General features: G+C 49.3%; 2 protein-coding genes across 4 annotated transcripts in view; one reads left to right on the top strand and one right to left on the bottom strand.

Moving 5' to 3' along the window:
* SLC18A2 (solute carrier family 18 member A2) overlaps positions 1-7,353 on the top strand; it is a 397,553-nt gene extending 390,200 nt beyond the window's left edge. For all 3 annotated transcript variants that reach the window (XM_088459064.1, XM_088459062.1, XM_088459063.1), the window contains one exon: positions 5,501-7,353. In XM_088459064.1, coding sequence (XP_088315190.1) covers positions 5,501-5,605 — 105 coding nt within the window. In that variant the 3' untranslated portion in view covers positions 5,606-7,353. The remainder of the gene's footprint in view (positions 1-5,500) is intronic.
* Positions 7,354-26,109: 18,756 nt separating this feature from the next.
* PDZD8 (PDZ domain containing 8) lies at positions 26,110-134,967 on the bottom strand. Its single transcript, XM_088459060.1, has 5 exons — positions 134,191-134,967; positions 123,091-123,216; positions 83,918-84,020; positions 31,150-31,306; positions 26,110-30,043 (listed from the first exon to the last, which is right to left on the bottom strand). The coding sequence occupies exons 1-5, from the start codon at positions 134,919-134,921 to the stop codon at positions 27,918-27,920; spliced, it is 3,243 nt and encodes a 1,080-aa protein (XP_088315186.1). The 5' UTR covers positions 134,922-134,967; the 3' UTR covers positions 26,110-27,917.
* Positions 134,968-144,179: the final 9,212 nt, after the last annotated feature.

Raw genomic sequence — 144,179 nt, 5'->3', positions numbered from 1 at the left:
ACAGGTGTCACATATCACATTACTCAGCGCAGTCTCCCATATTCAGGCTCAAGAGCACACAGATATACAGGTGTCACATATCACATTACTCAGTGCAGTCTCCTATATACAGACTCAGGAGCACACAGATATACAGGTGTCACACATCACATTACTCAGCGCAGTCTCCCATATACAGACTCAGGAGCACACAGATATACAGGTGTCACATATCACAGCGCAGTCTCCTACATACAGACTCAGGAGCACACAGATATACAGGTGTCACATATCACATTACACAGCGCAGACTCCCATATACAGACTCAGGAGCACACAGATATACAGGTGTCACATATCACATTACTCAGCGCAGTCTCCATATACAGACTCAGGAGCACACAGATATACAGGAGTCACATTACTCAGCGCAGTCTCCCATATACAGATTCAGGAGCAGACAGATATACAGGTGTCACATATCACATTACTCAGCGCAGTCTCCATATACAGACTCAGGAGCACACAGATATACAGGTGTCACATATCACATTACTCAGCGCAGACTCCATATACAGACTCAGGAGCACACAGATATACAGGAGTCACATTACTCAGCGCAGTCTCCCATATACAGATTCAGGAGCAGACAGATATACAGGTGTCACATATCACATTACTCAGCACAGTCTCCTATATATAGACTCAGGAGCACACAGATGTACAGGTGTCACATATCACAGCGCAGTCTCCTACATACAGACTCAGGAGCACACAGATATACAGGTGTCACATTACTCAGCACAGTCTCCATATACAGACTCAGGAGCACACAGATGTACAGGTGTCACATATCTCAGCGCAGTCTCCATATACAGACTCAGGAGCACACAGATATACAAGTGTCACATATCACATTACTCAGCACAGTCTCCCATATACGGACTCAGGAGCACACAGATATACAGGTGTCACATATCACATTACTCAGCACAGTCTCCTATATATAGACTCAGGAGCACACAGATATACAGGTGTCACATATCACATTACACAGCGCAGTCTCCCATATACAGACTCAGGACTACACAGATGTACAGGTGTCACATATCACAGCGCAGTCTCCTACATACAGACTCAGGAGCACACAGATATACAGGTGTCACATTACTCAGCACAGTCTCCTATATACAGACTCAGGAGCACACAGATATACAGGGGTCACATATCGCATTACTTAGCACAGTCTCCCATATACAGACTCAGGAGCACACAGATATACAGGTGTCACATATCACATTACTCAGCGCAGTCTCCATATACAGACTCAGGATCACACAGATATACAGGTGTCACATATCACATTACTCAGCGCAGTCTCCTATATACAGACTCTGAGCACACAGATATATACAGGTGTCACCTATCACATTACTCAGCGCAGTCTCCTATATACAGACTCAGGAGCACACAGATATACAGGTGTCACATATCACATTACTCAGCGCAGTCTCCCATATACAGACTCAGGAGCACACAGATATACAGGTGTCACATATCACAGCGCAGTCTCCTACATACAGACTCAGGAGCACACAGATATACAGGTGTCACATATCACATTACTCAGCGCAGTCTCCATATACAGACTCAGGAGCACACAGATATACAGGTGTCACATATCACATTACACAGCGCAGTCTCCCATATACAGACTCAGGAGCACACAGATGTACAGGTGTCACATATCACAGCGCAGTCTCCTACATACAGATTCTGGAGCACACATATATACAGGTGTCACATATCACATTACTCAGCGCAGTCTCCATATACAGACTCAGGAGCACACAGATATACAGGTGTCACATATCACATTACTCAGCGCAGTCTCCATATACAGACTCAGGAGCACACAGATATACAGGTGTCACATATCACATTACTCAGCACAGTCTCCCATATACAGACTCAGGAGCACACAGATATACAGGTGTCACATATCACATTACTCAGCACAGTCTCCCATATACAGACTCAGGAGCACACAGATATACAGGTGTCACATATCATATTACTCAGCGCAGTCTCCTATATACAGACTCAGGAGCACACAGATATACAGGTGTCACATATCACATTACTCAGCGCAGTCTCCTATATACAGACTCAGGAGCACACAGATATACAGGTGTCACATATCACATTACTCAGCGCAGTCTCCCTTATACAGACTCAGGAGCACACAGATATACAGGTGTCACATATCACATTACTCAGCGCAGTCTCCTATATACAGACTCAGGAGCACACAGATATATACAGGTGTCACCTATCACATTACTCAGCGCAGTCTCCTATATACAGACTCAGGAGCACACAGATATACAGGTGTCACATATCACATTACTCAGCGCAGTCTCCCATATACAGACTCAGGAGCACACAGATATACAGGTGTCACATATCACAGCGCAGTCTCCTACATACAGACTCAGGAGCACACAGATATACAGGTGTCACATATCACATTACTCAGCGCAGTCTCCATATACAGACTCAGGAGCACACAGATATACAGGTGTCACATATCACATTACACAGCGCAGTCTCCCATATACAGACTCAGGAGCACACAGATGTACAGGTGTCACATATCACAGCGCAGTCTCCTACATACAGACTCTGGAGCACACATATATACAGGTGTCACATATCACATTACTCAGCGCAGTCTCCATATACAGACTCAGGAGCACACAGATATACAGGTGTCACATATCACATTACTCAGCACAGTCTCCCATATACAGACTCAGGAGCACACAGATATACAGGTGTCACATATCACATTACTCAGCACAGTCTCCCATATACAGACTCAGGAGCACACAGATATACAGGTGTCACATATCATATTACTCAGCGCAGTCTCCTATATACAGACTCAGGAGCACACAGATATACAGGTGTCACATATCACATTACTCAGCGCAGTCTCCTATATACAGACTCAGGAGCACACATATATACAGGGGTCACATATCACATTACTCAGCGCAGTCTCCCATATACAGACTCAGGAGCACACAGATATACAGGTGTCACATATCACATTACTCAGCGCAGTCTCCTATATACAGACTCAGGAGCACACAGATATACAGGTGTCACATATCACAGCGCAGTCTCCTACATACAGACTCAGGAGCACACAGATATACAGGTGTCACATTACTCAGCACAGTCTTCCATATACAGACTCAGGGGCACACAGATATACAAGTGTCACATATCACATTACTCAGCACAGTCTCCCATATACAGACTCAGGAGCACACAGATATACAGGTGTCACATTACTCAGCACAGTCTCCCATATACAGACTCAGGGGCACACAGATATACAGGTGTCACATTACTCAGCGCAGTCTCCTATATACAGACTCAGGAGCACACAGATATACAGGTGTCACATATCACATTACTCAGCGCAGTCTCCTATATACAGACTCAGGGGCACACAGATATACAGGGGTCACCTATCACATTACTCAGCACAGTCTCCTATATACAGACTCAGGAGCACACAGATATACAGGTGTCACTTATCACATTACTCAGTGTAGTCTCCTATATACAGACTGAGGAGCACACAGATATACAGGTGTCACATATCACATTACTCAGCGCAGTCTCCTATATACAGACTCAGGAGCACACAGATATACAGGTGTCACATATCACATTACTCAGCACAGTCTCCTATATACAGACTCAGGAGCACACAGATATACAGGTGTCACATAACACATGACTCAACACAGTCTCCTATATACAGACTCAGGAGCACACAGATATACAGGTGTCACATAACACATGACTCAACACAGTCTCCTATATACAGACTCAGGAGCACACAGATATACAGGTGTCACATATCACATTACTCAGCACAGTCTCCTATATACAGACTCAGGAGCACACAGATATACAGGTATCACATATCACATTACTCAGCGCAGTCTCCTATATACAGACTCAGGAGCACACGGATATACAGGTGTCAATATAACATTACTCAGCGCAGTCTCCCATATTCAGACTCAGGAGCACACAGATATACAGGTGTCACATATCACATTACTCAGCACAGTCTCCTATATACAGACTCAGGAGCACACAGATATACAGGTGTCACATAACACATTACTCAGTGCAGTCTCCTATATACAGACTCAGGAGCACACAGATATACAGGTGTCACATATCACATTACTCAGCGCAGTCTCCCATATACAGACTCAGGAGCACACAGATATACAGGTGTCACATATCACATTACTCAGCGCAGTCTCCTATATACAGACTCTGGAGCACACAGATATACAGGTGTCACATATCACATTACTCAGCGCAGTCTCCTATATACAGACTCAGGAGCACACGGATATACAGGTGTCACATTACTCAGCGCAGTCTCCCATATACAGACTCAGGAGCACACAGATATACAGGTGTCACATATCACATTACTCAGCACAGTCTCCCATATACAGACTCAGGAGCACACAGATATACAGGTGTCACATATCATATTACTCAGCGCAGTCTCCTATATACAGACTCAGGAGCACACAGATATACAGGTGTCACATATCACATTACTCAGCGCAGTCTCCTATATACAGACTCAGGAGCACACAGATATACAGGTGTCACATATCACATTACTCAGCGCAGTCTCCTATATACAGACTCAGGAGCACACAGATATACAGGTGTCACATTACTCAGCACAGTCTCCCATATACAGACTCAGGAGCACACAGATATACAGGTGTCACATTACTCAGCGCAGTCTCCTATATACAGACTCAGGGGCACACAGATATACAGGTGTCACATATCACATTACTCAGCGCAGTCTCCTATATACAGACTCAGGAGCACACAGATATACAGGTTTCACATATCACAGCGCAGTCTCCTACATACAGCCTCAGGAGCACACAGATATACAGGTGTCACATATCACATTACTCAGCGCAGTCTCCTATATACAGACTCAGGAGCACACAGATATACAGGTGTCACATATCACATTACTCAGCACAGTCTCCCATATACAGACTCAGGAGCACACAGATATACAGGTGTCACATATCACATTACTCAGCGCAGTCTCCTATATACAGACTCAGGAGCACACAGATATACAGGTGTCACATATCACAGCGCAGTCTCCTACATACAGACTCAGGAGCACACAGATATACAGGTGTCACATATCACATTACACAGCGCAGACTCCCATATACAGACTCAGGAGCACACAGATATACAGGTGTCACATATCACATTACTCAGCGCAGTCTCCTATATACAGACTCAGGATTAGCCCCTTCTGATGAGACTGGCCAAATTTCCAGGCACCGCGCTCTCTATGGCGCGGCTTATATAGTTCAGGTGTTGCCAGCATAAGATGACCTCGGTAATGACATGTCTTTGGTACCTGCAGGCAATACTCATGGAGCACAACTGCCCAGTAAAGAAAAGAATGTACATGCAGAACAGCGCGCAGCCGTACTGTGCCGCAGACGAGGAGGTGGAGAGTGATGACTGAGCCCAGACTCTGCGTTAATGAGCTATTTGTTTTTACATTTCATTGTTGTATCATTGGTCTAATGGTGACATAGTAACAAGCCAAAGTTCTCCTATCCTCTCCTAGCGGAGCACACAGCTGCCATAGCCACGTCGGGTAAGACCATGGTGTAATATGCTGCAGTACAAAGCTGGTCTCATTTGTGTTATCTGTGCTGAGAGTTGGCGCAGTAACACCATGGCGGCACTAATATTATATATAGAGACAGCTGGCACTAATATATTATATAGAGACAGCTGGCACCATGGCGGCACTAATATTATATATAGAGACAGCTGGCACCATGGCGGCACTAATATTATATATAGAGACAGCTGGCGCCATGGCGGCACTAATATTATATATAGAGACAGCTGGCGCCATGGCGGCACTAATATTATATATAGAGACAGCTGGCACCATGGCGGCACTAATATTATATATAGACAGCTGGCACCATGGCGGCACTATTATATATAGAGACAGCTGGCACTAATATATTATATAGAGACAGCTGGCACCATGGCGGCACTAATATTATATATAGAGACAGCTGGCGCCATGGCGGCACTAATATTATATATAGAGACAGCTGGCGCCATGGCGGCACTAATATTATATATAGACACCTGGCACCATGGCGGCACTAATATTATATATAGAGACAGCTGGCACCATGGCGGCACTAATATTATATATAGACAGCTGGCGCCATGGGGAAATTTACCACCTCTTTCTGTATTTGTAAATTAGTATTATTTCATGTTACAAGCACCACACAGACCAGAGGTGCGCTCTTCCCATTCCTGCTTACACCCCGAAAGAGTGACCTGGACACTTCAACGTCTGTCCTTATGGATCATGGGAGTAACCCAGATGCTCCTGCAGCACATTGCGTAAATGAGAACCAGTAGTATTGTGCCCTACAGGGGGTAACGCAGCTTCTCTAGCGCACATAGAAGTGGCCCATACACCCTTCTACCCACTTAGAGCTGTTATTACGCCCTAGAAGAATGCCCCAGACACTTATGTATTTATATGGAGCCGTCCAGATGTTATTACGCTCTAAACGAATGAACCAATGGGGGTAATCCAGCTGTCCCTATGCCCCACACACTCCTGCTCCCCATTGGCTTTACCAGCTGTCCCTATGCCCCATAAGCAGTCTGCCCATTGGCTTTACCAGCTGTCCCTATGCCCCATAAGCAGTCTGCCCATTGGCTTTACCAGCTGTCCCTATGCCCCATAAGCAGCCTGCCCATTGGCTTTACCAGCTGTCCCTATGCCCCATAAGCAGTCTGCCCATTGGCTTTACCAGCTGTCCCTATGCCCCATAAGCAGCCTGCCCATTGGCTTTACCAGCTGTCCCTATGCCCCATAAGCAGTCTGCCCATTGGCTTTACCAGCTGTCCCTATGCCCCATAAGCAGTCTGCCCATTGGATGTAGTCAGAATTCACCTGGCTGGCTCTGAATAGTCAGGAATGGAAATATTCCTCGTTATTACGCTCCCTGCCGATTCCGCTAGATGTATCCCTGTAGCCCATTCTGTCGTCGCTGTCCCGGAACGTGATGTATAGTAACTACAAGCATAACCAACAGCCTTACTGGGTACTAACAAGTTTTCTAGACCCATTTCTATAAATATTGTTGAAAAACTTTATTTTATGTATTTAATTTTATTACATATTATGCAATATATTTTTAACTACTGTAATTGTAATGTAAATGTGTATAAAATGCATAAAACTGAATCCTTTTCTTTCTCTGATTGAGCGCAATGTATGGAATAACCAGCGAGGAGGAATCTGGCCGATCTGTATGGAAATGATTCAGTGAATCTGTGCCGATAGCAGAGGTCATTCGTCCATTTCCTCCACTACAAATACAGACGGGACCTGATCAGACCCGTTCACTAAGGCGCGATTGTTGCTCAGTACGCGTGCGTAAGCCAGTCATCGCGATGGGGAATCGTGAGCTCTTAGCACACAGCCAGGTCGCTGCTTTGAGTGACAGATAGCGCCGTTTGTAGGTGGTTACAGGGGAAGGTGCTTGTAAATGGGGGAGTGGTGTTGTGGACGCAGGCGTGTCAGGCCGACAAAACCCCGTTTAATGGGCGTGCATAATTAGCAAAGTAGCGTCATTGTACACATCATCTGCATGTATTTCAGCCAGCACTGAGCTTGCGGCGGGGTAAGGCTATCTCAAAGGCTGCGAGCAGCTCTGATGGCTCACGATGTTACCGATTACTCCAACAATTCCAGGAGATGACGCGTGTTGCGAGGGGACAGGGGGCGTCTTTATACACTAGCGAGTGATCAGTGCTGTAGCTCGCTAAGGCATAGAGGGCATCCTTTCGCCACGCAGTGCGAGCGTGGGATTTGAATATCTGGTCCCTTTTTGCCAGCGAGCGGTCGCATCGTGTGAGGTCTGAATGTGCTCCTGGGTGCGGAGAGCCCTGCTCGTCCTTTGTGACCACAGCTATTTGCAGTGAAGCTTTCCCATGCTGGCATCGCTCTCCTTTCTCTTTTTTTCACGCTACCCAAGTTATATATAGATTTTATTTTTGCTGTATATAAAAAGAAATAAACATTAATTTTCACTCCCGGGCAAACTCAGAAGGTAACGACGCTTTCAAGATTCCACCAAAGGTTCCGTTCAGATTAATATTCCATTATTTTCCCCACAAACGTAATCAGACATCTATTCATTCTCTCAGCTGATAAGAGGCTGAGGAGTCACAGGATGTCCCCTTACCATGTACCCTCTCCTCTGTGCCCCGTATACGCTCTTACCTGGACCCACGGCGGTTCCCCGAGTCTTCCTTCCCAGGGCTGGTTCCATCTTTTGCAGATTTAGGGATGGTGACCAGTGAGATAGAACATGGGGGGACCTATGACCCCGGTCTGGGTACTTTGTACGATTCCTCTTATGTACATTACAGTAAAATCTGTGGTCAGAAAGCTGCAATTTGGCCCTAATATATGAGTAACTGTGCCCCACATTTATTCCCCTACATCATATGTGTGAGTTAGTATAGTGCCCAGTATATCAGAGTACACTGCGGGGTACACTACACATACTGTACATATTTTGACGGTTGCCCTTTTGTGTACAGCAAAAATATGCAAATTTATACTGTGCGTACCCACAAAACAAGCTGCCCGCATATGCAGATTATCTCACCACTAACACCTGCGTCTGGCTGGGGGAGGGGTGGTGTAATGTAGGCCAGAGAAAGTGATGCAGATTATCTCACCTGTAATGCCTGTGTCTGGGTGGGGTGGTATAATGTGGGGCGCAGTAGCCATACGCTGTGGATTAGGGTCACCAGCACGAGCTGGCAAATCTCCTTACACATTGATAATGTCTGTATTGGAAATAAATAGTTGCCCTTAATTTAAACAGTTATTGAATAAATGATCAGCTCAATGGACTGAACTATCCTAATGGTCACATATTTGGTTTGTTATTGTCCAAATGGAGACAGAATGGTTTCCGCTGCTGTTTTTCATACTGTATAGACAGACGCAGATGCGGGAGAAGATGAAAGTAGGGACTCTAGGGGGTAAATTTACTAAGAATCGTGTCTAAACGAACTGCGCAACGCCGGGATTTACAGCCATGGCCAAAAGTTATGAGAATGACACAAGTATTGGTTATCACAAAGTTGTCTGCTTCAGTGTTTCAAGACCTTTGTCAGCTGTTATATAATGTTACATTACATAAGTGTCAGATGTTACTATGGTATACTGAGGTAACATTACATAAGTATCAGATGTTACTATGGTATACTGAGGTAACATTACAGCATTACATAAGTATCAGATGTTACTATGATATACTGAGGTAACATTACAGCATTACATAAGTATCAGATGTTACTATGGTATACTGAGGTAACATTACATAAGTGTCAGATGTTACTATGGTATACTGAGGTAACATTACAGCATTACATAAGTGTCAGATGTTACTATGGTATACTGAGGTAACATTACATAAGTATCAGATGTTACTATGGTATACTGAAGTAACATTACAGCATTACATAAGTGTCAGATGTTACTATGGTATACTGAGGTAACATTACATCATTACATAAGTGTCAGATATTACTATGGTATACTGAGGTAACATTACAGCATTACATAAGTATCAGATGTTACTATGGTATACTGAGGTAACATTACATAAGTGTCATGTTACTATGGTATACTGAGGTAACATTACATAAGTGTCAGATGTTACTATGGTATACTGAAGTAACATTACAGCATTACATAAGTGTCAGATGTTACTATGGTATACTGAGGTAACATTACAGCATTACATAAGTGTCAGATATTACTATGGTATACTGAGGTAACATTACAGCATTACATAAGTGTCAGATGTTACTATGATATACTGAGGTAACATTACATAAGTATCAGATGTTACTATGGTATACTGAGGTAACATTACATAAGTGTCATGTTACTATGGTATACTGAGGTAACATTACATAAGTATCAGATGTTACTATGGTATACTGAGGTAACATTACAGCATTACATAAGTATCAGATGTTACTATGATATACTGAGGTAACATTACAGCATTACATAAGTATCAGATGTTACTATGGTATACTGAGGTAACATTACATAAGTGTCATGTTACTATGGTATACTGAGGTAACATTACATAAGTGTCAGATGTTACTATATTATACTAAGGTAACATTACAGCATTACATAAGTGTCAGATATTACTATGGTATACTGAGGTAACATTACATAAGTATCAGATGTTACTATGGTATACTGAAGTAACATTACAGCATTACATAAGTGTCAGATATTACTATGGTATACTGAGGTAACATTACAGCATTACATAAGTGTCATGTTACTATGATATACTGAGGTAACATTACATAAGTATCAGATGTTACTATGGTATACTGAGGTAACATTACATAAGTATCAGATGTTACTATGATATACTGAGGTAACATTACATAAGTATCAGATGTTACTATGGTATACTGAGGTAACATTACATAAGTGTCATGTTACTATGGTATACTGAGGTAACATTACATAAGTATCAGATGTTACTATGGTATACTGAGGTAACATTACAGCATTACATAAGTATCAGATGTTACTATGATATACTGAGGTAACATTACAGCATTACATAAGTATCAGATGTTACTATGGTATACTGAGGTAACATTACATAAGTGTCATGTTACTATGGTATACTGAGGTAACATTACATAAGTGTCAGATGTTACTATATTATACTAAGGTAACATTACAGCATTACATAAGTGTCAGATGTTACTATGGTATACTGAGGTAACATTACATAAGTATCAGATGTTACTATGTATACTGAAGTAACATTACAGCATTACATAAGTGTCATGTTTCTATGATATACTGAGGTAACATTACATAAGTGTCAGATGTTACTATATTATACTAAGGTAACATTACAGCATTACATAAGTGTCAGATGTTACTATGGTATACTGAGGTAACATTACAGCATTACATAAGTGTCAGATATTACTATGGTATACTGAGGTAACATTACAGCATTACATAAGTGTCATGTTACTATGATATACTGAGGTAACATTACAGCATTACATAAGTGTCAGATATTACTATGGTATACTGAGGTAACATTACAGCATTACATAAGTGTCAGATATTACTATGGTATACTGAGGTAACATTACAGCATTACATAAGTGTCAGATATTACTATGGTATACTGAGGTAACATTACAGCATTACATAAGTGTCATGTTACTATGATATACTGAGGTAACATTACATAAGTATCAGATGTTACTATGGTATACTGAGGTAACATTACATAAGTATCAGATGTTACTATGATATACTGAGGTAACATTACATAAGTATCAGATGTTACTATGGTATACTGAGGTAACATTACATAAGTGTCATGTTACTATGGTATACTGAGGTAACATTACATAAGTATCAGATGTTACTATGGTATACTGAAGTAACATTACAGCATTACATAAGTGTCAGATATTACTATGGTATACTGAGGTAACATTACAGCATTACATAAGTGTCATGTTACTATGATATACTGAGGTAACATTACATAAGTATCAGATGTTACTATGGTATACTGAGGTAACATTACATAAGTATCAGATATTACTATGGTATACTGAGGTAACATTACATAAGTGTCAGATGTTACTATGATATACAGAGCTAACATTACAGCATTACATAAGTGTCAGATGTTACTATGATATACTGAGGTAACATTACAGCATTACATTAGTGTCAGATGTTACTATGGTATACTGAGTCCTGCATCTCCACTAAGCCACCTGGGACTTTGGCCTGGAGTTCTGCGGAACGCTCCAGCGTTCCAGGGGTTAAACACTGGCCAGGGGAGGCAGCCTTCCCTGTCTAACAGCCGGCTCCTCTCCGCTGCACAGCGCGCCTTTCCATCGCAGTCTGGCTGGGCTGTGGAAGCTTCAGTCCTCCAGCTCCGCCCCTTCAGTGGTCTCTGGCAGCCATCTCCTGGCTGTGTGTCACAGAAAGCAGGCAGGCGGTGCGGAGTCCGGGTCCCCCTACATACCTCTCCTCCTGGACGGTGGTCAGTGTATGTAGCACTTTTGTCCTACCAGACGCTAAGTCTGCATGGTTGACCAGTAAAGTGCTATTTAGTGCAGGTATTTTTATTATTCTGCATTGTATGTGACTGTATGCTAGCGCTGTCTGTCAGCCATTTTACTTTCCCTGTACCTGTTCTCTCTCTCTTAGCCCTAACACGTGTTGTGGGGGTACACCCTCACAGTCTGTTATTCTGTGTAGGGGGTCACAGACAGAGAAGAGGCTAGCAGTATAATGTATGACAGTGAGAGTGATACGCCTAATTTGACACCCACCCAGCTGTCCTGTAACAAATGTATAGCGACTTTAGAGTGGAAGACATAGTACTGGAGGGATTATGTTTGAGGCGCTATGGTCCCCCTACGGTCCCTGTCACTCCGCAGCAGCCTCCGTGGGCGTGTTTTGCACAAGCACTTACGGCCATTGCGGGACATTTAGCTCACCAGGGTTTTCTCAGGTTTGCTGTGTCGGCAGAGCCTGAAACTGGAAATGCTGTTCTGTTTGGCCTTTCTAGTGCACCGCGTGTGTTTACAAAAGTTATGGTGGTAATGGCAGCCCATCTGCGGCTCCAGGGAGTCCGCCTGTTACCGTACCTGGACAACCTCTTGCTGTTGGCAGGGTCTACAAAAGGTACTTCACCACCACCTACAGATGCACAGATGGTTGATCAATTGGAAAAAGTCCTCCCTGATCCCATCTCAAAGGATGCTCCATCTGGGAGCGCTGTTGGATTCCCAAAAGCAGAGGGTTTTTCTGACAACAGACAATATCTCTACTTTGTAGACATGAGTGTCCATATACTCAGCCATGCAGTTACTGGTATCCATGTTGTCGACATTCGACATGGTGGAATATGCCCAGTTTCACTCCCGGCCTTTGCAGAAATTGATCCTCTCCCGGTGGGATGGATTACCACATCGGATAAGCACACAAATTATGGTACTCTCTCCGGAGATGCATCTAGCTCTGACTTTGTGGCTGCAGTCGGTCCACCTCACCAAGAGGCGCCCCTTTTGAATTCCGGACCAAGAGGTGTTTCAGCTCCTAATGGACAAGTGGGGCCTTCCGGACATGGACCTCATGGTCTCTCGACAAAATCAAACTGCCTCTGTATGGATCCAGGACAAGAGACGCCAAGGCTCTCTTGGTAGACGCTCTGTCTGTGAAGTGGAACTTCCGGTTTGTGTACCTGTCTCCTGAATTACTTGAGGAAGGAGGGAAATGGGAGAAGTCTCTCCATCGACAGTCCATTGCTATTGCCTCAATGTCCAGACCTGTAGTATTAAGGTCCTTGCTTTTTCCCCTTCCCAAGTTGTCTGTCTTTGACGGCGTGGCTCTTGAGATATCCCTCCTAAGGTCATGGGGGGTTTTCTGGCTCTGTGGTTAACACCATGCTAAGGCCACGGAAACCTGCCTTTAGCACAGGGTGTGGCATACCTACTTTGAATGGTGTTGCCCCCGAGGTTACAACCCCCAAGTGTTTCCTCCCTAAGGTGGTTGCTAGTTTCCACATAAATGAGGAAATTTATTGTGCCGGCCTTTAATTCCCCAGACCTCTCGGCAGATGAGGCCTCACTGGACATGGTATGTGCCCTCAGGATTTATGTGGACCGTAGTAGTTCCCTTCGGAAGTCAGACTCCTTGTTTGTCCTCTACGGATTCCACAAGAAGGGATAGCCAGCCTATAAGCAAACTTTGGCTAGGTGGCTTCACATGGCAATCTCTGAGGCTTACACTCAAGAGGGCCTTCCAGTGCCGTCCTGTTAATGCTCATTCTACTTGGTCTGTGGGTCCTTCGTGGGCAGCTCACAGTGGCACCTCGCGCTGTTCAGCTTTGTAAGGCGGCCACGTGGTCCTGTGTCCGGACCTTTTTACGGTATTATGCATTTGATACCTTTGCCTCTCAGGATGCATCCTTTGGGCGGCAGATTCTCATCTCTGCGCAGGAGCGTCTCCACCCTTGAGGGTACTGCTTTGGGACATCCCCAAAGTCAGCCGGTGGACCGTGAAGAAAATGAGATATGGTAAGAACTTACCTTGTTATCTTTCTACGAAGTCCATAGGGTCCACAGGGCTCCCACCCTGACGCATCTGTACTTCAGATCGGCTTCGTTCTGGGCACCGGTTTTCAGTCTCCTTCTGTGTGAGAATGTGACTCTAGTGTGTTCCAGACTTCTCTCTTTTAGCCTCCTCCGGCCTTTGGCTTGCTATGAAACTGAGGTGCCTTTGGCCCGGGGTATAGAGGGAGACCCAAGTGCATCCTAAGAAAAATTTACTGCGTAAGGTGCCCGGTTGACTCTGCATCATCTATACCCCAAAGTCACCCTGTGGACATCGTAGAAAGAAAAAGATATGGTAAGAACTTACCTTCGTTCTCATTTTTCCCCTTTACCCTGGAATGGGGCCATTATGGGTATTCTTCCAGAGGGTCAGAGGATGACCAGGGGAGGCAGGAAATTTCTGACACCCCGATTCTTCAGCATTTGATCCAGGCTTCTCCTCAACATCCAGTTATACCATCATAAGCGCTTTCGCCATTCTCAAGTAGATAAGAAATTGGCATTGTTCTATAAGGAGGTTAGGGTGGAATCCTTCTCCGGGGCTTGGGAGCGCTACATCTCCACTGTGGCCCCATCTCTCCAGTATCAGAATTTTAAGGTTTTTCAACGTACTACTTGGTATTCTCTTCAGATATTGACCCCCAGTTGCTGTCTCCTCAGTGTAACATTGACCCTCTTTTAGTTCTTTGTTATGTAAAGAGTATCTGGGTTTTCTTGATCTGTTCTGTTTGAATCATTTGTGCCTTTTGCCTTCAGGACATTTTATTTAAACTGTTTCCTGTTTCAGTGAAAAGAATTGTAAAAAAAACCCCCGTAGACATCTACCAAACGTAAAAACCTCGCAAACACTCCCAGACCACTAGTTTCTCTAATAAGGGATTTTCCTCTTCGGTCCATGTAGGTATTGAAGAGTCCCCCCACAAAACTGAACTCAGCAGCTTTGCTCTATGGGAGTGATGCGAATGAGAGGTACCCCTCATAGGAATGGAGCCGCTAAGGTCAGAGCACGACCGGTCCCGTCCCTTGCCTCCGACCAATCACAGTGGACCCATTCATTCCTACGAGGAAGTCCGCGAGTGACCTCTCAATCGTATCCAGTTCCAATTGTAAATAAAAACATGGTGGTTGTTTCCAAAGTGCCCCCGATGCTGACATGGCTCATGTTAGTATAAATGGGGTAACCCCACCCCAAGAAAGAGACTTTTAAAAATGTGTACTGTTTTTTTTTTTTATATTTTCTTTACAGGTGCCAACAGGCCGTCAGCCAGGGCATGCTGGAACCATTAGTCTTATAAGTGCTGGCAGATCCAGGCACACCTACAAATTTGGCATGATGGTAGTTACTGGGACTTATAGTGCACCAAATTATATTATTACTATTACATTTTTTATAATTGATGGGCAATATGCTTCATCTGTGTATACTTGGAGCGTCCCCCAGCACAGGGGCTTCACACGTATCAAATAAAATAAACCTGCAACAACAAAAAAGAATAAGGAGTTTGAACATTTACGTTACGAGCTGCTGGTTCGCACAGAAATACCGTCTGGAACAATCTGTGTCTCATCTGTAATACCGACAAATTTTTGTAGAATTTGTAGGGGCTGAATACTTTTGCAAGCTACTGTAATTAGCGAAAATGTGAAAAGATCAGGCTCCTTCCCGCAATTTCAATAAAGTTTATGGCACCTTGGGACAAATTAATTTGATTTAAATTAATTCTCATGGAAAATCAATTTTCTTTTCCTGCTTGTTCGGTTATCGCTCCAGTTTTATGAAGGAATTAACAGCACTAAGTAGAGGATTTCGGTATTTACTGCTCGCTGCCCCAGGAATCCTCCATTCCTGTATCACAGCCTACGAGAGTTACCACACGGGGCCAATTAGAAGCCCATCAGCGGCCATTTCTAAATTTCAAAAGAGAAGATTTTGTTGCCGACACATTACAGAGACTGAGGAGCCCTAGAAAGTGGTACCCGGGGGCTCAGCGACACCATAATAGGGAATGTTACTGCGACTGGGCGACCTCGCTCCGCCAGACTTATGTTACAAAGGGAATAATGCAGAGGTTCCTAAACGCCGTTATTACAGTCCAGGTTTTAAGGTTATCCATGATTGAGTCCAGATGGTTAAATCAAATTGAGATACTAATTAAGTCACCTGTGCTTAAGCATGGCTATCCTTAAAATGAGAACTGTAATGGTGGCGTTTAGAAACCTCTGCAATAGAGAGGGGTTACATTACCGCTCGCATAGATTCTCTCTCATCATATGTAACAGCCTGGTACTAACTCCTCCCACTGCGTTGTACCACAACCAGCCTACTTCTGGGTATGTGTGTAGACACTGCCTGGGTAATGTCGGTCACTATGGTGCAGTCTGCAGGGTAAGGCGGAGGGTCTGAGGCTGGAGACACTGGGCTCACTCCAGAACAGCCGGAGATCAGAATAGTGTTTTGCGCTTTTCTGATGGTCACAGGATACAGCAGTTGCTGTAGTCTTATAAGTGCCGGCAAATCCAGGCACGCCTACAAATTGGGGATGATGGGTGGTGCTGGGACTTGTAGTGCATCAAATTATATTAATACTATTCAATTTTTTATAATTGTAGGGCAATATGCTTCACCAAACACACCCAATTTACCCATTATTTTGCTCACAAGTTTTTGAAAAGACTCTGGGTGCACACACACGTAAAGATTTTCTGTCCAACCATCCAACTAGTTGATTGGTTGGAATGAAAATATGGTAACGTATGGGAGTAACTGATTATCAGCAATTTGCTCCTAAATGCCAGAAAATGGATAAAAACTTGTCTGACGCCATTTTTATCTGTTTTCTGGCATTTAGGAGCAAATTGCTTATAATCAGTTACTCCCATACGTTACCAGATTCTCATTCCAACCTATCAACTAGTTGGATGGTTGGACAGAAAATCTTTACGTTTGTACCCAGCCTAAGTGCCTGATTCATTACGGGTCGCTATTGTGATTGCAACTGCGATTACGCATGCAGTTCTGCTGCAAAAATATGCTAATGTTTGCCACAGCACAGCCAGCATAGAGACGCCCACTACTACTATCTCACATCTGTAATACCTCACAGTCCTGTGTATACATCTGTAACATCCGCCACAGCACAGCCAGCATAGAGACACCACTACTGCTATCTCACATCTGTAATACATCACAGTCCTGTGTATACATCTGTAACATCAGTCACAGCTCAGCCAGCATAGAGACACCCACTACTGCTATCTCACATCTGTAACATCAGTCACAGCTCAGCCAGCATAGAGACACCCACTACTGCTATCTCACATATGTAATACATCACAGTCCTGTGTATACATCTGTAACATCAGCCACAGCACAGCCAACATAGAGACACCCACTACTGCTATCTCACATCTGTAATACCTCACAGTCCTGTGTATACATCTGTAACATCAGCCACAGCACAGCCAGCATAGAGACACCCACTACTGCTATCTCACATCTGTAATACCTCACAGTCCTGTGTATACATCAGTAACATCAGCCACAGCTCAGCCAGCATAGAGACACCCACTACTGCTATCTCACATCTGTAATACCTCACAGTCCTGTGTATACATCAGTAACATCAGCCACAGCACAGCCAGCATAGAGACACCCACTACTGCTATCTCACATATGTAATACCTCACAGTCCTGTGTATACATCTGTAACATCAGCCACAGCTCAGCCAGCATAGAGACACCACTACTGCTATCTCACATCTGTAATACCTCACAGTCCTGTGTATACATCTGTAACATCAGCCACAGCACAGCCAGCATAGAGACATCCACTACTGCTATCTCACATCTGTAATACCTCACAGTTCTGTGTATACATCTGTAACATCAGCCACAGCTCAGCCAGCATAGAGACACCACTACTGCTATCTCACATCTGTAATACCTCACAGTCCTGTGTATACATCGGTAACATCAGCCACAGCACAGCCAGCATAGAGACACCCACTACTGCTATCTCACATCTGTAATACCTCACAGTCCTGTGTATACATCTGTAACATCAGCCACAGCTCAGCCAGCATAGACACCCACTACTGCTATCTCACTTCTGTAATACCTCACAGTCCTGTGTATACATCAGTAACATCAGCCACAGCACTGCCAGCATAGACACCCACTACTGCTATCTCACTTCTGTAATACCTCACAGTCCTGTGTATACATCTGTAACATCAGCCACAGCTCAGCCAGCATAGACACCCACTACTGCTATCTCACTTCTGTAATACCTCACAGTCCTGTGTATACATCTGTAACATCAGCCACAGCTCAGCCAGCATAGAGACACCCACTACTGCTATCTCACATCTGTAATACCTCACAGTCCTGTGTATACATCAGTAACATCAGCCACTGCTCAGCCATCATAGAGACACCCACTACTGCTATCTCACTTCTGTAATACCTCACAGTTCTGTGTATACATCTGTAACATCAGCCACAGCTCAGCCAGCATAGAGACACCACTACTGCTATCTCACATCTGTAATACCTCACAGTCCTGTGTATACATCGGTAACATCAGCCACAGCACAGCCAGCATAGAGACACCCACTACTGCTATCTCACATCTGTAATACCTCACAGTCCTGTGTATACATCTGTAACATCAGCCACAGCTCAGCCAGCATAGACACCCACTACTGCTATCTCACTTCTGTAATACCTCACAGTCCTGTGTATACATCAGTAACATCAGCCACAGCACTGCCAGCATAGACACCCACTACTGCTATCTCACTTCTGTAATACCTCACAGTCCTGTGTATACATCTGTAACATCAGCCACAGCTCAGCCAGCATAGACACCCACTACTGCTATCTCACTTCTGTAATACCTCACAGTCCTGTGTATACATCTGTAACATCAGCCACAGCTCAGCCAGCATAGAGACACCCACTACTGCTATCTCACATCTGTAATACCTCACAGTCCTGTGTATACATCAGTAACATCAGCCACTGCTCAGCCATCATAGAGACACCCACTACTGCTATCTCACTTCTGTAATACCTCACAGTCCTGTGTATACATCTGTAACATCAGCCACAGCTCAGCCAGCATAGAGACACCACTACTGCTATCTCACATCTGTAATACCTCACAGTCCTGTGTATACATCTGTAACATCAGCCACAGCACAGCCAGCATAGAGACACCCACTACTGATATCTCACATCTGTAATACCTCACAGTCCTGTGTATACATCTGTAATACCTCACAGTCCTGTGTATACATCTGTAACATCAGCCCGTTACACAGAATTACAGCAGTTGTGACCAGTCTCAGAAATTGCAACTTCTGTCGCACACAGTGAGTACTCCGGCTGTAAATGCTGTTGCAGTGGCTAATTTATGCACGCCCATGTACCATACCAGCATTCAAATGTACTGGCACAACTGCGTTTTTCCAACCACTCCACCCCCCCCCCACCCCCAAATGCTGACGTCCTGTCATCCACTCTGAATGGCTTTGTATTTGCATACGTGATTGCAGTGCAATACACACCATCAGATGGTCTGCGTACACTGTTGCAATTGCGATCAGTGATGAATCAGGCCCTAAAGGCTCCCCCACACGGTGCCAGTTTCCACACGATTTGGCCATTTTTGATCGATTGGATCGACCAGTCGTGTAAAAACTGCCATTTGTGGGACTGATAATGTGCACCCCCGCCGTCATACATCGTCGCAGATCACAGGAACCTGCGGGAAGATATTGAGCGTTCTTTGAATAAAATCATTCCGTGTGTGTGGACACGGAATGATGTCAAGCAAGATACAGATGTATGTAGCACGGACCAGGGAAATCAGCGAGACCCGTCACACACACGTCTGTCCCAAGCCGGGTTTTCTTTATACCCTGCGGCACAATCCTCCATGATGGTCACAGGATACACAGTCAGGGGCTGCAGAGATCTGACAATACCACAAGCCCCCTCCTGGATCCCTGAACCAAGCAAACAAAGTGCAGGGACACATTTAAAGTTGTCCCTAATGGACAGAGGGAGTGGTCACTCTAAAGTGCCCGAGACCACCTGGACAGTAAATCGCAGCCCAGGTGACGTCTATAGTGAGGGGGTGATAACCTCCTAAACTTTACTCCGGGATCTTATTACCTGGATATGTGGTGGGGAGGGGGAAAAAGACCTCAGCACTGGTACACAGCCTCTAGAATGAACACAGGTGATGGTGGAGATGTACTACCGTGACACTAAATTAAAATAAATGTGTGTAAATTATGCACAGAGGGGCTCCCATGAGAGCAGAATAGAGAGGAGAGAACCGTCCTCTCCTGTTTGGGGCACTAATCCACATAGGTCAAGTGAAAAAATAAAACTTTTATTAAAACCACCACATAGAACTGAGGGATGTTTATTACTGATTTACTCTCTCTCTGTTCTCTGTGGTGGTTTTAATAGAAGTTTTATTTTTTCACTTGACCTTTTGGATTATTGCCCCAAACAGGAGAGGACGGTTCTCTCTCTTCTCCATTGTTTGCGGATGGAATCACCTTGTCTGGCCACATTTTGGGCTCCAGAGGCAGATAGAGAAGATCCTTAGGCCGCAGACACCAACGCATTGGCGCATTACTTTACACCCCCTGGTGCATACTGCGCAGCTCCAGGACTTGGTCCGGGCTGCAGAACGTCTGCTCCTCCCAACGCACACTGGGGTATCCGGAGCCGCCGCTCCCAGTCACCCAACATGTGGCCAATCCTAGCCCTGCAGCCCAGGACAAAGGCCCCGGCTGCAGCAACCACTGACCAGCTGCACAAATACTGAGATGTAACTATTACAGTGCTAGGGCACTCAGCATTACCCCCAGGCTGTATACGGTGCTAGGGCACTCAGCATTACCCCCAGGCTGTATACGGTGCTAGGGCACTCAGCATTACCCCCAGGCTGTATACGGTGCTAGGGCACTCAGCATTACCCCCAGGCTGTATACGGTGCTAGGGCACTCAGCATTACCCCCAGGCTGTATACGGTGCTAGGGCACTCAGCATTACCCCCAGACTGTATACGGTGCTAGGGCACTCAGCATTACCTCCAGGCTGTATACAGCGCTAGGGCACTCAGCATTACCTCCAGGCTGTATACAATGCCGCACATCATTGCAGCTAGTCCAGGTTTTACCCCTTCAGTGCCGCGGCCGCCATATTTGCCACATACCTCGTCTCTGGGCCAGTTATCCATTAGTGAGTCATTCGCTCTAGACCACAAGTTCTCAAACTAGGTCCCCAAACAGTGCATGTTTTCCAGGCCTCACAGAAATCACAGGTGAAATAATTAACTCCATCTGTGGATCTTTTAAAACGTGTCAGTGAGTAATGATTACACCTGTGCACCTGCTGGGTGACCTGGGAAACGTGTCAGTGAGTAATGATTACACCTGTGCTCCTGCTGGGTGCCCTGGGAAATGTGTCAGTGAGTAATGATTACACCTGTGCACATGCTGGGTGACCTGGGAAATGTGTCAGTGAGTAATGATTACACCTGTGCTCCTGCTGGGTGACCTGGGAAACGTGTCAGTGAGTAATGATTACACCTGTGCTCCTGCTGGGTGCCCTGGGAAATGTGTCAGTGAGTAATGATTACACCTGTGCACATGCTGGGTGACCTGGGAAATGTGTCAGTGAGTAATGATTACACCTGTGCTCCTGCTGGGTGACCTGGGAAACGTGTCAGTGAGTAATGATTACACCTGTGCACCTGCTGGTGACCTGGGAAATGTGTCAGTGAGTAATGATTACACCTGTGCACATGCTGGGTGACCTGGAAAACATGACCTGTGTGGGGTCCTGAGGACAGAATTTGAGAACCACTGGTTTAGACCATCCATGACCATGCATTAAATGTAATGGAAAATTAGGATTTTGGTACTTACCGATAAATCCCTTTCTCCGATTCCACCGGGGACACTGGAGTCTCAGTACAGTGGGGTATAGAAGTGGGTTAACTGGGAGTTGGCACCTTTAAAAAATGTGTATGGTAGCTAGCTCCTCCCCCTCTATACCCCCTACAGGCAGTCTAAAGAAACTGTGCCCGAGGGGAGCTGGAAAGTAAGGAGAAAGGAGACAGAAAAGCTACAGCATTCATGTACAAAGAAATAAACAGTATTATAAAAGAAAAATAACATTCCAATCAGACAATAGAAACACAAACAACCGCTGCCCCTGGAAAACAGTAACTAGAGCAGCGCAGGGTGGGCGTCCAGTGTCCCCTGTGGAATCGGAGAAAGGGATTTATCGGTAAGTACCAAAATCCTAATTTCTCCTTCATCCACTAGGGGACGCTGGAGTCTCAGTACAATGGGGACGTCGCAGAGCTCACATCCCGGTGGGAGAGCGCTGAGAACCCTGCAAAACTGCACGGCCAAACTCTGGAGCAGAGGCCGCAAAAGTATGTAAGCGGTAAAACTTTAGAAAAGTGTGCCTGCCTGACCAAGCGGCCGCTCGACAAAGCTGGTTTAAAGAAACTCCACGAGCAGCCACCCATGAAGGGACTACCGAGCGCGTTGAATGTGCCATAATGGAGACCGGTGGTTGTCATGAGGCCACCACATAAGCCTGTCTGATAGTCAGACGAATCCATCTTGAAATGGTTTGTTTGGAAGCCGGCCAACCTGGACGCGCCAAATCAAACCGAACAAACAAAGCATCGGACTTTCGGAGAGAAGCAGTCCTGTCGACACACATCCGGAGCGCTGTGACGACATCTAAGGACCTAGAGGCTGGAGACTCATCCTTAAACACAGGGACCACAATTGGTTGGTATATATGAAAAGCAGATACTACTTTTGGAAGGTAGGACTTTTGTGTGCGTAACTCTGCCCTATCTTCATGGAAAATGAGATAAGGAGGATGACATGATAAAGCACCTAATTCAGACACATGCCTCGCTGAGGCGAGCGCCAAAAGGAGAACCACCTTCCAAGTTAAGTACTTTATCTCCACCCTCTAACGGCTCAAAGGTGTCAGACTGGAGAAAAGCCAATACCAAGTCTAAGTCCCATGGTGCCGTTGGAGGCACAAAAGGAGGCTGAAGCCTGACTATGCTCTGGAGAAAGGTCTGGCTATCCGGCAATAAGGCCAATTTCATCTGAAAGAAAACAGACAACGCGGATACCTGTACCTTTAAGGAACCAATACGAAGACCCGCTGTTAAACCAGCCTGAAGGAAAAGAAGGAGACATGATACCTTAAATACTGACGGAGGAGAATTGTGTCTTTCACACCAAGCTACATACGTCTTTCATATACGATAGTAATGTTGAGACGTGACTTCTTTCCGAGCCCGAATCATGGTGGGAATCACACTTGATGGGATTCCCTTTTTCCTGAGGACGGCCCTTTCAATAGCCACGACGTCAAAAGAAGCCGCCTTAAAGTCTTGATAAATAAACAGCCCCTGAAGAACGAGGTAGTCTTGTAGAGGAAGCGGCCACGGCTCATCTATCAACAGATTCCGTATCTGTGAGTACCACGCTCGTCTGGGCCAATCTGGAGCTACTAGTAGCACCCTGACATTTTCGCGTTTGATTCTTTGAAGCAATCGGGGGATGAGCGGGAAAGGAGGGAATAGGTATATGTAGTGAAACGGCCACAGTGTAGTCAGTGCATCCACTGCTGCTGACTGCGGGTCCTTTGTTTGGGAACAGTAAATTGGTAATTGTTGGTTCAACCTCGACGCCATGAGGTCGGCCCCACCGCAGAGTCAGTTGGTGAAATACCTGAGGATTGAGCGACCATTCCCCGGAAGAATGTCCTGCCGACTGAGGTAGTCGGCCTCCCAATATTCCACTCCTCGGATGAAGATTGCAGAAATCGCCACTGCGAATTCCTCCGCCCAAAGCAGAATTCTGCTTACTTGTCTCATGGCGGCCCTGCTTTTGGTGCGGCCGCCCTGTCTGTTTATATATGCCACCACTGTGGCATTGTCCGACTGTACTCTGATTGCCCAACCCTGCAACAGAGGATGCGTCAGCTGGAGCGCATAAAACACTGCTCTTAATTCAAGAATATTTATGGGAAGTCCTGCCTCCCGCTGAGTCCAGTGCCCCTGAAAATGTTTCCCCAGGGTCACTGCTCCCCACCCTCTCACACTTGCGTCTGTGGTGAGGAGAATCCAATCCCACACTGCAAACTGTCTTCCTGCCAGCAGGTGAGAGGGACTCAACCACCAAATAAGAGATGTACGGGTTTGGGGAGACAATAGGACTCGCTGGTGGAGAAAGAGGTGGGATCCTGACCACTGGTAGAGAAGGTCCAACTGAAATGGCCGGGCATGAAATCTTGCATATTAAATCGCCTCGAATGTCGCCACCATCTTCCCCAGAAGACGGATACAGAGGTATACAGACACTCTGTGATGCCGCAGAATCAGACGTACCATGTGCTGAATGGAGGAGACCTTGTCCTGAGGTAGAAATACCTTTTGTTCCACCGTGTCCAATATCATTCCCAGGAATAGCAGACGTTGTGTTGGAATCAAAGGATTTTTGGAAATGTAGAATCCACCCATGTGGTAAGAGAAGATTCTGGATTAATTGAATGTCCAGTAACAAGCGAGCTACTGCCGAGGCCTTGATCAGGAGATTGTCCAAGTATGGAACAATGATGACCCCCTGAAGAGACAGCAGAGCCATCATAACGGCCATGACCTTCGTGAACACTCTTGGTGCCGACGAATGACCGAAAGGTAGGGCCTGAAATTGCAAATGCGAGTCTAGGACCGCAAATCGAAGAAATGCCTGAGGAGGAGGCCAGATCCTATTTACTGTACCCGCCTAACGTTCTGGCTCACCTGCTATTCAGAGAGCAAGGACACACTAACCTGAAGGCTGCCATTGCTGCCGGTGGCGGGCTTTTGCTGTGGGAGCCCGCGACGAGCGCCGCATGCAGCGCATCTTGGGACTCCCCAGAGACTGAGGTCTCTGTAGCAGGAGACCTCAGCGCACACCGCAAGCAGCGGCGGTGAGGTCTCCCTGGGAGCTCCAACGGCGCAGACAGGCAGGGGCAGCGAGCTGCCTGTCTGTGTCCCCAACTGCCGATTGCAGAATCGTTTCTTTTAAAAATAATAGAGAGCCCTAAGGAGCATAGGTCCAGCTCCCAGGGCACAAATTTTAGACTGGGCTGTGGGGGCTATAGAGGGGGAGGAGCTAGCTACCATTTAAATGTTTTAAAGGTGCCAGCTCCCAGTTAACCCACTTCTATACCCCACTGTACTGAGACTCCAGTGTCCCCTAATGGATGAAAGAGAAATCCTCAATAACTGTTCCCTATTGCACAGTATGATGGAGAGCTTCTCTCTCCCCCCCTCTCTCTCCCCCCCCCCTCTCTCTCCCCCCCTCTCTCTCCCCCCCCTCTCTCTCTAGCAGGAGATAAATTACATTGATGGCAGCAACCACCACTAGTTAAAGGTTTTACATCCAATATAACGCTCCTTTATTAAACAGATAAAACTTTATAGAACTAAATCCCTGTTTCTCATTAGTTTTTAAAATAACCATAAAGTATCTGTGTATTTAATGTCCATACACAGCATAAATAGATCACAGATCGTACAAATACACAAGAGACATATGTACCATCACCCGCTCCGCTTCCCGCGCTGGACACAACCCATTAGAAAGCGCTCATTTCCGGACAGCGCGACTCTCCTCAGAGCTGGATGACAGGTACGATGAGAACATCCTGCAACGCTTTTATTATGGAAGCTATGTATATTACAGCATTGTGGCAAAGATTTCCAGTACAACCCAGGAATTCCAACTGCAGAAGCCAAATGACCAGTCCCTTCACTCCAACCCTTTACTCCATTTACACACACATATAGATATAAAAATATTGCACTACATTTATCCTGCACAGTACAAAAGATAAATGGAATTAGCAGCATTGAATCAACCGCAGATTACCCCCCTCCTGATTACAGACATTTACGTACAGACACAAAGTTAAAGGTTGGTTTTGCAGCGTCCAGACAGCGATGGTGAGTACAGGACACCGCCATAAACAATTTGGAAGACAAGGATCATAGATGTGTTAAATCCCCCATTCCCCATCCTCGTAGACATCTTCCTCTATGTGAGCCCACTTCCAATAAGGGAATGACAGAACAGGCAGGTAAGACCGATAACCCTCAGCACCACCAGTCCCTGTAACCAGCACAGCTGTACAGACAGTAACACCATCATCCTGCGGAATAGAGAGTGAGGGGTTTGGGGATGAGAACAAGGAATGAGTGTTATGGAGAGAGTGAGCAGAAGACACTAGTATACCTCTCACACTATACACAGACAGCCGCTGTAACCAGCACAGCTGTACAGACAGTAACACTATCATCCTGCGGAATAGAGAGTGAGGGGTTTGGGGATGAGAACAAGGAATGAGTGTTATGGAGAGAGTGAGCACTTACGCAGAAGACACTAGTATACCTCTCACACTAACTATACAGACAGCCGCTGTAACCAGCACAGCTGTACAGGCAGTAACACTATCATCCTGCGGAATAGAGAGTGAGGGGTTTGGGGATGAGAACAAGGGATGACTGTTATGGGGAGAGTGAGCAGAAGACACTAGTATACCTCTCACACTAACTATACAGACAGCCGCTGTAGGCGTATAAGACAATGGGGCTTATGTAATAGGATGTGAGCTTGTGCCAAGCTGGTTTTGCCTTTACAATGATTGCCGCTTTAAAGATACGGAAACAGTCGCATGATTTCCCGCAGCAGCACAAGCTCGCACCCTATTACATAAGCCCCAATAACTGAATGAGCGTCTTCTATATTTCATATAAAACTTGGGGAACATCTGTTATAACCACATTGGCTGAAACTAGATTTTCACATTGAAACGTGTGAATTGTGTGTAATGTTCTGTAGTAAAAATTATCCTCTGGGATTTTGGCTTTTCCGGTGTGGTCACTGGTGGCATTTCAGCCACAGTGGCATCTTGTGGAGTGTGCACTTAATTACATGATCTTTGGTCATTGCGTGTCTTATAAAGGGAAGAATATTCTACAATACGCCCACTGAGTACGGTCATAAATGCCTTCATGTTCTCCTCTGCCAGCAAAGGGTTACTATAAAGTGTTTAACGCTCCCCAAAAATAACTATCCAACCAAAGAAATGTTTTCACGGTGAACAAACATATACACACACATATATATATATATATAAAATGGCAGCTACAACATAAAAGGAAAAGGAAATCCATTGTGGTTTAAATACCGAATGTACATTCTCACATTGTTCCCAATGAGCCACTATTCTGCAAAAAAGTTATTCCTGCAATGCGACACCAGTCCACCAGCTGCATCGGCACAGCCCATACGGTAAAGATTCCACCCAGCGTTTGGCAGGAAGCCGTGGTGCTGTGACTACTTACAGATTTTTCTTTGATGAATGCAGAACATAGTAAGTGCAAATCAGTATGCCAAGGTGTAAGAATGATCATTGGTGAGAGGATGCAATTATAGAGCCATAGAATCATCTACTCCGCCTCCGGGGAGTCAGGAAGGTTCTCCTCAGAGGGGATGTTACAGGTCTCCCTCTCCTCCAGAATTAGGTCCTCCTCCTCCATATCCGCAGCTTCGCCCGCTGCCATGGGTTCCTCATCATACTTTGCCATCTTCCTGGGTTGTGCCAAGGAGGAGTTCTCTAGTGATTCTATGTCCTCGATTCCTGCCCGGTAGTGGATCATTAGCAGTGTCAGAGCCTGCAGCCTCTCCCCAGACTTAGACAGTGCCGCAGAGAGAAGGGCTTTTCTCCTGGCATCTGCACTTTCTCGCTCTTCTTTCACAAGAGAATTGTTATGTTCCAACTCTTGATCTATTTCATTCTGAAGCTTGTCCAGCATGAACTCCAACTTCTGTATCCGTTCTTCAGTGGGCAGACCTCTGTAGAGATCTCGTCCAATTTCTTTGACAGCGATAAACACGCTGTCATCCAAACCTCCCTCTCTTCTGACTAGTTTTCCAGTGCCTCCACTAGGCCGCTTTGAAGGACTGCTCGCCCCGCAGGTCTCTGTGTCACTGCTCTCATTGTCTGAAGTGTTTGGCGTTTGCTTTGGTGAAGGCTCAACCAAGTCACAACCTTGCTCTGGCTGCCGTGTTTTGGGTGCTTGCCTTAAATTTAGGAGGCGGGAGCTGGTGTTGATGATATGTCTGGTGATGCCTGTAGTTCTATTTCCTAGAGATTTGGACTCCAGGTCAACTCTCTTCTCCAAGGAGACACAGTAAGGATTTTCCGCTAGGCATTTTTCCTGACATTTCTTATGGCAGACGTAGCCACAGATGATGCACTGAGAAGCTGCCTTCGTCCATACCTTTTTCTTACAGTGATCGCAGAGAGTTGAATTCTGAAACTGAGTATCTTGGAAATTGTGTTTTGGTTCAGAGAAATTAGCAGGGGTGAAGGGCATCTCTTCTCTCTGCAGCGAGGCCACATCATCTGTAAGGCTAGCATCCTTCTCTTTCTCTTGGAGAATACTAGAGCTTTCAGACTCTCCTTCCATTAAGTATTTGAAGTTTAAGGAAACATCCCCATAGCAGAATTTCTCATTGAATCCTTTATGCATGCTTACACTTCTCAATGCAGTTCTACTAACGGTGGCCTTCGGTTCTGGGGCATTTAGCCTGAAGCTGGTAAGGTACTCCAGAGACGATGTGCAAAGGCATTCTAAAGAGATGTCTTCTAGTCTGATACTGACGTGCCCAACGCAACAGAGACTGCCAGTCTTAAGAGAGTCTCTGCACCAAAGAGCTACATTCAAATATCTGTGGTGGCTTTCCACATCAAATATGCAAGATGCCCTTGTCCAACGACCGTGACGACTCCTATACAGCGTTTCTGGGGACTCCCAGACATGCTGCTCTTCTGTACTATCCTTTGTACTGGTAGAACTTTCAGATATCTTGTCCTTTGCAGCATCTTGCTTTAGGGAGATGGGTTTCTGTGGAACAAGCTCTTCCACTAGATCCACTTGTTTCCCAGACTTCTCAGTTGGCTTATCACCATTCACAGGGGGTGGAGCTGCTTTATCTGTTTTGTCAAGTAAGGGTTCAGCACAATCCAAAGGATTCTGAGTTTCACAGGTAGTTAAAGTAAGTTTAACTTGAGGTCTTGGAGGTACTGGTGGCTTGTTGCCAGATCCTGATGACACTTTGCTGGGCTGGGGAGGGTCTTGGTTCTCTGCGACAATCTTCCCAACTTTCACCTGAGTCTTTGATGCTACTTGGTTACCTGGGGGATTTGGCTTACGACTTAGGATGGGAGATATGGATCCCAAAGATTTTGTGGAAAGATTTCCTGCAAGACGTTTAGGACTTTGATTTACAGGCAGAAAAATGTCATCCTTGCTCTCCCCAGGAGGCTTGATTTCATTGGCCAAGTCCTCAAATTCAGAATCTAATTCTTTGTTTTCGGGATCAACAATGAGACTTGTAGAATCCTCCTCAAATGTTTGCGGAAAAGCAGAATCATCCAATGTCCCCAAATTGTCAAGGTGCCCTCCGCCATATTGGTTCTGTCCTGCTGGACGTTCATAGAACAATAGCACTCTGTCCCCGGCCTGCTTAATGAGCTTTGAGGCTTGAACTGATGATGTAACCTTGACACCTGTAATAAAGAAAACATATATAGTAAAAAGGGGCCAAAGATTAATTAATAAGTGAGTGAAGGGGGTTTGGTAATCAGGGTGTACCATGTTTAAGGACTTTTATACGAGCTATTTAAGATTTACCAAACTGGTTGAACCGGTTACTGCTGTTGGTCCGCTCAAGTTCTCATTACAGTAAAAAATGCAGCCAGTGTTCTCCCCACACTATGGGGGTCATTCAGACCCGCTCGCGAGCGCAGGACGCTCGCAAGCTGGTCGATGTTCCCCCACTGCGCATGCGCACGACGGAGGGAGCTCCGTCGTGCGCATGCACGAGACCCGGCGAGCGACGGGCTCTCCATCGCTCCGGGTCTCGCACCAAAGGGGGCGTGCTGTCGATGTTGATTGACAGCACGCCCCCTTTGGTGGGCGTGCCTGCCAGAAGGAGGCGTCCCCATGGGAACGCCTACCGTCTGAAGCCGGCCCCACTGACATCACTAGTGATGTCAGTGGGAGTGATTTTGGCTCTGATAGAGGCAAAATCACTCCAGGGCTTGCTGCAGAGAGACCCTACCGCAGGGTCTCTGTCGCAAGCCCGATGGTCAAGTCCATTGCGACCATCATCATGGACGCTCGCATATGCTGTGGGTGGTCACCCACAGCTATGCGAGCGGCCAGGAGGACGCTCCATTTTCATGGAGGAGGGCCCTGATTCAGAGCGAGCGCTCTAGTCAGAGTGTTCGGCTCTGAATCAGGCCCTATATCTCTTGGCTGGTCCGTTCGGCAAAATTTCCTGCCACCCAGCACTGTGACGCTGCTGAAAGTTGCGCTGTGCGACTAATTGGCCACCTCACAATTTTAGCTCTGTGCTTGGACGCATCCCCATTGGGAGGACGCCGCTGGCCGCCCTCTGCTCTTAGTCCACGACAAACAGTAAGGGAGATGCCAGATGGGAGGGGGAGGATGAAATGGGCTGCTGTGATAGGGTTCGGTTCTCCCCCACTCCATGTTCCCTTCCCCCCACCCCAGTTCGCACGCACATTACAGCCCCTTCACCAGCTGCCTCATTATGCCTCCTGGCAAAAGAGAAAGAAATAACCCGAGGTAAATGCTGCCCCCCCCATACCTCCGATCGCTATAAGGCGGTCGCCTCTCTTCAGGTCTGCTCCAGCAGCAGGAGAATTTGGCGTCACGGTCTCCACACATACATGTCCTGACTCTCCATCTCTGGCCTGGACCATTATGAGACCGATGTTCTGTGATGTTCCTTTTATTAGCTCCACCTGTCACAGACACAAGAAGAGGCATTTTATAATGAAACGTGTTACAATTATGTTACATTTCTAGTTCTAAATAAAGAAAAAGCCATCACCAGCGCTACAGTGACCAAAGTAATGATCAACGGCAAGAAAGCATAACGCCCCAGGGCAGGGCACGGGGAGAGGGCGTGCGGGCGAGGGCGGGGCACGGGGAGAGGGCGTGCGGGCGAGGGCGGGGCACGGGGAGAGGGCGTGCGGGCGAGGGCGGGGCACGGGGAGAGGGCGTGCGGGCGAGGGCGGGGCACGGGGAGAGGGCGTGCGGGCGGGGCACAGGGAGAGGGCGTGCGGGTGGGGCACAGGGAGAGGGCGTGCGGGCGAGGGCACGGGGAGAGGGCGTGCGGGCGAGGGCACGGGGAGAGGGCGTGCGGGCGAGGGCACGGGGAGAGGGCGTGCGGGCGAGGGCACGGGGAGAGGGCGTGCGGGCGAGGGCACGGGGAGAGGGCGTGCGGGAGAGGGCGTGCGGGCGAGGGCACGGGGAGAGGGCGTGCGGGCGAGGGCACGGGGAGAGGGCGTGCGGGAGAGGGCACGGGGAGAGGGCGAGGGCCGGGCACGGGGAGAGGGCCGGGCACGGGGAGAGGACGTGCGGGCGAGAGCAGGGCACGGGGAGAGGACGTGCGGGCGAGGGCAGGGCACGGGGAGAGGACGTGCGGGAGAGGGCGTGCTGGCGAGGGCAGGGCACAGGGAGAGGGCGTGCGGGCGAGGGCAGGGCACGGGGAGAGGGCGTGCGGGGGTCGCCTTAGCAGCAATATAATAGGCTTCCTGCTAAAGGGGTTGTATTAATTCCAGATGACTGCTATTGGTTGGCTATGATGGCATAGAGCAAGGCACACATGGCGGCATCAGGCACATGAATTACAAGCATTTTGTATAAACCAAAGTTTCCCAAACTCACCATTACAGTCCAGGTTTAAGGATAGCCATGCTTGAGCACAGGTGACTTAATTAGTACCTCAGTCAATTGATTTAACCATCAGGACAAGCCTTAAAACCTGGACAGCAATTTCGGAGTTTGGGAAACTCTGCCATAAACCATTTGTGCCGATGACCGGGTGACAATGGAGAGAATTACAGGAATGGTATGGCGCGCCCAACGGGCCTTATTGCCTGGCGATGGTTTATATCACACGCGGATGCATATAATGTATGTAGATGCAGGTGTAACCCTAAGGCGCTGTATACTGTAGTGTAGCCGGTGTAACCCTAAGGCGCTGTATACTGTAGTGTAGCCGGTGTAACCCTAAGGCGCTGTATACTGTAGTGTAGCCGGTGTAACCCTAATGCGCTGTATACTGTAGTGCAGCCGGTGTAACCCTAAGGCGCTGTATACTGTAGTGCAGCCGGTGTAACCCTAAGGCGCTGTATACTGTAGTGCAGCCGGTGTAACCCTAAGGCGCTGTATACTGTAGTGTATCCGGTCTAACCCTAAGGCGCTGTATACTGTAGTGTAGCCGGTATAACCCTAAGGCGCTGTATACTGTAGTGTAGCCGGTATAACCCTAAGGCGCTGTATACTGTAGTGTAGCCGGTATAACCCTAAGGCGCTGTATACTGTAGTGCAGCCGGTATAACCCTAAGGCGCTGTATACTGTAGTGCAGCCGGTATAACCCTAAGGTGCTGTATACTGTAGTGTAGCCGGTATAACCCTAAGGCGCTGTATACTGTAGTGTAGCCGGTATAACCCTAAGGCGCTGTATACTGTAGTGTAGCCGGTATAACCCTAAGGCGCTGTATACTGTAGTGTAGCCGGTATAACCCTAAGGCGCTGTATACTGTAGTGTAGCCGGTATAACCCTAAGGCGCTGTATACTGTAGTGTAGCCGGTTCCTGCCATAAGTCACGGACTGTGCAGGTGGCGCAATTCTGGGACTGATCTCCAACCTGAGAGACCGCGATGACATCACACATTAGTACGCACAATACATATTATTAATGAATGATCCCTATTCCTCCATTCTATAAGGGAGCTGTATGCTCAGAGACAAGTTATTAGCTGTAGGATTACCGCTATGCAGACACTTACTGCTGGTTACAGGCAGACGCCATTAGCGGACGGCAGGAGAACGCACCGTGTACCTGCAAACGCTACTCAGATAAACGCATGAAGCGCAGGAACAATGGTTCCTTATCAGGAGTGCAGGTAGATGGTATAAGGGAAAGGCGCAATGCTGATAGACCGGATGCAGTAAAGTCTTCTTTCGTTGCCAGCGGGCGGCTGTGATTGAGCCCCTTACACTAACAATAACTGTGGTGACACCTCACAGGGCATTTACCGGTCACTTCTTACTACGTCACTGCACAGACATGACGCGGCTCACACGGGGTGTAATAATAATCATTATAAGAATAAGCCTCGGAACGTCATTTCTCCCAGGATAATGCGCTTTGTATTCTCAGAAAGCTGAGGGGGGCAGAGATTCCCGGAAACACACATCCACCCAACCAGTATCTGCCCAGCCCCGCCACCGACATTATAATTACCCCCCCGTACATTATATATATATATATGCAGAACACAGACCCCCGCCATAACTCTCCATAATACTAGTATCCAGGAGACACCTCATACCTCCTTAGCACAACACAAAGCGCGTCCTGCAGCTACACGGGGAACGTGCAATGATAATAAAATGTCACCAATTATACAGACACTTTAAATAAACCAATTACAGGAGCTGAATGAAGAGGCAGAAGACTCGGCTGGCAGCTGGCATTTAGCAGACCCCCTCCCCGCACAGCGTGACCCCCTCCCAAAGGCAGCAATTTCCTCAGCACCAGAGGCGCATCTCACAGTCTCATTACAGAGCCCCGGCCCCCTCCCACCCAAACACCAGAGCCTGCGGAGGATGGGCGCTCTTACCCGGGGCGAGGGGACAGATCAATAAGGGCAACAAATACGTGGGGTCAGCCAGAGTGTCTACAAACAATGCACTAATAAAATAACATGTGTCCCCAAGAGCTTACACTTTCAGGGGCACAGCCATTATGTGAGACATCAGGCAGGTGAGAGAGTCTGCACACAGAATAGACGGGTCAGTGTGTCAGAGCAATGAGCTGCAGGATAGTACACAGAACCTCTCCCTGTATACATGTCACATACACTGCTTATAGATAAAGGGCGCACGTTGCCGCCAGCCGAAGGAGCAGCAGAGCAGTGTCACTTCCAGTTAGGGCAAACTCCCAGCGCCCGGGCCCCAGGGCCACAATCAGACTAATAGTATCAGTCACCTGATTGGCATCTACGAGCTCTAACCCAATTACTTCTATTACAGGAAAATCACCGAACACAGAACATGGCACATCTGTACAGGGCACTACGTCACAGCCCGTACACAGCGCCAATCATACACACACAGCCGGCCAGTATTACACAGAGAGGAAGGTAGGAGTATGGCACATCTGTACATGGCACTACGTCACAGCGCCAATCACACACACACAGCCGGCCAGTATTACACAGAGAGGAAGGTAGGAGTATGGCACATCTGTACATGGCACTACGTCACAGCGCCAATCACACACACACAGCCGGCCAGTATTACACAGAGAGGAAGGTAGGAGTATGGCACATCTGTACATGGCACTACGTCACAGCCCGTACACAGCGCCAATCATACACACACAGCCGGCCAGTATTACACAGAGAGGAAGGTAGGAGTATGGCACATCTGTACATGGCACTACGTCACAGCGCCAATCACACACACACAGCCGGCCAGTATTACACAGAGAGGAAGGTAGGAGTATGGCACATCTGTACATGGCACTACGTCACAGCCCGTACACAGCGCCAATCATACACACACAGCCGGCCAGTATTACACAGAGAGGAAGGTAGGAGTATGGCACATCTGTACATGGCACTACGTCACAGCGCCAATCACACACACACAGCCGGCCAGTATTACACAGAGAGGAAGGTAGGAGTATGGCACATCTGTACATGGCACTACGTCACAGCGCCAATCACACACACACAGCCGGCCAGTATTACACAGAGAGGAAGGTAGGAGTATGGCACATCTGTACATGGCACTACGTCACAGCCCGTACACAGCGCCAATCATACACACACAGCCGGCCAGTATTACACAGAGAGGAAGGTAGGAGTATGGCACATCTGTACATGGCACTACGTCACAGCGCCAATCACACACACACAGCCGGCCAGTATTACACAGAGAGGAAGGTAGGAGTATGGCACATCTGTACATGGCACTACGTCACAGCGCCAATCACACACACACAGCCGGCCAGTATTACACAGAGAGGAAGGTAGGAGTATGGCACATCTGTACATGGCACTACGTCACAGCCCGTACACAGCGCCAATCATACACACACAGCCGGCCAGTATTACACAGAGAGGAAGGTAGGAGTATGGCACATCTGTACATGGCACTACGTCACAGCGCCAATCACACACACACAGCCGGCCAGTATTACACAGAGAGGAAGGTAGGAGTATGGCACATCTGTACATGGCACTACGTCACAGCCCGTACACAGCGCCAATCATACACACACAGCCGGCCAGTATTACACAGAGAGGAAGGTAGGAGTATGGCACATCTGTACATGGCACTACGTCACAGCCCGTACACAGCGCCAATCATACACACACAGCCGGCCAGTATTACACAGAGAGGAAGGTAGGAGTATGGCACATCTGTACATGGCACTACGTCACAGCCCATACACAGCGCCAATCATACACACACAGCCGGCCAGTATTACACAGAGAGGAAGGTAGGAGTATGGCACTTCTGTATATGGCACTACGTCACAGCCCGTACACAGCGCCAATCACACACACACAGCCGGCCAGTATTACACAGAGAGGAAGGTAGGAGTATGGCACATCTGTACATGGCACTACGTCACAGCCCGTACACAGCGCCAATCACACACACACACACAGCCGGCCAGTATTACACAGAGAGTAAGGTAGGAGTATAGCACATCTGTACAGGGCACTACGTCACAGCCCGTACACAGCGCCAATCACACACACAGCTGGCCAGTATTACACAGAGAGGAAGGTAGGAGTATAGCACATCTGTACAGGGCACTACGTCACAGCCCGTACACAGCGCCAATCACACACACAGCCGGCCAGTATTACACAGAGAGGAAGGTAGGAGTATGGCACATCTGTACAGGGCACTACGTCACAGCGCCAATCACACACACAGCCAGCCAGTATTACACAGAGAGGAAGGTAGGAGTATGGCACATCTGTACAGGGCACAACGTCACAGCCCGTACACAGCGCCAATCACACACACACAGCCGGCCAGTATTACACAGAGAGGAAGGTAGGAGTATGGCACATCTGTACAGGGCACTACGTCACAGCGCCAATCACACACACAGCCAGCCAGTATTACACAGAGAGGAAGGTAGGAGTATGGCACATCTGTACAGGGCACAACGTCACAGCCCGTACACAGCGCCAATCACACACACACAGCCGGCCAGTATTACACAGAGAGGAAGGTAGGAGTATGGCACATCTGTACAGGGCACTACGTCACAGCGCCAATCACACACACAGCCAGCCAGTATTACACAGAGAGGAAGGTAGGAGTATGGCACATCTGTACATGGCACTACGTCACAGCCCGTACACACCGCCAATCATACACACAGCCGGCCAGTATTACACAGAGAGGAAGGTAGGAGTATGGCACATCTGTATATGGCACTACGTCACAGCGCCAATCACACACACACAGCCGGCCAGTATTACACAGAGAGGAAGGTAGGAGTATGGCACATCTGTACATGGCACTACGTCACAGCCCGTACACAGCGCCAATCACACACACACACAGCCGGCCAGTATTACACAGAGAGTAAGGTAGGAGTATAGCACATCTGTACATGGCACTACGTCACAGCGCCAATCACACACACACAGCCGGCCAGTATTACACAGAGAGGAAGGTAGGAGTATGGCACATCTGTACATGGCACTACGTCACAGCGCCAATCACACACACACAGCCGGCCAGTATTACACAGAGAGGAAGGTAGGAGTATGGCACATCTGTACAGGGCACAACGTCACAGCGCCAATCACACACACACAGCCGGCCAGTATTACACAGAGAGGAAGGTAGGAGTATGGCACATCTGTACATGGCACTACGTCTCGGCCCGTACACAGCGCCAATCATACACACACAGCCGGCCAGTATTACACAGAGAGGAAGGTAGGAGTATGGCACATCTGTACAGGGCACAACGTCACAGCCCGTACACAGCGCCAATCATACACACACAGCCGGCCAGTATTACACAGAGAGGAAGGTAGGAGTATGGCACATCTGTACATGGCACTACGTCTCGGCCCGTACACAGCGCCAATCATACACACACAGCGAGGAAGGTAGGAGTATGGCACATCTGTACATGGCACTACGTCACAGCGCTAATCACACACACACAGCCGGCCAGTATTACACAGAGAGGAAGGTAGGAGTATGGCACATCTGTACAGGGCACAACGTCACAGCCCGTACACAGCGCCAATCACACACACACAGCCGGCCAGTATTACACAGAGAGGAAGGTAGGAGTATGGCACATCTGTACATGGCACTACGTCTCGGCCCGTACACAGCGCCAATCATACACACACAGCGAGGAAGGTAGGAGTATGGCACATCTGTACATGGCACTACGTCACAGCGCCAATCACACACACACAGCCGGCCAGTATTACACAGAGAGGAAGGTAGGAGTATGGCACATCTGTACATGGCACTACGTCACAGCCCGTACACAGCGCCAATCACACACACAGCCGGCCAGTATTACACAGAGAGGAAGGTAGGAGTATGGCACATCTGTACATGGCACTACGTCACAGCCCGTACACAGCGCCAATCATACACACACAGCCGGCCAGTATTACACAGAGAGGAAGGTAGGAGTATGGCACATCTGTATATGGCACTACGTCACAGCCCGTACACAGCGCCAATCATACACACACAGCCGGCCAGTATTACACAGAGAGGAAGGTAGGAGTATGGCACATCTGTATATGGCACTACGTCACAGCCCGTACACAGCGCCAATCATACACACACAGCCGGCCAGTATTACACAGAGAGGAATGTAGGAGTATGGCACATCTGTACAGGGCACTACAGCCTGTGACGAGTACGCAGAGGACAGACGTGCATTACACCTGTGACTGGCGTGAGGAGCATACAGAGGGTTACACCTGTGATATATGTGATTAGAGAGGAAAGCCTGGAGAGCTGGTCGGTTACAGAACAGACGAGAGGCAGCGTTCTGTGTGTGTGACCAAGTGGCAGAGCTGATCATTTATCCTGGGAAGAGACAGCGTGTTTACATCTCTGTGTTTCCTCCAATTGTCGGCTTATTGGAAAAGAAATAATAAGTTTTGTTGGCTGTAATATAACTGTATTACGTTATTGATTTCCAATACTGCCAGCAGAAGAAATGTGCGTTTATTGTGCAGCTGTCGTCTGCGTAACCATTCCCGTCTCACCGGCCTGTAATTACCGGACAATCTCTGCTCCTGCGCTTATGTTAGGTCACAGAGAGCCCCCATGTCTGACGCACTCATCTCACAAGTTGTGCAGCTGGTTAACTCTTCCATAACCAACAAGTAGATCTCACTCCACCTATCCTGACCGTCGGCTGTAAGGCCCGCACTTCAAATCCCGACGCCGGCAGACCAGTAGCAGTGGAAATCCCGACAGGGGATTTAGGTGAGTATCACTAATCCTACCCCCCAGCACCCAACCCTCCCGTAGGGGTGCCTAACCCTAACCTCCCCCACCAAATGCCTAAACCTAACCCCACCCCCCCACCAAGTGCCTAAACCTAACCCCGCCCCCATTCCCCCCCACCAAGTGCCTAAACCTAACCCCGCCCCCATTCCCCCCACCAAGTGCCTAAACCTAACCCCGCCCCCATTCCCCCCACCAAGTGCCTAAACCTAACCCCGCCCCCATTCCCCCCCACCAAGTGCCTAATCCTAACCCCCCTTCCCCACAGCCTAACCCCAAGTCCCCCACGGGAGCCCCTACCCTACCCCCTTCCCCTGCGACTGTACACGCCCGCCGCCCGGCTTACCTTCGATCGGTATACCTGGTATAATGAAAGGGCGTCGGGATTTGACAGTCGGGAAGCCGGCGGTCGGAATTTCGAACGTCAGCTTCCTGACTGCATCCCCTCAGTAGGATGAAGACGATTAACGCTCTATAGCCCAGAAGGAAGCAAATAACAACTAGGAGACTGCGTAGGGTACTGACGGCTCCACACTGCTGAGGTCTCCTTATCCGCCATGTAAGGGCGACCGTCCAGACAGGACGCAGCTCTCCCATGTAAGGGTGACCGGCCAGACAGGACGCAGCTCTGCCATGTAAGGGTGACCGGCCAGACAGGACGCAGCTCTACCATGTTAGGGTGACCGACCAGACAGGAGGCAGCTCTGCCATGTAAGGGTGACCGGCCAGACAGGACGCAGCTCTCCCATGTAAGGGTGACCGGCCAGACAGGACGCAGCTCTGCCATGTTAGGGTGACCGACCAGACAGGACGCAGCTCTGCCATGTAAGGGTGACCGGCCAGACAGGACGCAGCTCTGTCATGTAAGGGTGACCGGCCAGACAGGACGCAGCTCTGTCATGTAAGGGTGACCGGCCAGACAGGACGCAGCTCTACCATGTTAGGGTGACCGACCAGACAGGACGCAGCTCTACCATGTAAGGGTGACCGGCCAGACAGGACGCAGCTCTACCATGTAAGGGTGACCGGCCAGACAGGACGCAGCTCTCCCATGTAAGGGTGACCGGCCAGACAGGACGCAGCTCTGCCATGTAAGGGTGACCGGCCAGACAGGACGCAGCTCTACCATGTTAGGGTGACCGACCAGACAGGAGGCAGCTCTGCCATGTAAGGGTGACCGGCCAGACAGGACGCAGCTCTCCCATGTAAGGGTGACCGGCCAGACAGGACGCAGCTCTGCCATGTAAGGGTGACCGGCCAGACAGGACGCAGCTCTACCATGTTAGGGTGACCGACCAGACAGGACGCAGCTCTGCCATGTAAGGGTGACCGGCCAGACAGGACGCAGCTCTGCCATGTAAGGGTGACCGGCCAGACAGGACGCAGCTCTACCATGTTAGGGTGACCGACCAGACAGGACGCAGCTCTACCATGTAAGGGTGACCGGCCAGACAGGACGCAGCTCTACCATGTAAGGGTGACCGGCCAGACAGGACGCAAATCTACCATGTAAGGGTGACCGGCCAGACAGGACGCAGCTCTACCATGTAAGGGTGACCGGCCAGGCAGGACGCAGCTCTACCATGTAAGGGTGACCGGCCAGGCAGGAAGCAGCTCTACCATGTAAGGGTGACCGACCAGACAGGACGCAGCTCTACCATGTTAGGGTGACCGGCAAGAAAGGACGCAGCTCTGCCATGTAAGGGTGACCGGCCAGACAGGACGCAGCTCTGCCATGTAAGGGTGACCGGCCAGACAGGACGCAGCTCTGCCCTGTAAGGGTGACCGACCAGACAGGACGCAGCTCTGCCCTGTAAGGGTGACCGGCAAGAAAGGACGCAGCTCTGCCATGTAAGGGTGACCGGCCAGGCAGGACGCAGCTCTGCCATGTAAGGGTGACCGGCCAGGCAGGACGCAGCTCTGTCATGTAAGAGTGACCGGCCAGGCAGGACGCAGCTCAACCATGTAAGGGTGACCGGCCAGACAGGACGCAGCTCTGCCATGTAAGGGTGACCGGCCAGACAGGACGCAGCTCTGCAATGTAAGAGTGACCGGCCAGACAGGACGCAGCTCTGCCTCAAGCTCTGATAGAGCCAAAAGCACTCCAGGGCTTGCGGCAACGAGACCATACCACAAGGGTCTCGTCGCAAGCCCGATGGTTGCGATGGTCTTCACCATCGCGACCATCTTTTAGGCCGCTCGCTATAGCTGTGGGTGGTTACACACAGCTATACGAGCGGCCAGGAGGCCGCTCTAAAATTCAGAGGGACGGCCCTGATTCAGAGCGAGCGCTCTGTCATAGCGTCCGGCTCTGAATCGGGGCCTAGGACCACAGAGGACACGGATATCTATGAATGACCAAATCCAGACAAGTCAATGACAGGACACGGCTCAGCCATGTAAGAGTGACAGAACATGGGACACGCACAGTGACTGACAATTTTGCCTGTGTGTAAAGCGGAGCCTGTGGGTGAGGACAGAGCAGCAAGTGCAATGGATACGTGTAACATCATTATACAGCACATAATAAGCCTGACACGCACTGGAGAACATGCATATAATTACACAGAGATCAAACAGACATGGCCCCCGGCAGAGGAATATTCATATCACTAATTAGCAGATTACGTCCTCTCAGAGCTGCGTCTGCAGCAATAAAATTACCAGGACAGATTCTAATTAAGATAAGAAAATGGGACAGTGATAGCAGAACACAGTCATGTGACAAGAGGGTGGAGCCTGGTCAGCCTCCGGCCACACCCACCACGGGGGGCACATTGCTCGCTGATTTATAATTAGGAGCCACAATTCATCTTTATTACATCTGTCCGACAGTATCTGCAGCACACTGTGTACACAACGCTCCGTATATCGCTGACCAGGCACAATACACACAGCAGCACAGAGTATCTGCAGCACACTGTGTACACAACGCTCCGTATATCGCTGACCAGGCACAATACACACAGCAGCACAGAGTATCTTCAGCACACTGTGTACACAACGCTCCGTATATCACTGACCAGGCACAGTACACACAGCAGCACAGAGTATCTTCAGCACACTGTGTACACAACACTCCGTATATCACTGACCAGGCACAATACACACAGCAGCACAGAGTATCTGCAGCACACTGTGTACACAACGCTCCATATATCGCTGACCAGGCACAATACACACAGCAGCACAGAGTATCTGCAGCACACTGTGTACACAACGCTCCGTATATCGCTGACCAGGCACAATACACACAGCAGTACAGAGTATCTGCAGCACACTGTGTACACAACGCTCCGTATATCGCTGACCAGGCACAGTACACACAGCAGATGCAGAGGGGGGTCACACTACCCCGAGTCACCCACATCCCCGACACATTCTCTATATACAGTGGGTAGTGACAGAACAGCCAGCAGCAACTCAGGTCATCACAATGTGCACAGCAGCACAGAGTATATCAGGACATGCTTCATTTTATTTAAAACTTGCAAAATAAAACATAACTAAATACATAAAATAGAATAAATATACATAACCAAAAATCCATAGGGAAACATAATATTAAATCATATTAAATGCCCACAAAAAGAAAATACAAACTGAACCTACCACCTACAGATGGGTCCACATACATCTAGCCTCCTGGCACATTACACAGCCATTCTAGTGGCGCAATGCCATGGCGTGACTCAGTAGCACAGAGCGTCTTTTCATGCTTATTTTTTACCTTCAAATGCATCTTATTCGCATAACGATGTGAATAGCTAGCACATGCAGCTTTATATGGAGCCTGCCTATATTCTGTGTGTGACTGCGGGTGTATTTGCATGCCTATATTCTGTGTGTGTGACTGCGGGTGTATCTGCATGCCTATATTCTGTGTCTGTGTGACTGTGGGTGTATCTGCATGCCTATATTCTGTGTGTGTGACTGCGGGTGTATCTGCATGCCTATATTCTGTGTGTGACTGCGGGTGTATCTGCATGCCTATGTTCTCTGTGCATCTGCGGGTGTATCTGCATGCCTATATTCTGCCTATATTCTGTGTGTGACTGCGGGTGTATCTGCATGCCTATATTCTGTGTGTATGACTGCGGGTGTATTTGCATGCCTATATTCTGTGTGTGAATGCGGGTGTATCTGCATGACTATATTCTGTGTGTGACTGCGGGTGTATCTGCATGCCTATATTCTGTGTGTGTGACTGCGGGTGTATCTGCATGCCTATATTCTGTGTGTGTGACTGCGGGTGTATCTGCATGCCTATATTCTGTGTGTGACTGCGGGTGTATCTGCATGCCTATATTCTGTGTGTGACTGCGGGTGTATCTGCATGCCTATGTTCTCTGTGCATCTGCGGGTGTATCTGCATGCCTATATTCTGCCTATATTCTGTGTGTGACTGCGGGTGTATCTGCATGCCTATATTCTGTGTGTATGACTGCGGGTGTATTTGCATGCCTATATTCTGTGTGTGACTGCGGGTGTATCTGCATGCCTATATTCTGTGTGTGACTGCGGGTGTATCTGCATGCCTATATTCTGTGTGTGTGACTGCAAGGTGTATCTGCATGCCTATATTCTGTGTGTGTGACTGCAAGGTGCATCTGCATGCCTATATTCTGTGTGTGAGACTGCGGGTGTATCTGCATGCCTATATTCTGTGTGTGTGACTGCGGGTGTATCTGCATGCCTATATTCTGTGTGTGACTGCGGGTGTATCTGCATGCCTATATTCTGTGTGTGTGACTGCGGGTGTATCTGCATGCCTATATTCTGTGTGAGACTGCGGGTGTATCTGCATGCCTATATTCTGTGTGTGTGACTGCGGGTGTATCTGCATGCCTATGTTCTCTGTGCGTCTGCGGGTGTATCTGCATGCCTATATTCTGTGTGTGTGAATGCGGCTGTATCTGCATGCCTGTATTGTGTGTGACTGCGGCTGTATCTGCATGCCTATATTCTGTGTGTGTGTGTGACTGCGGCTGTATCTGCATGCCTATATTCTGTGTGTGTGACTGCGGCTGTATCTGCATGCCTATATTCTGTGTGTGTGACTGCGGCTGTATCTGCATGCCTATATTCTGTGTGTGTGACTGCGGCTGTATCTGCATGCCTATATTCTGTGTGTGTGACTGCGGCTGTATTTGCATGCCTGTATTCTATGTGTGTGACTGCGGCTGTATCTGCATGTAAAATGCTATCTATTCGCATCGTTGTGCGAATAAGATGCATTTGATGGTAAACAGACGCACGAAAGACGCTCAGCGCTACAGAGTCACAGTGAGCTGATGCATTGTGTGTGGCGGGTAGATGTATCTGGGCGCATATGTATATACAGTCCACTCCCTCCATGGGAAAACTAAGCAAGGATTTGAAGACTCCCCTAAACTATCTACATCATACACTAACCTACCATTACCCTTCACCACTATCTAACAACACTAACCTACCATTACCCTTCACCACTATCTAACAACACTAACCTACCATTACCCTTCACCACTATCTAACACTAACCTACCATTACCCTTCACCACTATCTAACAACACTAACCTACCATTACCCTTCACCACTATCTAACACATACAGGTAGATGTATAGAAACCTTTCCATCAAAAACAACATCAAACAGCTATGGGGGGAGTGAAAGCAGAAAAAGAACCATAGCTGGACATAGAAAAGACTGTCTACCTCCCACTTAAGGGGGCTTCAACTGGCCCCACCAACGAGACCAGCCGACAGCATCCAGCCTTTTCTTATCCAGATCCATCATTCTCTTCACCTCTTGTAGAATTAAACCCACCACCTCTTCACAAGGGAGGACCTTTCTCCTTATGGTAACATGAGATTGTACATTCCACGTGTGAAATCTATCCGCTAAACTAATACCCCTTTCAGACATACCGTGATTCCCGGGAATTTAGCCTGCCTTGGCCAAACTCCTGGGATGTCGCCTATGTCTGAAAGGCACCTACCCAGGAACATGTTCCAACCCTCCAATCGACCAGGGAATTTATCAGGACTTAAGTCCCGGGAAATAACCTTGCTCATGTCTGAATGGTGCTACCTGGGAATTTACTAACGGACTTCACCAAACAGCTCCTGATTGGACGGCCACAGCAGCCTGCTGCATGGTGATGACATCATCAGCCAGACAGAGACAGAAGACACGCCGGACATATTGCACATATTGCAACAAAACTGCGATCTGAAATTGGTGAGGAGAGGGGACAGGAGAGGGGTGACAATAAAGGTCTTTATTAAATAAAACTTTGTTTTGAAAACACAAATGTTGTGTCATCATTTTTTTGAAGTTACACCGTTGAATTAATGTTGCATGACCTCATCAATGTGTGCCAGAAAGCGTCGACTTTAAATGAGAAAGCTGATTTTCTGTGTAGAAAACAAACACCGGCTTATGTCTGAAAGGGGTCTACCCGGGAATTTCCCAGGTAGAAGCTGTAGTGTCAAAGGGGGGTCTCTACCATATACCCGGGAATTTGCACAGGAGAAATTCCCGGGTCTGAGCAGGAAATTATATAACTAAGTAAATCATGTTCAAATTAAATACACCATACCTTGTGACTGCCCCATAAGCCCACTCAGGGTAACAGACCCGAAAGGTGTGGGGATACCACCTCAAACTTTTACATTAAAAGGACGTTCAAGCAGGAAATAAATGGTCCATAGTCTCCTCCACCCCTGAGACATTCCTCCCGCGGGCGACCACGGTCATGGGCACTCTGCCACCTGAGGTTCCCTCCAACATAAAGCTTTCCATGAAAAGAGAGCCAGGTGATATCTTTAAACTTCTGTGGTATCCTCTGAGAATTTACCAGAGTTAACCCGGCCGAAGAAACAGTCTGGACAGTCCCTCAGTGACAGCGGGACATGGAAGTGGGTCTGCAAAATTATTTTCCCCAATTCCCTTCTGGAAAAACTTTTGACTTCACCCACTTCCACACCATATTGCCTTATCACCCTTCAAGCTCTGGATGACGTAGATCGGGAGGTAACCATGCCGAATCCGAAGCTTCTCACTAGGCTTCCCTCTATCCACAAACTGAGGAAGGGAGACAACCACAATCTGAATCCCTCTGCCCAGCGAGGGGAATCATCTAAAAACATACTCCCAACGTTCAGTTTTAAAAAAAGCTGTTACAAAAAAAAGACAGGATTTACCATGCCTAAACCCCCATCTTTCCTCGGTCTGTGGGTTATGCCCCTCTTGACTACTTTGATCCTATTCCCCCACAACAGCAGGAAGAACAAGGAATTCAATCTGGACCGCATAGTTTGAGGCAGAATGCACACAAAACTAACATAAAAAAAATAGGAATCAGGTAAGGTTTGCACAGGTCAACCTTTTCCCTCAAAGACAACTTCCATTTTTTCCTGGCCACATCCTCCAGCTTTTTATCCCAATTTAGGGAGGCATAATCACCATGGTGCCTAGAATTTTGCTTTGCTGACTAACCTGAGGGAAGCTCTCCGGAAGGCAGAACTCATAACCTTACTCCCCCATCCAGAAAACGTCATACCTCTCACGATTTTCCCTGGAGCATCAGGCCCCAGAGTATTCACAGATGAGGTGTTCCACATCACGAGCCTCTGCCTGTGGAGACAGAACCATTGTGACATCATCTGCATAGGCCACCACCTTCAGCGGGGACTCCAGGCCCAGCTGCACCCCCCCACAATTCCACTCACTCTCTACCCTTCTGATGAGGGGATCGATTGCGAAAACATATAGGAGGGGGCTCAGTGGACAACCCTGACGGACACCAGAGCCCATGCCACATGAGGGACCCACCCATTCATTCACAAGTGGGAGCTTTCGGCCTGACGATAAAGAGCCTGCAACCAATTCACCACCCACTCTGGAAGACCATATAATTTCAGTAGGGCCCAAAAGGTACTCATGGTTTACATGGTCAAAGGCCTTAGACTGATCAAATGCCAGAAGGTACTTTACCCACTTTTCAGCCCTGTACCGCTCAATGGCCTCCCGGACACCAAGAACAGCACTAAAAGTGCTAAAAACCTTCACTGTGCAGTGATGAGAAGGTGAACGCAACAACTCAGAAAATTCCGATAGTCTATTAAACAGTACTTTTGCCAGAATCTTCCAGTCCGTGTTGAGAGCTATGGGGTGCCAGTTCTCAATACAAGATGGGTCCTTTCCTTTGGACAGTAAAATAAGAGCAGATAACCTCATGGATGGAGGGAGAATTCCCTCATCCAGGCTCTCATTAAACACTTCCACTAGGCCGGGGAATTAGAAATTATGAAAAGGTCTTATAAAACTCAGATATTAACAAATCTGGCTCTAGTGACTTTTTGGGGTTTGACCATTCCATCGCTTTCCTAACTTCCTCCGCCGATATGTCACTCTCCAAAGAGTCAAGAGAGACAACCTGAGGATCCAGACCTGCTGTCCCCCTCAGAAATTCTTCCATCGTCTCCCTGACAAGTGAGTGTTCAGACAAAAGATCTGAATATTAGGACACAATTACATCCAGAATGCCCTTCCTATCAATACGAAGAACACCCTGTCCGTTTATCAGTCCTCTGATCTGTTTGGCATTGACTGACCACCTACAATTCTGGTAAGGATCCGGTGAGTGGTATGTTCCGTAATCCCTCTCCAGAACCAAGGATGCCAGCCTGTTATACTGAAAATCCATTCATCTTTCTCAGGTAATGGTAGGCATTCTGCTTTGGTAAGTTTTTCTTAGCTATGAGCTCACGGAAAAACTTATGGATTCTCATTTTTATCACCTCCGTCCACTCGGATCTACTCCAACCAGCCTCCAGAACTTAAGTGTCTCCTGAGATTGAAAGAAGACAGTCTCTTCCTCTAGAGGCTCCGAGTTCAAACGCCAAAGGCCCAGCCCTTTCTGAGGGGTTTCTGAAGTATTCAAAGTTATTGAGAGAAAACTGATCGGAGAACTCCACCTACCTCACCCCAGGTCTTAGAAGACTCCTTAATGAAAAGACCTATCTATTCTAGACTTAAAGCTACCACTAAAATAAGTGGAACCCTATTCACGTCCACCAGACCAGCCTGACTAACCATACTAACTAAAAAAAAGGAATCAGGGCCCAAAGGTTTCCCTGAACCTAACCTGTCCTTTGGCCTAACAACAGAATTAAAGTCACCACCAAAGATAACCTGCTGAGCCGTAAAAAGAAAAGTTTTAATCTCCATAAACAGACATTTCCTATCCCAGGACGTCTGTGGCCCATAAACCTTGATCAACCTTAGGTCCTGTCCCTTCATGGTCCTGTCCATATCCAAAATCATACATCTACCTGCTTGCAATTCTATAACCTTTTGCACAGTTACCATGTGAGTAAAAAGTACTGCCACTCCTCCATACGGCTTGGCTGCAAGAGACTAGTAAGAAGGACCCTTCCTCCACACGCGCTTTGCTTTGTGGAGGAAACATCAACCTCAAACGAGTTGAAAAAAATCAAAGGCCAACATACGAGCACATTCAGAAACTAAATAAACATTACTCGTGACACATTGTATTAGGATGGGGATCCATGTTTATAGGTCATAAAAAGCAAGACCTTGCTTACTTTTACTTTGTGCCAAGAAAACACAAAACCCAAAAAAAAAAAAACTCAACTCTGCACAAAAACCCCCTATGGGCCAGCACCCTCCACATTTGCGAGCGAAGTCACATCCTGTGTCCTTCCTGGGGTACCCCACCTCCTACTCCAGAAGGCCCAAGATCAGGAGGTTTTGAACAAACTGAATGACATGGCGCTCAGCCCTCACCAGGATCCCAAACCCCCAGCTGTTCCGTCCCACTTTCTCTCCAAGTCTTGAGTTTCCTCAACCACCTCACTCTCTCCCACCCCTTTTTGTGTATCCATCAATATTTATTCAAGCTGAGTCCCCATAGGATCCCACTCAAGACCCTCTACCTCCTCTCCTTTCGTTCTCCTTTTTTCCCTTCCTTCTCCTCCGCCTCCCATTATCTTCACCCTATTAACCACTCTTTGCCTTCTTATCCGCCCCAGTCACCAAAACCAATTCTCCACCATTCCTTATAATTTCCCCTTCATCGTCTGAAGAAAAAATGTCATACTTGTTACTTAACTTGCACCTCTTCCCCTTTTTCTTGTTTTCCCTCTTTACTTCCTGAAAAGGTGATTTCCCTCCCTCCTCTTACCTCTGCTCCTCCCTCCTCTTACCTCTGCTCCTCCCGAATTCATCCCTCCCTCCTCTTACCTCTGCTCCTCCCGAATTCATCCCTCCCTCCTCTTACCTCTGCTCCTCCCGAATTCATCCCTCCCTCCTCTTACCTCTGCTCCTCCCGAATTCATCCCTCCCTCCTCTTACCTCTGCTCCTCCCGAATTCATCCCTCCCTCCTCTTACCTCTGCTCCTCCCAAACTCATCCCTCCCCCCTCTTACCTCTGCTCCTCCCGAATTCATCCCTCCCTCCTCTTACCTCTGCTCCTCCCGAACTCATTCCTCCCTCCTCTTACCTCTGTTCCTCCCGAACTCATTCTAATCCTCCTCTTACCTCTGCTCCTCCCGAACTCATTCTAATCCTCCTCTTACCTCTGCTCCTCCCGAATTCATCCCTCCCTCCTCTTACCTCTGCTCCTCCCAAACTCATCCCTCCCCCCTCTTACCTCTGCTCCTCCCGAATTCATCCCTCCCTCCTCTTACCTCTGCTCCTCCCGAACTCATTCTAATCCTCCTCTCTTACATTCAGCCCGTTTCTCTCCCCCCTCTTCCTTCCTACCACTGGCCTCACCTCCTGCCCACTATTGTGACTGGCACATGGACATCTACTATACGGATGCCCGCCTTCCCAACACAGGTTACATTTCACCATCCCACATTCCCTAGACACATGACCAACCTTGTTACATAATGAACACTTACATTCACTGCTAAGGTGCCAAAAGTCACAACATTTGAAACACGTTCTTGGTTGGCCCTGGTAGAAGCACTGCACCCGGTTCCTTCCAATATATGCAGAGAATGGTATATGCCAAAACCCTTTATCTGAATGACACAGCTTCACCAGGGACTCCCACAGCCCCCCCTCCTTCCCCCAAGCCCCAAGTCCAAATTCATTTTAAGAAACATTCCTTTTGTAGGTACCTCCCTCCCCTCCCGATTTGAATTGTATCAGGTTTCCCCATTTACCTACCTACCTGCCAAACCAGAATTTTCCATACCAACATTATTTACATTAACATTTGAAACCCTTCTTCTTAGAAACCATATCTGCATAGGACATTTCCAAAGACCACTTGTTTGTTTGATTCTGATGGACCCACCATTCAGCCCCCTCCTCTTCTCACATCCTCCCCAATAAGCGTAGCCGCCACATACAGGTTCAATAACCTTTAACTGTTCCTCTGCCAACCCCGATTTGTCCAGCGCCCACATCCCTTGTGCCGATTGTTTCTTCTGCCAGCGTATCCCAGCGTCTCCCCAGTTGCAGGCACTTACCTATCCCTGTAGACCCATTTGAGGATTTCCCCAGCACCTCTTTAGGATGAGATAGATCTCCACCCTGAACACGGTCTCGCTTGCTTACGCCATTACTGCCACGTCAGCACCCGCTTCACAAACACCAGCGGCTCGTACTCACATCTATAAACTCCTGCACCGGCTGTGGCTGCACTGCTGTTATTTCCATCTGGCACGGCACCGCAACTCTTCTTTTTACTCTATCAAGGGTGGCCGCAATCGAAGACACTTCATCTCGTAAAGCAGGACGCTCCCACTTATAGCAAGAGTTCCTTTTCTTTTTCTGACGGATTTAGGGACAACTTTAAAACTTCCCTCTGCAGCTCTTCAAACATATCCTCTGCATACACGTCTTCCTCAATCTCCCCCTCGCTACCCGCAAGCGACTCCGCTTCACTGATGCCGACAGCTTCGATGCCAGCCGGACCCGCTCCCCCCCTGATGGGGCTGTCGCACCACCAGACTTGCACACTCGGGGGAGCACCCCGAGGCCGCACTAACCACCGTCTGCTGTCTTTCTTCAGCCCCATCTGCACAGGGTTCCAGGCTCTTCCCCACAGGAGTACATCCTTCCTGGGGAAGCTGTAGGGAAAGCCCCCTCTCCACTGCCAGGTCAGCAGCGTTTCCAGGAGCACCAAACAGCAGTCCAAGCACAGCGGCTCACTTGGACTCCTCCTCCTGGAACACACCTCTCCCTCACAGACCTGATGGGAGGAGGGGAATGGGGGCAGCAGGAAGCCACAGACTGAGAGTTATATAGTGGGAGGAGCAGGGTCCCCAGCAGCACAGAGTATATCAGGAGATGAGTGATGTCTCAGTGAGGACAGGGCTGCATGTGACAGGGGCAGTGACATGATGGGAGGAGGGGAATGGAGGCAGCAGGAAGCCACAGACTGAGAGTTATATAGTGGGAGGAGCAGGATTCTCAGCAGCACAGAGTATATCAGGAGATGAGTGATGTGTTAGTGAGGACAGGGCTGCATGTGACAGGGGCAGTGACATGATGTGAGGAGAGGAATGGAGGCAGCAGGAAGTCACAGACTGAGCCTTATTTAGTGGGAGGAGCAGGGTCCCCAGCAGCACAGAGTATATCAGGAGATGAGTGATGTGTCAGTGAGGACAGGGCTGCATGTGACAGGGGCAGTGACATGATGTGAGGAGAGGAATGGAGGCAGCAGGAAGTCACAGACTGAGCCTTATTTAGTGGGAGGAGCAGGGTCCCCAGCAGCACAGAGTATATCAGGAGATGAGTGATGTGTTAGTGAGGACAGGGCTGCATGTGACAGGGGCAGTGACATGATGTGAGGAGGGGAATGGAGGCAGCAGGAAGTCACAGACAGAGTTATATAATGGGAGGAGCAGGGTCCCCAGCAGCATAGAGTATATCAGGAGATGAGGGATGTGACAGTGAGGACAGCGCTGCATGTGACAGGGGCAGTGACATGATGTGAGGAGGGGAATGGAGGCAGCAGGAAGTCACAGACTGAGAGGTATATAGTGGGAGGAGCAGGGTCCCCAGCAGCACACAGAGTATATCAGGAGATGAGTGATGTGTCAGTGAGGACAGGGCTGCATGTGACAGGGGCAGTGACATGATGTGAGGAGGGGAATGGGGGCAGCAGGAAGTCACAGACTGAGAGTTATATAGTGGGAAGAGCAGGGTCCCCAGCAGCACAGAGAAGTGATTGTACACTGCGTCACACTGATGCAGGAATATAGTGGTGTGAAATGCATCCACTCAAGGTAATAAAGTTCATATGTTCAACTAAAGAGATAACTTTAGTAATAATTAGAAATTTTCAATAAAAATACAAGAAAGAAAATATAGAAGTTAAAATGGAAATTCTGCATATAGAAAAAAAAAAAAAAAAAAGGGGATTATTTGGATTATTTTACCCACTAAATATAACCTGTGATGTATGAGAGACATGTGAAGCGATGGAGAAGCAATGAGTACGTGTCAGTACGGGGGGCTATGTATGGATGTGAGGACAGCAGCTGCTCTCAGGCTACACCACAGGAGAGAATTATCCCTATGTATGATAACCCAGGAATCGCAGTGTCAAGATCCATCTCATCTGCCGGAGTCACAGCCAACGACCGTGAGATATGAGGGGAATACGGCGAAACTATCTGACCGGAAATACTCAGAATAACGCAACGTTTACATAGAGCTGTCATATGGCTTACTCATCACAGGCCAACAGAAAATATATCTATCTCTATCTGTGGTTGAAGACCGGCACTCCAATTTTAAAGCGATAACATGCCCAGGTGCACTCCCAGAGATAACTCCAGATAACGTAGGTATGAAACGGGATGCACTCCGGGACTCAGCAAAAAATAATACAGACAACCAGTCAAGTGGGGAAGGGGCAACGTTTCAGAGCCCTTTTATCATAAAGTCTTGATAAAAGAGCTAAGGGCTCTGAAACGTTGCCCCTTCCCCACTTGACTGGTTGTCTGTATTATTTTTTGCTGAGTCCCGGAGTGCATCCCGTTTCATATCTACGAGATATATATATATATATATATATATATATATATATATATATATATATATATATATATATATATATATATATATATATATATACATACACACATATACACACTGCTGTGATACTATACCCGCACCCCGTCACCATACACCGCTGTGTTACTATTCCCCGCACCCCGTCCCCATACACCGCTGTGTTACTATTCCCCGCACCCCGTCACCATACACCGCTGTGTTACTATTCCCCGCACCCCGTCACCATACACCGCTGTGTTACTATTCCCCGCACCCCGTCACCATACACCGCTGTGTTACTATTCCCCGCACCCCGTCACCATACACCGCTGTGATACTATACCCGCACCCCGTCACCATACACCGCTGTGTTACTATTCCCCGCACCCCGTCACCATACACCGCTGTGTTACTATTCCCCGCACCCCGTCACCATACACCGCTGTGTTACTATTCCCCGCACCCCGTCACCATACACCGCTGTGTTACTATTCCCCGCACCCCGTCACCATACACCACTGTGTTACTATTCCCCGCACCCCGTCACCATACACCGCTGTGTTACTATTCCCCGCACCCCGTCACCATACACCGCTGTGTTACTATTCCCTGCACCCCGTCACCATACACCGCTGTGTTACTATTCCCCGCACCCCGTCACCATACACCGCTGTGTTACTATTCCCCGCACCCCGTCACCATACACCGCTGTGTTACTATTCCCCGCACCCCGTCACCATACACGGCTGTGTTACTATTCCCCGCACCCCATCACCATACACCGCTGTGTTACTATACCCCGCACCCCGTCACCATACACCGCTGTGTTACTATTCCCCGCACCCCGTCACCATACACCGCTGTGTTACTATTCCCCGCACCCCGTCACCATACACCGCTGTGTTACTATTCCCCGCACCCCGTCACCATACACCGCTGTGTTACTATTCCCTGCACCCCGTCACCATACACCGCTGTGTTACTATTCCCTGCGCCCCATCACCATACACCGTTGTGTTACTATACCCCGCACCCCGTCACCATACACCGCTGTGTTACTATTCCCTGCACCCCGTCCCCATACACCACTGTGTTACTATTCCCTGCACCCCATCACCATACACCGCTGTGTTACTATTCCCTGCACCCCGTCACCATACACCTCTGTGTTACTACTCACTGCGCCCCGTCACCATACACCGCTGTGTTACTATTCCCTGCGCCCCGTCACCATACACCGCTGTGTTACTATTCCCTGCACCCCGTCACCATACACCACTGTGTTACTATTCCCTGCACCCCGTCACCATACACCGCTGTGTTACTATTCCCTGCGCCCCGTCACCATACACCTCTGGACATTGCTAATGTGATAAATGACTATACTAGCTGCAAACGTCTGGTTTTTAAAGGAATATCTACATAGGTATATAGAGGCCCATTTCCAGCAACCGTCACTCCAGTGTTCTAATGGTACATTGTGTTTGATAAGCTCGTTAGAAGACTAATGGATGATTAGAAAACCCTTGTGCAATTATGTTAGCACAGCTGAAAGCGGGTTTGCTCGTTAGAGAAGCTATAAAACTGGCCTTCCTTTGAGCTAGTTGAGTATCTGGAGTATCACATTTCTGGGTTCGATTATACTCTCCAAATGGCCAGAAAGAGAGAACTTTCATGTGAAACTCGGCAGTCTATTCTTGTTCTTAGAAATGAAGGCTATTTCATGCGAGAAATTGCCAAGAAACTGAACATTCCCTACAACGGTATGTACTACTCCCTTCAGAGAACAGCACAAGCAGGCTCTAACCAGAGTAGAAAGAGAAGTCGGAGGCCCCGATGCACAACTGTGCAAGAAGACAAGTACATTAGAGTCTCTAGTTTGAGAAATAGACGCCTCACAGGTCCTCAACTGGCAGCTTCATTAAATGGTACCCGCAAAACGCCAGTGTCAACGTCTACGTGAAGAGGCGACTCCGGGATGCTGGCCTTCTAGGCAGATTGGCAAAGAAAAAGCCATATCTGAGACTGGCCAATAACAGGAAAAGATTAATATGGTCAAAAGAACACAGACATTGGACAGAGGAAGATTGGAAAAAAGTGTTATGGACAGACAAATGGAAGTTTGAGGTGTTTGGATCACACAGAAGAACATTTGTGAGATGCAGAACAAGTGAAAAGATGCTGGAAGAGTGTCTGACGCCATCTGACAAGCATGGTGGAGGTATCTGGGGCTGGTAAAGTGGGAGATTTGTACAAGGTAAAAGGTATTGTGAATAAGGAAGGCTATCACTCCATTTTACAACGCCATGCCATACCCTGTGGACAGCGCTTTATTGGAGCCAATTTCCTCCTCCAACAGGACAATGACCCAAAGCACACCTCCAAATTATACAGGAACTATTTAGGGAAGAAGCAGGCAGCCGGTATTCTGTCTGTAATGGAGTGGCCAGCGCAGTCACCAGATCTCAACCCCATTGAGCGATTATGGGAGCTACGCAAGAAGTGTCCATCAAGCCAATCCAAGTTGTGGGAGGTGCTTCAGGAAGCGCGGGGCGACATTCCTTCAGATTACCTCAACAAAGTAACAGCTAGATGCCAAAGGTCTGCAATGCTGTCATTGCGCAAAAGGAGCATTATGTGACGAAATCATCATTTCTAACCTTGCCAATGTCGTGACGATATGTTCTATTCATTTTGCAGCTCATCTGATAAATAAAAGTCAGTTTTCATGTTAAACACGAAATTGTCTGGGTGACCCCAAACTTTTGAACGGTAGTGTACGTGTTGCTGATGTCACACACGCTGCGATGTGCAGGGTGATGACGTCGGACGCTGCTCGGACCAACCGCTGCATCAGCACAAGGGGTTATCGTTTTCTATATACATAATATATATATATATATATATATATATATATATAGATAGATAGATATAAAAATAAAAGTCTTTCTTTGTAATTGTGTTCCTAATGAATGTTGAAATATACTGAAACGTTGAGTAATGAAGTGTCCTGACCCGTTTGTATATTATATTTCTTGTGAGTGCCGCCATCCTCTGCATATTTGTGTTTTTATCTCTCTCTCTATCTATATCTCTATATACACAAACGCACTTCCCTGAATAAGTGTCAATAAGGTCCCAAAACATGGGAGAGAGTCTCCGATCTGTGCTCTATATACATATGGGCAGATAGGAGACTCTGGCGCTGAGGCAATGGGGGCATACTGCACCTTCCATGGCTATGGGGCTGATTCTGTAAATAATAGGTTTCCATCACTAATACTTCTATAGATGTGGGGAGGGGGTCTCAGAGAGGTCTCTGCATAGGGAACCCAGGATGCAGGATATTTGGAGAGTGAGATCTGCTCCCCGGGGAGGTTACGTCCTTTCTGCAAACACCGATTCCCAGCACATTTTATACAGTGACATTTCCACATAAAGTGCTGTTTGATCAGAACATTTTCTTCTGAAACACTTAAATGTCAAATTGTTCTACAAACACCACGTGGGTCACAGAACAGACTAATCCGCCCATAATGAGCAGCGCCAGAAAACCGCTCCAGCCAGCAGCGGGTGTATAACGCAGAGAATTAATGGGAGGGGGAGCGCCCCATGTACTCCAGCCACACACACACACACATTATATATATATATATATATATATATATAGCCAAAACTTTTACCAACCTTCCCAATGTGATGGGTGGCAGGTGAGGGTGAGAGTAGGTGGGATTAGGACAGTGTGGTTGAGTTGCAGTGATGGGTATGTAGGGGGAAAACACAACAACCAATGGTGGGGAGAAGCAACAGATCAGAGAGACATGTGAGAGGTGGGGAGGGGTAGGGCATGAGGGTGGAGAGACACATGGGGGGTAGGGCATGAGGCTGGAGACACATGGGGGGGTAGGGCATGAGGCTGGAGAGACACATGGGGGTAGGGCATGAGGCTGGAGAGACACATGGGGGGGTAGGGCATGAGGCTGGAGACACATGGGTGGGGTAGGGCATGAGGCTGGAGACACATGGGTGGGGTAGGGCATGAGGCTGGAGAGACACATGGGGGGGTAGGGCATGAGGCTGGAGAGACACATGGGGGGGTAGGGCATGAGGCTGGAGAGACACATGGGGGGTAGGGCATGACCCAGAAGTCATCAGGGGTTGGGTGAAGGCACGATGCTTGAGAGACTCCGAGGGAGTGTTGTTGTGGGAGACTGGAGAGACACAAAGGGGGGGGGGGGGGGATTGCTCTTTATATATTGTGTGCCACAATTGATTGTACGAGCTTTATGCTGTTAGCTATTCAGTTATGAGTAGACTGGATCACATACATTGCTGTACATTCCATCAGCTCTGCAGGTATCTGCTAAGTTGGGCTATGTAATAATGTTACACGTTACCAGCTGGGGCGACCACTGTCTGCTGCTAGATAAGAGCTACTTCTGTCCACGTTTTAACATAAGCATCGCTGCGTCACCCTCTGCGGACTGGAACTACCGCTAACAACAGATTGCACTTCCCATACAGGCATGCATACTGCGATACTGCGCATACTGCGATACTGCGCATACTGCGATACTGCGCATACTGCGATACTGCGCATACTGCGATACTGCGCATACTGTGCATACTGCGATACTGTGCATACTGCGATACTGTGCATACTGCGATACTGTGCATACTGCGATACTGTGCATACTGCGATACTGTGCATACTGCGATACTGTGCATACTGCGATACTGTGCATACTGCGATACTGTGCATACTGCGATACTGCGATACTGTGCATACTGCGATACTGTGCATACTGCGATACTGCGATACTGTGCAGCCATTAGTCACGTTACAGTAATGGTATCTTCTGCACATATTCACGGTCACGCAAGTCTGCTGCGGAAAATTGGGCTTTGCTGGCAGCGCTGTGATGTTGGTGTATGGCGTGCAGCCTGTCTGCAGCCACTTGGATCATTGTTTACTTTTATAGTATATGAGTTTTCCTCCCAGCGCTAAACAGTCACAGGATACCGCCAGCAGACGCCATGACAGTGCAATGCATTCCTGTCTGTACGTGCGCTGCATACGCCATGACAGAGCGTCCAGTCGTCACTGCGGATCATTACTGGAGGCCTCGTGTTGTATTCTAAGCCCTCAGTGTATCATACACATGAATCCAGCTGCACAGCCAATCACGTGGGTTCTACCGTAGAGAAGCGCTCATGGGTGGCTAACCAGCGAACGCTCATTCTGCGGCACGCAGCTGCAGATTTACGGCCACAGGAATAATATAGCATTCCCGATGGATTACACACTCATGGTGCTGGGAAACACAATAATTGTTATTAATACATTGGTCAGAGGATTTGGGGAGTTTTCATTTCAATAAGTTTATTTAATAATCCTCATAGTATAACAGGACAGAGCTTTCTGAGGTAAGGGTATGAGACCCCAGCTATCGGGAATACCGCTACCCATAGAAATGCATGGTAAGTATTTTCCCATCCCATCCTGTACATTCCCCAGTGCCTAACCCTTACCTCCACCTCCCCAGTGCCTAACCCTTACCTCCACCTCCCCAGTGCCTAACCCTTACCTCCACCTCCCCAGTGCCTAACCCTTACCTCCACCTCCCCAGTGCCTAACCCTTACCTCCACCTCCCCAGTGCCTAACCCTTACCTCCACCTCCCCAGTGCCTAACCCTTACCTCCACCTCCCCAGTGCCTAACCTTACCTCCACCTATATAACAGGACATGATGTACCTGCTGCCTGTCCAGCCTGTGTACCGGTGTCTCCATCCCTCCCACATACCGTTGTCTGCTATAACAGGACAATGATGTACCTGCTGCCTGTCCAGCCTGTGTACCGGTGTCTCCTTCCCTCCCACATACCGTTGTCTGCTATAACAGGACATGGTGTACCTGCTGCCTGTCCAGCTTGTGTACCGGTGTCTCCATCCCTCCCTCATACCGTTGTCTGCTATAACAGGACATGGTGTACCTGCTGCCTGTCCAGCCTGTGTACCGGTGTCTCCATCCCTCCCTCATACCGTTGCCTACTATAACAGGACATGATGTACCTGCTGCCTGTCCAGCCTGTGTACCGGTGTCTCCATCCCTCCCTCATACCGTTGCCTACTATAACAGGACATGGTGTACCTGCTGCCTGTCCAGCCTGTGTACCGGTGTCTCCATCCCTCCCTCATACCGTTGTCTGCTATAACAGGACATGGTGTACCTGCTGCCTGTCCAGCCTGTGTACCGGTGTCTCCATCCCTCCCTCATACCGTTGCCTACTATAACAGGACATGATGTACCTGCTGCCTGTCCAGCCTGTGTACCGGTGTCTCCATCCCTCCCTCATACCGTTGCCTACTATAACAGGACATGATGTACCTGCTGCCTGTCCAGCATGTGTACCGGTGTCTCCATCCCTCCCTCATACCGTTGTCTGCTATAACAGGACATGATGTACCTGCTGCCTGTCCAGCATGTGTACCGGTGTCTCCATCCCTCCCTCATACCGTTGTCTGCTATAACAGGACATGATGTACCTGCTGCCTGTCCAGCTTGTGTACCGGTGTCTCCATCCCTCCCACATACCGTTGTCTGCTATAACAGGACATAATGTACCTGCTGCCTGTCCAGCCTGTGTACCGGTGTCTCCATCCCTCCCACATACCGTTGTCTGCTATAACAGGACATGATGAACCTGCTGCCTGTCCAGCCTGTGTACCGGTGTCTCCATCCCTCTCACATACCGTTGTCTGCTATAGCAGGACATGGTGTACCTGCTGCCTGTCCAGCTTGTGTACCGGTGTCTCCATCCCTCCCACATACCGTTGTCTGCTATAACAGGACATAATGTACCTGCTGCCTGTCCAGCCTGTGTACCGGTGTCTCCATCCCTCCCTCATACCGTTGCCTACTATAACAGGACATGATGTACCTGCTGCCTGTCCAGCCTGTGTACCGGTGTCTCCATCCCTCTCACATACCGTTGTCTGCTATAGCAGGACATGGTGTACCTGCTGCCTGTCCAGCTTGTGTACCGGTGTCTCCATCCCTCCCACATACCGTTGTCTGCTATAACAGGACATAATGTACCTGCTGCATGTCCAGCCTGTGTACCGGTGTCTCCATCCCTCCCACATACCGTTGTCTGCTATAACAGGACATGATGTACCTGCTGCCTGTCCAGCCTGTGTACCGGTGTCTCCATCCCTCCCACATACCGTTGTCTGCTATAACAGGACATGATGTACCTGCTGCCTGTCCAGCCTGTGTACCGGTGTCTCCATCCCTCCCACATACCGTTGTCTGCTATAACAGGCTGGACAGGCAGCAGGTACACCATGTCCTGTTATAGCGGACAACGGTATGTGAGAGGGATGGAGACACCGGTACACAGGCTGGACAGGCAGCAGGTACATCATGTCCTGTTATAGCAGACAACGGTATGTGGGAGGGATAGAGACACCGGTACACAGGCTGGACAGGCAGCAGGTACATCATGCCCTGTTATAGCAGACAACGGTATGTGGGAGGGATGGAGACACCGGTACACAGGCAGCAGGTACATCATGTCCTGTTATAGCAGACAACGGTATGTGGGAGGGATGGAGACACCGGTACACAGGCTGGACAGGCAGCAGGTACACCATGTCCTGTTATAGCAGACAACGGTATGAGGGAGGGATGGAGACACCGGTACACAAGCTGGACAGGCAGCAGGTACACCATGTCCTGTTATAGCAGACAACGGTATGAGGGAGGGATGGAGACACCGGTACACAGGCAGCAGGTACATCATGTCCTGTTATAGCAGACAACGGTATGTGGGGGGGATGGAGACACCGGTACACAGGCTGGACAGGCAGCAGGTACACCATGTCCTGTTATAGCAGACAACGTATGAGGGAGAGATGGAGACACCGGTACACAGGCTGGACAGGCAGCAGGTACATTATGTCCTGTTATAGCAGACAACGGTATGTGGGAGGGATGGAGACACCGGTACACAGGCTGGACAGGCAGCAGGTACACCATGTCCTGTTATAGCAGACAACGGTATGTGGGGGGGATGGAGACACCGGTACACAGGCTGGACAGGCAGCAGGTACATCATGTCCTGTTATAGCAGACAACGGTATGTGGGGGGGATGGAGACACCGGTACACAAGCTGGACAGGCAGCAGGTACATCATGTCCTGTTATAGCAGACAACGGTATGTGGGAGGGACGGAGACACCGGTACACAGGCTGGACAGGCAGCAGGTACATCATGTCCTGTTATAGCAGACAACGGTATGAGGGAGGGATGGAGACACTGGTACACAGGCAGCAGGTACACCATGTCCTGCTATAGCAGACAACGGTATGTGGGAGGGATGGAGACACCGGTACACAGGCTGGACAGGCAGCAGGTACATCATGTCCTGTTATAGCAGACAACGGTATGAGGGAGGGATGGAGACACTGGTACACAGGCTGGACAGGCAGCAGGTACATCATGTCCTGTTATAGCAGACAACGGTATGTGGGGGGGATGGAGACACCGGTACACAAGCTGGACAGGCAGCAGGTACATCATGTCCTGTTATAGCAGACAACGGTATGTGGGAGGGACGGAGACACCGGTACACAGGCTGGACAGGCAGCAGGTACATCATGTCCTGTTATAGCAGACAACGGTATGAGGGAGGGATGGAGACACTGGTACACAGGCAGCAGGTACACCATGTCCTGCTATAGCAGACAACGGTATGTGGGAGGGATGGAGACACCGGTACACAGGCTGGACAGGCAGCAGGTACATCATGTCCTGTTATAGCAGACAACGGTATGAGGGAGGGATGGAGACACTGGTACACAGGCTGGACAGGCAGCAGGTACATCATGTCCTGTTATAGCAGACAACGGTATGTGGGAGGGATGGAGACACCGGTACACAGGCTGGACAGGCAGCAGGTACATCACGGGACGGCAGACCAAACATACAGCATTTATTTGTATTTTCTGATGCCAGCAGGTCACACACACAGGGACCTATTCAGTACCGGAAATGGCCCATTACATAAGCGGAGAATCTCATTGTCCTGTTTTAAGTAAGCGGTCTATTCTTTAGATGGCGTTCATTGCTAGACACCACCCCTTTCTAGTTCCGCAGGGCAAACAGCTGCCCTCTGCGCACAGCGTGATCTCCGTTTAAGCAGCCTGTCAGTGTCACTTTCACCGGTATTTATTAGCCACAAAAGTCAGTCCGTGTTCGTGCTAGCTGGAGAGCGTCTGTCCCACAACTGGAGCAATACTGAACTGCGCTGGTATTTTGGTAACCGCGGCGCAAACAGGGCTTCATTTTAAATGGGCGTCATAATAAACATTTCAAGCAGCACATGGGAGAATAACTGTGGATAGTGCACCATCTAGTGTACACCAGTGAGTACTACAGATACTGGTAACAGTAAACAGGAGATCTTCTCTAATTTAAAGGTTTGGGGATTATTTTTGCGGGATATCCCCCGGAAACATCCATTTTTGGGGACCCACAAATAAGGAGAGTTTTGGTAAAATATACCCTTGTCAACTCTCTTTCTTCGAAGTCCATAGGGTCCCCAGGGAGACAATGTGGTGTAGGTGGTACTTGTCAGACCAGACACAAACAGCAAAGCTTTTTCCAGTCCCAGGATGCTCCAGTCGTTCCCCCTATACCCCGCCCACAGCCTGAAGGTTTGTTAATAAGCCCTAGGCAAGAGCAGGATAGACTGGTACACAGAGGGATCACACTCTCACACAAAGAAGGAAACAAGTTACCAAAAGAAGAAACCAGGTACGTCAAGGCGGGTGCCCTGTGGACCCTATGGACTTCGAAGAAAGAGTTAACAAGGATAAGTTTTAACATAACTCTCCTTTGATTCAGGCTCCATAGGGTTCCACAGGGAGACATTGGGGATGTCCCAAAGCAGTTGTTCAAGGGCGGGCGATGCTCCTGAGCTGAGAACCCAGCGTCCGAAGGAAGCATCCTGAGAGGAAAATGTATCAAAGGCATAGAACCTAAGAAAGGTGTGGACAGAAGACCACGTGGCCACCTTGCATAGCTGTATGGCAGACGCGCCACACCGGGCTTCCCACTAGGGACCCACAGAGCAAGTAGAATGAGCAGATACTGTAGCCGGCACAGGAAGGCTAGTCTGCGTGTAAGCCTGTGAGATAGTCATGCAAATCCATCTGGCCAGAGTCTGTTTGTTAGCTGGCCATCCATTCTTGTGAAATCCATATAGGACAAAGAGGGAGTTCAATTTCTTGATGGAATTCGTACAGTCCACGTAGATCTTCAGAGCACGGACCACATCAAGAGGCCTCACCTGCCAAGAGGTCTGGTGATTGAAAGGCCGGGACCACAATTTCCTCATTAAGGTGGAAATGAGAGACCACCTTGGGACTTAAGCCAGGGCGCGTCCTGTCCTGATGAAAGTTCAGAAATGGGGAGCGGCAGGACAGCGCCCCTAAATCCGATACCCTATGGGTAGATGGTATAGCCAGAAGAAAGTCTTCGCAGTGAGCCATTTGACTTCTACTGAATCCAGGGGTTCAAATGGAGGTTCCTGAAGTGCGTGGAGAACCACAGATAAATTCCACGGAGCCACAGGAGGGACAAAGGGAGGTTGTATTCAGAGAACACCCTGCAGGAAGGGATGAACATCCGGTAGAGGAGCAATTCTGCGCTGGAACCAGATGGACAGAGCAGAGACGTGCACTTTCAGAGAGGATAGGCGGAGTCAGAGATCCAATCCAGCCTGAAGAAAGGCAAGGATTCTAGAAACCCTAAAACCCTGAGGGTCACAGTTTCTAGTAGCACACCACTGGAAATATGTATGCCACACCTGGTGATAAATCTTGGCAGAGGGCGATTTATGCGTTCTGAGCATGGTCTGGACCACAGACCTAGAAAACCCTTTAGACCTTAGGAGGGATGTCTCAAGAGCCAAGCCGTTAAAGACAAACTGATCAGGTCGGGATCTAGACAGGGACCCTGAGACAACAGGTCTGGTCATAGAGGAACTTGGAGAGGAGAGTCTATTGAGACATTTGAAGATCGGAGTACCAATGGCATCTAGCCAAGCTGGAGCCAAACAAAGGACCGTGCCCCCTTCTTCATTTAACATCCGAAGAACCTGAGGAAGAAGGGAGACTGGAGGAAAGAGGTATGCCAAATGGAAGGTCCACCTCACAGATAATGCGTCTACGAAGGCTCCGTCAGGGTCCCTTGTTCTGGCCCGGAACACTGGAAGCTCGTGGTTGTGTCGTGAGGCCATGAGGTCCACATCCGGTAGACCCCATTTATCCACCAGGAGCTGAAAGACTTCTGGATGTAGAGACCACACCTGTGCATGCACGTCGTGACGTATGAGGAAATCCGCTTCCCAATTGAGAATCCCCGGGAGGAACACTGCAGAGATGGCGTTCGGAACGTGTGAGAATGCAGGACACTTCTGCCATCGCTGACCAACTTAAGAGTGCGTCCTTGGTGATTGAGGTAGGCCACTGCCGTGGCTTTGTCGGACTGTACTTGTACTGGTCTGCCCTGAAGAATATCAAGAGCAAGAGTGAGGGCTTTGTAGACTACTAGGATTTCCAGGACGGTGATTGGTAAGATCGCCTCGGCTGGAGTCCAGCGGCCTTGGAAGGAGTGCTGGCCGGTGACTGCGCCCATCCCGTGGAGGCTTGCTTCCATGGTGAGGAGTGCCCAGTCCAGGATCCAAAAGGGATGACCCTTGTTTAAGTGGGACATCTGTAGCCATCAGGATAGGGACAGTCAAACCTCTGAAGAGAGGCCCATTGTCTGGGATCTGAGCAGATGGGGCAGACCATTCCACCTGGAGAGGATCAGGTGTTGTAGGGGCCTGGAATTGAACTGAGCGAACTCCATCATGTCGAAGGTGGACACCATGGATCCCAAGGTCTGCATTGCAGAGTGAATTGACACTCAGCGACTGTGGAGTAACCTGCACTGCAGAGATTTTGTCTGCTGTCAGGATGATTGTCTGAGCCTGAGTCTCCAGGAAGGTTCCCAGATGTACCATTTTTTGGGAAGGGGTCACAGAAAACTTTTTCCAGTTGATCAGCCAACCCTTTTTGTAGAAAGGCAATGGTTACTTGTAGATGGTGGTGAAGAATCTTGCTAAGAGCAAGAGATCGTCAAAGTATGGGAGCAGTCTGATCCCCTGACGAAGAACATAGGCCGTCATAACTGTCATGATCTTGGTAAAGACCCAAGGAGCTGTAGAAAGCCCAAAAGGCAGTGCTTGTAATTGTTAATGTTGCTGTAGGACAGCAAATCGGAGATTCTGCTGAGGAGAGGGCGCTATAGGTACATGTAGGTAAGTGTCCTGAATGTCCAGAGACACCATAAAGTCCCCAGGCTCCATAGCACGAAACCTGGGCACCCTGATAAATTTGTTCAGAGACTTGAGTTTGAGGATAGGCCGATGAGACCCGTTGGGCTTAACCAAAAAAAGGGTAGAATAATAACCCATCGCTCGCTGTGATGAGGGGACCGGAATTATTACCCCCAAGAGCGGCAAGGACTGAATGGTCTCGTGGAGGAGCAGGGCTTTGCTTGGGTCCGATGGAGGCCCTGTGCAAAAGAACTGCTGGGGGGGCTGCCTCAGGAATGAGAGGGCGCATCCGCGGGAGATCATTTCTTGTACCCAGGCGTCTGTGGTGCTTTGACGCCAAGAGAGATGTTAGAGATGTAGGACAGCTGTTCCGTCGAAGCATCACAGGGAAATGTATCTTCTAGGTCCTCTGCCCAACTCTCAATGGCTTTTGCCACCTAGGCCGTAGCCCTGTCAGGACGAGTAATAGCTCCTGTAAGAGAGTATATAGACTTCAGGCAAGTTTCCATCTTTCTATCCATAGTCTCCTTTAAGGAGGTTGCAGTATGGATAGGTAAGGTAGCGTTCTTATACAGGCGTGTCACGTGGGAATCCACTGCTGGGGGAACTTCCCATTAGTGCAATCAGTAGCTGGAAGATGGTAAATGGAAATCCAGCGTTTAGGCAGCCGAAACCTTTTACTTGGTGTGACCGGACACCTTTCGTCTAGGCCGGCCCTGGTCACGGGTTAGCACTTTTGGACTCCCACTCACCGTCAGTGACTGCCTGTCACTGACTCCGCCCACTGTGCCGTGGGCGTGTAACAACGCTGCCACCAAACTCTACCATCTGCGTTTGGAACCGCTTGTTAGGTACACTTAGGCTCCTACCGCCGACGCCTGGAACTGCTCTGCTGCGAATGCGTCGACTAATTGCGGACACACCTTCTGCTTGGTGTCGGCTGTTCCTAACTGATCCCTCGCAATGGACCAGGTCTGCACGGTAGCTTGGCAGAGGGCTTGAACCTGGAGACACGGAGCTCTTACCCAGAACAGCCTGAGAACGGAATAGCGTTTTGGCGCAATTCTGTTGGTCGCAGGATTGAGGCAGTTGAAGTAAAGGCAAACGGTGTTTTATTGCTCACAGTCTTAAAGAAGACTCAATCAATCCGAATGAAGGGGAACAATCATCATACAGGATTCTTATCAAGTCAGCAGTTCTTCTCCTCAAAGAAGTTACACGGTTGTACACATACAGGCTCACAGTCCCTCTTTTTATCTCATTCTTACACACAATATCACATGGGGGTAAATCCGCCCTGGGTTCCACTCACCAATCAGACTGTCTCTCACATAATATAATTTAACCACATATTACATTTCAAAGGAGTCACCCAAACCTAAACAAAACTGATTTATCATACAGTATAACTGTCTCCTAACCTGTCTATATAACATTTCACAGGAAATAGTAAATGACGTTCATCCTTCCCAATGGAAGTATCAATCAGTTTGGCATTCCCAACCTTAACACATTCAGTGACCTCCAAAAGGTTCTTAAAAACAAACAAATTGTCTTTTCAAAGTAAGTTCTGTATGTGAAGGATTTGGCTATATGACACCATTCACACAGAGACCTTCCAGCCAGAGATCACCGACCACAACAGCTCTTCCTATTCATCTCCTGCTAGGAAATCACAATCAGCATCTAGTTCCTGCAGACACAGAGGCTGGGTCATGTCATATACAAAGAGTGCGTTTAGGCCCATTTTACATTTAAAATCATACATTTTAAATCCATGTCCTGGCTCAGAGCTGCACAGACCATTTTGAATACGTTTTTATGTTTAAACACTCGGCACCTAGCACAGAGTATACATTCACAATGGGCTGGTGTTGCAGCGCCACAGAGGGGTGATGGAGCACAGGACGGTCTAGCGCTGCTCGCTATATAAGAAAACGTGAAAATAAAACATAAAATAATGCCTAACAGCAGCCCCACTGTCTAATGGTGACCCAGCTCCTGCCGGACCCCAACGATGGGTGGGGTATAGGGGGAAGGACCGGAGCATCCTGGGATAGAATAAGCTTTGCTGTTGGTGTCCGGTCCTCCAAGTACCACCTACACCCCATTGTCTCCCTGTGGACCCTGAAGAAGAAATTGAGTTTCCCAAAGAAGACATAGGAAACACCCTCTGCGCTTCCCCCATCATCAATCCCAAAAGCAGCCTCCATAGAAACTATGGGCGTAATTCACCACTTTACCAGGATCTGGAATGCTTGGTACATTTGGGGCAATATTGCTTATTGTTGTGATAGGAAATTATAACTATTGGGTCTAGAATGTGATAATCAATAATCAATGCCCTTAAATGTATTAACTAAAATACTAGCTGTAAACACATTAAGTAAATGCTTTATTCTCTCTCTTTATACAGCTTCAGCATTCCCATCACACCAGCCCCTGACCCAATGGAGCTTACAATCTAAATTTCCCTTGCCAGGTAGATTAATATTGTCCCTGGTGTATAAGAAAGTAGGAGATACCAGACCCAGAAGGATATTACTCACCACTATGCCCCAGGATTGCAGCACCTAAATCAGAGAAGGGAGCTGCGGGGCAGGAAGGGAACTGCGGAAAAGAGAAAGCACACAATGGCACTGTGTAGTCAGCTCTACACGTCCTATCACAGAAACACACGTCTACAGTCATCGTTACAGTAATATAGGTTTATCCTGGGCTAAATAGTATCCGCCTAACACCATTCTCACAATAAATTGTCCCATTCTCAATCCAGCAGTATCCCAGCTCTCCGAATAACAGACTCTAAGCAAAGCTCTTCCTGTCTTCTACCCCATATCTAAGTAATAAATCACGGCACGTTCTCCCCCTGCTCTCATCCCACAGACATTATGGAAGAACCCCTTCCTGACCTCTCACCTCTATGTGTAGGATATGCTGGTTATAGACTCATAAGCCTGTGTACTATCGTACGGACATGCACTGTTTGGGGTCCTGAGGACAGAGTATGAGAACCTATGTACTATGGTACGGACATGCACTGTTTGGGGTCCTGAGGACAGAGCATGAGAACCTGTGTACTATCGTACGGACATGCACTGTTTGGGGTCCTGAGGACAGAGCATGAGAACCTGTGTACTATGGTACGGACATGCACTGTTTGGGGTCCTGAGGACAGAGTATGAGAACCTGTGTACTATGGTACGGACATGCACTGTTTGGGGTCCTGAGGACAGAGTATGAGAACATGTGTACTATGGTACGGACATGCACTGTTTGGGGTCCTGAGGACAGAGCATGAGAACCTGTGTACTATCGTATGGACATGCACTGTTTGGGGTCCTGAGGACAGAGTATGAGAACCTGTATACTATGGTACGGACATGCACTGTTTGGGGTCCTGAGGACAGAGTATGAGAACCTGTGTACTATCGTATGGACATGCACTGTTTGGGGTCCTGAGGACAGAGTATGAGAACCTGTGTACTATGGTACGGACATGCACTGTTTGGGGTCCTGAGGACAGAGTATGAGAACCTGTGTACTATGGTACGGACATGCACTGTTTGGGGTCCTGAGGACAGAGTATGAGAACCTGTGTACTATCGTATGGACATGCACTGTTTGGGGTCCTGAGGACAGAGTATGAGAACCTGTGTACTATCTTACGGACGCATCTGCTGGAAATCAGACTCTAAACCCTTCAGTAACAATTGCAGAGAGCAGCAGCCACTCCGAGCGTCAAACAGTCTCTGCTGCCATCTGCTGGTCACACTAATAATTCCTCCCAACTGCACAGAGTAACCAGCAAATTAACTATGCAAGTAACAATATCCAACAATAAAATGGTATGGTGCCGACCGCTAGTATTCCGTCACTTGCAATCTCTGGAAACGTTGGGCTGAAGCGTAATGCTTAGTAATGCTTCTATGGTGGATGCTGGGATAATTCATAGGGAAACGATGAGGTTGGAGAATTTACATCACTCTGGCGAAGTATAGATTTCCCACCCCACCTGCACATAACTGTGGTCCTTTACTTGTGTTATACGGCTAGGAGCCTCTCCTACAAGGACGACATGCGGACAGCACAGAGGAAGAAGGGTTTGGGAGGGCGAGGGCACAGTTGTGCCTGGACCAAACAGCTGAAAGAGGAGGGACACAGACGGGCGTAGTCGCAGGAGGAACCTGCTAAAGACTAAACAGGTTACTGATAATCGCTACATAAGTAACATTAATAATAATTTATTTTATTATTTATTAACAGCATATTCCGTTGCGCTTTACCATTGTAAGCATTAATAGAACAAAACTGGGTAATAACAGACAGATATATAGGTAGGAAGACCCTGCTCGCAAGCTTACAATCTATAGAGAAAGACACATTGATACACAAGGATAGGTGCTATATATTGCATTTTGGTCCAGTCAGAATGCACAGTTTCTTGGTTGGCTGCATGATCCAGTCACACAGGAATGTCGACCAAATGTCATGAGGATGTGAGAGAAAGACGATGTGTGAGATTGTGTGTGGACTGTAAAAGGGGTGTAATTAGATATGGAAGCTATGAAGGTTATGTGGGAGGCTCTGGAATCTGATAAGCTTGTCTGAAGAGGTGAGTTTTCAGGGAACGCTTGAAGGATTGGAGACCAGAGGAAAGTCTTATTGTGCGAGGTAGGTTATTCCATAGAGTGGGTGCAGCACGAAGAAAGTCCTGTAACCGTGAATGGGAGCAAGTAATGCATGGGGATGAGAGACGCAGATCTTGTGCTGAGCGGAGAGGTCGGGTTGGGAGATATTTTGACATGAGTGAAGAGATGTATGTTGGTGTGGTTTGGTTAATAGCCTTATGTGTAAGTGAAAGTATTTTGTATTGAATACGGTAGAAAACCGGCAACCAATGGAGGCACTGACAGAGCGGGGCAGCAGAAGAAGAACGTTTGGCAAGGAAGATAAGCCTCGCAGCTGCATTCATAATGGATTGTAATGGTGATAGCCTGTTTTCGGGGAGACCAGTAAGGAGACTATTGCAATAGTCAAGGCGGGAAATAATGAGTGCATGGATTAGAGTTTTTGCAGTGTCTTGTTTGAGATATGGTCGAATTTTGGATATGTTTTTTAAATGTATGTGACATGATTTTGAGACAGATTGAATATGAGGAACAAAGGACAGTTCAGAGTCAAGGATGACACCAAGGCAGCGAGCTTGTGGGGCGGGGTGGATGGTCGAGGTATCAACAGTGATAGAGATCAGGTTGGTAACTGTTATTGGCCGGTGGAAATATAATTAATTCCGTTTTAGAAATATTAAGTTTCAGGTGGCGAGATGACATCCAAGATGAAATGGCAGAAATACATTCAGTGACACAGACCAATACAGACGGTGATAAATCTGGAGAGGATAGGTAGATTTGAGTATCATCCGCATACAGATGGTACTGAAATCCAAAAAAGCGGATTCGTTTGCCAAGAGAGGTGGTATAGATTGAGAATAGCAGAGGACCTAATACTGAGCCTTGTGGTACTCCAACTGATAGAGGTAGCGAAGAGGAGGCAGAGTCAGAAAACCGAACAGAAAAAGAGCGATCAGATAGGTAGGAAGAGAACCATGAAAGAGCTGTGTCCTTAAGACCTAGGGATTGTAATGTTTGTATGAGAAGAGAGTGGTCAACAGTGTCAAAAGCAGCAGAGAGATCTATAAGAATTAGGAGTGAGTAATGGCCTTTAGCCTTGGCAGTGACCAGATCATTTACTACCTTAGTCAGTGCTGTCTCTGTGGAGTGTTGGGAACGACAGCCGGACTGAAGAGGGTCCAATAAGTTGTGAGAGTTAAGAAAGTGTGTGAGGAGAGTGTAGACAAGTCTCTCAAGTAGCTTGGAGGGGCATGGGAGCTGGGAAATAGGACGGTAATTAGAGAGAGCGTTAGGGTCAGAATTTTGTTTTTTCAGAATGGGAGTAATCACTGCATGCTTGTACAGTGATGGAAAGTTGCCAGTAGAGAGAGAGAGATTACAGATTTTAGTTAGGGTTGGGATAAGCACAGGGGAAAGAGCTTTACTAATTTGTGAGGGTATAGGATCTAGAGGAGAGGTAATACAGTAGGAGGATGAGAAGAGTGTAGATACTTCATCTTCGTTTGTGAGATCAAATGAAGAGAATGTGCCAGAGGATACAGGTAGCGAATTGAGCAGGTCACTAACTGAGGAAGAGCATACTATTTCATTTCGGATCTTATCAATCTTGTCCCTAAAATAGGAAGCAAAATCTTGTGCACAGATAGTGGCAGGTGGTTTGGGTGATGGAGGGGTAAGAAGCATTTAAATGTATTAAAAAGTCGCTTGGGGTTAGTGGCTTGAGCAGAGATAAGAGATTGGAAATATGTTTGTTTGGCAGTGTCCAGAGCAGTACGATAAGAGTTGTAGATAGACTTATATGTGAGGAAGTCACTTGGGAATATGAGACTTTCGCCACTGACGTTCAACTTTACGCGAGAGTTTTTGTAGATGCCTTGTTAAGCTAGAATACCACGGTTGACGTCTAACTCTACGTGGTGTGTGATGGGTAGCTGGAGCTACTTCATCGAGGGCTTTTTCTAGAATCTGGTTTAGGTGTGATGCCGCAGTCTCAGGAGAAGTGAGTGCAGAAATTGGTGAGAGTCGTTGTTGTAGAGAGGTAGATAGTTGTTGAAAGTTAATAGCATCAATATTTCTGCGGGTTTTAGGTTTGGTTAATTTCAAAGACAATATGAGATATGGTAAGAACTTACCCTTGTTATCTCTATTTCTACGAAGTCCATAGGGTTCCACAGGATACCTTGGGGTATAGGTGATGACGTCAGTCTTCAGGCACCACAGAGTTAAAGTTTTCAGCCTCCCAGGATGCATCTGGGTCCCTCTCCTATACCCCGCCCCCGGGCCAAGGCATCTCAGTTACGTCACAAGCCATAGGCCGGAGGAGGAGAAGAAAGAGAGAGAAGAAAAAAATCTGGACACTCACAAGAATCACATTCTCACCATAGGGAGACGGAAAAAACGGTGACCAGAATAAAGCCCATCTGCAGTACAGGTGCGACAGGGCGGGAGTCCTGTGGAACCCTATGGACTTCGTAGAAATAGAGATAACAAGGGTAAGTTCTTACCATATCTCATATTTTCTACTTCAGGGTCCATAGCGTATCCACAGGATACCTTGGGGATGTCCCAAAGCAGTATCCTTTAAGGGTGGGGACGCTCCTGTGCTGAGAGGAGAATCCGCCGCCCGAAGGAAGCATCCTGAGAGGCAAAGATATCAACAGCGTAATACCTCACAAGGTATTGACAGAAGACTACGTAGCAGCTTTGCAGATCTGAACTGCAGAGGCACCACGTCTAGCTGCAAACGAAGGACCCACAGACCTAGTGGAATGAGCCCTCACCAAGGAGGGAACTGGAAGACCTTCATGAAGATAAGCTTCTGAAATTGCCATACGAATCCAGCCTGCCAAAGTCTACTTTGAGGCAGGCCAACCCTTTTTACGGAAGCCATAGAGGACAAACAAGGCGTCCGACTTCCTAAAAGAAGAAGTGCGATCAACATAAATTCTCAATGCCCGCACAACATCCCAAGTGGCGTCACCCACTGAAAGTCCAGGTGAATTGAAAGCCGGCACAACAATTTCTTCATTGATGTGAAAACTGGATACCACTTCGGGAAGGAATCCCGGACGAGTGCGAAGCACCGCCCTATTCCTATGAAAATTCAGAAAAGGGGGTCTACAAGAGAGAACCCCTAAATCCGACATCCGTCTGGCCGAGGCAATGGCCAGAAGGAATATGGTTTCAGCTGTAAGCCATTTAAAGTCCACTGAGTCCAGTGGTTCAAACGGCGGTCCCTAGAGAACTCTCAGGACCACAGCCCAATTCCAAGGCGCCACCGGTGGAACAAAAGGTGGCTGAATGCGAAGAACACCTCACATAAAGGTGTGCACATCAGAGAGCGCAGCAATCCTACGATGAAACCAGACTGACAGGGCAGACACCTGCACTTTCAGAGAAGCCAGGCGAAGCCCATGATCCAGTCCAGCCTGTAGGAAAGCCAACACCCTAGACAGGCGGAACTCCCTAAGGGAATAACCTCTAGGTCTACATCACCGGAAGAAAGTATGCCACACACGATGGTAGATTCTTGCCGAGGAAGGTTTACAAGCTCTTAGTATGGTTTGCACCACGGAGCTAGAAAAACCCTCTGGACCTTAGCATGACCGTTTCAACAGCCACACCGAGTCAGGTCCGGGTGAAGACAAGGACCCTATGACAGCAGATTCGGTCGTAATGGTAACCTCAGAGGAACGTCTACTGACAGACTCTGGAGGTCGGAGAACCAGTGCCGTCTGGGCCACTCTGAAGCTATCAACAGTAGCGTACCTCCTTCTTGATTTGAATTTCCGTAATACCCGCGGAAGAAGGGAAAACGGAGGGAAAAGGTAGGCAAACTGGAACATCTACTAGACGGACAGGGCATACACCAGAGACGCCTTTTCGTCTCATGTTCGAGACCCGTACACCGGCAACTTGTTGTTGTGCCGGGACGCCATGAGGTCTATCTCTGGAAGACCCCACTTGTCCACCAGACTCCGAAAGACGTCCTGGTATAAAGACCACTCTCCCGGTTCCTCCTTGCTGGTTTAAATAGGCCACCGTGGTGGCGTTGTCCGACGGGACCTGCACAGGGTGACCCTGGAGAACCGGCTGTGCCCGCTGGAGAGCTCTTGACACCGCATGGAGCTCCAGAATGTTTATTGGAAGCTCCGCTACCGCCCGAGTCCACCTGCCCTGAAACAAGTGTGGACCCGTGACAGCTCCCCAGCACCGGAGACTGGCGTCCGTTGTTAACAGGACCCAGTTCGCCACCCAGAACGGGCGTCTGCAAACACCAGGTTAGAGACAGGCGAACATCCGGAGTGAGCCCCATCGTCTGGGACTTGAGACACTGAGGCAATCCATTCCATCTGGACCGGATCAATAGCAGCAGAGGTTTGGAGTGAAATTGGGCGTACTCCACCATGTCGAATACCGACACCATTGAGCCCAATAATCTCTTTGCCAAGTGTGTCGACACTCGACGACACTGCAGACAACTGCGCACCCTCAACTACAAAGCAAGGATCTTTTCCTCCGTCACAAAGATCCACTGCTGCCTGGAGTCCAATAAGGCCCCGAGGTGCAGGATCCTCTGAGACGGGGTGAGAGTGGACCTCTGCCAGTTTGTCAACCAGCCGTGACGTTGCAGTACCGCAATCGTCAGATCCAGATGGTGTAAAAGAAACTCTGGAGACCCCGCTATCAACAGGAGGTCGTCCAGATAAGGCAACAGTCGGACTCCCTGCGTCCGCAGGAGAGACGCCATGACCTTGGTGAATACCCGTGGAGCAGTCACCAGGCCAAAAGGCAGTGCCCGGAACTGGAAATGTTCGTTGCAGATTGCCAATCTGAGGAACTGCTGATGGCGCAAAAAAATAGGGACATGCAGGTAAACGTCCTGGATGTCCAATGACACCATGTAGTCCCCAGAATAATGGACTGCAGGGTCTCCATCCGAAACAGAGGCACCCTCAAGGACTTGCTGAGGGCCTTTAGGTTTAGTATTGAACGGTAAGACCCACTGGGTTTCTGCACCAAAAATAGAATGGAATAGAAACCCAGGCCCCTCTGGGAAATTGGAACATGCACTGCGACCAGCACCGGGCGAACTGAAGCAGGCGCCCCCCACTTTGGGGTCCCCCAAAAGGAGGCCTGGACCGTCAGGCCGCAGGTTTGTTATCTGACCTAGGAACCGGACATCTGGTACTCCAGACCTGATTCTTGGGCTTGGACAATTTCTTGGCCCCAGCCTGCCGTGGACAGGACTGTACTTTAGGCCTACCTTGGGCCCTGTGAGGCCAAAAGGACGACCCACCAGCACTAGAAAGAATCGTAGCAGACAGAAGACATGCAGATTTTGCTGCTGCCAACGTAACTACAATTTTGTCCAGATCTGGACCAAATAGTACCTGTCCAGACCTTCTAATCCCTTTTTGGAATCCGCGTCCGCTTTCCAAGAACGCAACCATAAGGTGCGACGAGCAGCCACGGCTGCAGAGGAGATCCTAGAGGTGAGCATACAAATATCTAAGGCCGCTTCATTAATGTAAGTGGCCGAGTCTCGGAGATTGCCCACCAACTCGGTCTGTTCAGCCGAACAGTCAGAGTCCAAAGACGCCTCCAAATTATCCGCCCAGCGCTCCATAGCTCTGGCTACCCAACACACGGCCAGAGCCGGTCTGGATGCTTCCCTGCAAGGGAATAAACGGCTTTGAGGCAGATCTCCACCTTGCGGTCAGTGACATCCTTCAAGGATGACATCGAAGGCATAGGCAATGTGGCACTTTTGACTAGGCGTGTGACATGTGAATCCACTTGCGTAGGGGATTCCCGCTTAGAAAAATAATTGACCGCAAACGGATAAGCCACGGCTAAGCGTCTCTGGGGCTAAAACCGTTTACCTGGATTTTTCCACGCCTCCTCTAAATGATCCACTAATTGATCAGAAAGAGGGAACACCGTAGCCTCACCCTTAATATCCTTAAAAAGGCATATATGAATGTGGCCACCAAAGGATCAATATCCTCAATAACTAAAGCCGAGCGGACCGCTCGAATAAGACCAGGGATATACACCTTGGACTTAGCGTCCGGCTCTTTGGTACGGAGAGGTTCTTGGTCAGATAGATCCAGAATCTCCCCATGATCTGACGTCTCATCGTCATCCCCATAAGGAGCAGATAAAGACGCCACCGGCCGTTATGAGGCCGCAACACAGACTCCCCCTGTAAAACATCGGACAAATGCTGAACCGATGTAGTTAAGAGTATTAACCCACGCAGGCTCCGGAGAAACTTGGGAAGGGACAGGGAGACTGTGGGGTACCATCAATTGTCTCGGGAACTCCCGCATGGGTGACGACACCACTGACTGCTGGGACAAACCCGTCTGGGTAAACGCAGGTGGCGGAGCTAGCTGGCCCACAAGGGTTGTAAGCGCCTTAGCGAAACAAGCCCAGGGAGGTTCCTGTACCGGGACCGTGACCATAATCGGCCGTGACAGTGCCAGGCACTGGGGGCATAACCCCTCCGCGTTACCCTCTCCCTCCGCTATTGGTACCTTACATTTAGTACACATGAGCTGGAGAGGAAAATCAGTCTCAGACATGATGGTAAGTATGTGACACTCACACCTATACGTATTGGTATAGTGTGAATAACACCCTGCACACCGCGCACCGCAAGGGCTTTGAGCAGAGCAAGATCAGGGACAGTAATAAAGCTGACAGTAGAAAGTGAAAGTACAGACAGCAGGCTAGCAGTTCAGTCACATACAATGCAGAAGAAACAAATCCCTGCACTATTAGCGCTGATTCTCAACTACTCAGACCCTCAGGCTGGTAGGACTCAGCGCTGCATACACTGACCTGTGACAAACAGAGGAGAGGTATGCTGGGGGACCCAGACCGCAATGCCACCGCTCACAGGCTTCCAGCAGTGTTCACCATGCTTTAAAGATGGCCACCGAGGAGCAGAAGATGAAGGAGGCCGGCCTGGGGAGGACAGCTGACACACTGTGGCCAATCAGGCAGAGCAGAGAGGCTGTGTGCAGCAGGGGAGGCGCCGGCTGTGAGACAGGGAAAGCGCGCTCCCCTGGCATGCATTTAACCCCTGGGACGCCGCAGCGCATGCTGCTCAGCAGCGGCCCGCTGTCCCAGGGGGTAGTGGAAGCGCAGGTTGGTCGCCTGGCTCCACGCTGCAGCCAGTCCCCAGGGAGCCCCCTGCCTGGGGACTCAGGACCATGTGACCAGCAGGGACCCACCGCGGGGCCCCGCTGCTTACCTGCATCCCCTTGGATCCGGCCATGGTCCAAAACATCTGGGGACACCGCTAGCCGTGACCCCAGATGTCTACCAGCATCCCCGGATCAGTACCGGCGTTCTGGTACCGGCGGGGTGTAGGGGAGACGGCATGGACGTCAGTACTGACTGTCCATGCTGTACTCCCAGATGTGCAGCCAGCGCTGCCTTTAAAAGAAACTTCAGGGGCTCTTCATAGCCCCCCTCTGCACAGTGCCTCCGACTCCGGCCAGGCACCGACGAAACTGAGATGCCTTGGCCCGGAGGCGGGGTATAGGAGAGGGACCCAGATGCATCCTGGGAGGCTGAAAACTTTAACTCTGTGGTGCCTGAAGACTGACGTCATCACCTATACCCCAAGGTATCCTGTGGATACGCTATGGACCCTGAAGTAGAAATTGATGTAATGGAGGAGAGTGTGCAGGTGATAAGATTGTGATCTGAGAGAGGGAAAGGAGCATTAATGAAATCAGAAACTGAGCATAGTCTGGTGAATACAAGAACAAGATAATAATGCCACATGCTCCTATGTATGGCATGTGGTCAGCCACCTTTTGTTTCAGAGTTCACACTTAGGCGCTCTGGTGCGTATTTTATTCCAAGAATGAGAGTGGGGTCCTCAGTACAGGTGCTAGGGATACACAGTGACCAGTCAGCAACGCTACCAGGCACAATCACTCTCACTCTCTGCTGATGGAGGGCAGAGGACGGGGAGGAGACCATGGAGTGTGCGCTCTCGCCTCCCCTACACACAGGGTCCCAGCAGCCTGACCGTTACCCCATTAGCTGCTGATGGACGGCAGAGGACGGGGAGGAGACCATGGAGAGTGTACACTCTGCCCTCCCCTACACACAGGGTCCCTGCAGCCTGACCGTTACCCCATTAGCTGCTGATTGACGGCAGAGGACGGGGAGGAGACCATGGAGAGTGTGCGCTCTCCCCTCCCCTACACACAGGGTCCCAGCAGCCTGACCGTTACCCCATTAGCTGCTGATGGACGGCAGAGGACGGGGAGGAGACCATGGAGAGTGTGCGCTCTCCCTTCCCCTACACACAGGATCCCAGCAGCCTGACCGTTACCCCATTAGCTGCTGATGGAGGGCAGAGGACGGGGAGGAGACCATGGAGAGTGTGCGCTCTCGCCTCCCCTACACACAGGGTCCCAGCAGCCTGACCGTTACCCCATTAGCTGCTGATGGAGGGCAGAGGACGGGGAGGAGACCATGGAGAGTGTACGCTCTCCCCTCCCCTACACACAGGGTCTCAGCAGCCTGAACGTTACCCCATTAGCTGCTGATGGACGGCAGAGGACGGGGATGAGACCATGGAGAGTGTACGCTCTCCCCTCCCCTACACACAGGGTCCCAGCAGCCTGACCGTTACCCCATTAGCTGCTGATGGAGGGCAGAGGACGGGGAGGAGACCATGGAGAGTGTGCGCTCTCGCCTCCCCTACACACAGGGTCCCAGCAGCCTGACCGTTACCCCATTAGCTGCTGATGGAGGGCAGAGGACGGGGAGGAGACCATGGAGAGTGTACGCTCTCCCCTCCCCTACACACAGGGTCTCAGCAGCCTGAACGTTACCCCATTAGCTGCTGATGGACGGCAGAGGACGGGGATGAGACCATGGAGAGTGTACGCTCTCCCCTCCCCTACACACAGGGTCCCAGCAGCCTGACCGTTACCCCATTAGCTGCTGATGGAGGGCAGAGGACGGGGAGGAGACCATGGAGAGTGTGCGCTCTCCCCTCCCCTACACACAGGGTCTCAGCAGCCTGAACGTTACCCCATTAGCTGCTGATGGACGGCAGAGGACGGGGATGAGACCATGGAGAGTGTACGCTCTCCCCTCCCCTACACACAGGGTCCCAGCAGCCTGACCGTTACCCCATTAGCTGCTGATGGAGGGCAGAGGACGGGGAGGAGACCATGGAGAGTGTGCGCTCTCGCCTCCCCTACACACAGGGTCCCAGCAGCCTGACCGTTACCCCATTAGCTGCTGATGGAGGGCAGAGGACGGGGAGGAGACCATGGAGAGTGTACGCTCTCCCCTCCCCTACACACAGGGTCTCAGCAGCCTGAACGTTACCCCATTAGCTGCTGATGGACGGCAGAGGACGGGGATGAGACCATGGAGAGTGTACGCTCTCCCCTCCCCTACACACAGGGTCCCAGCAGCCTGACCGTTACCCCATTAGCTGCTGATGGACGGCAGAGGACGGGGAGGAGACCATGGAGAGTGTGCGCTCTCCCCTCCGCAACACACAGGGTCCCAGCAGCCTGACCGTTACCCCATTAGCTGCTGATGGACGGCAGAGGACGGGGAGGAGACCATGGAGAGTGTACGCTCTCCCCTCCCCTACACACATGGTCTCAGCAGCCTGACCGTTACCCCATTAGCTGCTGATGGACGGCAGAGGACGGGGATGAGACCATGGAGAGTGTACGCTCTCCCCTCCCCTACACACATGGTCCCAGCAGCCTGACCGTTACCCCATTAGCTGCTGATGGAGGGCAGAGGACGGGGAGGAGACCATGGAGAGTGTGCGCTCTCCCCTCCGCAACACACAGGGTCCCAGCAGCCTGACAGTTACCCCATTAGCTGCTGATGGACGGCAGAGGACGGACATTATATATTAGGCAGGATGACATCCCCGGCACCTCGACAGTCCCCCGGCGGGAGGACGTCCCTGGCACCAGGATGGGAGGTAGGCCCCGGTGCATATACAACAGGTGCTGTGGCTGGTGGGGAACATATGATAATTACCTGCGGTTGCTGCAGAGCTGATGTGGCGGGTTGGGTGTAAAACCAGGGTGGGTGGCACCAAATTAATCATTTCATGCCACCTGGTGCCTTTATTAAATGTACTACAGTTTTAGCAATTGGGGTCTTCAACCGTTGGCCCTCCAGCTGCTGTAGAACTACAGATCCCAGGAAGCCCTTCCACAGCTTTAGAACACTTATTTCAAAACGGTGCCAGGCATGCTGGGTTGTGTAGTTCCACAGCAGCTGGAGGGCCAAAGGTTAAAGACCACATTCTAATATAGAACAGCAGTGATCGCAAATAATATGGAAGGGGGAGGCAGCTGCTACTTTATGCTTCTCTTACCCTCATTCCTAGCCCCAGCACTGCCTGCCCCTAACCTCCCTATGCCCCCCCCAGTACTGCCTGCCCCTAACCTCCCTATGCCCCCCCCCCCAGCACTGCCTGCCCCTAACCTCCCTATGCCCCCCCCCAGCACTGCCTGCCCCTAACCTCCCTATGCCCCCCCCCAGCACTGCCTGCCCCTAACCTCCCTATGCCCCCCCCAGCACTGCCTGCCCCTAACCTCCCTATGCCCCCCCCAGCACTGCCTGCCCCTAACCTCCCTATGCCCCCCCCCAGCACTGCCTGCCCCTAACCTCCCTATGCCCCCCCAGCACTGCCTGCCCCTAACCTCCCTATGCCCCCCCCCAGCACTGCCTGCCCCTAACCTCCCTATGCCCCCCCCAGCACTGCCTGCCCCTAACCTCCCTATGCCCCCCCCAGCACTGCCTGCCCCTAACCTCCCTATGCCCCCCCCAGTACTGCCTGCCCCTAACCTCCCTATGCCCCCCCCAGTACTGCCTGCCCCTAACCTCCCTATGCCCCCCAGCACTGCCTGCCCCTAACCTCCCTATGCCCCCCAGCACTGCCTGCCCCTAACCTCCCTATGCCCCCCCCAGTACTGCCTGCCCCTAACCTCCCTATGCCCCCCCAGCACTGCCTGCCCCTAACCTCCCTATGCCCCCCCCCAGCACTGCCTGCCCCTAACCTCCCTATGCCCCCCCCAGCACTGCCTGCCCCTAACCTCCCTATGCCCCCCCCAGTACTGCCTGCCCCTAACCTCCCTATGCCCCCCCCAGTACTGCCTGCCCCTAACCTCCCTATGCCCCCCCCAGCACTGCCTGCCCCTAACCTCCCTATGCCCCCCCAGCACTGCCTGCCCCTAACCTCCCTATGCCCCCCCCCAGCACTGCCTGCCCCTAACCTCCCTATGCCCCCACCCAGCACTACCTGCCCCTAACCTCCCTATGCCCCCCCCCAGCACTGCCTGCCCCTAACCTCCCTATGCCCCCCCCCAGTACTGCCTGTCCCTTACCTCCCTATGTCCCCGCCAGTACTGCCTGTCCCTTACCTCCCTATGTCCCCGCCAGTACTGCCCCAGCTGTTATTTCCCAATGCCCCCATCCTACACCCAGCACTGCCTGCCCCTAACCTCCCTATGCCCCCCCCAGTACTGCCTGCCCTTTACCTCCCTATGCCCCCCCCCCAGTACTGCCTGCCCCTTACCTCCCTATGCCCCCGCCAGTACTGCCCCAGCTGTTATTTACCAATGCCCCCATCCTACACCCAGCACTGCCTGCCCCTAACCTCCCCATGCCCCCCCAAGTACTGCCTGCCCCTAACCTCCCTATGCCCCCCCCAGTACTGCCTGCCCCTTACCTCCCTATGCCCCCGCCAGTACTGCCCCAGCTGTTATTTCCCAATGCCCCCATCCTACACCCAGCACTGCCTGCCCCTAACCTCCCTATGCCCCCCCAGTACTGCCTGCCCCTTACCTCCCTATGCCCCCCTCCAGCACTGCCTGCCCCTAACCTCCCTATGCCCCCCCCAGCACTGCCTGCCCCTAACCTCCCTATGCCCCCCCCAGTACTGCCTGCCCCTTACCTCCCTATGCCCCCGCCAGTACTGCCCCAGCTGTTATTTCCCAATGCCCCCATCCTACACCCAGCACTGCCTGCCCCTAACCTCCCTATGCCCCCCCCAGTACTGCCTGCCCCTTACCTCCCTATGCCCCCCCCAGTACTGCCTGCCCCTTACCTCCCTATGCCCCCGCCAGTACTGCCCCAGCTGTTATTTACCAATGCCCCCATCCTACACCCAGTACTGCCTGACCCTAACCTTTCCATGCCCCCCCAAGTACGGCCCCAGCTGTTATTTACCAATGCCCCCTCCCTACACCCAGTACTGCCTGCCCCTACCCTCCCCATGCCCCCCCAAGTACTGCCCCAGCTGTTATTTACCAATGCCCCCTGCCTACACCCAGTACTGCCTGCCCCTACCCTCCCCATGCCCCCCCAAGTACTGCCCCAGCTGTTATTTACCAATGCCCCCTCCCTACACCCAGCACTGCCTGCCCCTACCCTCCCCCCCCCCCCCCCAAGTACTGCCCCAGCTGTTATTTACCAATGCCCCCCTCCCTACACCCAGCACTGCCTGCCCCTACCCTCCCCATGCCCCCCCAAGTACTGCCCCAGCTGTTATTTACCAATGCCCCCTCCCTACACCCACTACTCCCTGCCCCTAACCTCCCCATGCCCCCCAAGTACTGCCCCAGCTGTTATTTACCAATCCCCCTCCCTACACCCAGTACTCCCTGCCCCTAACCTCCCCACGCCCCCCAAGTACTGCCCCAGCTGTTATTTACCAATGCCCCCTCCCTACACCCAGTACTCCCTGCCCCTAAGCTCCCTATGCCCCTGCCAGTACTGCCCCAGCTGTTATTTCCCAATGCCCCCATCCTACACCCAGCACTGCCTGCCCCTAACCTCCCCATGCCCCTGCAAGTACTGCCTGCCCCTTAGCTCCCTATGCCCCTGCCAGTACTGCCCCAGCTGTTATTTACCAATGCCCCCATCTACACTCAGCACTGCCTGCCCCTAACCTCTCCATGCCCCCCCCCAAGTACTGCCCAGCTGTTATTTACCAATGCCCCCTCCCTACACCCAGTACTGCCTGCCCCTAACCTCTCCATGCCCCCCCCAAGTACTGCCCCAGTTGCTATATACCCTTGCCCCCTTTACCCCAGCTTCTCCCTGCCTTTATCCCCAAGCTCTACCCCAACTGCTGCCTTCCCTCACCCCCCATAATATGTAATGGGACCCAGAAACAGTGGTGTAGGACCCCAATTTTTAATTCGAGGGGTGCCCGACACACTCAAATTTTTTCATTCTGAGCTATCACTGGTGGTACACGCAGAGCCCCAGGGCTTACAGTCAGCGTATTCTCTATCTGAGACAGCTGACTCCTGATTGGGTGGCTGCTCCCAGCAGAAAGGCGACTTTTAACCCTTGACACAAATCCGACCCTCATTATAGTATGGCCAACCGAGGTAACAAGTGCATAGAGGATGCAGGACAAGGAAGGGGGTGCTGTGTAGCAAATATATCTATACACTAATATGCATGCACACACACAGAAATATAATATAATATAATATATATATATATATATATATATGCCACAAGAAACAGGCGGCACTCGGAGTCTAATATACAGAATACCCTCACCAAAGGGATTTAATTGGTCAACGTTTCAAGGTGCAGCTCACCCCTTCCTCAGGACAACAAAACATATACATACACACACACACAGCTATACACACACAGCGGCCTCTGCCTACAGGGTCATATGGAAAGTAAATCGGTGAGGATTGGGTCTTACCGTTTTGATGGAGGTGCGGCTTTTCTCTTTCCAGGGCGCGCTGCTGATCTCCAGGGTGCAGTGAATGTGCGTTTCCTGGTCATACGAGCCAAAGATCAGGAGCCTGGGAGACACAAAAATGCATGTCACTATTTAACTTTCATTGGGAGGCTGCAGGCCGTGGCTGCTGGTGCATAATATTAATAAGTGCATAATTTTACAAGTGCACTGTATCCATATTTTGCCGGCGTTAAACCGAAGTCTAACAGAAGGAGACCACTCTAACCTCAACCCATCCAAAAACCTGATCATCTGGACAAGATATAAACAAGATATGTAACTTCACAATCTCTTCTCTACAAGCAACTGCTGTCTGGACATTACTCACTGGACTCACTCTAAGAACTTACACGTCACTTACTAATATTTGTGCTGGCTCTCTGATTTCACAAATATTTCACAGCATAATGTACTGTGTCTGTGCCAACTTCAGTTTATCTCTACCTTAATTATTTGCCAAGCCTGTCATCTGTCTTCTAACACAGTTTACTTTAATATTCCATTTCTTCCCCACTAAATCTCCATTTTTTCTTCATTCAATTATAACCTTTTATCATTAGGGCAGCACAGATGGTGTAATGGTAGCATTACTGCCTCACAGCACTGAGGTCGTTGGTTCGATACCCACTACGGCCCTAACTGTGTGGAGTTTGTATATTCTCCCTGTGCTTGCGTGGGTTTCCTCCGGGTTCTCCGGTTTCCTCCCACACTCCAAAAATATACTGGTAGGTTAATTGGCTCCTAACAAAATTACCCCTATTGTGTGTATGTGTGTGTGCATGTGGTAGGGAATATAGATTGTAAGCTCCACTGGGGCAGGGACTGATGTGAATGGCCGAATATTCTCTGTAAAAGCGCTGCGGAATATGTGTGCGCTATATAAATAACTGGTAATAAATAAATAAAAAATAAATTACACAGATACACCTTCTTCCACTGTACTTTTACTGGCTTCTCTGCAAATCCCCTGCACTCTCTCATTCATACTCTATTCCTACATCTAGATTTCCTCCTCAAACTCAACCCAGCCACACCATGACCATGTTTTCATCCAATTCCTCCTCCACTCAGTGTATACCCGATCCACTGCTTTGCCCCCTTCTTCCACCTTTATAATTTCCCCCTTATCTCCTCCACCTCCTCCTTCCTTTATCTCCCCTCCTCTGTCTGCCTTCCTCCCTCTCCTCTCCCATTACTCCACATTTGTTCTCTTCTACCCCACCTGGGTCCTACTTCCCCACCGCTAATCCTTCCTCCAAGCCTCCTCTCCACGCCATGCCACCCCACCTCCACCCACATCTCATTAAACTCCCTCCCTGCCCACCACCTCCAGGTTCCCTTCCCAACACTGGTGCCCGCACAATCTCTCCACTACATTCATCTCGGTCACCCAAATCAATCTCACCTTCTCGTCACAGCAACCCTGATAATCTCATTCACATCTCTCCCATAAACACTGTCCCACTATCTTGTGCCCTCTGGAATGCCAGATCAGTCTGTAAAAAACTGGTTCCCACCCATGACCTTTTCATTTCCAAAAACTTGCATCTCCTAGCCATTACTGAAACCTGGATTTCACCCTCTGACACCACTTCCCCTGCAGCTCTTTCTTCTGGGGGCCTCACCTTCTCTCACACCCCTCGCCCCGGGGGTCACCATGGTGGTTGTGTGGGGGTCCTTCTATCCCCAGGTTACTCCTACCCTCTGAACCATCCCTTACATTCTCTACATTTGAGGTTCATGCTATTCGCCTCTTCCAACCAGTACACCTGCGAGTAGCTGTCATTTACCGTCCCCCTGGCCCTCCCTCTAAGTTCCTTGACAACTTTGCTTCCTGGCTCCCTCACTTTCTCTCTTTTGACCTCCCCTCCATTATCCTTGGTGACTTCAATATTCCAATTGATATCCCCTCAGAATCCTCTGCCTCCAAACTCCTTACCCTCACATCTTCATTTGGTCTCTCACAACGGACCTCCTCACCCTCACATGTGAGTGGGCACTCACTTGATTTAGTCTTCACTTACCGCTGTAATATTTCTAATTATTCCAACTCCCCATTCCCCCTCTCTGATCATCACCTTCTTTCTTTTAACCTCTCTCTCTCTCCCTCCTCTCCTCTACCTCCGAAGGCCACCATCACTAAACGTAACATTGAGGCTACCAATGCTGTTTCTTTATCTTCCCTGCTTGACTCTCTTCTCTCACCTATCCTCACTCTCTCCTGTCCTGAGCAAGCTGCTTCCCTATACAATGCCTCCCTTACTTTTGCTCTGGACTCTGTTGTACCGGCAATCACTACTCACCCTCGCAGATCCACACTACAACCCCGGCATTCCAAATGTACCAGATATCTGCAAAGGTGTTCAAGAACTGCCGAGCGACAGTGGAGAAGATCACGCTCTAAGGCAGATTTTCTCCACTTCAAATTTATGCTCTCATCCTACAGTGTTGCCCTTTCCCTCTCTAAACAGTCCTATTTCAAGAACCTAATTTCCTTCCAGTCCTCAAATCCCCAGCGTCTCTTCACCCCCTCCCCTCCCCATTCACTGCCATTGACTTTGCTACCTACTTTACATCCAAAATCGATTCCATACGTCAGGACATCACAGCCCACCAGTCCCCCTGCTCTACACCTCCTTCTTTCCCTGATCACCCATCTCCATCCATTTCACCGACTCTGACATCCTTCTCCCCTGTATCTGGAGAGGAAGTTATGGCTCTTATCCAGTCCTCCCCCCTTGACCCTATCCCTTCACGTCTCCTCCGCTACCTCTCTCCTTGTGCCTGTTCCCATATTGTCCATCTCCTCAATCTCTCCCTCTCATCTGGCACTGTCCCTTCTGCATTCAAACATGCGATAGTCTCCCCCATTCTTAAAAAACCTACCCTTGATCCCAACACTCTCTCCAACTACCGTCTCATCTCTCTTCTCCCTTTTGCCTCCAAGCTCCTTGAGCGTGTTGTTTACAAACGCCTTACCACCTTTCTTTCCTCCCACTCCCTCCTTGATCCTTTTCAGTCTGGCTTCCGTTCTCTCCACTCCACTGAAACTGCCCTCACAAAAGTCAGCAATGACCTCCTTGCTGCCAAATCCAAGGGCCACTACTCTCTGTTTATTCTCCTTGACCTCTCTGCTGCATTTGACACTGTTGACCACCCTCTCTTGCTGCAAATCCTTCACTCCCTTGGTTTACGTGACACTGCTCTCTCCTGGCTGTCGTCCTACCTCTCAGACCGGTCCTTCTCTGTCTCTTCTCATGACTCCTTTTCCCCACCACAGCTTCTTACAGTAGGTGTTCCCCAAGGTTCTGTTCTTGGACCTCTACTATTCTCCCTCTATACGTCCTCTCTAGGTGAACTCATCAGCTCTTCTGACCTCCATTATCACTATGCTGAAGATACTCAGATCTACCTTTCCTCCCCTGACCTCTCCCCCCCTCTCCTCACTGGTATCTCCAACTGTCTCTCTGCTATTTCTTCCTGGATGTCCCAGCGCTTTCTTAAACTTAATATGTCTAAGACTAAGCTGATCATTTTCCCACCCTCCAACATAACCTCACTTCCCACTATTTCTTTATCAATTGATGGCACAACTATCTCTTCTAGCCCCAAGGTGCGCTGTCTTGGAGTTACCCTGGATTCCTCAGTCTCCTACAAACCACATATCCAGAGCCTCTCACAGTCCTGTCGCTTCCATCTCAAAAATATTTCCAAGATTAGACCCTTTCTCACCCAGGATGCCACCAAAACCCTCATACACTCACTGGTCATATCCAGATTGGATTACTGTAACTTTCCCCTATCTGGCCTCCCCAACTCCCATCTCTCTCCTCTCCAGTCTGTCCTCAATGCTGCTGCTCGACTCATCTTCCTCTCCAAACGCTCTACATCTTCCTCCACTCTCCTACAAGCCCTCCACTGGCTCCCCTTTCCCTTCAGAACCCAATTCAAGGTTCTCACACTTGCTTACAAAGCCCTCACCCATTCCTCTCCCATTTACATCTCTGACCTCATCTCCCTCCACTCTACTGGCCGCCCCCTTCGCTCAACCAATACACGCCGCCTCTCATGCCAACTGATTACTTCCTCCCACTCCCGCCTCCAAGATTTTGCCCGTGCTGCTCCCGACCTTTGGAACTCTCTCCCTCTCCCTATCAGACTCTCCTCCTCTTTACGATCCTTCAAACGGACTCTCAAGACCCCACTACTTCATCACAGCCTTCCAGCTCCCATCCTAACTCCTTGCTACATGCTCCTTCCTCCATTTACCCCATCTGTGTCACACCTGTTTGTCTGCCCCTCCCCTTTAGAATGTAAGCTCTTACGAGCAGGGCCTCTACCCTCTTGTGCTTCTCCTTAGATTACTTTCACCTACTTCTTACCCCCCACCATGGCACCTAACACTTGGTTGCTTACACTCTGTTGCATATCTAGGTGTTATGGTCACTTAAGTATCAATGTATATTATCCATGTCCTATTTTTTACTGTAAGTCCGTTGTCAAATTATTTGTTTATGTACTTTGTAAGGCGCTGCGGAACACTTGTGGCGCCATATAAATAAACGATAATAATAATGTTACTAGCTGGCCACTAGGGGGCAGAGTGTAAACCATGCAAGTACCAGTCCCAGCTTCTAACTCTACTGTGTCCGTACACAGCAGGGCCTGTGCGGGTGCTTAGTGTAGGAGGACGGTCATTATCTGATGTATACGGCGCTGGGTACACAGCAGAGCCTGTGCGGGTGCTTAGTGTAGGAGGACGGTCATTATCTGATGTATACGGCGCTGGGTACACAGCAGAGCCTGTGCGGGTGCTTAGTGTAGGAGGACGGTCATTATCTGATGTATACGGCGCTGGGTACACAGCAGGGCCTGTGCGGGTGCTTTGTGTAGGAGGACGGTCAGTATCTGATGTATACAGCGCTGGGTACACAGCAGAGCCTGTGCGGGTGCTTAGTGTAGGAGGACGGTCATTATCTGATGTATACGGCGCTGGGTACACAGCAGAGCCTGTGCGGGTGCTTAGTGTAGGAGGACGGTCATTATCTGATGTATACGGCGCTGGGTACACAGCAGGGCCTGTGCGGGTGCTTAGTGTAGGAGGACGGTCAGTATCTGATGTATACAGCGCTGGGTACACAGCAGAGCCTGTGCGGGTGCTTAGTGTAGGAGGACGGTCAGTATCTGATGTATACAGCGCTGGGTACACAGCAGAGCCTGTGCGGGTGCTTAGTGTAGGAGGACGGTCATTATCTGATGTATACGGCGCTGGGTACACAGCAGAGCCTGTGCGGGTGCTTAGTGTAGGAGGACGGTCATTATCTGATGTATACAGCGCTGGGTACACAGCAGAGCCTGTGAGGGTGCTTAGTGTAGGAGGACGGTCATTATCTGATGTATACGGCGCTGGGTACACAGCAGGGCCTGTGCGGGTGCTTAGTGTAGGAGGACGGTCATTATCTGATGTATACGGCGCTGGGTACACAGCAGGGCCTGTGCGGGTGCTTAGTGTAGGAGGACGGTCAGTATCTGATGTATACGGCGCTGGGTACACAGCAGAGCCTGTACGGGTGCTTAGTGTAGTAGGACGGTCATTATCTGATGTATACGGCGCTGGGTACACAGCAGGGCCTGTACGGGTGCTTAGTGTAGTAGGACGGTCATTATCTGATGTATACAGCGCTGGGTACACAGCAGGGCCTGTGCGGGGGCTTAGTGTAGGAGGACGGTCATTATCTGATGTATACAGCGCTGGGTACACAGCAGAGCCTGTGCGGGTGCTTAGTGTAGGAGGACGGTCATTATCTGATGTATACGGCGCTGGGTCCACAGCAGGGCCTGTGCGGGTGCTTAGTGTAGGAGGACGGTCATTATCTGATGTATACGGCGCTGGGTACACAGCAGAGCCTGTGCGGGGGCTTAGAGTAGGAGGACGGTCAGTATCTGATGTATACGGCGCTGGGTACACAGCAGAGCCTGTGCGGGGGCTTAGTGTAGGAGGACGGTCAGTATCTGATGTATACGGCGCTGGGTACACAGCAGGGCCTGTGCGGGGGCTTAGTGTAGGAGGACGGTCATTATCTGATGTATACAGCGTTGGGTACACAGCAGGGCCTGTGCGGGGGCTTAGTGTAGGAGGACGGTCAGTATCTGATGTATACAGCGCTGGGTACACAGCAGAGCCTGTGCGGGTGCTTAGTGTAGGAGGACGGTCATTATCTGATGTATACAGCGCTGGGTACACAGCAGAGCCTGTGCGGGTGCTTAGTGTAGGAGGACGGTCATTATCTGATGTATACAGCGTTGGGTACACAGCAGAGCCTGTGCGGGGGCTTAGTGTAGGAGGACGGTCAGTATCTGATGTATACAGCGCTGGGTACACAGCAGAGCCTGTGCGGGGGCTTAGTGTAGGAGGACGGTCATTATCTGATGTATACAGCGCTGGGTACACAGCAGAGCCTGTGCGGGGGCTTAGTGTAGGAGGACGGTCATTATCTGATGTATACAGCGCTGGGTACACAGCAGAGCCTGTGCGGGGGCTTAGTGTAGGAGGACGGTCATTATCTGATGTATACGGCGCTGGGTACACAGCAGAGCCTGTGCGGGGGCTTAGTGTAGGAGGACGGTCAGTATCTGATGTATACAGCGCTGGGTACACAGCAGAGCCTGTGCGGGGGCTTAGTGTAGGAGGACGGTCATTATCTGATGTATACGGCGCTGGGTACACAGCAGAGCCTGTGCGGGGGCTTAGTGTAGGAGGACGGTCATTATCTGATGTATACGGCGCTGGGTACACAGCAGAGCCTGTGCGGGTGCTTAGTGTAGGAGGACGGTCATTATCTGCAGTGTATATCTGTCTGTCACTGAGGGGTCTATTTACTAACCAGTGTTTGGAGACAGAGTGAAAAGTGATAAGAAAGTGATAAGGTACCAGCCAATCAGCTCCCAACTGTTATTTTTCGTACACAGCCTGTGAGATAACAGTTAGGAGCTGATTGGCGGGTACCTTATCACTTTCTTATCACTTTTCACTCTGTCTCCTAACACTGCTTAGTAAATAGACCCCTAAGACGTATAGGAATCGCGCTGCTTGTACGTTATTTTCCGAGAGATCTGTAGACGGGAGGGGGGGGCAGTGGTTCACGTCAGCGCAATCTGCGGCATGACATAGTATTGTTATTAATACCCAAATAGCCATACTGTTCCTGTGCACCTGAAAGCAGCCTGCGCCTTGCCACAATACACTGTGGGGGAGATGTATCAAAGCTTGGAGACAGAAAGTACTGTCCAATCAGCTCCTAACATGTTACAGGTTGTGTTTGAGAAATGACATGAGCTGATTCGTTAGTACTTTATCTCTCTCCAAGCTTTGATACATCTACCCCTGTGCTACGTCATAGAAAGAAGAGCAGCCATGGGGGACACCTCCAGCACGGCAGTGCTCTGCTCCGCCCGGACAACAACTGCAGCAGCAGCAGCGTAACCCTACGGAGAGAGACTCGTTCCCACTACATCACCAGGGAAAGGGAACACGTACAGTCTATCACACACACCCCGTATCCCTGCCCTCTGTATTACACACTGTAACCCTGCCCTCTGTATTACACACTGTAACCCTGCCCTCTGTATTACACACTGTAACCCTGCCCTCTGTATTACACACTGTAACCCTGCCCTCTGTATTACACACTGTATCCCTGCTCTCTGTATTACACACTGTATCCCTGCCCTCTGTATTACACACTGTAACCCTGCCTCTGTATTACACAGCACATACACACTGTATCCCTGCCCTCTGTATTACACAGCACATACACACTGTATCCCTGCCCTCTGTATTACACACTGTATCCCTGCCCTCTGTATTACACACTAACCCTGCCCTCTGTATTACACACTAACCCTGCCCTCTGTATTACACACTGTATCCCTGCCCTCTGTATTACACACTGTATCCCTGCCCTCTGTATTACACACTGTATCCCTGCCCTCTGTATTACACACTGTATCCCTGCCCTCTGTATTCCACACTGTATCCCTGCCCTCTGTATTACACAGCACATACACTGTATCCCTGCCCTCTGTATTACACACTGTATCCCTGCCCTCTGTATTACACAGCACATACACACTGTATCCCTGCCCTCTATATTACACAGCACATACACACTGTATCCCTGCTCTCTATATTACACACTGTATCCCTGCCCTCTATATTACACAGCACATACACACTGTATCCCTGCTCTCTATATTACACACTGTATCCCTGCTCTCTATATTACACAGCACATACACACTGTATCCCTGCCCTCTATATTACACACTGTATCCCTGCTCTCTATATTACACAGCACATACACACCGTATCCCTGCTCTCTATATTACACACTGTATCCCTGCTCTCTATATTACACAGCACATACACACTGTATCCCTGCCCTCTATATTACACACTGTATCCCTGCCCTCTATATTACACAGCACATACACACCGTATCCCTGCCCTCTATATTACACAGCACATACACACTGTATCCCTGCTCTCTATATTACACACTGTATCCCTGCCCTCTATATTACACAGCACATACACACTGTATCCCTGCTCTCTATATTACACACTGTATCCCTGCTCTCTATATTACACAGCACATACACACTGTATCCCTGCCCTCTATATTACACACTGTATCCCTGCTCTCTACATTACACAGCACATACACACCGTATCCCTACTCTCTATATTACACAGCACATACACACTGTATCCCTGCCCTCTATATTACACAGCACATACACACCGTATCCCTGCCCTCTATATTACACAGCACATACAGACCGTATCCCTGCCCTCTATATTACACATCGTATCCCTGCCCTCTATATTACACAGCACATACACACCGTATCCTTGCCCTCTATATTACACAGCACATACACACGGTATCCCTGCCCTCTATATTACACACTGTATCCCTGCTCTCTATATTACACACTGTTTCCCTGCCCTCTATATTACACAGCACATACACACTGTATCCCTGCTCTCTATATTACACACTGTATCCCTGCCCTCTATATTACACAGCACATACACACTGTATCCCTGCTCTCTATATTACACAGCACATACACACTGTATCCCTGCCCTCTATATTACACAGCACATACACACTGTATCCCTGCTCTCTATATTACACAGCACATAAACACCGTATCCCTGCCCTCTATATTACACAGCACATACACCGTATCCCTGCTCTCTATATTACACAGCACATATACACCGTATCCCTGCTCTCTGTATTACACACTGTATCCCTGCCCTCTATATTACACAGCACATACACACCGTATCCCTGCCCTCTATATTACACAGCACATACAGACCGTATCCCTGCCCTCTATATTACACATCGTATCCCTGCCCTCTATATTACACAGCACATACACACCGTATCCCTGCCCTCTATATTACACAGCACATACACACCGTATCCCTACTCTCTATATTACACACTGTATCCATGCCCTCTATATTACACACTGTATCCCTGCCCTCTATATTACACACTGTATCCCTGCCCTCTATATTACACACTGTATCCCTGCCCTCTATATTACACACTGTATCCCTGCCCTCTATATTACACAGCACACACACACTGTATCCCTGCCCTCTATATTACACAGCACATACACACCGTATCCCTGCTCTCTATATTACACACTGTATCCCTGCTCTCTAGATTACACAGCACATACACACTGTATCCCTGCACTCTATATTACACACTGTATCCCTGCTCTCTATATTACACACTGTATCCCTGCCCTCTGTATTACACACTGTAACCCTGCCTCTGTATTACACAGCACATACACACTGTATCCCTGCCCTCTGTATTACACAGCACATACACACTGTATCCCTGCCCTCTGTATTACACACTGTATCCCTGCCCTCTGTATTACACACTAACCCTGCCCTCTGTATTACACACTGTATCCCTGCCCTCTGTATTACACACTAACCCTGCCCTCTGTATTACACACTGTATCCCTGCCCTCTGTATTACACACTGTATCCCTGCTCTCTATATTACACACTGTATCCCTGCCCTCTATATTACACAGCACATACACACTGTATCTCTACCCTCTATATTACACAGCACATACACACCGTATCCCTGCTTTCTGTATTACACACTGTATCCCTGCTCTCTGTATTACACAGCACATACACACCGTATCCCTGCCCTCTATATTACACAGCACATACACACTGTATCTCTACCCTCTATATTACACAGCACATACACACCGTATCCCTGTTCTCTATATTACACAGCACATACACACTGTATCCTTGCCCTCTATATTATACAGCACATACACACGGTATCCCTACCCTCTATATTACACAGCACATACACACTGTATCCCTGCCCTCTATATTACACAGCACATACACACTGTATCCCTGCCCTCTATATTACACAGCACATACACACCGTATCCCTGCCCTCTATATTACACACTGTATCCCTGCTCTCTATATTACACAGCACATACACCGTATCCCTGCTCTCTGTATTACACACTGTATCCCTGCTCTCTGTATTACACACTGTATCCCTGCTCTCTGTATTACACAGCACATACACCGTATCCCTGCTCTCTGTATTACACACTGTATCCCTGCTCTCTGTATTACACACTGTATCCCTGCTCTCTATATTACACAGCACATACACCGTATCCCTGCCCTCTATATTACACAGCACATACACACTGTATCCCTGCCCTCTATATTACACAGCACATACACACTGTATCCCTGCCCTCTATATTACACAGCACATACACACTGTATCCCTGCCCTCTATATTACACAGCACATACACACTGTATCCCTGCCCTCTATATTACACAGCACATACACACTGTATCCCTGCCCTCTATATTACACAGCACATAACAAGAGATATGGTAAGAACTTACCTTTGTTATCTCTGTTTCTACAAAGTCCATAGGGTCCACAGGGTTGACCTTGGGGTATAGGTTGGGAACCAAATCCGGGCACCACGCAGTTAAAGCTTTTAGCTCCCAGGATGCACTTGGGTCCACTCTCCCTATAACCCCACCCCCAGCCAGAGGCACCTCAGTTTGTAAGTAGCCAAAGGCCGGAGGAGGAGAGAAAAAGAGAAAACTGGAACACTCAATAACCATACTCACAGAAATGGGAAACGGAAAACCGGTGACCAGCCACACAGCCCATTTGAAGCCAGATGCGTCAGGGCGGGCGCCCTGTGGACTTCGTAGAAACAGAGATAACAAAGGTAAGTTCTTACCATATCTCTTGTTTTCTACTTCAGGGTCCATAGGGGGTCCACAGGGTTGACCTTGGGGATGTCCCAAAGCAGTTCAACCAAGGGAGGGGACGCTCCTGTGCTGAGAGGAGAATCCGCCGCCAAAAAGGAAGCATCCTGAGAGGCAAAGGAGAACAATGCCTAGAACCTTAAAAAGGTGTGGACAGAAGACCACGTGGCCACCTAGCAAGGCAAAACAGCCAAGGCGCCACAGCGAGCCACCCACGAGGGTTACATGGCCCGAGAAAAAACAAGTAGCAACAACAGAAAGGCCTACCCATGGGTAGGCCCCTGAAGAAGACATACGAGGCCGTCCAGCCAACATATGGCCATAGGCCGGCCATCCTTTCCTGTTAAAACCAGAAATCTCAGACCACCAATAAGGAGTCCGATTTCCGTCAGGAACTTGAATGGATCACATAAATCCACAGAGGCCGGACCACAGTCAATGAGGCCACACCAGCCGAGAGGACTGGGGACTGAATGGCCGCACCATAAGTTCCAGAATGATATGGAACCTGAAAATCACTAAGAAGAAACACAGGGTGAGAGCAACTCACACCCTGACAAGATGCCCTCCAGAAGAGGGAGCCACATGAGAACGCTCCCAATTCCGACACTCTCCTGGTTAATATAAACACCCTGAGAGAAAGAGAGAGAGCCTAAGCAAATGACCATGTAATGGCTATCACAACCAGCGGTTCCATTAACTTTCCCCGGAGTTAACGAAGAACCACTCCTAACTCCCAAGGAGTCCCTAGGGAGGACAAATTGAGGCATAATCCAGAAAAACACTCCAAAGGATGAACTGGATACCAGAGCGGAGCAATTCCATATCTTAATCATACTGACAGTGTAGAGATCCACACTGTCAGGAAGGCCAGGCCGAGGGTGAAACCCAAGCCAGCCGGAAGGAATGCCAGAATATCTGGAAATCCTGGACACCAGAGGATCGTATCGACAGGTACAATACCATAAGAATTATGGCTGCCACAGTTTGTGGTAGGTCCCAGCAAAAGCTGATCCATGTGCTCCAATCATTCCAACGATGACAAAGCCAGGGAAGCCGTAAGACCACTGTAGGGACGTAGTCAAAGTCAAACGACCCAGGTCCAAGGCAAACCCCAGGACCCTGAGACAACAGGTCTGGGCAGTGAAGCATCAGGAATGGAGTATCGATGGAGAGACTCCGAAAAACCAAGTACCCCTGACATCTGGGGCAATCAGGAGCCACCAGCAGGAAAGCATCTCTGTCTCGATTGAAACACTTCCCACGAGGAAGAATGGAGACTGGAGAACACAGGTACGCAAATTGGAAGAACCACTTCACCGACAAAGAGTCACTGAAGGTTGCTTCAGAATCCCCAGAGTTGGACTGTAACACCATAGTGTGATAGAGTCAGAAGGCCATGAGTCACCTCAGGAGGGCCCCCCCCCCTGCTCACTAGGAGATGAAACCTCTCTTGGGGAAGAGACTAGTCCCCGGGATGCACGTCGTAACGGCTGAGGACTCCCGCTTCCCAATGGAGAGCACCTGAAATGAACACGGTCAAGATGGTCGGGAGGAGACCCTCAGACAATGTCCGAATGTATGACATACCTGACATTGCCACCCAACGAACAGTATTGCTAAAAAAGGAAGCCACTGTTCTGACCCTGTCGGACTGAACTTTTTCAGGTTCACCGGGAAACAAGGGCTATGCCAGAGTGAAGGCCCAAGACAGGCTAAAGTTCCAACAAGTTAATTGACAGGGTGGAATCGACAGACATCCAATTGCACTGAAATGGATGCGAACCAGACACTGTCCTTAGCAAAGAATACCCTGGACGAGATGGTCATAGTCACCCGAAAAGGGACCGACTTGCCTCCGGGGAGAGCAGCATCGTTTGAACAGTGATCAGACAGAAAAAACTTGTTCCATCTGGAGATAAGTCAATTATGGAAAGGCCTGGAATGGAACTAAGCCCATTCCACCCTTCCAAAGGCAGACACTGAATAGTGGACCATGCATCCCAGAGTGCAAAGACATATGTCGACTGCACAGACATCCATGTACTCCTAATGGAAGAGTGGAGATGCCGTCTTACGCCAGAAGAATTCTCAGATTCTGAGAATCCAGCAGGGCTCCTAGGTGAAGAATACCCAGAGAGGGATGCAGGGAGGACTTTTTCCCCATTGATTAAACGTCTGCACCCTGAAGAAGCCACAGTCAACCTGACCCGGCTGTAAAGTACCCCGGTGATCCTGCTAAGAGCAGGAGGCCATCCAGGTACAGGAGCATTGGGATATACTGAACAGAAGAACTGTCAGAAAATCCAAAACGCTGGTAAACCCCCGTGGGGCTGAGAACAGTCCCAACAGGCAGAGCCCGAAAAACCGTTAAGTGCTGTGATACAGCAAACCTCAGTCCATGCTGAGGCAAGGTCTCTAAGTACCCGTAGGCACGCGTCCTGTATATCCAGTGATACCATAAAGTCCCCAGGTTTCAAACATAGTATGATGGAGCATAGGGATTGCCTCCTGAGCCCAGGTAGCTTTAGGAACTGGTTCAGGGAATTGAGACAGAGAATAGGCCAAAGAGGACCATTCAGCCACCGCAACAGAAAGCAAGCAGAACAACCAGTCCCTCGCTGAGAAAGTGGGGATGGCCCAATTAGCTCCGCTTACCCCAACAACTGTATAGCTTTCTGGATTCGTAAGGCCCTGTTCGGGTCCGAATAAGGGCCTGCGTACCATCACATGGAAATAGGCCGCCTGAGCAAAGAGAGGGCGCACCCTCCTACCCACGTAGCCGCAGCAACTAGACACTAGTACCGGGCGAACTGAGAAAATCGCCATCTCCCAGTAGTAGGCCTGTCTCGTCATGCTGACGATATATCCGTAGGTTCAGAAGCAGGATCGGCTGGCAGTCCAGGCCTGCTCGGTTGAAGAAACAGACCTTTAGGCTGACCCAGAGGACAAAAAGACTTAATAGACTTAGTCTGAGGCCCTGTAGTGGGCATAGCTGAAGGCGGGAAATTTGTACTGCTACTGTCAAGGTCAGGACCCAACAAGATCTACCCTATAGATGGTATCTGCACCTCTGCATTCCCAGAGCGCAGCCATAGGGTATTACGGAGGATACCGTCGCAGCCGGAACTCTGAAAGTTAGGAGACTGGTATCCAATATAGGCATGTCCACCTATGACAACTGCATATATTACGTGAGCCACCAAATACATTTGAACCCCAGACGTGTTGGTGGGGAAAAAACATTACAAATGCATCAGCTCAGTATGCAATAGTATTAACCAACCCTGCTATAGCCATGGTAGGATGGGTAACAACCCCTGAAAGCGAGTATACTGATTTCAGGCAGAGTTACCACCTACGGATCAGAAGAATCCGACCACGCAGGAATGGGATGCATAGTAACACGCCCATCCACCCCAGGAGGGGCTCGTGATGACCCTCAGGGAATTTGGGACAGGAGGCCAAACACTGGCAACAGCCAGAGTCCCGCCATGCGATGCACCCGCTAGTCAGCAAAAGGGAACCAGAAGGCACGTAATACTGAGGGTGTATGATACAGGTGCAGGTCAACATTCACTCTAACCAGAATGGACCTGCTACCAGCCCTAGAGCAGGGATAATACTTGAAATAGGCTTCCCCCCGTGTAAGAGGGAAAGAGCCCCGAACAGTACCCAGTTCACGGCAGAGCCAACTGGGAAGTAACCACAGGGCATCAACCACGCCAATTTGCGTTTCATAGAAAACGACATCCACCCAGGGTGGCCGTGGGAATCCCTGCAAGGGGCATGACAGACTATTGTGACACCAGGGAGAATTCATATACTCGAAAACCCCCTGCAGGGAGCGGTAGCCTGTGTCACAGGGGAAGAGTGCAAGACACTGCGAGATACCCTGAGATGAAAAGGGCAGTATGGTGAAGTAACCCCAAGTGAGGTACAACAATGGGGCCCACCCGGCGATCCGCAATTGAGAGGATCCCGAGAAAACAAACCACCCAAGGGGGTCGTGAAAGGGGCCGGCACCCGATGACGCCACATACAGAACCCTTTATGAAACAAAACCTCCGCACTAATACCTGCAGCACATGGCTTGCAGGACAGCAAAAATGGGTGCAGTATAACGCTCTATCTCCTGGTCAGACATATCTGACCAATCTTGGCGGAAATATCAAGCAGCGCTATACTGGTCCTGACTGATGCTAAAATTAGCCGCAGGGACCCATTTTCAGCGTATGCAACACACAGTTCCAACGAAAATGTGGCAACGTGCAGCACGCAACAGTATGTGACAAACCTCACAAATATCAACGAGTATATAAATGTGAGGTCTCAGAACCACCCCAAGTACAGCTGTATTAGGGCAGATAAAGAAAAACAAGAGATATGGTAAGAACTTACCTTTGTTATCTCTGTTTCTACGAAGTCCATAGGGTCCACAGGGTTGACCTTGGGGTATAGCTGGATCTGGATCCACGGGCACCACGCAGTTAAAGCTTTGCTGCTCCCAGGATGCACTTGGGTCCGTCCTCCTCTATACCCCGCCCCGGCCACAGGCACCTCAGTTGGTAAGCAGCTAAGGCCGGAGGAGGAGACTAAACAGAGAGAAGGAAGACTGGAACACACAAGAAACCATACTCACAGAAATGGGAGAGGGAAAACCGGTGACCAGCCACACAGTCCATTTGAAGCCAGGTGCGTCAGGGCGGTCGCCCTGTGGACCCTATGGACTTCGTAGAAACAGAGATAACAAAGGTAAGTTCTTACCATATCTCTTGTTTTCTACTTCAGGGTCCATAGGGGGTCCACAGGGTTGACCTTGGGGATGTCCCAAAGCAGTTCAACTAAGGGCGGGGACGCTCCTGTGCTGAAAGGAGTACCCGGCGCCCAAAGGATGCATCCTGAGAGGCGAATGTGTCAAATGCATAAAACCTCAAAAACGTCTGAATTGAAGACCAAGTAGCCGCCTTACACAGCTGAACAGCGGAGGCGCCACGTCTAGCAGCCCAAGAGGGACCCACAGAACGAGTGGAATGAGCCTTAACAGAGGCTGGCACAGGTAAACCCTCCTGCGCATAAGCCTCACAAATAACTGAACGAAGCCAACGGGCTAACGTTTGCTTGTTGGCAGGCCAACCCTTCTTGTGAAAACCGAAGAGAACAAACAAAGAATCCGACTTCCTAACCGAAGCAGTCCGGTCCACGTAGATTCTAAGTGCCCGGACTACATCTAAGGAAGCCTCACCAGCGGAAAGATCAGGTGACTGAAAAGCTGGCACAACAAGTTCCTGATTAATGTGGAACTTTGAGACCACTTTGGGCAAAAACTCAGGACGAGTGCGGAGCACCGCCCTGTCCTGGTGAAAAATCAGAAAAGGGGAGCGACAGGAAAGCGCCCCCAATTCTGAAACCCTCCTGGCAGACGCAATTGCCAGGAGAAAAATGGTCTTAAACGTCAGCCACTTGAGATCCACCGACTCAAGCGGCTCAAAAGGAGGACCCTGCAAGACCCGCAGCACCACCGCCAAGTCCCACGGAGCCACCGGAGGCACGAAGGGAGGCTGGATCCTGAGAACACCTTGGAAAAAGGTGTGAACGTCTGGCAGTGTAGCAATCCGTCGCTGAAACCACACGGACAAAGCAGACACATGAACCTTCAGAGAGGCCAGGCGTAAGCCGAGGTCCAAACCAAATTGAAGAAATTCCAAGATTCTGGAAACCCGAAACACCTGCGGATCATAGTTTCTGGATTCACACCACTGAAAATAAGTGTGCCACACCCTGTGGTAAATCCGCGCGGAAGCAGGCTTGCGTGCCCTAAGCATGGTACCAATCACCGAACTGGAGAAACCCCTAGACCTTAAGACGGCTGTCTCAGCCACGCCGTCAAAGACAGCCGACCCAGATCCGGGTAAAGGCAGGGCCCTTGAGACAACAGGTCCCGACGCTGAGGAAGAAGGTACGGAGCGTCGATGGAGAGGCACCTCAGATCGGAGTACCAAGGACGTCTGGGCCACGCCGGAGCCACCAGCACTAGCGTGCCGCCGTCCTGCTTGAACCCGAGGAAGTAAGGATATCGGAGGAAACAGATACGCCAGGTGAAACGTCCATTTCACCGACAGAGCGTCTACCAGACAGGCGCCTGCGTCTCTTGTCCTTGACCCGTAAACGGGCAACTTGTGATTGTGACGGGAGGCCATCAAGTCCAGCTCCGGCAGCCCCCGCCTGTCCACGAGTAGCTGAAACACCTCTGGGTGAAGCGACCATTCCCCGGGATGCACGTCGTGACGGCTGAGGAAGTCCGCCTCCCAATTGAGGACTCCGGGAATGAAGACTGCCGAGATCGCTGGAACGTGACACTCCGCCCAAGCAAGAATGCGAGACACCTCCGACATTGCTGCCCGACTGTGAGTTCCCCCTTGGTGGTTGATGTACGCCACCGTGGTGGCGTTGTCGGACTGCACCTGAACCGCCCTTCCGTGAAGAGCGGGGCCGGGCGACTGCAGGGCCCTGTACACAGCCCGCAGTTCCAGGATGTTGATGGGGAGAAGTGCTTCTTCCGCGGACCAACGACCCTGAAGCGATAATGAGCCGGTCACTGCCCCCCAACCCCGAAGACTGGCATCCGTCGTGAGCAGGACCCAGGCCGGGATCCAAAAGGGGCGCCCCTCGACCAGATGCACCGTCTGAAGCCACCAAGCCAAAGACTGCCGAACCTCCGGGGACAACACCAGCATCTGAGAGCGGATCCGGTGAGGTAACCCGTTCCATTCCGATAGAATCAGCCCCTGCAGGGGCCGGGAATGGAACTGGGCAAATTCCACCATGTCGAATGTCGACACCATGGACCCCAGAACTCTCATAGCTGAATGGACCGACAGGCGGCAACTGCTCAGGCAACTGTGTATCCGCAGCTGCAGGGAGGAGACCTTCTCTGGAGTCAGGAAAATCCGCTGCTGACGAGAATCCAGCAGGGCTCCCAAATGAACCATCCGCTGTGATGGAATCAGGGAGGACTTCTTCCAGTTTATCAACCACCCGTGTGCTTGAAGACAAGCAATGGTCAGGTGGAGATGTCGAAGAAGCACCTCCGGGGAGCTCGCCAGCAGCAGAAGATCGTCCAGGTACGGCAACAGACGTAGACCCTGACCCCGAAGGTGGGCAGCCATAACCGCCATCACCTTGGTGAACACCCTCGGAGCCGTGGAAAGGCCAAAAGGCAACGCCCGAAATTGGTAGTGATGGTTCAGGATAGCAAACCTCAGATACCGCTGATGTGCCGGTGCTATGGGCACATGGAGATAGGCGTCCTGGATATCGAGGGAGACCATATAATCCCCGGGTTCCATCGCCAGAATGATGGAACGTAACGTTTCCATCCTGAACCTGGGAACTCTGAGGTATCTGTTCAGAGACTTCAAATTCAGGATAGGGCGATGAGAACCATTGGGTTTCTGTACCAGAAACAGAGTAGAATAGTACCCCGTCCCGCGCTGAGACTGCGGAACGGGAACAATGACCCCTGCTTGTAGCAAGGATTCTATAGCTACCGGAATCTGACCAGCTTTGGTCTTGTCCAGAGAAGGACTCGTACAGAAAAACTGGTGGGGCGGCCTGAACCGAAAAGACAGGGCGTACCCCTGAGAGACTACTTCTCGAACCCAAGCATCCGTGGTGGTATTGTGCCAACACTGGGCGAATTGGAGAAGTCGGCCTCCCACTCTGGGGTCCCCCAGAGAGAGGCCCGTCCCATCAGGCAGCAGGCTTATCCTCCTGCTTGGAAGAAGGGCGTCGAGCACTCCATGCCTGCTTCTTGGGCTTGGGTGCGGCCTTGGTCGCCGAATGTCTCGGGAAGGACTGGCCCTTGGCCTTACCCTGAACCCGAAAGGACCGAAAGGCAGAGCTCCTCACTTTAGCCGGCGCAGAGGCCGAAGGGAGAAAAGCCGACTTGGACTTAGCCAAAGTATCCACTATTCTGTCCAAATCCGGACCAAATAGTAAATCACCATTAAAAGGCAAGGCCTCCAGACCCTTTTTTGAATCTGCATCAGCCCTCCAGGACCTCAGCCACAGGGAGCGCCGAGCAGACACCGCTGCAGCCGACACCCTAGAAGTGAGCAGGCTGGCATCCAAAGACGCTTCCCCAATATAGGAAGCTGCATCCCGCATCTGTCCCACTAACGCTCTCTGGATATCCGGAGCCTCATCAGGAAAGGTATCCTCCAAGGCATTGGCCCATGCCTCAATGGCTTTAGCCACCCAGGAGATAGCCATGGACGGGCGAGCCACCGCCCCGGAAAGAGAATAAATGGACTTTAAACAAGTCTCCACCTTCCTGTCCGTGGGATCCTTCAAAGAGGAGATAGACGGCAATGGCAGCGTCGCGCTTTTGATCAAGCGGGTAACGTGGGAATCCACCGCCGGCGGCGTTTCCCATTTCCTGCAATGAGCTTCAGGAAAAGGATAGTTCGCCGCCAACCTCTTCTGTGGATGGAACCTCTTACTAGGTAATTGCCAGGCCGCCGCCATATGATCCGATAATTGATCAGACAGGGGGAACACAGTTGAAGTCACCTTGGCCTTTTTAAAATTAGGAAACTTCGACCTAGGAGCCGGCGCATCATCCTCAACATGTAGGATAGCCCGCACCGCCCTAACTAAGGCTGGAACATTAATGGAGGACTTAGCTTCCGCCTCCTGCCCCATGACATCAGAGTCAGAGTCCTCATGGATTTCTCCATCATCTGAGGACACTTCCGAGTCCGACAACTGCGCAGCTAGTGAACTCACAACCGGACGTTTAGACGCCCTTGGTGGCACATCACCTTGCAACATGGACTGAAACGCCGAGGATGAAGCCGCCAGACTCTGTGCGGAGCTGGATAGAACATCCACCCAAGGCGGAGGAGCCGTCGGAGCAAAACTCTGCAAAGGCACTACAGACTGACGCGTCCCTGGGGAAGACTGCACATACACAGGCAGTCCCGAGTAAGGACCCACAGTCTGGGCCCCGGGGGAAGACCGCAACATTTGTGGAACCCCCGGGGAATGGGGGATGGTGGGCTGCGGTAACGCCCTAGAAGGGACCGCTGATGGGACCGATAACCGGTCTGCAATAGACGCCAGCACCTGTGAAAACATCGCCCAAGGAGGGTCCTGTGATACAGGGGGGTTGGAGGGGCCCGGTACCAGCTGGCACCGCCCGCACAGACCATCCTGAGATAAGTCCTCCCCATCAACTCCAGCAGCACAACGTCTGCAGGAAAATAGCACAGGAGCCACAGAGCGCTCAGTCTCCTCATCAGACATGATACCGTAAATCACAAGAAACAGGTATCACCAGAGGAATTACGGTTTTAACACCCGCGCACTCACCAGTATGCGACACAACAGCCCAGATATGGTACTGTGTAGCACACAACAGTATGTGACTGACCCCACAAATACGTGTTTTATATAAGTGAGGGTCTCAGAAAAACGCCCTTCCCCCACACACCTGCGGGCCGTAGGAGAAGGAAAGGGATAGTTATAAGCTGACAGTAAAGGAGAATAAGTCACAGACAGGCAGCACTAGCAATAGTCACATACAATGCAGAAAAGTTATACTCACTGCACCTTCCGCTACAATCACCCACCCAGATTCAGTGTCTGGGAGGGCTATAGCGCTGTGTACACTGTCCTTTAGCAGGGGAGAGGTACACAGGGGGACCGGTCCACTTGATACCGCCTGGGAGTCTGCGATGTGCCAGTAAAGATGGCCGCCGGAGACCTCAGAGGAGGAGTGGCCAAGAGACAAGAGCAGCTCAGCGACGCCAGACTCCTAGTTGAAAGGCGCGCTGAGCTGAGAGGAGGAGCCGCTAGACAGGGAAGGCTGCCTCCCCTGGCTAGCAATTAACCCCCGGGTTGCCGGTCCCGCTACCAGCCTGATACCCTGGTGGTCTAGCGGACACGCGGGGTATTCCTCAATTGAGGGGGAGCCCGCCGCCGCTGCTAGCGCCTCCGGTCTGTCCCCAGAGACCGGAGGCTTCTGACTGCATAGAAAGTATCCGCGGGCCGCCGCACGCGGCGACCCGCGGCTTACCTGATCCCGGTCGCGTCCGGCAGCAGTCAAGGGAGTCCCCAGAGCCCGGCTAGTACAGGCTCTGGGGTCCCGCCGTGATCCCCAGAGCTGTACTGGCGTCGCGGCGCCAGCGGGGAGAAGGAGCGGCAGCGTGGACGTCCTAAAGGACAGTCTGATGCTGCCGCTCTAACAGTGTAAAAAAAGTAGAAAAAAATAAAAAATTTCTCTTTTAAAATAAAGCTTAGGGGCTGCTCCTGCAGCCCCACTGCGACAGGGTGACCCGACTCCGGCCGGGCACCAACTAAAACTGAGGTGCCTGTGGCCGGGGCGGGGTATAGAGGAGGACGGAACCAAGTGCATCCTGGGAGCAGCAAAGCTTTAACTGCGTGGTGCCCGTGGATCCAGATCCAGCTATACCCCAAGGTCAACCCTGTGGACCCCCTATGGACCCTGAAGTAGAAACACACTGTATCCCTGCCCTCTATATTACACAGCACATACACACTGTATCCCTGCCCTCTATATTACACAGCACATACACCGTATCCCTGCTCTCTATATTACACAGCACATACACACTGTATCCCTGCTCTCTATATTACACACCGTATCCCTGCTCTCTATATTACGCACAGTATCCCTGCTCTCTATATTACACAGCACATACACACTGTATCCCTGCCCTCTATATTACACACTGTATCCCTGCCCTCTATATTACACAGCACATACACACCGTATCCCTGCCCTCTATATTACACACTGTATCCCTGCCCTCTATATTACACACTGTATCCCTGCTCTCTATATTACACAGCACATACACACCGTATCCCTGCTCTCTATATTACACAGCACATACACACTGTATCCCTGCACTCTATATTACACACTGTATCCCTGCTCTCTATATTACACAGCAAATACACACTGTATCCCTGCCCTCTATATTACACACTGTATCCCTGCCCTCTATATTACACAGCACATACACACCGTATCCCTGCCCTCTATATTACACACTGTATCCCTGCCCTCTATATTACACAGCACATACAGACCGTATCCCTGCTCTCTATATTACACACTGTATCCCTGCCCTCTATATTACACAGCACATACACACCGTATCCCTGCTCTCTCTATTATACAGCACATACACACTGTATATCCCTGCTCTCTATATTACACAGCACATACACACTGTATCCCTGCCCTCTATATTACACAGCACATACACACTGTATCCCTGCTCTCTATATTACACACTGTATCCCTGCTCTCTATATTACACACCGTATCCCTGCTCTCTATATTACACAGCACATACACACCGTATCCCTGCCCTCTATATTACACACTGTATCCCTGCCCTCTATATTACACAGCACATACACACTGTATCCCTGCCCTCTATATTACACAGCACATACACACTGTATCCCTGCTCTCTATATTACACAGCACATACACACTGTATCCCTGCCCTCTCTATTACACACTGTATCCCTGCTCTCTATATTACACAACACATACACACCGTATCCCTGCTCTCTATATTACACAGCACATACACACTGAATCCCTGCCCTCTATATTACACAACACATACACACCGTATCCCTGCTCTCTATATTACACAGCACATACACACTGAATCCCTGCCCTCTATATTACACAGCACATACACACCGTATCCCTGCCCTCTATATTACACACTGTATCCCTGCTCTCTATATTACACAACACATACACACCGTATCCCTGCTCTCTATATTACACAGCACATACACACTGAATCCCTGCCCTCTATATTACACAGCACATACACACCGTATCCCTGCTCTCTATATTACACACTGTATCCCTGCCCTCTGTATTACACAGCACACACACACTGTATCCCTGCACTCTATATTACACACTGTATCCCTGCCCTCTATATTACACAGCACATACACACTGTATCCCTGCCCTCTATATTACACACTGTATCCCTGCTCTCTATATTACACAGCACATACACACTGTATCCCTGCTCGCTATATTACACAGCACATACACACTGTATCCCTGCTCTCTATATTACACACCGTATCCCTGCTCTCTATATTACACAGCACATACACACTGAATCCCTGCCCTCTATATTACACACTGTATCCCTGCCCTCTATATTACACAGCACATACACACCGTATCCCAGCCCTCTATATTACACAGCACATACACACTGTATCCCTGCCCTCTATATTACACACTGTATCCCTGCCCTCTATATTACACAGCACATACACACCGTATCCCTGCTCTCTATATTACACAGCACATACACACTGTATCCCTGCTCTCTATATTACACACCGTATCCCTGCTCTCTATATTACACACCGTATCCCTGCCCTCTATATTACACAGCACATACACACTGTATCCCTGCCCTCTGTATTACACAGCACATACACACTGAATCCCTGCCCTCTATATTACACAGCACATACACACTGTATCCCTGCCCTCTATATTACACAGCACATACACACTGTATCCCTGCCCTCTATATTACACAGCACATACACACTGTAACCCTGCCCTCTATATTACACAGCACATACACACTGTATCCCTGCCCTCTATATTACACACTGTATCCCTGCTCTCTATATTACACAGCACATACACACCGTATCCCTGCTCGCTATATTACACAGCACATACACACTGTATCCCTGCTCTCTATATTACACACCGTATCCCTGCTCTCTATATTACACAGCACATACACACTGTATCCCTGCCCTCTATATTACACACTGTATCCCTGCCCTCTATATTACACAGCACATACACACCGTATCCCAGCCCTCTATATTACACAGCACATACACACTGTATCCCTGCCCTCTATATTACACACTGTATCCCTGCCCTCTATATTACACAGCACATACACACCGTATCCCAGCCCTCTATATTACACAGCACATACACACTGTATCCCTGCCCTCTATATTACACACTGCATCCCTGCTCTCTATATTACACACTGTATCCCTGCTCTCTATATTACACACTGTATCCCTGCCCTCTATATTACACAGCACATACACACTGTATCCCTGCCCTCTATATTACACAGCACATACACACTGTATCCCTGCTCTCTATATTACACAGCACATACACACCGTATCCCAGCCCTCTATATTACACAGCACATACACACTGTATCCCTGCTCTCTATATTACACAGCAAATACACACCGTATCCCTGCTCTCTATATTACACAGCACATACACACTGTATCCCTGCTCTCTATATTACACAGCACATACACACCGTATCCCTGCCCTCTATATTACACACTGTATCCCTGCTCTCTATATTACACAGCACATACACACCGTATCCCTGCTCTCTATATTACACACCGTATCCCTGCCCTCTATATTACACAGCACATACACACTGTATCCCTGCCCTCTATATTACACAGCACATACACACTGTATCCCTGCTCTCTATATTACACACTGTATCCCTGCCCTCTATATTACACAGCACATACACACTGTATCCCTGCTCTCTATATTACACACTGTGTCCCTGCCCTCTATATTACACAGCACATACACACTGTATCCCTGTCCTCTATATTACACACTGTATCCCTGCTCTCTATATTACACAGCACATACACACTGTATCCCTGCCATCTATATTACACAGCACATACACACCGTATCCCTGCCCTCTATATTACACAGCACATACACACTGTATCCCTGCCCTCTATATTACACACTGTATCCCTGCTCTCTATATTACACACTGTATCCCTGCTCTCTATATTACACAGCACATACACACCGTATCCCTGCCCTCTATATTACACAGCACATACACACCGTATCCCTGCCCTCTATATTACACAGCACATACACACTGTATCCCTGCCCTCTATATTACACACTGTATCCCTGCCTTCTATATTACACAGCACATACACACCGTATCCCTGCCTTCTATATTACACAGCACATACACACTGTATCCCTGCCTTCTATATTACACAGCACATACACACTGTATCCCTGCCCTCTATATTACACACTGTATCCCTGCCCTCTATATTACACACTGTATCCCTGCTCTCTATATTACACAGCACATACACACCGTATCCCTGCCCTCTATATTACACACCGTATCCCTGCCCTCTATATTACACACTGTATCCCTGCTCTCTATATTACACAGCAAATACACACTGTATCCCTGCCCTCTATATTACACACTGTATCCCTGCCCTCTATATTACACAGCAAATACACACTGTATCCCTGCCCTCTATATTACACACTGTATCCCTGCCCTCTATATTACACAGCACATACACACCGTATCCCTGCCCTCTATATTACACACTGTATCCCTGCCCTCTATATTACACACCGTATCCCTGCCCTCTATATTACACAGCACATACACACTGTATCCCTGCCCTCTATATTACACAGCACATACACACTGTATCCATGCACTCTATATTACACACTGTATCCCTGCCCTCTATATTACACACTGTATCCCTGCTCTCTATATTACACAGCAAATACACACTGTATCCCTGCCCTCTATATTACACACTGTATCCCTGCCCTCTATATTACACACTGTATCCCTGCCCTCTATATTACACAGCAAATACACACTGTATCCCTGCCCTCTATATTACACACTGTATCCCTGCCCTCTATATTACACAGCACATACACACTGTATCCCTGCTCTCTATATTACACACTGTATCCCTGCCCTCTATATAACACAGCACATACACACCGTATCCCTGCCCTCTATATTACACAGCACATACACACTGTATCCCTGCCCTCTATATTACACACTGTATCCCTGCTCTCTATATTACACAGCAAATACACACTGTATCCCTGCCCTCTATATTACACACTGTATCCCTGCTCTCTATATTACACAGCACATACACACTGTATCCCTGCTCTCTATATTACACAGCACATACACACTGTATCCCTGCACTCTATATTACACACTGTATCCCTGCTCTCTATATTACACAGCAAATACACACTGTATCCCTGCCCTCTATATTACACACTGTATCCCTGCCCTCTATATTACACAGCACATACACACCGTATCCCTGCCCTCTATATTACACAGCACATACACACTGTATCCCTGCTCTCTATATTACACACTGTATCCCTGCCCTCTATATTACACACTGTATCCCTGCCCTTTATATTACACAGCACATACACACCGTATCCCTGCTCTCTATATTATACAGCACATACACACTGTATATCCCTGCTCTCTATATTACACAGCACATACACACCGTATCCCTGCCCTCTATATTACACACTGTATCCCTGCCCTCTATATTACACAGCACATACACACTGTATCCCTGCCCTCTATATTACACAGCACATACACACTGTATCCCTGCCCTCTATATTACACACTGTATCCCTGCTCTCTATATTACACAGCACATACACACCGTATCCCTGCCCTCTATATTACACACCGTATCCCTGCCCTCTATATTACACACTGTATCCCTGCTCTCTATATTACACAGCACATACACCGTATCCCTGCCCTCTATATTACACAGCACATACACACTGTATCCCTGCCCTCTATATTACACAGCAAATACACACCGTATCCCTGCTCTCTATATTACACTGTATCCCTGCCCTCTATATTACACACCGTATCCCTGCCCTCTATATTACACAGCACATACACACTGTATCCCTGCCCTCTATATTACACAGCACATACACACTGTATCCCTGCTCTCTATATTACACACTGTATCCCTGCCCTCTATATTACACAGCACATACACACTGTATCCCTGCACTCTATATTACACACTGTATCCCTGCCCTCTATATTACACAGCACATACACACTGTATCCCTGCACTCTATGTTACACAGCACATACACACTGTATCCCTGCTCTCTATATTACACACTGTATCCCTGCTCTCTATATTACACAGCAAATACACACTGTATCCCTGCCCTCTATATTACACAGCACATACACACTGTATCCCTGCCCTCTATATTACACACTGTATCCCTGCCCTCTATATTACACACTGTATCCCTGCCCTCTATATTACACACTGTATCCCTGCCCTCTATATTACACAGCACATACACACTGTATCCCTGCCCTCTATATTACACACTGTATCCCTGCCCTCTATATTACACACTGTATCCCTGCACTCTATATTACACACTGTATCCCTGCCCTCTATATTACACAGCACATACACACTGTATCCCTGCCCTCTATATTACACACTGTATCCCTGCTCTCTATATTACACAGCAAATACACACCGTATCCCTGCTCTCTATATTACACAGCACAAACACACTGTATCCCTGCCCTCTGTATTACACAGCACATACACACTGTATCCCTGCCCTCTATATTACACAGCAAATACACACCGTATCCCTGCTCTCTATATTACACAGCACATACACACTGTATCCCTGCCCTCTATATTACACACTGTATCCCTGCTCTCTATATTACACACTGTATCCCTGCTCTCTATATTACACACTGTATCCCTGCCCTCTATATTACACACTGTATCCCTGCCCTCTATATTACACAGCACATACACACCGTATCCCTGCCCTCTATATTACACACTGTATCCCTGCTCTCTATATTACACACTGTATCCCTGCCCTCTATATTACACACTGTATCCCTGCCCTCTATATTACACAGCACATACACACCGTATCCCTGCCCTCTATATTACACACTGTATCCCTGCTCTCTATATTACACAGCACATACACACTGTATCCCTGCCCTCTATATTACACACTGTATCCCTGCCCTCTATATTACACACTGTATCCCTGCTCTCTATATTACACACTGTATCCCTGCCCTCTATATTACACACTGTATCCCTGCCCTCTATATTACACAGCACATACACACCGTATCCCTGCCCTCTATATTACACACTGTATCCCTGCTCTCTATATTACACACTGTATCCCTGCCCTCTATATTACACACTGTATCCCTGCCCTCTAAATTACACAGCACATACACACCGTATCCCTGCTCTCTATATTACACAGCACATACACACTGTATCCCTGCTCTCTATATTACACAGCACATACACACTGTATCCCTGCTCTCTATATTACACAGCACATACACACTGTATCCCTGCTCTCTATATTACACAGCACATACACACCGTATCCCTGCCCTCTATATTACACAGCACATACACTGTATCCCTGCTCTCTATATTACACACTGTATCCCTGCTCTCTATATTACACAGCACATACACACCGTATCCCTGCCCTCTATATTACACAGCACATACACTGTATCCCTGCTCTCTATATTACACACTGTATCCCTGCTCTCTATATTACACACTGTATCCCTGCCCTCTATATTACACAGCATACACACCGAATCCCTGCCCTCTATATTACACAGCATACACACCGTATCCCTGCCCTCTATATTACACACTGTATCCGTGCCCTCTATATTACACAGCATACACACCGTATCCCTGCCCTCTATATTACACAGCATACACACCGTATCCCTGCCCTCTATATTACACACTGTATCCCTGCTCTCTATATTACACACTGTAACCCTGCCCTCTGTATTACACAGCACATACACACCGTATCCCTTCTCTCTATATTACACAGCACATACACTGTATCCCTGCTCTCTATATTACACACCGTATCCCTGCTCTCTATATTACACAGAACATACACACTGTATCCCTGCCCTCTATATTACACAGCATACACACCGTATCCCTGCCCTCTATATTACACAGCACATACACACTGTATCCCTGCCCTCTATATTACACACTGTATCCCTGCTCTCTATATTACACACTGTATCCCTGCTCTCTATATTACACAGCACATACACACTGTATCCCTGCCCTCTATATTACACACTGTATCCCTGCCCTCTATATTACACAGCACATACACACTGTATCCCTGCTCTCTATTTTACACAGCACATACACACCGTATCCCTGCTCTCTATATTACACAGCACATACACACCGTATCCCTGCTCTCTATATTACACACTGTATCCCTGCCCTCTATATTACACACTGTATCCCTGCCCTCTATATTACACAGCACATACACACCGTATCCCTGCTCTCTATATTACACAGCACATACACACCGTATCCCTGCTCTCTATATTACACAGCACATACACACTGTATCCCTGCCCTCTATATTACACACTGTATCCCTGCTCTCTATATTACACAGCAAATACACACCGTATCCCTGCTCTCTATATTACACAGCACATACACACTGTATCCCTGCCCTCTATATTACACACTGTATCCCTGCTCTCTATATTACACACTGTATCCCTGCCCTCTATATTACACAGCACATACACACTGTATCCCTGCCCTCTATATTACACACTGTATCCCTGCTCTCTATATTACACACTGTATCCCTGCCCTCTATATTACACACTGTATCCCTGCCCTCTATATTACACAGCACATACACACCGTATCCCTGCTCTCTATATTACACAGCACATACACACTGTATCCCTGCTCTCTATATTACACAGCACATACACACTGTATCCCTGCTCTCTATATTACACAGCACATACACACTGTATCCCTGCCCTCTATAATACACAGCACATACACACTGTATCCCTGCTCTCTATATTACACAGCACATACACACCGTATCCCTGCCCTCTATATTACACAGCACATACACTGTATCCCTGCTCTCTATATTACACACTGTATCCCTGCCCTCTATATTACACAGCACATACACACCGTATCCCTGCTCTCTATATTACACAGCACATACACACTGTATCCCTGCTCTCTATATTACACAGCACATACACACTGTATCCCTGACCTCTATATTACACAGCACATACACACTGTATCCCTGCTCTCTATATTACACAGCACATACACACCGTATCCCTGCCCTCTATATTACACACCGTATCCCTGCCCTCTATATTACACAGCAAATACACACCGTATCCCTATCCTCTATATTACACAGCACATACACACTGTATCCATGCCCTCTATATTACACACTGTATCCCTGCCCTCTGTATTACACAGCACATACACACTGTATCCCTGCTCTCTATATTACACACTGTATCCCTGCCCTCTATATTACACAGCATACACACCGAATCCCTGCCCTCTATATTACACAGCATACACACCGTATCCCTGCCCTCTATATTACACACTGTATCCGTGCCCTCTATATTACACAGCACATACACACCGTATCCCTGCCCTCTATATTACACACTGTATCCCTGCTCTCTATATTACACACTGTAACCCTGCCCTCTGTATTACACAGCACATACACACCGTATCCCTGCTCTCTATATTACACAGCACATACACTGTATCCCTGCTCTCTATATTACACACCGTATCCCTGCTCTCTATATTACACAGAACATACACACTGTATCCCTGCCCTCTATATTACACAGCATACACACCGTATCCCTGCCCTCTATATTACACAGCACATACACACTGTATCCCTGCCCTCTATATTACACACTGTATCCCTGCTCTCTATATTACACACTGTATCCCTGCTCTCTATATTACACAGCACATACACACTGTATCCCTGCCCTCTATATTACACACTGTATCCCTGCCCTCTATATTACACAGCACATACACACCGTTTCCCTGCTCTCTATATTACACAGCACATACACACTGTATCCCTGCCCTCTATATTACACAGCACATACAAACTGTATCCCTGCCCTCTATATTACACAGCACATACACACCGTATCCCTGCCCTCTATATTACACAGCACATACACACCGTATCCCTGCCCTCTATATTACACAGCACATACACACTGTATCCCTGCTCTCTATATTACACACTGTATCCCTGCCCTCTATATTACACACTGTATCCCTGCCCTCTATATTACACAGCACATACACACCGTTTCCCTGCTCTCTATATTACACAGCACATACACACCGTATCCCTGCTCTCTATATTACACAGCACATACACACTGTATCCCTGCCCTCTATATTACACACTGTATCCCTGCTCTCTATATTACACAGCAAATACACACCGTATCCCTGCTCTCTATATTACACAGCACAAACACACTGTATCCCTGCCCTCTGTATTACACAGCACATACACACTGTATCCCTGCCCTCTATATTACACAGCAAATACACACCGTATCCCTGCTCTCTATATTACACAGCACATACACACTGTATCCCTGCCCTCTATATTACACACTGTATCCCTGCTCTCTATATTACACACTGTATCCCTGCCCTCTATATTACACACTGTATCCCTGCCCTCTATATTACACAGCACATACACACCGTATCCCTGCTCTCTATATTACACAGCACATACACACTGTATCCCTGCTCTCTATATTACACAGCACATACACACTGTATCCCTGCCCTCTATAATACACAGCACATACACACTGTATCCCTGCTCTCTATATTACACAGCACATACACACCGTATCCCTGCCCTCTATATTACACAGCACATACACTGTATCCCTGCTCTCTATATTACACACTGTATCCCTGCCCTCTATATTACACAGCACATACACACCGTATCCCTGCTCTCTATATTACACAGCACATACACACTGTATCCCTGCTCTCTATATTACACAGCACATACACACTGTATCCCTGACCTCTATATTACACAGCACATACACACTGTATCCCTGCTCTCTATATTACACAGCACATACACACCGTATCCCTGCCCTCTATATTACACACCGTATCCCTGCCCTCTATATTACACAGCAAATACACACCGTATCCCTATCCTCTATATTACACAGCACATACACACTGTATCCCTGCCCTCTGTATTACACAGCACACACACACTGTATCCATGCCCTCTATATTACACACTGTATCCCTGCCCTCTGTATTACACAGCATACACACCGAATCCCTGCCCTCTATATTACACAGCATACACACCGTATCCCTGCCCTCTATATTACACACTGTATCCGTGCCCTCTATATTACACAGCACATACACACCGTATCCCTGCCCTCTATATTACACACTGTATCCCTGCTCTCTATATTACACACTGTAACCCTGCCCTCTGTATTACACAGCACATACACACCGTATCCCTGCTCTCTATATTACACAGCACATACACTGTATCCCTGCTCTCTATATTACACACCGTATCCCTGCTCTCTATATTACACAGAACATACACACTGTATCCCTGCCCTCTATATTACACAGCATACACACCGTATCCCTGCCCTCTATATTACACAGCACATACACACTGTATCCCTGCCCTCTATATTACACACTGTATCCCTGCTCTCTATATTACACACTGTATCCCTGCTCTCTATATTACACAGCACATACACACTGTATCCCTGCCCTCTATATTACACACTGTATCCCTGCCCTCTATATTACACAGCACATACACACCGTATCCCTGCTCTCTATATTACACAGCACATACACACTGTATCCCTGCTCTCTATTTTACACAGCACATACACACCGTATCCCTGCTCTCTATATTACACAGCACATACACACTGTATCCCTGCTCTCTATATTACACACCGTATCCCTGCCCTCTATATTACACAGCACATACACACTGTATCCCTGCCCTCTATATTACACAGCACATACACACCGTATCCCTGCCCTCTATATTACACAGCATACACACTGTATCCCTGCCCTCTATATTACACAGCACATACACACTGTATCCCTGCCCTCTATATTACACACTGTATCCCTGCCCTCTATATTACACAGCACATACACACCGTTTCCCTGCTCTCTATATTACACAGCACATACACACCGTATCCCTGCTCTCTATATTATACAGCACATACACACTGTATATCCCTGCTCTCTATATTACACAGCACATACACACTGTATCCCTGCCCTCTATATTACACAGCACATACACACCGTATCCCTGCTCTCTATATTATACAGCACATACACACTGTATATCCCTGCTCTCTATATTACACAGCACATACACACTGTATCCCTGCCCTCTATATTACACAGCACATACACACTGTATCCCTGCTCTCTATATTACACACTGTATCCCTGCCCTCTATATTACACAGCACATACACACCGTTTCCCTGCTCTCTATATTACACAGCACATACACACCGTATCCCTGCTCTCTATATTACACAGCACATACACACTGTATCCCTGCCCTCTATATTACACAGCACATACACACTGTATCCCTGCTCTCTATATTACACACTGTATCCCTGCCCTCTGTATTACACAGCACATACACACCGTATCCCTGCCCTCTATATTACACAGCAAATACACACCGTATCCCTGCTCTCTATATTACACAGCACATACACACTGTATCCCTGCCCTCTATATTACACACTGTATCCCTGCCCTCTATATTACACAGCACATACACACCGTATCCCTGCTCTCTATATTACACAGCACATACACACCGTATCCCTGCCCTCTATATTACACACCGTATCCCTGCTCTCTATATTACACAGCACATACACACCGTATCCCTGCTCTCTATATTACACAGCACATACCCACCGTATCCCTGCTCTCTATATTACACAGCACATACACACTGTATCCCTGCCCTCTATATTACACAGCACATACACACTGTATCCCTGCTCTCTATATTACACAGCAAATACACACTGTATCCCTGCCCTCTATATAACACAGCACATACACACCGTATTCCTGCCCTCTATATTATACACCGTATTCTTGCCCTCTATATTACACACCGTATCCCTGCTCTCTATATTTCACACCGTATTCCTGCTCTCTATATTACACAGCACATGTACAGAATGGACACAGCGCTGCTCCTCCCAATGCTCCGGTCTTATAGTACACGGTGACTGTGCCACTGACATCTGCAATCACTAATCAGATTATCCCCTCGGGGAGCCCATGGCAGAGAATAACCAGCATTGCCGTCATGTGACCAATAGTGACCCCCTACTCGTCACACTGGCGCTCGCTCTGACTGGGGTCTGCCTCTAATAAATGGGTTCTGGACTATAGACAGACAGTAATTAGTTAGACAATGTCTACATAGACACCAGATGTTAGACAGTTAATAGTTAGACGCACTAAAGTCAGACGCACTAAAGTCAGACGCACTAAAGTCAGACGCACTAAAGTCAGACGCACTAAAGTCAGACGCACTAAAGTCAGACGCACTAAAGTCAGACATGTAAGAAGTTCAACATGTACAAAAGTTCGACATTTTTTAAATATATTTTTTAGGATTAAGGTTAGGTTTAGGGTTAGGCACCAGGAGGGAGGGTGAGGGAGGGTTAGGTACCAGGAGGGAGGGTTAGGCACCAGGAGGGAGGGTTAGGCACCAGGAGGGTTAGGGTTAGAGTGAAATTAGGGCTAAAAAAACAAAAAAAAAAATAATGGTTGTCCATTTTTGTGTCGACCATTTTCAGGTCAAGATTTTACATGTCTAACTTTATTGTGTCTGACTTTTGCCTGTCTAACATCTGGCGTCTATCTAAACATTGTCTAACTAATTACTGTCTATTTCCTATACCACACCCCATATAAATGGGGGATGGAGATATGTGACTGTGCCTGTGATCAGTTTTGCACTTTACTGATGTTGCCGTGAGTTACAGAGACCCCTCTCAGTCAGTAAGAGGAAGGGGAGGTTGGACAGCGAGATCACTGAGAGCGCTGGCGTGCAGCACCGTGTCTCAGCGCACATTGCTGGACCCAATTATAACGCAGTGTAATATCTGCTGGAGTCGTTACAAATCGTATCAACATGTTTCATTACTGCCCCCTCCCAGCTCGCAACATTTTCTGGGGAGAATTCAGCTTAACCCTGTCAGCACCGCAGCACTACAGGGAATATATATATATATAAATAAATAAAGACTTGATAAACACATATAACCAATTTGTCACAGGTTATAAAACTATTTCCGGTGCAAGGAAGGCGGCCACATCCCGAAACCACCAATAAGAGATCATCAAACCCTAATCTGGACTGTACTCATGCCAGGTACAAGATGGGGGAAGGGGGCTGCTGGCATCGGATGAGCAATGCCATTATACATTAGTGTGTGTAGTGAGGAGACACGTTCCTGTACAGTGAGGAGCAATGCCATTATACATTAGTGTGTGTAGTGAGGAGACACACGTTCCTGTACAGTGATGAGCAATGCCATTATACATTAGTGTGTGTAGTGAGGAGACACACGTTCCTGTACAGTGATGAGCAATGCCTTTATACATTAGTGTGTGTAGTGAGGAGACACACGTTCCTGTACAGTGATGAGCAATGCCTTTATACATTAGTGTGTGTAGTGAGGAGACACACGTTCCTGTACAGTGATGAGCAATGCCATTATACATTAGTGTGTGTAGTGAGGAGACACACGTTCCTGTACAGTGATGAGCAATGCCTTTATACATTAGTGTGTGTAGTGAGGAGACACACGTTCCTGTACAGTGATGAGCAATGCCATTATACATTAGTGTGTGTAGTGAGGAGACACGTTCCTGTACAGTGATGAGCAATGCCATTATACATTAGTGTGTGTAGTGAGGAGACACGTTCCTGTACAGTGATGAGCAATGCCATTATACATTAGTGTGTGTAGTGAGGAGACACGTTCCTGTACAGTGATGAGCAATGCCATTATACATTAGTGTGTGTAGTGAGGAGACACGTTCCTGTACAGTGATGAGCAATGCCATTATACATTAGTGTGTGTAGTGAGGAGACACGTTCCTGTACAGTGATGAGCAATGCCATTATACATTAGTGTGTGTAGTGAGGAGACACGTTCCTGTACAGTGATGAGCAATGCCATTATACATTAGTGTGTGTAGTGAGGAGACACACGTTCCTGTACAGTGAGGAGCAATGCCATTATACATTAGTGTGTGTAGTGAGGAGACACACGTTCCTGTACAGTGAGGAGCAATGCCATTATACATTAGTGTGTGTAGTGAGGAGACACGTTCCTGTACAGTGATGAGCAATGCCATTATACATTAGTGTGTGTAGTGAGGAGACACACGTTCCTGTACAGTGATGAGCAATGCCATTATACATTAGTGTGTGTAGTGAGGAGACACGTTCCTGTACAGTGATGAGCAATGCCATTATACATTAGTGTGTGTAGTGAGGAGACACGTTCCTGTACAGTGATGAGCAATGCCATTATACATTAGTGTGTGTAGTGAGGAAGGCTGTAGGATAGTATAATGTGTGCGCTGTCATTCTCTTGCTGCCACCATGGAGGGGGGGGGGGGGGTGGTCTACAGGTTATTCCCATCATGGACTGCACCTGGAGGGTGGGGGGTGAGCAGTGCTAGTTGTAGCCCCATGATGGTTCCTGTGGAGAGCGGTACAGAGGCACCAGGGGTCCTCACCCCAGGACCCCCAGGTCAGTCTCTATAATTAGTGAAGGAGCTGATAACTACCAGAGAAAGCTGCCATCAGTAACACAGCAGTATCAGAGCCATGATTCCTATCATGCTATTGTCTTACTATACCGTATGTGACCATCGCCATGGGCTACGGCGATTCATCAAACCCACGTGTCACGACTGGATGTATTTTGTGTGCCCAGGCAAAGTGTGTGTATTATTATAATTCCCCTAAAGTATATATTTCAGAACTGGCTGCTTGCTAGGAATGGGTACAGTAGGTCAAAACCGGATTGCATAAGCTAGTCAGAACAAGTGGCCAAGTGACGCCTAGCCTTTGAAGACGAAGCTTCATGGACGTAAGGTCTGCTCTCGCCCTAGGTGGCCATGGCGGAAGAGCAGAGCACAGACACACTGGCTGCTATGAGGGTCATTTGTAGCACCTTACATTATCAGGTTTCCTACAGTAAAATATCTTCAAAGCCCAGAGAGTTATATGAGGTTTAGGTCTTGTAGCCGTGCTAATTTACATCTACACAGACCCTGGGAGAACACTGAACAGTCCTTCTGAGCCTGGGAAGGGTGGGGGCTGCTGAGGGAGAGGGGGCTGTGGAACCATAAGAGTCCGCTACTCCTGCCTGACTGGGTTCACTCTACAAGGGAGTAGCTGAGCTAGAAGTGCTCCCCATCTGTGTCTATGGTGGTCTCCCTCCACACACAGATCCCCTAAAGATCTCAGCACAAGACAACTAAGGATTCTGATTCTTTATCATTTACTTTTATCTGTACTCAATCTGTGCAACCATATCTGTGCAACCATATCTGTGCAATCATACCTGTAACCATATCTGTGCAATCATACCTGTAACCATATCTGTGCAATCATACCTGTAACCATATCTGTGCAATCATACCTGTAACCATATCTGTGCAATCATACCTGTAACCATATCTGTGCAATCATACCTGTAACCATATCTGTGCAATCATACCTGTAACCATATCTGTGCAATCATACCTGTAACCATATCTGTGCATTTATACCTGTATCATATCTGCGCAATCATATCTGCGCAATCATATCTGTGCAATCATATCTGCGCAATCATATCTGCGCAATCATATCTGCGCAATCATATCTGCGCAATCATATCTGCGCAATCATATCTGCGCAATCATATCTGTGCAATCATATCTGTAATTTAACCATGGAGATATTTTCTCAATAAATCCTAGAACGTTATCAGCGTTATCTCTGTGCTGTAATGACATCACAGCCTGGGGAGGCCCATGCTACACTTGTGTAATAATTGTGAGATTTAAGTGTCTGGCGAACGTAAGAGCGCTATTTTAATACTCTTTGTGGCGGCACCTTAAGTAAATCCCACGTCACAAGCACCAAGCTGCGTCAGGTTGGTGTATCTGAGCGTAGGCTGGGGCACGGTGTGGTGACACCGCACGTTTCAGATCTCAGTCCCTGGCAGAAGGGAGAGTCCTATTTTATCGTGCACAGGTGACAGAGGCACAGAAAGCTGCGGTATGAGGAGGACGCCATCTTCTACGCTGTAATAGACATGTGCACGGTAAAGTTATTAATAATAAATAAGGTTTATGTCTGGCAGAGAGCAGGGAGTGAGACCCACACAGGACCAGCGCTGCCTCCTGTCTGCTCCCCGTATACACTATGAATATTGCCCATGAAATATTAATACCATTGGAAACCAGACTCTGCACAGAAGACAATGGGGACAGGGCTCTGGCAGAGAACAGCTGGCGCCCAGCACGATGCACAAGGTAACAGATCCCTATTTAGGGAATAACACGCACCCCCTAGGGCAAGAGAAGAGGCAGATTAGGGCTCATTACATAGATGGGTTACTCGGGCTCTACGCTCCCTGAGCAAGAGAGTGAAAAAGCCACATTAATGCCATTTTCTGCTTATTGTCCGCACATAACAGGCCCCCGGGGGTCTCAGGTACACTCACCTGCTGCAGCCCGTCACAGACACTTTCAGTCGTCCCTCCGACAGGCCCAAGTCCTGCAAGGTCAGCGTTTGGTCCTCCAACTCCTCAGCCAGGGACTGTCCTTGAACTGGGAAGAACGGCTTGTACCTGCAGGAAAGGGCAGAAATCAATAAGTCACTGGCACAAAATGGCGACACATACGGCAATAAGGCTAGTCACCCAGAGGGCAGGGCAGACACATGGAGATTGCCACCTTGCCAACTGCTGACCCTCAGCCCTGGCGCTGATGTGTATTATGGAAGAGACAACACAACCCCCAATCAGCAGATCACAGCTGTGACTGTAGGGCCCATAGTGATAGAAATCTGGGAACACACCTATAGATGATCTGTCCAACCATCCAACTAGCTGATTGTTGGAATGAGAATCTGGTAATGTATGGGAGTAACTGGTGATCAGCAATTTGCTCCTAAATGACAGAAAACAGATGAAAATGGCGTCAGACAAGTTTGTTAAATGTTTGATGTAAACTATTTGTTCAAACAACAGTTTTGTCCATTTTCCAGCGTTTGGGAGCAAATTGCTGATTGTCATTTACTATCATACGTTACCAGGTTCTCATTCCAACCAATCACCTAGCTGGTTGGACAGATAATCTTTAGGTGTGTGTGTGCCGCATAACACACAATGTCCACCTCATAGTAATCCTGGATGATTGGGGAACGCACAGCTCGCAGCCAGGCCCATAGGTACGCTGCCATCCCCAATCATTGTATATCACCCTACAGCTTGTATGTGAGAGAAATCGGCAAATCACAGGTAATTACACAGGAACACACACCGGTATGACAGGTGCTTCTAATGCGAGGCGCACGCCACATCACACCACATCACGCCACATCACGCCACACCACGCCACATCACACCACGCCACCTCTGACGCCACATCACACCACGCCACATCACATCACACCACACCACGCCACATCACACCACGCCACATCACATCACACCACGCCACATCACATCACGCCACATCACACCACACCACGCCACATCACATTACGCCACATCACACCACGCCACATCACGCCACATCACACCACGCCACATCACACCACATCACGCCACCTCTGACGCCACATCACACCACGCCACATCACATCACACCACGCCACATCACACCACGCCACATCACACCACGCCACGCCACATCACATCACACCACGCCACATCACACCACGCCACACCACGCCACATCACACCACGCCACATCACATCACGCCACGCCACATCACGCCACGTCACACCACATCACGCCACGCCACGTCACACCACATCACACCACGCCACATCACACCCCGCCACATCACGCCACGCCACACCACGCCACATCACGCCACATCACGCCACATCACGCCACACCACGCCACGCCACATCACGCCACGTCACACCACGCCACATCACACCACGCCACATCACGCCACATCACACCACGCCACATCACACCACGCCACATCACACCACGCCACATCACACCACGCCACATCACACCACGCCACCTCTGACGCCACATCACACCACGCCACATCACACCACGCCACATCACACCACGCCACATCACACCACGCCACATCACACCACGCCACATCACACCACACCACGCCACATCACATCACACCACGCCACATCACACCACGCCACATCACATCACGCCACATCACATCACGCCACATCACATCACGCCACATCACATCACGCCACATCACATCACGCCACATCACCTCTGACGCCACATCACACCACATCACGCCACCTCTGACGCCACATCACACCACGCCACATCACACCACATCACATCACACCACATCATGCCACATCACACCACGCCGCCTCTGACGCCACATCACACCACGCCACATCACATCACGCCACATCACACCACATCACACCACGCCGCCTCTGACGCCACATTATAGTAAGTCATTGTTATGACCTACAGTACACTTATAATAGACAAAGTCCTAGTGGATTATCACACATCACAGTGGTCTCAGTATAACCTGAGCTGGTCGCCCTATAGGTCTGTAAATGGCAGAGTAATATGACAATATGAGAGATGTATATGTGGGGGAAAGAAGATCAGAAAAGTCAGAGGCCCCCTCCTCACAGACTGGTCTATATCACAACCAGCCAATCACCTGCCTCTCAGGGTCACTATTGTACAAATGCGCACAAACGAAAACAAAATATCTGCATTAAACACTGCCAAGCCAGGTACACACTGTACAATCACACATACACACCTATACAATCACTCCTACACACCTAAACAACCACACCCATACAATCACACCTACACACCTATACAATCACACATACACACCTATACAATCACACATACACACCTATACAATCACACATACACACCCATACAATCACACCTATACAATAACACATACACACCCATACAATCACACCTACACACCTATACAATCATACCTACCCAATCACACGTACAACACCTATACAATCACACATACACACCCATACAACCACACCTATACAACCACACCTACACAACCACACCTACACACCTATACAACCACACACCTATACACCTATACAATCACACCTACACACCTATACAATCACACCTACACACCCATACAATCACACCTACACACCCATACAATCACACATACACACCTATACAATCACACATACACACCCATACAATCACACATACACACCTATACAATCACACCTACACAATAACACACACACACCCATACAATCACACCTACACACCTATACAATCACACATACACACCCATACAATCACACGTATACACCTATACAACCACACCTACACAACCACACACCTATACAATCATACATACACACCTATATAAACATACCTACACACCTATACAATCACACCTATACAATCATACGTACACACCTATACATTCATACCTATACACGTATACAATCACACCTACACAACTATACAATCACACCAACACACCTAAACAATCACACCTATACAATCATACGTACACACCTATATAATCATACCTACACACCTATACAATCATACCTATACAATCATACGTACACACCTATACAATCATACCTACTCAATCATACGTACACACCTGTATAATCATACCTACCCACCTATAAAATCACACGTAAACACACCTATACAATCATATCTACACACCTATACAATCATACCTATACAATCATACGTACACAACTATACAATCACACGTAAACACACCTATACATTCATACCTATACAATCATGCGTACCCACCTATACAAGCATACCTACACACCTATACAATCATACGTACCCACCTACACAATCACACCTACACAATCATATGTACACACCTGTATAATCATACCTACCCACCTATACATTCACACGTACACACCTATATAACCACACCTACACAATCACACCTACCCACCTATACAACCACACCTACACAATGATACCTACCCAATCACACGTACACACCCATACAATCACACCTACCCACCTATACAATCACACCTACACAATCACACCTACTCACCTATACAATCACACATATCCACCTATACAATCACACCTATACAATCATAACTACCCAATCACACGTACACACCTATACAATCACACCTACACAATCATACGTACCCACCTATACAATCATACCTATACAATCATACGTACCCACCTACTCAATCATACGCACACACCTGTATAATCACAGACACACAACTATACAATCATACGTACACACCTATACAATCACACGTACCCACCTATACAATCATACCTACACACCTGTACAATCATACCTACCCACCCGTACAATCATACCTACCCACCTGTACAATCACACCTATACAATCACACCTACACACCTATACAATCACACCCACACACCTATACAATCACACCTACACACCTATACAATCATACGTACACACCTATACAATCATACCTACACACCTATACAATCACAACTACTCACCTATACAATCACACCTACACAATCACACCTACTCACCTATACAATCACACATATCCACCTATACAATCACACCTATACAATCATAACTACCCAATCACACGTACACACCTATACAATCATACGTACCCACCTATAAAATCATACCTACCCACCTATACAATCACACATACACACCTATACAATCACACCTACACAATCATACGTACCCACCTATACAATCATACCTATACAATCATACGTACCCACCTACTCAATCATACGCACACACCTGTATAATCAGACACACAACTATACAATCATACGTACACACCTATACAATCACACGTACCCACCTATACAATCATACCTACACACCTGTACAATCATACCTACCCACCCGTACAATCATACCTACCCACCTGTACAATCACACCTACACACCTATACAATCACACCTACACACCTATACAATCATACGTACACACCTATACAATCATACCTACACACCTATACAATCATACCTACACACCTATACAATCACAACTACACACCTATACAATCATACCTATACAATCACACGTACACACCTATACAATCGCACCTACCCACCTATACAATCACACCTATACAATCATACGTACACACCTATACAATCATATCTATACAATCATATGTACACACCTATACAATCACACCTACCCACCTATACAATCACACGTACACACCTAAACAAGCATACCTACCCAATCACACGTACACACCTATACAATCATACCTATACAATCATACGTACACACCTATACAATCACATGTACACACCTATACAATCACACCTATACATGCATACCTACAAATCTATACAATTATACCTACCCAATCACACGTTCACACCTATACAATCATACGTACACACCTATACAATCACACGTACACAACTATACAATCACACGTACCCACCTGTACAATCACACCTACACACCTATACAATCACACCTACACACCTATACAATCACACCTACACACCTAAACAATCACACCTACACACCTAAACAATCATACCTACACACCTATACAATCACACGTACACATCTATACAATCACACCTACCCACCTATACAATCACACCTATACAATCATACGTACACACCTATACAATCATACCTATACAATCACAGATACACAGCTATACAATCATACCTACACAATCACACCTACTCACCTATACAATCACACATATCCACCTATACAATCATACCTACCCAATCACACGTACACACCTATACAATAAAAACCTACACACCTATACAATCACACCTACACAATCATACGTACCCACCTATACAATCATACCTATACAATCATACGTACCCACCTATACAATCATACCTATACAATCATACGTACCCACCTATACAATCATACCTACCCACCTATAAAATCACACCTACACACCCATACAATCACACATACACACCCATACAATCATACCTACCCAATCACACGTACAACACCTATACAATCACACATACACACCCATACAACCACACCTATACAACCACACACCTATACAATCACACCTACACACCTATACAATCACACCTACACACCTATACAATCACACCTACACACCTATACAATCACACCTACACAATCATACCTACACACCTATACAATCACACCTACCCACCTATACAATCACACCTACCCACCTATACAATCACACCTACCCACCTATACAATCACACCTACACACGTATACAATCACACCTACACACGTATACAATCACACCTACACACGTATACAATCACACCTACACACGTATACAATCACACCTATACAATCATACGTACACACCTATACAATCATACAATCATACCTACACACCTATACAAACACACCTACTCAATCATACGTACACACCTGTATAATCACAGACACACAACTATACAATCATACGTACACACCTATACAATCATACCTACACACCTGTACAATCATACCTACCCACCCGTACAATCATACCTACCCACCCGTACAATCACACCTATACAATCACACCTACACACCTATACAATCACACCTACACAATCACACCTACACAATCATACTTATACAATCATACCTACACACCTATACAATCACACCTACACACCTATACAATCACACGTACACACCTATACAATCACACCTACCCACCTATACAATCACACCTACCCACCTATACAATCACACGTACACACCTATACAATCACACCTACCCACCTATACAATCACACCTACCCACCTATACAATCACACCTACCCACCTATACAATCACACCTATACAATCATACGTACACACCTATACAATCATATCTATACAATCATATGTACACACCTATACAATCATATCTATACAATCATACGTACCCACCTATACAATCACACCTACCCACCTATACAATAACACGTACACACCTATACAAGCATACCTACAAACCTATACAATCATACCTACCCAATCACACGTACACACCTATACAATCATACCTATACAATCATACGTACACACCTATACAATCACATGTACACACCTATACAATCACACCTATACATGCATACCTACAAATCTATACAATTATACCTACCCAATCACACGTTCACACCTATACAATCACACCTACCCACCAATACAATCACACGTACACACCTATACAATCATACCTATACAATCACACGTACACACCTATACAATCATACCTATACAATCACAGATACACAGCTATACAATCATACGTACACACCTATACAATCACAGACACACAACTATACAATCATACGTACACACCTATACAATCACACGTACCCACCTATACAATCATACCTACACACCTGTACAATCATACTTACCCACCCGTACAATCATACCTACCCACCTATACAATCACACGTACACACCTATACAATCACACGTACACACCTATACAATCACACGTACACACCTATACAATCACACGTACACACCTATACAATCACACGTACACACCTATACAATCACACGTACACACCTATACAATCACACGTACACACCTATACAATCACACGTACACACCTATACAATCATACCTACCCAATCACACGTACACACCTATACAATCATACTTGCAACCTTCGATCCCCGGCTGCCAAAATATCAAAAGAAAGTGATTGTACCACCGTACACACCCTCCCAATACCGGGCTGTACTCGCAGTAGGTGTACCAAGAATTACCATAATGAGCTGGAAAGGGGCGTGATTACATTATAAACCAACCTCAGGGAAAAGGACACATCCACTTACATTAGAAGTTGTGGGACTACACATCCCAGCAAGTCTAAACCAAGTTTTGCCTAAATAATATTATGTACCACTATATACAGCGATGACAAGTAAAAAAGGTGAATATTTACACCAACAAGGTGGCCAGTTTACACAAGAGTACGTAACAAGCACCATGACGCCCACAGAGGCGGCCCTGCTTTTGTGTACAATTGTTAGAACGGTGGAAGGTGCATACATTCTGTACTTTAGGTCCGATATGACCCGGCCGAACCGGCTGAATATTAAACAGCACATAAGATACAATCCTGATGTGCCAGCTTTCATCCGACAAAGCATGATAAAAGGCGCATACACTCTTCTCATAACAGCACATAAGATACAATCCTGATGTGCCAGCTTTCATCCGACAAAGCATGATAAAAGGCGCATACACTCTTCTCATAACAGCACATAAGATACAATCCTGATGTGCCAGCTTTCATCCGACAAAGCATGATAAAAGGCGCGTACGCTCTCTTCTCATAACAAAAGCTCTAAATGTAAAGAACAATAACGCAAAGACACAGACAATACTAAAATGAGCCTCTATAATGATACCCGACAATAGTAACATCATCCAACAGGTCACCTAAGGCTGGAGAATACCCCGGAGCCACACCAAGATACAGGTCTGCCGGGTATACAGAGAGAAACTATCAGCACCAATATAACCAGTTACATAGTGACACTCAGAATGCCATCAATAAGGGGACAGTAATGGGGTCTCCATCACCCCTTGAAGAAATATTTTATATCTTTCTGTGTAAATAACAATATAATAATTAGCTGATGAGCATTTCCACTGACAAAAAGTCTGAACAAGACCTAACCCATTATCTGCAATTACAAAGAGGCAAATTAAGAGCAACCTCTGCCTGTGGTGACTGCAGTTTCTTCACCACTCATAAAACAGTACAGTCACTTACCTGGCAGATGTGGCTCTGGGGGAGGAGGCCACGTCTCACACTGAGGGGGGAGGGAGGAGGCCACGTCTCACACTGAGGGGGGAGGGAGGAGGCCACGTCTCACACTGAGGGGGGAGGGAGGAGGCCACGTCTCACACTGAGGGGGGAGGGAGGAGGCCACGTCTCACACTGAGGGGGGAGGGAGGAGGCCACGTCTCACACTGAGGGGGGAGGGAGGAGGCCACGTCTCACACTGAGGGGGGAGGGAGGAGGCCACGTCTCACACTGAGGGGGGAGGGAGGAGGCCACGTCTCACACTGAGGGGGGAGGGAGGAGGCCACGTCTCACACTGAGGGGGGAGGGAGGAGGCCACGTCTCACACTGAGGGGGGAGGGAGGAGGCCACGTCTCACACTGAGGGGGGAGGGAGGAGGCCACGTCTCACACTGAGGGGGGAGGGAGGAGGCCACGTCTCACACTGAGGGGGGAGGGAGGAGGCCACGTCTCACACTGAGGGGGGAGGGAGGAGGCCACGTCTCACACTGAGGGGGGAGGGAGGAGGCCACGTCTCACACTGAGGGGGGAGGGAGGAGGCCACGTCTCACACTGAGGGGGGAGGGAGGAGGCCACGTCTCACACTGAGGGGGGGGAGGAGGCCACATCTCACACTGAGGGGGGGGAGGAGGCCACATCTCACACTGAGGGGGGGAGGAGGCCACATCTCACACTGAGGGGGGGAGGAGGCCACATCTCACACTGAGGGGGGGGAGGAGGCCACATCTCACACTGAGGGGGGGGGGAGGCTACATCTCACACTGAGGGGGGGGATGAGGCTACATCTCACACTGAGGGGGGGAGGAGGCTACATCTCACACTGAGGGGGGGAGGAGGCTACATCTCACACTGAGGGGGGGAGGAGGCCATATCTCACACTGAGGGGGGGGAGGAGGCCACATCTCACACTGAGTGGGGGGAGGAGGCCACATCTCACACTGAGGGGGGGGGAGGAGGCCACATCTCACACTGAGGGGGGGGGAGGAGGCCACATCTCACACTGAGGGGGGGGAGGAGGCCACATCTCACACTGAGGGGGGGGGAGGAGGTTACATCTCACACTGAGGGGGGGAGGAGGCTACATCTCACACTGAGGGGCCGAGGAGGCTACATCTCACACTGGGGGAACGTACTGGTACAGAGACAATAAGAGACTGGGCAGGTGGAAATGAACACGATGACCCGTCTGAGCTGGGAGGTGATGATGGAGGTGAGCTGGGGCAGTGGGATGGTGGGGCACTGGGGGGAATACTGCGGCAGGGTAGCACAGTGGGCAGCAGTACCAGATCTTTTAGTTGGGCACGGTGTGCTTCCTCCGGATGACCCGCCTGAGCTGGGAGGTGATGATGGAGGTGAGCTGGGGCAGTGGGATGTAGGCAGTGGGGGGGACTACGGCAGGGTAGCACAGTGGGCAGCAGTACCTGATCCTGTAGTTGGGCACGGTGTGCTTCCTCCGGATGACCCGCCTGAGCTGGGAGGTGATGATGGAGGTGAGCTGGGGCAGTGGGATGTAGGCAGTGGGGGGGAATACTACGGCAGGGTAGCACAGTGGGCAGCAGTACCTGATCTTGTAGTTGGGCACGGTGTGCTTCTTCCGGATGACCCGCCTGAGCTGGGAGGTGATGATGGATGTGAGCTGGGGCAGTGGGATGGTGGGGCAGTGGGGGGAATACTGCGGCAGTGTAGCACAGTGGGCAGCAGTACCTGATCTTGTAGTTGGGCACGGTGTGCTTCCTCCGGATGACCCGCCTGAGCTGGGAGGTGATGATGGAGGTGAGCTGGGGCAGTGGGATGATGGGGCACTGGGGGGAATACTGCGGCAGGGTAGGACAGTGGGCAGCAGTACCTGATCTTGTAGTTGGGGACGGTGTGCTTCCTCCAGATGACCCGCCTGAGCTGGGAGGTGAGCTGGGGCAGTGGGATGATGGGGCAGTGGGGGGAATACTGCGGCAGGGTAGCACAGTGGGCAGCAGTACCTGATCTTGTAGTTGGGCACGGTGTGCTTCCTCCGGATGACCCGCCTGAGCTGGGAGGTGATGATGGAGGTGAGCTGGGGCAGTGGGATGATGGGGCACTGGGAGGAATACTGCGGCAGGGTAGCACAGTGGGCAGCAGTACCTGATCTTGTAGTTGGGCACGGTGTGCTTCCTCCGGATGACCCGCCTGAGCTGGGAGGTGATGATGGAGGTGAGCTGGGGCAGTGGGATGACGGGGCAGGGGGGAGAATACTGCGGCAGGGTAGCACAGTGGGCAGCAGTACCTGATCTTGTAGTTGGGCACGGTGTGCTTCCTCCAGATGACCCGCCTGAGCTGGGAGGTGAGCTGGGGCAGTGGGATGACGGGGCAGGGGGGAGAATACTGCGGCAGGGTAGCACAGTGGGCAGCAGTACCTGATCTTGTAGTTGGGCACGGTGTGCTTCCTCCGGATGACCCGCCTGAGCTGGGAGGTGATGATGGAGGTGAGCTGGGGCAGTGGGATGATGGGGCACTGGGAGGAATACTGCGGCAGGGTAGCACAGTGGGCAGCAGTACCTGATCTTGTAGTTGGGCACGGTGTGCTTCCTCCGGATGACCCGCCTGAGCTGGGAGGTGATGATGGAGGTGAGCTGGGGCAGTGGGATGACGGGGCAGGGGGGAGAATACTGCGGCAGGGTAGCACAGTGGGCAGCAGTACCTGATCTTGTAGTTGGGCACGGTGTGCTTCCTCCAGATGACCCGCCTGAGCTGGGAGGTGAGCTGGGGCAGTGGGATGACGGGGCAGGGGGGAGAATACTGCGGCAGGGTAGCACAGTGGGCAGCAGTACCTGATCTTGTAGTTGGGCACGGTGTGCTTCCTCCGGATGACCCGCCTGAGCTGGGAGGTGATGATGGAGGTGAGCTGGGGCATCGGTCGCCCCTCGAACTGACTCTGCACCTGGAAGTCGATGAGCGGCTCCTCCAGGAAGCAGAAGGACCAGTGGGTGAAGGGCAGGCGGCTGAAGACCAGGCGGAGGCGGCCCAGCACTCGGCCCAGCTGCACCGACAGCGACGCCGTCTTCCCGAACAGCAGCTCCACGTCTATGGCCAGGCTCAGGCCGCCGCCGTACTCCAGCTCCAGCTCGAAGCTCAGCTCCGGGGGCAGCGGCTCCGGGGAGTCCGGGGAGGCGGGGGAGAGCAGCCGCACCCCGCGGAGCACCGGCACCGCCTCTCCCAGGCTCAGCTCCCGCAGGCTCAGCCCCTCCAGCAGCCTCCCGGCCGTGCGGGAGAGCAGCAGCTCCTCCAGCTCCACCCGGATCTTCCGCAGCAGCCAGCGCCGCAGCCCGGCCGCGTCCCGCAGCTCCCGGAACAGGAAGAGCAGCACAGCGTTCAGGAAGTGGCAGCTCTCCGCCCCGGCCGCCCCCAACAGGTAGTCCCGCAGCGAGGCGTCCAGCAGCGGGGTCCCGGGGGCGGAGGGAGCGGGGGCGGGAGCCGGGCGGCGGCGGTGCAGGGAGAAGAGCAGCAGCAACGTCAGGAGCGCCCCGGCCAGGGCGGCCAGCAGCAGCAGCGCGTACACCATTGCTGCCTGACGGGAGGGGTCAGCTGACACAGCGCCGACACGGGATTGGCTGCCGCGGAGGAGAGAAGGCGGGGAAGCGTCACCTCTTACTTCATAGGGAGGTCACCTGACACAGCGTCGCGTCGGGATTGGCTGCCGTGGAAAAGAAAAAACAGGCAGACGTCACCGCTGACAGATGGCAAGATCACCTGACACAGAGCCGAGACGGGATTGGCTGCTGGGGAATAGAGAAAGCGGGGCAGCGTCTCTCACATCTTCATAGGGAGGTCACCTGACACAGCGCCGAGACGGGATTGGTTACTGGGGGGAGATATTTTACGGGCAGTGTCACCGAAGCATGGAAGAGAGTCACATGACACAGTGCAGGAGAGGGATTGGCTGCAGTGGCTGTAGGCGGGGCTGATTCGTAGTTGCCAACTGAAGTCACTATACTTTAGCAGCAGCAGCTTTGGCTAAGCAAATCCCCTTCACCATAAGCCCCCTACTGGTCAGGCCCTGCATATGAAGGGGATACTGCACCTATTACCCCCTAGTGGTCAGGTCCTGCATATGAAGGGGAGACTGCACCTATTACCCCCTAGTGGTCAGGCTCTGCATATGAAGGGAGACTGCACCTATTACCCCCTAGTGGTCAGGCTCTGCATATGAAGGGAGACTGCACCTATTACCCCCTAGTGGTCAGGCCCTGCATATGAAGGGAAGACTGCACCTATTACCCCCTAGTGGTCAGGTCCTGTATATGAAGGGGATACTGCACCTATTACCCCCTAGCGGTCAGGCCCTGCATATGAAGGGGAGACTACACCTATTACCCCCTAGTGGTCAGGTCCTGCATATGAAGGGGACACTGCACCTATTACCCCCTAGTGGTCAGGCTCTGCATATGAAGGGGATACTGCACCTATTACCCCCTAGTAGTCAGGTCCTGCATATGAAGGGAGACTGCACCTATTACCCCCTAGTGGTCAGGCCCTGCATATGAAGGGGATACTGCACCTATTACCCCCTAGTGGTCAGGCTCTGCATATGAAGGGGAGACTGCACCTATTACCCCCTAGTGGTCAGGCTCTGCATATGAAGGGGATACTGCACCTATTACCCCCTAGTAGTCAGGTCCTGCATATGAAGGGAGACTGCACCTATTACCCCCTAGTGGTCAGGTCCTGCATATGAAGGGGATACTGCACCTATTACCCCCTAGTGGTCAGGTCCTGCATATGAAGGGGAGACTGCACCTATTACCCCCTAGTGGTCAGGCCCTGCATATGAAGGGGATACTGCACCTATTACCCCCTAGTGGTCAGGTCCTGCATTTGAAGGGGACACTGCACCTATTACCCCCTAGTGGTCAGGCTCTGCATATGAAGGGGATACTGCACCTATTACCCCCTAGTGGTCAGGTCCTGCATATGAAGGGGATACTGCACCTATTACCCCCTAGTGGTCAGGTCCTGCATATGAAGGGGACACTGCACCTATTAGCCCCTAGTGGTCAGGCCCTGCATATAAAGGGGACACTGCACCTATTACCACCTACTGGTCAGGCCCTACATATGAAGGGGACACTGCACCTATTACCCCCTAGTAGTCAGGTCCTGCATATGAAGGGAGACTGCACCTATTACCCCCTAGTGGTCAGGTCCTGCATATGAAGGGGATACTGCACCTATTACCCCCTAGTGGTCAGGTCCTGCATATGAAGGGGAGACTGCACCTATTACCCCCTAGTGGTCAGGCCCTGCATATGAAGGGGATACTGCACCTATTACCCCCTAGTGGTCAGGTCCTGCATTTGAAGGGGACACTGCACCTATTACCCCCTAGTGGTCAGGCTCTGCATATGAAGGGGATACTGCACCTATTACCCCCTAGTGGTCAGGTCCTGCATATGAAGGGGATACTGCACCTATTACCCCCTAGTGGTCAGGTCCTGCATATGAAGGGGATACTGCACCTATTACCCCCTAGTGGTCAGGTCCTGCATATGAAGGGGACACTGCACCTATTACCACCTAGTGGTCAGGTCCTGCATATGAAGGGGACACTGCACCTATTACCCCCTAGTGGTCAGGTCCTGCATATGAAGGGGACACTGCACCTATTACCACCTAGTGGTCAGGCCCTGCATATGAAGGGGACACTGCACCTATTACCCCCTAGTGGTCAGGCTCTGCATATGAAGGGGATACTGCACCTATTACCCCCTAGTGGTCAGGTCCTGCATATGAAGGGGAGACTGCACCTATTACTCCCTAGTGGTCAGGTCCTGCATATGAAGGGGAGACTGCACCTATTACCCCCTAGTGGTCAGGTCCTGCATATGAAGGGAGACTGCACCTATTACCCCCTAGTGGTCAGGCTCTGCATATGAAGGGAGACTGCACCTATTACCCCCTAGTGGTCAGGCTCTGCATATGAAGGGAAGACTGCACCTATTACCCCCTAGTGGTCAGGTCCTGCATATGAAGGGGATACTGCACCTATTACCCCCTAGTGGTCAGGCCCTGCATATGAAGGGGAGACTACACCTATTACCCCCTAGCATATGAAGGGGACACTGCACCTATTACCCCCTAGCATATGAAGGGGATACTGCACCTATTACCCCCTAGTGGTCAGGTCCTGCATATGAAGGGGATACTGCACCTATTACCCCCTAGTGGTCAGGCTCTGCATATGAAGGGGAGACTGCACCTATTACCCCCTAGTGGTCAGGCTCTGCATATGAAGGGGATACTGCACCTATTACCCCCTAGTGGTCAGGTCCTGCATATGAAGGGGAGACTGCACCTATTACCCCCTAGTGGTCAGGCCCTGCATATGAAGGGGATACTGCACCTATTACCCCCTAGTGGTCAGGTCCTGCATTTGAAGGGGACACTGCACCTATTACCCCCTAGTGGTCAGGCTCTGCATATGAAGGGGATACTGCACCTATTACCCCCTAGTGGTCAGGTCCTGCATATGAAGGGGATACTGCACCTATTACCCCCTAGTGGTCAGGTCCTGCATATGAAGGGGATACTGCACCTATTACCCCCTAGTGGTCAGGTCCTGCATATGAAGGGGACACTGCACCTATTACCACCTAGTGGTCAGGTCCTGCATATGAAGGGGACACTGCACCTATTACCCCCTAGTGGTCAGGTCCTGCATATGAAGGGGACACTGCACCTATTACCACCTAGTGGTCAGGCCCTGCATATGAAGGGGACACTGCACCTATTACCCCCTAGTGGTCAGGCTCTGCATATGAAGGGGATACTGCACCTATTACCCCCTAGTGGTCAGGTCCTGCATATGAAGGGGAGACTGCACCTATTACCCCCTAGCATATGAAGGGGACACTGCACCTATTACCCCCTAGTGGTCAGGTCCTGCATTTGAAGGGGACACTGCACCTATTACCCCCTAGTGGTCAGGCTCTGCATATGAAGGGGATACTGCACCTATTACCCCCTAGTGGTCAGGTCCTGCATATGAAGGGGATACTGCACCTATTACCCCCTAGTGGTCAGGTCCTGCATATGAAGGGGACACTGCACCTATTACCACCTAGTGGCCAGGTCCTGCATATGAAGGGGACACTGCACCTATTACCCCCTAGTGGTCAGGTCCTGCATATGAAGGGGACACTGCACCTATTACCCCCTAGTGGTCAGGTCCTGCATATGAAGGGAGACTGCACCTATTACCCCCTAGTGGTCAGGTCCTGCATATGAAGGGGAGACTGCACCTATTACCCCCTAGTGGTCAGGTCCTGCATATGAAGGGAGACTGCACCTATAACCCCCCTATAACCCCCTAGCGGTCAGGCCCTGCATATGAAGGGGATACTGCACCTATTACCCCCTAGCATATGAAGGGGACACTGCACCTATTACCCCCTAGCATATGAAGGGGATACTGCACCTATTACCCCCTAGTGGTCAGGTCCTGCATATGAAGGGGATACTGCACCTATTACCCCCTAGTGGTCAAGTCCTGCATATGAAGGGGACACTGCACCTATTAGCCCCTAGTGGTCAGGTCCTGCATATGAAGGGGACACTGCACCTATTACCACCTAGTGGTCAGGCCCTGCATATGAAGGGGACACTGCACCTATTACCCCCTAGTGGTCAGGCTCTGCATATGAAGGGGATACTGCACCTATTACCCCCTAGTGGTCAGGTCCTGCATATGAAGGGGAGACTGCACCTATTACCCCCTAGTGGTCAGGTCCTGCATTTGAAGGGGACACTGCACCTATTACCCCCTAGTGGTCAGGCTCTGCATATGAAGGGGATACTGCACCTATTACCCCCTTGTGGTCAGGTCCTGCATATGAAGGGGATACTGCACCTATTACCCCCTAGTGGTCAGGCCCTGCATATGAAGGGAGACTGCACCTATTACCCCCTAGTGGTCAGGTCCTGCATATGAAGGGAGACTGCACCTATAACCCCCTAGCGGTCAGGCCCTGCATATGAAGGGGATACTGCACCTATTACCCCCTAGTGGTCAGGTCCTGCATATGAAGGGGACACTGCACCTATTACCACCTAGTGGTCAGGTCCTGCATATGATGGGAGACTGCACGTATTACCCCCTAGTGGTCAGGTCCCGCATATGAAGGGGACACTGCACCTATTACCCCCTAGTGGTCAGGCCCTGCATATGAAGGGGATACTGCACCTATTACCCCCTAGTGGTCAGGTCCTGCATATGAAGGGGATACTGCACCTATTACCCCCTAGTGGTCTGGTCCTGCATATGAAGGGGACACTGCACCTATTAGCCCCTAGTGGTCAGGCCCTGCATATGAAGGGGACACTGCACCTATTACCACCTACTGGTCAGGCCCTACATATGAAGGGGACACTGCACCTATTACCCCCTAGTGGTCAGGTCCTGCATATGAAGTGGAGACTGCACCTATTACCCCCTAGTGGTCAGGCCGTGCATATGAAGGGGAGACTGCACCTATTACCCCCTAGTGGTCAGGTCCTGCATATGAAGGGGAGACTGCACCTATTACCCCCTAGTGGTCAGGTCCTGCATATGAAGGGGATACTGCACCTATTACCCCCTAGTGGTCAGGCCGTGCATATGAAGCGGAGACTGCACCTATTACCCCCTAGTGGTCAGGCCCTGCATATGAAGGGGACACTGCACCTATTACCCCCTAGTGGTCAGGTCCTGCATATGAAGGGGAGACAGCACCTATAACCCCCTAGTGGTCAGGCCCTGCATATGAAGGGGATACTGCACCTATTACCCCCTAGTGGTCAGGTCCTGCATATGAAGGGGGCACTGCACCTATTACCACCTAGTGGTCAGGTCCTGCATATGATGGGAGACTGCACCTATTACCCCCTAGTGGTCAGGTCCTGCATATGAAGGGGACACTGCACCTATTACCCCCTAGTGGTCAGGCCCTGCATATGAAGGGGATACTGCACCTATTACCCCCTAGTGGTCAGGTCCTGCATATGAAGGGGATACTGCACCTATTACCCCCTAGTGGTCAGGTCCTGCATATGAAGGGGACACTGCACCTATTAGCCCCTAGTGGTCAGGCCCTGCATATGAAGGGGAGACTGCACCTATTACCCCCTAGTGGTCAGGTCCTGCATATGAAGGGAGACTGCACCTATAACCCCCTAGCGGTCAGGCCCTGCATATGAAGGGGATACTGCACCTATTACCCCCTAGTGGTCAGGTCCTGCATATGAAGGGGACACTGCACCTATTACCACCTAGTGGTCAGGTCCTGCATATGATGGGAGACTGCACCTATTACCCCCTAGTGGTCAGGTCCTGCATATGAAGGGGACACTGCACCTATTACCCCCTAGTGGTCAGGCCCTGCATATGAAGGGGATACTGCACCTATTACCCCCTAGTGGTCAGGTCCTGCATATGAAGGGGATACTGCACCTATTACCCCCTAGTGGTCAGGTCCTGCATATGAAGGGGACACTGCACCTATTAGCCCCTAGTGGTCAGGCCCTGCATATAAAGGGGACACTGCACCTATTACCACCTACTGGTCAGGCCCTACATATGAAGGGGACACTGCACCTATTACCCCCTAGTGGTCAGGTCCTGCATATGAAGTGGAGACTGCACCTATTACCCCCTAGTGGTCAGGCCGTGCATATGAAGGGGAGACTGCACCTATTACCCCCTAGTGGTCAGGTCCTGCATATGAAGGGGAGACTGCACCTATTACCCCCTAGTGGTCAGGTCCTGCATATGAAGGGGATACTGCACCTATTACCCCCTAGTGGTCAGGCCCTGCATATGAAGCGGAGACTGCACCTATTACCCCCTAGTGGTCAGGCCCTGCATATGAAGGGGACACTGCACCTATTACCCCCTAGTGGTCAGGTCCTGCATATGAAGGGGAGACTGCACCTATTACCCCCTAGTGGTCAGGTCCTGCATATGAAGGGAGACTGCACCTATTACCCCCTAGTGGTCAGGCCCTGCATATGAAGGGGATACTGCACCTATTACCCCCTAGTGGTCAGGTCCTGCATATGAAGGGGACACTGCACCTATTACCCCCTAGTGGTCAGGGCCTGCATATGAAGGGGAGACTGCACCTATTACCCCCTAGTGGTCAGGTCCTGCATATGAAGGGAGACTGCACCTATTACCCCCTAGTGGTCAGGCCCTGCATATGAAGGGGATACTGCACCTATTACCCCCTAGTGGTCAGGTCCTGCATATGAAGGGGACACTGCACCTATTACCCCCTAGTGGTCAGGCCCTGCATATGAAGGGGATACTGCACCTATTACCCCCTAGTGGTCAGGTCCTGCATATGAAGGGGACACTGCACCTATTACCCCCTAGTGGTCAGGTCCTGCATATGAAGGGAGACTGCAAATATTACCCCCAAGTGGTCAGGCCCTGCATATGAAGGGGATACTGCACCTATTACCCCCTAGTGGTCAGGTCCTGCATATGAAGGGGACACTGCACCTATTACCACCTACTGGTCAGGCCCTGCATATGAAGGGGATCCTGCACCTATTACCACCTAGTGGTCAGGCTCTGCATATCAAGGGGAGACTGCACCTATTACCCCCTAGTGGTCAGGTCCTGCATATGAAGGGGAGACTACACCTATTAGACCCCTAGTGGTCAGGTCCTGCATATGAAGGGGATTCTGCACCTATTACCCCCTAGTGGTCAGGCCCTGCATATGAAGGGGACACTGCACCTATTACCCCCTAGTGGTCAGGCCCTGCATATGAAGGGGATACTGCACCTATTACCCCCTAGTGGTCAGGTCCTGCATATGAAGGGGACACTGCACCTATTACCCCCTAGTGGTCAGGTCCTGCATATGAAGGGAGACTGCAAATATTACCCCCAAGTGGTCAGGCCCTGCATATGAAGGGGATACTGCACCTATTACCCCCTAGTGGTCAGGTCCTGCATATGAAGGGAGACTGCACCTATTACCCCCTAGTGGTCAGGCCCTGCATATGAAGGGGATACTGCACCTATTACCCCTTAGTGGTCAGGTCCTGCATATGAAGGGGACACTGCACCTATTACCCCCTAGTGGTCAGGTCCTGCATATGAAGGGGATACTGCACCTATTACCCCCTAGTGGTCAGGTCCTGCATATGAAGGGAAGACTGCACCTATTACCCCCTAGTGGTCAGGTCCTGCATATGAAGGGGATACTGCACCTATTACCCCCTAGTGGTCAGGTCCTGCATATGAAGGGGACACTGCACCTATTACCCCCTAGTGGTCAGGTCCTGCATATGAAGGGGAGACTGCACCTATTACCCCTTAGTGGTCAGGCCGTGCATATGAAGGTGAGACTGCACCTATTACCCCCTAGTGGTCAGGTCCTGCATATGAAGGGGAGACTGCACCTATTACCCCCTAGTGGTCAGGTCCTGCATATGAAGGGGATACTGCACCTATTACCCCCTAGTGGTCAGGCCCTGCATATGAAGGGGACACTGCACCTATTACCCCCTAGAGGTCAGGTCCTGCATATGAAGGGGACACTGCACCTATTACCCCCTAGTGGTCAGGTCCTGCATATGAAGGGGAGACTGCACCTATTACCCCCTAGTGGTCAGGTCCTGCATATGAAGGGAGACTGCACCTATTACCCCCTAGTGGTCAGGTCCTGCATATGAAGGGGACACTGCACCTATTACCCCCTAGTGGTCAGGTCCTGCATATGAAGGGGAGACTGCACCTATTACCCCCTAGTGGTCAGGCCGTGCATATGAAGGGGATACTGCACCTATTACCCCCTAGTGGTCAGGTCCTGCATATGAAGGGGACACTGCACCTATTAGCCCCTAGTGGTCAGGCCCTGCATATGAAGGGGAGACTGCACCTATTACCCCCTAGTGGTCAGGTCCTGCATATGAAGGGAGACTGCACCTATAACCCCCTAGCGGTCAGGCCCTGCATATGAAGGGGATACTGCACCTATTACCCCCTAGTGGTCAGGTCCTGCATATGAAGGGGACACTGCACCTATTACCACCTAGTGGTCAGGTCCTGCATATGATGGGAGACTGCACCTATTACCCCCTAGTGGTCAGGTCCTGCATATGAAGGGGACACTGCACCTATTACCCCCTAGTGGTCAGGCCCTGCATATGAAGGGGATACTGCACCTATTACCCCCTAGTGGTCAGGTCCTGCATATGAAGGGGATACTGCACCTATTACCCCCTAGTGGTCAGGTCCTGCATATGAAGGGGACACTGCACCTATTAGCCCCTAGTGGTCAGGCCCTGCATATAAAGGGGACACTGCACCTATTACCACCTACTGGTCAGGCCCTACATATGAAGGGGACACTGCACCTATTACCCCCTAGTGGTCAGGTCCTGCATATGAAGTGGAGACTGCACCTATTACCCCCTAGTGGTCAGGCCGTGCATATGAAGGGGAGACTGCACCTATTACCCCCTAGTGGTCAGGTCCTGCATATGAAGGGGAGACTGCACCTATTACCCCCTAGTGGTCAGGTCCTGCATATGAAGGGGATGCTGCACCTATTACCCCCTAGTGGTCAGGCCCTGCATATGAAGCGGAGACTGCACCTATTACCCCCTAGTGGTCAGGCCCTGCATATGAAGGGGACACTGCACCTATTACCCCCTAGTGGTCAGGTCCTGCATATGAAGGGGAGACTGCACCTATTACCCCCTAGTGGTCAGGTCCTGCATATGAAGGGAGACTGCACCTATTACCCCCTAGTGGTCAGGCCCTGCATAT

The sequence above is a fragment of the Taudactylus pleione genome, unplaced genomic scaffold (assembly GCF_031769625.1).
Source record: "Taudactylus pleione unplaced genomic scaffold, aTauple2 ptg000892l, whole genome shotgun sequence".
Lineage (NCBI taxonomy): Eukaryota > Metazoa > Chordata > Amphibia > Anura > Myobatrachidae > Taudactylus > Taudactylus pleione.
Note: the sequence above shows the minus strand (reverse complement) of the source record. Positions and strands in the feature narration are given on the sequence as shown.

Excerpts from the sequence above, each read along its gene's own strand:
- PDZD8 (XM_088459060.1), bottom strand. The coding sequence starts at position 134,921 with ATGGTGTACGCGCTGCTGCTGCTGGCCGCCCTGGCCGGGGCGCTCCTG. Across the intron at positions 123,217-134,190 it reads GTGCCCAACTACAAGATCAG|GTACAAGCCGTTCTTCCCAG; the intron begins GTACTGCTGCCC and ends CCTTTCCTGCAG. Across the intron at positions 30,044-31,149 it reads CCGCCTTATAGCGATCGGAG|GTGTCAAGGTTACATCATCA; the intron begins GTATGGGGGGGG and ends TCTTTATTACAG.